The sequence below is a fragment of the Mobula birostris genome, chromosome 2, assembly GCF_030028105.1.
Source record: "Mobula birostris isolate sMobBir1 chromosome 2, sMobBir1.hap1, whole genome shotgun sequence".
Classification (NCBI taxonomy): Eukaryota; Metazoa; Chordata; class Chondrichthyes; order Myliobatiformes; family Myliobatidae; genus Mobula; species Mobula birostris.
The window spans coordinates 24,391,608-24,535,786 of record NC_092371.1 but is presented as its reverse complement, the minus strand read 5'-3'; the positions used below and the strand labels follow the sequence as shown (position 1 = coordinate 24,535,786).

Genomic DNA, 144,179 nt, shown 5'->3' with positions numbered 1-144,179 from the left:
ACAGTGAAGACCGATACAAAATACTGTTCAGTTCATCCGCCATTTCATTGTCCCCCATTACTACTTCTCCAGTGTCATTTTTCAGCGGGCCGACACGTACTCTTGCCTCTTTTTAAATCTTTATATATCTGAAAATACTTTTGGCATCCTCTTTGATATTGTTCACTAGCTTATCTTCATATTTCATCTTCGCCACCCCCCCCCTTGACTTTTATCGTTGCCTTCTGTTGTTTTTAAAAGATTTGCAATCCTCTAACTTCCCACTATTTTCTGCAATATTATATGCCCTCTTTTCCTTTTACATTGGCTTTGTCTTCCCTTGTCAGCCACAGTTGCATCACCCCCTTTAGAATACTTCTTCTTTGGGATGTATCTATCCTGTGCCTTCAAATTACTCCCAGAAACTCCAGCCATTGCTGCTCTGCTGTCATCCCTGCTAGTGTCCCTTCCAGTTAACTTTGGCCAGCGCCTCACTCATGCCTCTGTAATTCCCTTACTCCACTGTAATACTGATACATCTGACTAGTTTCTCCCTCTCAAACTGCCGTGTGAACTCTATCATATTATGATCACTGCCTCCTAAGTGTTCCTTTACCTTAAGCTCCCTAATCAAATCCAATTCATTGCACAACACCCAATCCAACGTAGCTGATTCTCTAGTTGGCTCAACCATAAGCTTCTCAAAAAAAGCCATCTTATAGGCATTCGTAAAATTCTCTTTCTTGGGATTCAGCACCAACCTGATTTTCCCAATCTACCTGCATTATGAAATCCCCCATGACTAATGCAACATTGCCTTTTTAACAACTTCTTTTTATCTCCCATTGTAATTTGTACCTGACATCCTGACAACTGTTCAGAGGCCTGTATATAACTCCCATCAGGGTCTATTTACCTTTGCAGCTTATGTCGCCTCTTTCTAAAGATTTGATTTCATTTTTTGCCAAAAAGTCGCATCACCCCCTCTGTCTACTTGCCTGTCCTTTCGATTCAATATGTATCCTTGGATGTTAAGCTCCCAACAATAATCTTCTTTCAGCTACAACTCACTGAAGCCCACAACATCATACCAGCCAATCTCTAACTGTGCTATGTGATCATCTATTTTATTTCGTATACTGTGTGCATTCAAATATAAAACCTTCAGTCCTGTATCCAATACCCTTTTCAGTCTTGTCCCCTCCTTCACTGCAAATCATCCCACTGACTGCAATTTTACCCTATCGTCTGCCTGTCCTTCCTGACAGTCTCACTACCCCCTGCCTCTGCTTGTAAGCCAACAGTCCCATCCTCAACCCTATCACTCTGGTTCCCATCCCCCTGCCAAATTAGTTTAAACCCTCCCCAACAGCTCTAGCAAACCTGCCCGCATGGATATTGGTCCCCCTGAGGTTCATGTGTAACAAATCCCTTTCGCAGGATAAATTCCCCAGAATATATCCCAATGATCCAGAAATCTGAAACCCTGCTCCCTGCACTATTTTCTCAACCACACATTCATCTGCCAAATCATCCTATTCTTAACCTCACTGGCACATGGCACGGGCAGAAATCCAGAGATTGTTTACCTCTTTACTGACATGATTAATCTAGAGCCTTGGGATAAAGAGGAAATGGGAGGTGCTCCACTGAGAGAGGGAGAAAATATGTGATGTCTGGGTCGGGGAATAGAATCAGATTTATTATTACTAACATATGATGTAAAATTTGGTGTATTGCAGCAGCAGTACATTGCAAAGACATAAAAGTCTACATATTCCATAAATAATAGATTCTTGGAATAGATACACATTCTTTACAAAAACGATCAAAGTCGAGTGTGTCCCTACAAAATCATTCAGAGTCTTCTCCAGCCGCAAGGCCTGGATGAAGCATGAGATCCACAGTCTGCTAAAGGCCAGATCACTGACGTTCAAGTCTGGCAACCAAGCAAAATACAACAGGTCCAGGTACATTCTTCAGGAAGCCACCTCACACATGAAGTGGTACTTCCAGACCACACCTGAAGCACTGAATGATGTTTGGCAGCTGTGGCAGGGTTTGAGTGCTAACACTTCCTACAAAGTGAAACCAAGCGACATAGGTGACAACAAAGTTTTGCTCCATGATGATCGCGATGCCTTATATGCTTGTTTTGACTGTCAAAACATGGAGGCATGGACTCCCATAGGCCCTGATGATCTTGTGATTTCAGTCTCCGAGGCTGACATGACGGTATCCTTCGGGAGGGTTGACTCACGGAAAGCACACGGCTCAGACGGACTACCTGGCCGAGTACTAAAGAGCTGTGCTGATCAACCGGCTGGAATGTTCATCAATATCGTTAAATTTTCACTGTGGCAGTCCGAGGTACCCACCTGCTTCAAGCAGGCTTCAATTATACCGGTGCCTGAGAAGAGTGTGGTAACCTGCCTCAGTGACTGTCGCCCAGTAGCATTCACATACAACGTGCTTTGAGGGGTTGGTGATGGGACATACCAGCTTCAGCCTGAGAAGCAACTTGAATCCTCTCCATTTTGCCTACCATCACAGCAGGTCAACAGCAGATGCCATTTCATTGGCTCTTCACTCTACCCTGGAACATCTGCGAAGATGCATACTTAAGGTTGCTCTTCATTGACTACAACTCAGCATTCAGTGTTATCATCCCCTCAAAACCAACCAATAAGCTTCAAGACCTTGGCTTCAATACCTCCTTGTGCAACTGGATCCTCAGTTTCCTGATTTGCAGACCCCAATCAGTTTGGATTGGCAACAACATCTCCTGCACGATCTCCATCAGCCCAGGAGCACCACAAGGCTGTGCACTTAGCCCCCTGCTCTACTCACTTTATACTTTTGACTGTGAGACCAAACAGAGCTCCAAAACAATATTAAGCTTGCTGACGACATCACTGTCGCTGGCCAAATCAAAGTTGGTGACTAATCAGCAGGGAGATTGAAAATTTAGCTGAGTGGTGCCACAACAACATCTTCTCACCCAATGTCAACAAGGCCAAACAGCTGATTATTGACTTCAGCAAGAGGAATCCCAAGGTCCATGAGAGCCCTCATCAAGGGATGAGAGGTGGAGAGGGTCAGCATCTTTAAATTCCTCAGTGTTATCACTTCAGAGGACTTGTCCTGTGTCCAGCACGTAAGTGCTCTTATGAAGAAAGCACATTAGTGCCTCTACGTTCTTAGAAGTTAGTGAAGATTTGGCATGTCATCTAAGACTTTGACAAACTTCGATATATTAGTGGCGGTGACCGGTTATATCACAGCCTGGTATAGAAGAACCAATACTCCAGAACAGAAAAGCCCACAAAAAGTAGCGGACACAGCCCAGTTCATCACGGGTGAAGCCCTCTCCACTTCTGAGTACATCTACAAAGAACATGGTGGCAGGAAAGCAGCATCCACCATCCAGGTCATGTTCTCTTCTCACTACTGCCATTAAGTAAAAGGTACAGGAGCCTCAGGACTCACACCACCAGGTTCAGAAACAGTTATTACCTCTCATTCATCAAGCTCTTGAACCAGAGTGGATAACTTCACTCACCCCATCCTTAAACTGTTCCCACAACCTGTGGAGTCGCTTTCAAATGTTCTACAACTCATTCTCTTGATATTTATTGATTATTCATTTATTTATTATTATTATTCAGTTTCATTCTCATTTTGTACTTGTACGTTAGTTATTTGTCCATCATATCGTGGGCAGTCTTTCATTAATTCTATTGTGTTTCTTGTATTTAAAGTGAATCCCCACAAGAAAAATGAACCTCAGGGTTGTATAGGTATATACATATAGTCATATATGTACTTCGATAATAAATTTACTTTGAACTTCAAACTTAAATAAATCGAACAAAAAAAACGAATAGCAAGGTCGTGAGGGTGGAAGTCAACTGACAAATCCTCACATTGGAATATCTAGGGTAAAAGGTTTGGTCTTTCCTGATTACAATATCAATTTTTGGGGTTTACTTTGATTTATTGTCCTCTTGAATCTGCTGTGGCCATTTCCCATGCAGAGAGATAATGGAGAAGTCACTCTCACAACCTCCTCACCATCGCCATGCTCCAGCCAGCTAATAGACAAGGGGCAGTACTCAGAGACCCTCGCCGGCTATTCCAGTTTCACACCGTGCTTCCGCTCATGCCCCCATCCGACTGAAGAGAGGAGCACCCTGACACACAGCTCACGGATCTGTGGAAAGGGTCCTTACTGGCATTTGTACACAGGATGAGAGCTGTTGAGCCACGTACCCTTCGCAGGGCTGCACGTAGTTAAATTGGCCAAGGGAACTGCCGTTGTTTGTGAAATATTGTATTGGAATCGATTTTTTTTGTCATATGTACCAAAATACAGTACAGTGAAAGCTTGTCTTGCACATCGCTTATATATTTCAAATCCCTGCACAGTGCAGTGTGGTAGAGCAAGGTAAAATAATAACAATGCAGAATCAAGTGTAAAATCTACCAACCAAGTCAAGCATAGGTAAACGATAAAGTGCAAAATCATAATGAGGTTGATTGTGAGGCCAAGAGACCATCTTATAGTGTAAGATATCCGTTCAGGAGTCCGATAACAGTGGGAGAGAAGCTGTCTTTGAGCCTGGCGGTCCCTGCATTCAGGCTTTTGTATTTTCTGCATGATGGAAGAGGGGAAAAGGGAGAATGCCCGGGGTGGGTGGGGTCCTTGATTATGCTGGCTGTTTCACTGAGGCACAGAGAGGTGCAAACCAGAGGAGAGGCAGGTTCTTGTTATGTGCTGAGCTGTGTCCACAACTCTGCAGGGGTTTGCATACTAAGCCGTTATGCTTCCAGACTGAAAGCTTTCTGCAGTGGTAGGAGTCAACAGGAACATGGCAAGTTTCTTTATCCTCCTGAGGATGTAAAGGAACTGGTGAGCTTCCTTGGCCATGACGTCAATGTGGTTAGACCAGGACGGGCCCTTGGTGATGTTCACACCTAGGAACCTGAAGCTCTCTACCCACTCAACATCAACACCAAAGACATCACTCAAGCCTAGTGATGACAGATTCTGAAAGGGGAAAGAATATCATTCTCTCTTGAAGACATTTCAGAGTTCATGTAGGATGACCAATGTAATACAGTAGCTGCAGTGTCAACTAACAAAACTACCCATTACATCAAATCGATCCATGTCTAGATTATTTACCATCTTATATTGAATGCTGTAGCACTACCACTGACCAGGTCTACATATACCTAGGTTCTCTGCTCAGCACTTCCTCCTGAAACATTTCTGCCTCTCACCTTTTATCACCTATTTTAATATTTGCACTTACCGTTGACCAAAGTAGGTGGTGTTAGAGATAGTGCAGAACGTTTTGAAATATTACAGAAGAATTTTGGCTTTCTATAAGATTTAGGAGCAGAATTAGGCCATTTGGCTCATCGAGTCTGCTCTACCATTCCATGATGACCCTCTCAACTCCATTCTCCTGCCTTCTCCCCATTACATTTGACACCCTTACTAATCAAGAACCTATCAACCTCTGCCTTAAATATACCTAATGACTTAGCCTCCACAGCCATCTTTAGCAATGAATTCCTCTTCATCTCTGACCTAAAGGGATGTTCTAGTATTTTGAGGCTGTGCCCTTTTGTCCTAGACCTCCCCACTATCATAAAAATCCTCTCCACTTGAGCTCTGTCTAAACCTTTCAATGTTCAATAGGCTTCAATGAGATCTCTCCTCATTCTTCTAAACTCCAACAAGTACAGATGCAAAGCTACATTAACCCTTTTATTTCTAGGATCATTGCAATTTGCCGATTGCCACAACAGGTCAACAGCAGATGCAATCTCAATGGCTCTCCATATGGCTTTAAACCACCTGAACAACACAAATATCTATGTCAGGATGTTGTTCATCGACTATAGCTCAGCACTTAATACCATCATTCCCACAATCCTGATTGAGAAATTGCAGAACTTGGGCCTCTGCAATTGGATCCTCGATTTCCTAACCAGAAGACCACAATCTGTGCAGATTGGTGATAGCATATCCTCCTCGCTGACGATCAACACTGGCGCACCTTAGGGGTGTGAACTTAGCCCACTGCTCTACTCTCTATATACACATGACTGTGTGGCTAGGCATAGCTCAAATACCATCTATAAATTTGCTGACGATACAACCATTGTTTGGTAGAATCTCAGATGGAGACGAGAGGGCGTACAGGAGTGAGATATGCCAACTAGTGGAGTGGTGCCGCAGCAACAACCTGGCACTCAACGTCAGTAAGACGAAAGAGCTGAGTGTGGACTTCTGAAAGGGTAAGATGAAGGAACACATGCCAATCTTCATTGCGGGATCAGAAGTGGAGAGAGTGAGCAGTTTCAAGTTCCTGGGTGTCAAGATCTCTGAGGATGTAACCTGGTCCCAACATATTGATATAGTTATAAAGAAGGCAAGACAGTGGCTATACTTCATTAGGAGTTTGAAGAGATGTGGCATGTCAACAAATACACTCAAAAACTTCTATAGATGTACTGTGGAGAGCCTTCTGACAGGCTGGATCACTGTGTGCTATGGCGGGGGGAGGGGTGCTACTGCACAGGACCGAAAGAAGCTACAGAAGGTTGTAAATCTAGTCAGCTCCAACTTGGGCACTAGCCTACAAAGAACCTAGGACATCTTCAGGGAACGATGTCTCAGAAAGGCAATGTCCATTATTAAGGACCTCCAGCACCCAGGGCATGCCCTTTTCTCACTGTTACCATCAGGTAGGAGGTACAAAGCCTGAAGACACACACTCAGCAATTCAGGAACAGTTTCTTCCTCTCTGCCATCTGATTCCTAATTGGACATTGAATTCTTGGACACTACCTCACTTTTTTTTAATATACAGTATTTCTGTTTTTTTGCTTTTTTTTAATCTATTCAATATACATATACTGTAATTATTTTACTTATTTATTATTATTATTTTTTTCTCTTCTAAATTATGTACTGCATTGAACTGCTAAGTTCACAAATTTCACGTCACATGCCAGTGATAACAAACCTGATTCTGGTTCTGATTCTTGTGAAACTGCTCTGGACCTTCATCAGCACATCCTTTCTTGGAAAATGGACTCAAATCTGCTCACGATACTTCAAGTGCAGTCTGAACAATGCCTTATAAAAGCCTCCTTGCCTTTATATTCTAGTTCTCTCAAAACGAATTATTTCAATCCAGATAAATGTGAGGAGTTGTATTTCGGGAGATCAATGACAGGAAGATTTATGCAGTGAATAGTAGGCCCCTGGGGAGTATCATGGAACAGATGAACATAGGAGTGAAAATTCATAGTTGAGCGAAAGCAAAATCACACATACACAAACAGGAGAAAATCTGCAGGTGCTGGAAATCCAAGCAACACACACTAAATGTTGGAGGAACTCAACATCTATGGAAAACAGAATGTCCTACCGAAGGGTCTCGGACCGAAACGTCGACTGTGCTCTTTTCCATATATGCTGCCCGGCCTGCTGGGTTCCTCCAGCATTTTGTGTGTGTTGATCACACATACACTACATGGAGAAGAAGGTGTTTGTTGCTCTAGCCTTCATCAGTCAGCACATTGAATAATGGAGTCAAAAATTTATGTTGCAACTGTACTAGAGTGATGGTGAAGCTGCACCTGGAGTATTGTGTACAGTTTTGGTCATCCTGTTACAGGAAAGATGTTATTGAAGAGTTACCAGAGTATTGTCTGAAGGACCTAAGCTCAAGGAGAGGTTGTGTGGACTAGGATTTTATTTCCTGAACATGGGAGATTAATGGATGCCCTGACAGAACTATATAAGATCATGAGAGGCATAGACAGGATGAAAGCACATAGTCTTATTGCCAAAGGATAGGGTGCTAAAAAAAAAACAAGATGGTATGGATTTAAGATCAGAGTTGAGAGATTTGAAAAGGACACTGGGGCAGCTTCTTCACACAAAGTATTTGGAATGAACTGTCAGAAACAACGGTCGAGGTGGACGTATTAGCAACTTTTAAAAGCCATCTATGTACGTATATGGATAGGAGGGGTTTAGAGGGACCAAACGTGAGCAGATCGGACTAACTCAGCGAGGATGAGTTGGGCGAAGGGTCTATTTCCATTCTGTCTGACTCTGTTACTCTATTTCCATTCTGTCTGACTCTGTTACTCTATAGTCATAGTCATAGTCATAGTCATACTTTATTGATCCCGGGGGAAATTGGTTTTCGTTACAGTTGCACCATAAATAATAAATAGTAATAAAACCACAAATAGTTAAATAGTAATATGTAAATTATGCCAGGAAATAAGTCCAGGACCAGCCTATTGGCTCAGGGTGTCTGACCCTCTAAGGGAGGAGTTGTAAAGTTTGATGGCCACAGGCAGGAATGGCTTCCTATGACGCTCTGTGTTGCATCTCGGTGGAATGAGTCTCTGGCTGAATGTACTCCTGTGCCCAACCAGTGCCTTATGTAGTGGATGGGAGACATTGTCCAAGATGGCATGCAACTTGGACAGCATCCTCTTTTCAGACACCACTGTCAGAGAGTCCAGTTCCATCCCCACAACATCACTGGTCTTACGAATGATTTGTTGATTCTGTTGGTGTCTGCTACCCTCAGCCTGCTGCCCCAGCACACAACAGCAAACATGATCGCATTGGCCACCACAGACTCATAGAACATCCTCAGCATCGTCCGGCAGATGTTAAAGGACCTCAGTCTCCTCAGGAAATAGAGACGGCTCTGACTCTTCTTGTAGACAGCCTCAGTGTTCTTTGACCAGTCCAGTTTATTATCAATTCATATCCCCAGGTATATGTAATCCTCCACCATGTCCACACTGACCCCCTGGATGGAAACAGGGGTCACCGGTACCTTAGCTCTCCTCAGCTCTACCACCAGCTCCTTAGTCTTTTCCACATTAAGCTGCAGATAATTCTGCTCACACCATGTGACAAAGTTTCCTACCATAGCCCTGTACTCAGCTTCATCTCCCTTGCTGATGCATCCAACTATGGCAGAGTCATCAGAAAACTTCTGAAGATGACAAGACTCTGTGCAGTTGTTGAAGTCTGAGGCGTAAATGGTGAAGAGAAAGGGAGACAAGACAGTCCTCTGTGGAGCCCCAATGCTGCTGACCACTCTGTCAGACACACATACCTCTATAACCTTCAGATCCTCCATTAAAATGAAACTCTTGGACCAAGCTTTTACCCACTAGGAATTCCTAGTGGATCATCGTTGCTGCTCTTCTTGGTAAATGCAGTTGACAAAACACATGAATGTTAACGATCCAATCTTGAATGCCAAGCCTTGAAAGTTCTCAAGTTTACTTTGTAGAAATTTCACTCCAAAGCTGGGTTATCTTTTCCATCATGTGTGGGCTAACCACACTATGAGTCTCAATGTCTTGGACATCTATAGACTGCTTGTGGCCTCTAGCAAAAACTTCCAGCAAACACCCTGCAGGGTGAGAGGTAGCTCTTTTGATCTCTACAAAAATCTGCTCTTGGTTTTGGGTTTCTAACCTTCCTTAAACATTTTCGGAGATGTCTGCTGCCCATCCACGCAAACCACTTTTTTCCAGACTCCAATATTTTTAAAACAAATAATCAGAAGTATTCAGAATTAATGCCACCATTAGTTTTTGCTGCAATGATCAGGAGGAAAATTTTTCATTCCAGGCAACTTCAAGATAGTCCATGAAGTTTGTCCACCTTATTCCCGGAATTTGGCTACATTATCCTGGGAGATATTCACATTATCCCAGAGCAATATTCATATTCTCCTAGAGAGTTATCCATATTATCCCTGAGGTATGTACACGTTATCCCAGGAATAAAGAAAAAAAATTAAAAGATTTAAAGATTAGCTTTATTTGTCCCATGTAAATTGAAACATTGAAACATACAGTCAAACGTTATCATTTGTCTCAAATCAAATCAGCAAGCTGGGGACAGCAAGTAAGTGTGCCCACACTTCCGGCACCAACATAGCATGCCCACAACTCACAAACCCTAAACCTAACCGTCTGTCTTTGGAATGGGGAAGGAAACAAGAGCACCCAGAGGAAAGCCACACGGTCCCAGGGGAATATACTGTAGGGTATTGTAATTGGTGGAAAAGTACATAATTCACAACCACCAACAGCGAGTTGGGGTTCCCTTCAAGGGAACGGTCTGACGTGATGATATAATTATGTGAAGTTCGGTTACCTCACACTTATGTTCAGGTTTTGGAGTACAATAAATGAGTTGCCTCAGTTTTTCATAAACGTAGAATGCCTCACGTCATTTTATTTGCAAAAACCTGCAGTACAAACTCTCTACAGACAGCAGTAAGAATCGAAATCTGATCGGTGAACTCTGTGAAGCAATTGCGCTAACTGCTATGCTGTGCTACGTGGCACGTAGAAGGTTAATTTTCCATTCCTGGCAGCTTCAAGCTAGTCCAAGAGGATGGTTTGCCTTATTCCAGGAAGTTAACTGCATTTTCCTGAAAGCTGACAACGTTATCCCAGAGCAATATTCGCACTATCCTAGAGTTGTCCATAGTATCCCTGTGGGACGTCCACGTTATCCCAGGGCGATATTCGCACTCTCCCAGAGTTGTCCACGGTATCCCTGTGGGACGTCCACGTTATCCCAGGGCGATATTCGCACTCTCCCAGAGTTGTCCACGGTATCCCTGTGGGACGTCCACGTTATCCCAGGGCGATATTCGCACTCTCCCAGAGTTGTCCACCGTGTCCCTGTGGGATGTCCACGTTATCCCAGGGCGATATTCGCACTCTCCCAGAGTTGTCCACGGTATCCCTGTGGGATGTCCATGTTATCCTAGGGGGTTTCTCCACGTTATCCATACATGCAGCTGACTTTTGCACTTCCACTCTCAGTATCCCCAGACAGGAATAGCTAGGAAAGACTGCACCCTGACAAGTTCTAGGAAGAGTTTTAACCAGTCTTCCATGCCTGAAGATTAAAGCAATCAAAGTGAGAGGAGGAGAGGAGGAAGAGCCCCGGGAGAAGAGGGTAGAGGGTACAAGAGGAAGCTAAGGGGTTTATGACATTGTACGTTTATAAGATTATGAGGGGCATAGAGTAGACACCAGTATCTTTCTACCAGAGTCAAAATGTCTAAAACTAGGTGAGAGGGTGTAAGTTCAAAAGAAATATGAGGGGCAAGTTTTCTTTTACACAAGTTAGATTAAAATTAGTTTTATTTGCCACATTTATATTGAAACATTGGAATATATAGTGAAGTGCGTTGTTTGCGTCAACGTCCAGCACAGTCCAAGGATTATGGTGAGGACAGACCGCAAGTGTCACCACACTTGCAGAGCACCCAGAGGAACCAGAACATCCAGAGCACCCAGAGGAACCAGAACATCCAGAGCACCCAGGGGAACCAGAGGATCCAGAGGAAAGTCACACGGTCACAGGCAGAACATACAAACTCCTTATTGGTAAAGGAGAGAATCGAACCCCAATTGGTGATCACTAGTGCTGTGAAGTGTCGGGAAGTGCCGGGAGCAGTGCTTAAGAGACTCTCAGCTGGACACATGAATGTACAGGGAATGGAGGGATATGTACTTGTGCAGGCAGAGGGTATTAGTTTAGTTAGACTTTTAATAACTAGTTTAATTAGCTCATCACAGGTATCACGAGTTGAAGAGCCTGCTCCCGTGCTGTATTATTCTATATTCTGAACTCTGTTACAGACTGCAACTGACCAAGAAGGTGTTTCCAGCTGAACTTCCTATGTTGTCAATCTCATAAAACCTGATCACATAACTTTATAAATTTGAAGATCTGTTAAATCCCATTCTGTGCTTGCCCTTTCCCTGTGTACCTAAAGTGGCAATAAGAACTCCTCCTGTCGTCCATCACACCAGACTCCAGGTTCAGAGTTTGATCCTGTATCATCTCGATCATGATGCCACCACCAAATGCATCTTCCCCTCCCACCTCCTTGTGGTACTCAGAAGGGATTGTTCTCCACAACACCTGGATCCCCTCCCAGTTTCTTCTCACCTTCTCACACGATGAGTCCAAACCCTGCAGACTCAGTATGCAATATGCTGTAAGGTTTCACTGCTAATGTAATGGCTTCTCTGTAATGTTCCACTGCTGAGGTAATGGTTTCTCTGTAGCAGCAATGTTTGGGTTATGACTAGAGATAACGGGGCATGCTAGCCAATGAGTGGGATCTAGTTCTTTCTTATGTGTCTGGGAGCCGGGAATTCGTGGTCTTTTGCCGGGGAGAGATGAGGAGAGAAGATGCGAATGGAGAGAGTTGGTAGACCTCAGGTGGAATGGATTTGGAGCGAGGGTCCGAAGGTCAGCGACGATCGGAGGAGGTTGATAGTGGACGAATGGCCTTATCAGTGAGCTCCAACGTTGCACAATAGACTGTCTTATGAGAATGGGCCCTTTTTCTTTTTTTTTGTTTTCTTTGCTAACTATATAGGCAAATTAAGAATTATAAACCTCAATCGTTTATTCACGTATTGTGTACTATTTGTTATTTCGTAGTACTGATTTGTAACAGGGGACACATTGCATAGCATCCACCCAAACGAGATTTCTTAGGTTTGACCAGACCAGGGGACTATCATCCCCTTGATTAAGCCGCTAGCCGAAGTGGGAGTTACAAGTAAGTGCCTTTTTAATCCCCCTCTTAAATACAGACATTATTTTGACATAAAACAACAATTCTTCATTACACATCACCATACATCCTGTTCACTGTGTGGTCTCCTGTACATGGAGGAGACGAAATAGAACCTGGGAGCCATGTGTGCCAAATACCTCTGTTCAGCCTGTATTCACCTGACTTTTTGGCTACTCTATTAGAAGATGCAAGTTACCATTTCACTCATTGTAGAAGTGACAGGAGTTGTATTGCCCAGTTGCCCTTACCTCCACAGTGATGAAGTGATTGAAAGGTTGGTGATGAAACATATCAATTCCCACCTGAGAAGCGACTTGGATCCGCTCCAATTTGCCCACCGGAGTAACAGGTCTCCCTGTTGCAATACCTCCTTGTGCAACTGAATCCTCGATTTTCTCACTTACAGATTCCCGTCAATTCGGATTTTTTAAATTTCAAAATATACTTTATTCAAAAATAAAATTATGTACAATAAACCATTCAATATCTGTCAATCCTTTACAGATGTTTCCATTACGGGTTTTACATTTCCACACTTTTAGCCACCCACGTGGCACTCTGTTGTCTCATCTTTCCACACCATTGCTGGGTATACTCCCCACCACCCGACCCCTCCCACTCCCGCGGAAGAAGAACCCTAAACAGTGGTTCTTCCCTACCGGGCCCTTGCGGTGGCTGCACCAAGTTTCAGCGCGTCCCTCAGAACGTACTCCTGTAGCCGAGAATGTGCCAGTCGGCAGCATTCTGCCTCGGACATCTCCATGTGCTGGTAGATCATCAAGTTTCGGAACGACCAAAGAGCATCTTTCACCAAGTTGATGATCTACCAGCAGCACCGGATGTTGGTCTCCGTGTGCTGGTCTCCGTGTGCGTCCCCGGGAACAGCCCGTAGATCAGAGAGTCCTCTGTTATGCAGCTGCTGGGGATGAAATGTGACACTAGCCCATCCATCCTCCTCCACACCTTCTCTGTGAACTGACAGTGTGCAAAGAAGTGGGTCACAGACTCCTCCTCGCTGCAGTCCTCCCGTGGGCAGCGGGGTGTGTAGACGATGTTCCGGGCGTACAGGAGGGATCTGACAGGGAGGGCCCCTCTCACCACCAGCCAGGCGAGGTCTTGGTGCCTGTTGGTGAGATCTGGCGATGAGGCATTTTGCCAAATGAATTGGACAGTCTGCTCAGGGAACCACCCCACAGTGTCCATCACGTCCTTCTCCTGCAGTGCCTGCAGGACATTACGTGCCGACCACTGCCTGATGGCCCTGTGGTCAAAGGCGTTGACCTGGAAGAACTTTTCTATGAAGGACAGGTATGGCGGCAACGACCAGCTGACTGGGGTGTTGCAGCAGGAGTGGGGCCGGATTGACAACAACATCTCCTCCACAATCTCCATCAGCACAGGTGCACCACGAGGCTGTGAGCTTAGTCCCCTGCTCTACTCACTTCACACTTACGACTGTGTGGATAAGCACAGCTCCATTACCACATTCAGGTTTGCTAATGACAAACCTGCAGGCCAAATCAAAGGTGGCGATGAATCAGCATAAAGGAGGGGGATTGAAAATCTGGCCAAGTGGTGCCACAACAACCTTTCACTCAATGTCAGCAAAACAGTGGAGCTGATTATTGACCTCAGGAGGAGGGAACTAGAGATCCATGAGTCGGTCCTTATCAGAGGATCAGAGGTGGAGGGGATCAGCAACTTTAAATTACTCAGTGTTATTATTTCAGAGGACCTGTCCCAGGCCCAACACAGAAGTGCAATCACGAAGAATGCACAGTAGTGCCTCTACTTCCTTAGGAGTTTGTGGAGAATTGGCATGACATCTAAAACTCTGACATACTTCTATAGATCTGTAGTGGAGAGTATATTGTCTGGCTGCATCACAGCCTGGTATGGAAACACCAAAGCTCTCGAACAGAAAATCCTACAGAAAGTAGTGGATTCTGCGCAGTCCATCAGCTGGCAAAGCGTCTCCACCATTGAGCACATCTACATGAAACACTTTCACATGAAAGCAGCATCCATCGTCAAGGACCCCCACCACACACAACATGTTTCTCTTCTCGTTGCTGCCATCAGGAAAACAGCACAGGAGCCTCAGGACTCACACCACCAGGTTTAGGAGCAGTTATTATCCTTCCCCCATCAGGCTCTTGAACCAAAATGGATAACTTCACTCAATCCATCATTGAAATATTGCCACAACCAATGCACTCACATTCAAAGGCTCTTCATTTCATGTTTTCAAAATGTATTTATTATCATTATTTCTTTCTTTGTGCATTTGCCCAGTGTGTTGTCTTCTGCACTATGGTTGCATGCTCAAGTTGGGTGGTCTTTCTCGGATTCTGTTATGGTTATTATTTATTGAGTAAGCCTACAAGAAAATGAATCTCAGGGTTGTATATGGTGACATACATGTACTTCGATAATAAACTTACTTTGAACTTTGGACCAAAGCTCTATTAGCTGAGAACAAGTAAACCCTGGCTTGCTAAATCCAGTCTCAGCTCCTCAGTTGTGTACCAGACTGTTGTGCGCAGTTCCACATGATGAACTTCAACCCACTCTGAATGATCATCATTAAGACCCAGAAAATTGTTGCTGCTTTTCTGACAAAAACTGACACGTACTCCCTGAAGCAGTCATGTGAGCCACCTCCAAATCCGCAGGGGATTCCTAGGTAATTTTTGTTCCCTACAGTGGACAGATTGTGCATGTTACGCAAGAGAAGGCACAGCATTACAAACAAAGCACAGCAGCACCTCTACTTTCTCAGAAGTTTGCGCAGATATGGCATGTCATCTAAAACTTTGACAAACTTCTATAGATGCACAGTGGAGAGTATCCTGACTGGTTGTATCATGGTCTGGTATGGAAACACTAGTTGCTGCTCCACGCCACTCTAAACTGATTCCACAACTATCGACTCACTTTCAAGTACTGTACAACTCATGTTCTCAATGTTATTTATCTATCTATCTATCTATCATATTTATTCATTCATTCATTCAATCGTCTATTTATTTATTCATTTATTTGTTTATTTGTTGTTATTGTATTTTCACTGTTTGTCTGGTTGTTTGTCAGTCTTTGTGTGTTGTTTTTCACTGATTCTTTTGTACTTAATTGTTCTACAATGAATACCTGCAAGAAAATGAATCTCAGTGGGATACATAGTGACATTTTCATATTTAGGTAAAAAAATTACTTTGAACTTTGAAGAGAGACAACAGATGCTGGAGATCTGGATGAATGTACACAAAACGTTGGGGGAACTCAGTGAGTCAGGCAGGACCTATGGAGAAAAACGAACAGTCGACGTTTTGGGCTGAGACCCTTCAACAGGGCAGGACAGGAAGGGGGAACACTATACATTGTAGATATCCTCATACCTTCAGTTCATCTCCCGAGCACATCTTGAGATTAGTAGTACTTGCTGTTAAAGGTAGGTGACTGAATTCCCTTCAATGTCGATATTCAACTGCACACCAGGAAGATGTATTTGTATTTTAATTTTGAAACCTTGTGGCTTCCTGCCGTTTCCATAGGCGTATGGATGCTGTCGGTCTAGTCCAAATCTGACGGCAACACCAGGGCTTGCTTTGGTAGCACTGCTGTAGATAGTTGCTCCAGTTTCCAGCAGCTCCACTCAGGGTAAACTCTTTAAAAGAACCATTAATCACTGATGTTTCTTCTTCTCTTCACGTCTTTACATCAGACTTGTACCTCCCTGTTAGCTCAAGTGGCTCCAAACGAGAACAATGCTCCAATTTCTTCACTACTTCTGTGAACAGGACTACCTCGACTTTCTGTGGGACCACCAGTAAGCATATGGTAGGTTTCAGAACAAGCCTCTATCAATAGAATAGTCTTTTAGCAGTATACTCCTGTTAGCTGTAAACAATATCTCTCAGTTACCACATGATAGGCTCTCCCTCTTGGGCTGCCTGTCCATATTTGTCCATCTTGTCCCAGTTTCCGCCACACTATGCCTGCCACACTCAAACTTTGTTATACTCATCTCACTTCCCTGTCGGTGAACTGTGAAATTGGTTTATTATGTCACAGGCACCGAGGCACAGTGGAAAACTTGTTTCCCATGCCATCCATACAGATCATTTCATCGCATCAGTGCAGCAAGGTAGTTTAAGGGGAAAGCATTAACAGTATGCAGAATATAGTGCTGGAGTTGCAGAGAAAATGTGGCGCGGACAGGCAAGGTGAGGTAGATTGTGAGGTCAGAAGTCCACCTTATCACACAGAAGGTCCATTCAATAGTCAAGTCAAGTCACTTCTTATTGTCATTTCGACCATAACTGCTGGTACAGTGCACAGTAAAAACGAGACAACATTTTACAGGAGGACCATGGTGCTACATGAACAATACAAAAACTACACTGAACTGCGTAAAACAACATGAAACTACGCTAGACTACAGACCTACCTAGGACTGTATAAAGTGCACAAAACAGTGCAGGCATTACAATAAATGATAAACAAGACAATAGGCACAGTAGAGGGCAGTAGGTTGGTGTCAGTCCAGGCTCTGGGTATTGAGGAGTCTGATGGCTTGGGGAAGAAACCGTTACATAGTCTGGTCGTGAGAGCACGAATGCTTCGGTGTTTTTTGCCAGATGGCAGGAGGGAGAAGAGTTTGTATGTAACAGCTGGATAGAAGCTGTCCTTGAGCCTGGTGGTACTTGCTTTCAAACTTTTATGTCCTTGGCCTGTTGGGAGGGGTGAGAAGAGAGAATGACCGGGCTGGTAGAGTCTTTGATTATGTTGGCTGCTTTAACAAAGCAGAGAGGTGTTTAGGCAGAGTCTACTCCTGTGCATTTACTTTTCCAGTAGCCAGCATTTACCTCCAGCATATGGGCTCCGTTTGTGTTTTGTTTTAAGAGTTGCCACAGCCAGTGCAGGTTGACTGGCTCACGGTGCACCCCATAAATCCTCAACACTCAAGCCCTTTCCTCTCCCCTGGCTGCCTATGCTGAGGGCTATTAATCAGCAGTGATCAGTAGCTTCATTCATACTACTGCTTCCTTTTAGGAGCCAAATCTTATCAGATGTTAGGTCTATCCTCAACACCAGATGTAGCATATTAGGAAATGGTCTGCAAGCCAATCTTGAAGAGCAGTTAAGTATTATTTATAGTAAATCCTAGGAGACATCACAGACAAGGGTGTATGCTACTGATTAACCACTAACATATGCCTACACCACACATTTTATAATTAATCTATTCACTTTTTAATTTAGAGATACAACACGGTAACAGGCCCTTCAGGCCCAGTGAGCCTACAGCACCCAATTACACCCATGCGACCAATCAAACTACTAACCCGTATGTCTTTTGAATGTGGGAGGAAACTAGAGCACACGGAGGAAACCCAAGTGGCCATGGGCAGACGGTACAGACTTCTTACAGACAACAGCAGGAATTCAACCTGATCGTTGGCACTGTAGAGCATTACGCTAACCACTACACCACCGTGCCAACCCCTAATTTCAGTAGAGAGGTAATCCTAGAATTTATGGTTCACCAGTGCCAGGCAGAAGAGTGGAAAGCCTCAAGAGGAATGTTTGATTTAATCTAGGCTTGCCAGAATTTTGTAAGCTTTTATTATAATTCCAGAAGGAAGTGTGAGTTCTTCTGCAGTTATAGAATCCTGCAGTTCCGACTGCGTATGAAATTCCACTTCTGCTTTGAGAATACAGTGTGACCAATCAGACTGGCAAAGTGTCTCTCCTCATCCTTAGCTGGTAAGAGGTGTCCACTGCCCAGTTAACCACAGCAGGTTACATCACACAGAAAACTGTCGCAAGTAAAAACACCCGTTGGGGAAAAAGACAATGATGGTTATGCAGCAGGTCCGTGGAAAGATAAGCAGAGTTAATATGTCGGCTGGCTAATCTTTCTTTGGTATTGATGAAAATTATGCTATAAGATTTTAGAGACTGTAGATATAAAGAAAGGGAGAATGGGGTGAAAGGAGATATAGGCTGGGGGAATAGGATATGATATAATTTCAGATTTTCAAAGTGCTTGTCACTGTGGGAAAATTATGATTCACTCTGCTATCCTCTGGGGGAAGAGAACATTGTATCAAGCTTCAAGCAATTCTGTTAAATCCACGCCCCTGGATTTTGACCACTCTACTAGGAGAAATAGGTCTCTACTATTCACTCTATCTTAGCTCTGATTTCATGTACCTCAAGTAAGTCTCCCTTCATCATTTGCACAGATCATGTCTCCCTTCAATATTCTCTCTGGCCAAGGAAACAAATGCCAGCTTGTCCAGTCCTACCTCATAGTTTCAGTCCTCCAGTCCCAGTAACACTTCGTCAATCGGCACCGCGCTATGACTGGTTGAATCATGCCTTTCCCCTATTGTGGTGACCCGGGCTATGTGTACAACTAACTGATCATCCCTCTTGCTCTCTCCGACCTGCTATTGTTTATCTGTGAGGCAGCTGCCCAGCGACTCTCTGTCTGAGCTCTCTTGATCGACAGGGTGTACTAATTTCTGAGAAGTGTCCTGCGTGGAGCCCTCAGCCTTGCAGATGGACTGATTAACATCAGCTGACGGTCGAGCTCCAAAGCCTGGAGCTCGAGCACCTCCTCTTCCTTACACCCTGGACCCAAGTAACCTCGAGGTTCTAGACAGCAAATACTGCACTACGTGGGTCTGAGGTGCTCCACCATGACTCGTTCTCCTCAGATCAGCTCACAAAGCAGAAACCAAATGCTGGAAAAATTTAATTTATCTATTTTTGTAAATACAAAGCTGCATCACTGCACTAGATTCACTGATGTTCCTATTCATTTCCTGCAAGCCAGCTGAGTGCACATGCCTACAAAAACAGCTCTATAGAAACCAACTAAAACGGTGCCTGCTGAGGATCAAAACAATAAATGCAGTGACAGAAGATAAGCCTCCAAAAGTACCATGAGCCCTCCTGGACTGGAGAACAACTATCAACTACAAACATTCTCTCTCCCTATTGCCCATCCAAGCCAATATTAATTAACATAATCTTTCAAATACACCGTGGATCCCTGGGAGAGCATTTGACCTCCACCTCAGACTGTACGGTACCTTTTGCTCTCCCCTAAATGATTGATATTTCATTGATACAATATCCAGATGATCCATCATTAGCACTTGGTCCTGTGTTGCTACTCCAGGCACTGGAAAATGAACAAGTGCATCATTCTGTTTTGAAAACCATTGAAAATCCATATCTACTCAAGGTCCAAGCCCATCTTTGAACTCATGGGGAACCCACTTGAGGCACTGGCTTCATTTCATGGGGATTAGGGGGTTGTGATCTGTGCAAATGTTGAATTGATATCTATAAATATACTTCTGGAACCAAAACATGACAGCTGAACCTTCTTTACCAAGGTGAGAACAGTTTCTCTCTGCTGTAGTCAGTATCGTGGACATAAATTGTGTTGGCTTCTCAGGATCGACTTCCATTTAATGGGACAACACAGCAACATGTTAGGAGACATAGAGTCACAGGGTTATATAACATGGAAGCATACCCTAATTTGTCCATGCTGACTGAAATATCTTTCCAAGCTAGTCCCATTTGCTTGTGTTTGACCCACATCCCTATAAACCTTTCATATGAATGTCCAAGTGTCTTTCAGCTATTATATCTGTCCCCACCTCTATAGTTCCTCCTGCAGCTCGTTCCATATACCCACCGCCCACTGTGTGAAAAGTTTCTCCTCAGCTCCCTTTGAAATCTTTCCCCTCTTATCTTTACTCTATATGTTCTAGTTTTAAACACCCTGCCTGGGAAAAAGACTGTGACCATCCATTTTGTCCTCATGATTTTATAAACTACCATATAAGGTCATCCCTCGGCCTCCTACACTCCAGGGGAAAAATCCCAGCCCTTCCAACCTTTCCTTATTGCTCAAGCCCTCCAGACTCGATAACACCCTCATGAATCTTTTCTGCATTCTTCTTATATATGTGCAACCGGACCTGCACACTATACTCCAAATGAAGAGCCACCAGAAGCTTGCACAATTGTAACATGATGTCCCAACTCAAGGCTCTGATGAACTTTGTATCCCAAGGTCTATCTATTCTTCAGCCCTTTCCAGGACCCTACAATTCACTGTGTAAATCCTGCCCTGTTTTAAACTTACAAAAATGCAACACTTTGTATTTGTCTGTTACATTCCATCTGTATTGCTTGGCCACCAACCCCAGTTCATCTAGATCCTATTGCAATCTTAGACTACGTTCTTCACTCTCCACTCCACCACCAATTTGGATGTCAACCACGATCTTATTAACCCTGTAATGCAAATTGTTAATATACAGTAGGTGTTGATAATAAAGGAGCCAGCACCAAACCCTGAGACGGCCCATCTGAATAACACCTTCTACCGCCATCCGCTGACTCCTTCCACCATGCCAATTTTATTTCCAAATTGGCTAGCTCACCCTGTATTACATGTGATCTGGATTAGTCAACCATAAGATGATGTGTCACAAGATAAAGTTAACTCTGTGGCTGTTAAGTAGTGGACAAACGCATCGGTGGACTGTTGGAATTCTTTGGAATGCACAAATCCCTTTGCCGTGGCTCCGGCCCACTCTTTTACAACAGCGGTTGCGCTGGAGCCAAGAGCATTGCCTGATATTATTTGGGGCTGAGTATTACTTGAACAGGGTGTATCCAAGCAGTGCCTCAAGTAAACAACAGGAATTCTGCAGGTGCTGGAAATCCAAGCAACACACATCAAAGTTGCTGGTGAACGCAGCAGGCCAGGCAGCATCTCTAGGAAGAGGTACAGTCGAAGTTTCAGGCCGAGACCCTTTGTCAGGACTAATTGAAGGAAGAGTTAGTAAAAGATTTGAAAGTGGGAGGGGGAGATCCAAAATGCCCATCCTCTGGGTTCCCCCTCTCTTCCTTCTCCCTGGGCCTCCTGTCCCATGATCCTCTCATATCCCCTTTGCCAATCACCTGTCCAGCTCTTGGCTCCATCCCTCCCCCTCCTGTCTTCTCCTATCATTTTGGATCTCCCCCTCCCCCTCCCACTTTCAAATCTCTTACTAACTCTTCCTTCAGTTAGTCCTGACGAAGAGTCTTGGCCTGAAACATCGACTGCACCTCTTCCTACAGATGCTGCCTGGCCTGCTGCGTTCACCAGCAACTTTGATGTGTGTTGCTTACTTTTCTTCAAATCCCTTTTCCAATCTTCTCAACACTTCCATTTTCTACAGGTATTTATTTCTCAAAGTCCCCATAACCAGCATTTTATCCAAGAATACAGTGGCCCTGTTAATGCCATTTAGCAATTCCTCAGTGACTATCTGAAAGACAGTAGCTGCCAATGAAACTCTAAAGGGTAGATGGCTGGATATGAATCAGCCCTTATATATTGACAGTCAAAACCTTCTCAGACTGTTCCTCTGAAGCTCTCTGTTGACATGTATGACTCATATCCATCTCAGTGAACTGTTGCGCTCCAGTCAACATTTCAAACAAGTCTTCTATTCTAGGAAAGAGATACAGTTCCAGGAAGTAGACTCATTTATCATCCAGCTTGTAATCTCCACAAATCTTGATGGATCAAAAAGACTGAGATAGAAGCAGGAGTAGGTCACCATTCTCCCCGTAGCTCAGAGAACATACCCTGATCTTTCAAGTATTTATCCAGCTCCATTTTAAATACTCCTGATGACCCAGCTTCCAAAACCCTCCAGACCCAGAATTCCCGAGGTTAATAACCTCTTCAAGAGGAAATTTCTACAAACCACAGTTTTAAATAACCAGCCACTTACTTGAAACTATGCCCCGTCATTCGAGACTTGTGATATTGTCTCAACATCTCCCCCATCACAGTCCCTCAGGATCTAATACATTTCCGTGATTCCCACCACCCCCTCCTCATTCTTCTAAACTCCAAGGAATGCAGAGCCAACCAGTTTAAAAGGACAATCCTCAGATTCCCAGAAATTATCCTGGTGAATCTATTTTGGCTGCCTCCAAAGCCACTGTATCCTCTCTCTCTCTCTCTCTCTCTCTCTCTCTCTCTCTCTCTCTCTGCGCTACACTCATGACTGTGTGGCTAGGCACAGCTCAAACACCATCTATAAATTCACCAATGACAGCACTGTCATTGACAGAACTTCAGGTGGCAACAAGAAGGCAAGGAGCGAGATTGGTCAGTTGGTTGAGTAGTGTCACAAGAACAACATTGCACTCAGTGTCAACAAGGCCAAGGAATCGATTGTGGCCTTCAGGAAGGAGAAGTTGGGAAAACACGTACCCTTCCTCTTTGAGAGATCAGCAAGAGAAAGAGTTTGCAGCTTCAAGTTCCTGGACATCAACATCTCAGAGGATCTATCCTGGGTCCAACACGTTGATGCACTCATAAAGGAAGCATGCCAATGGCTACACTTCATTAAAACTTTGAGGAGATTTGGTAAGTCACCAAAGTCACTAGCAAATTTCTACAGATGTATAGTGGGGAGCATTCTGACTGGTGTGGAAGCTCCAATGCAGGTGATTGAAAGAGGCTGCAGAGGGATGTATACTCAGCCAGCTCTGTCGCAAACACAAGCTTCCCCGCCATCAAGGACATCTTCAAAAGGTGGTGCCTCACCAACATCCTGTCTAATTGTAACAAAACGTCACTATCTGTAAACTCCAATCTCTTTGCAACGAAGGCCAACGTACCACTTGCCTTCTTAATGCTTGCACCCACCTGCTAACATTTTGAGATTTATTGCCTAGGTTGCTCGAAACTTCACTCTTCTGTAGCTTCTCCCAACTCAGATAACAATCAGTCATCTGGCTCTTCTTACTAAAGCACATAACCTCACGCTTTCCCGCTTTAAACTCCATTTGCCAAGTTTTCACTCGTTTACTTGATCTATCTATATCATATTGCAGAGCTCAAATAACCTCATCACAACATACCCTCCCACCTATTTTTGTATCACGGCAAACTTGGCAACCTTACATTCAGCCGCCTTCTCAAGGTTATTAATGTAAATAGGAAACAGGAAATAATGAATAGGAAATAGGATCCATCATGCCATAACTCAGGCACATTCAGGGTACATAACAGGCTCAATTACTTTCTCTCTGAGACGGCTGTCAATTTTTGCCTCCAATTTTGGCTCCATTCCACCAGAACAACCATGATGTGATGTTGGGATCAACACAACTTTTGGCTTGGATCCCCTCTGATGTGAGCAGCTCATCTTTGAATACCTCTTCATGACTTGCTGGCACTTCTTGTAATGTTAGACCCTCTCCTGTAATGCAATTAATACTTCTCCAATCCAGCCAACCAACCATCAGATTTGTTCTGGACCCACTAGTTATAAGTCTTTAACCTGTCTTTGGCATTTCATTGTCGCCTTAGCAACTCCAACATCTTCACAGTTTACAGATTTAGCTGTGCCTTGTTAAGTTCAAGTGCTGTATTTTCTGGCCAGCAGTTACATATTCAGTCTGATTTATCAGCATCGCCCTGCACACTTTCTCAGGCTCAAATGTCATCTGTCTGTCATTCACTTTCACAATAACAGTCATTAATTGTACTTCTGACAAGTCACCCTCCTTCTCATTAAAAATTGTGAACACTTCCTCGGTATTACAAACTTCAGTTACCTCCCGCAGATTATGAAAGTTTAGAAATTTTGAGCACCATCATTTAATTTCTTACTTCCATATTGTTTTCTCAGCTTTATTTCTACAAGCTCTGGCAATATGTTCTTTTCGCACTTTTCTTGCCTAAATTAGCATTCTGGTCCATATGTTTCTCTCCACGTTGGTAATATACTGTGCATACGTTTTAAAAATGATGTTCAGTTTGTTTTGGAACAGGATGTTATACTATTTGTCCACTATGCACACAGTTGCATGGGAGGAAAAAACAGTCTCACTTGCAAATTTTTACTTGCCTGCTCCACCAATTGGAAATATTTCAGTGCTTTCTCAAAGGTAAGACTCATCTCTGAAATCATCCATCTCTAAATCAGATAACCATTAGTTCCACTTGCTAACCTATCCCTTAGCATCCTGCCATGATTGTAGTCTTGTGGCAAGTTTCTCAATCCAGCTACAAACTTCTACACTGTTTCGTTAGACTTCTTTAATCGTGAATCAGACTTAAAGCTTTGAATGCTCTTGCTTGGCTTTGGGCTAAAATGATTACCCAACAAATGCACTAATTCCTTAGTTGACTCTGGGCTCAGCAGGTTGCCCATCAGACTTTATTAGGAACTCCCATCAAGATAGACCACTCTCACTATTAATGCCATTTGCAGCACAGTTATCTCATAATATTCCACCCATGAATAGGGTTAAGAATCAAATGCTGCAATGAGTACTTTAGCTTTGACCATGTTCTTTATCTTATTATCTTGTCAGAATTTCCATCCCCTCTGACCTAACCTGACATTTGGAGCAAATGGCCTCCTTTCTCTCACTTCTGGTAACTGCTCCACTCTGTCTCCCTTGTTTTCCTTTAACCCACCAGCCCCATCACTTCTTCTCTTCCTCCTCTCCCACCTTCTCAATCTGACCATCGCTAACACATTCCTTCCATCGGTTTGCCTCCTCACCAAATCCCCTTTGTTCCATGGTTCACTGTTCTCTCTTACCTGATTCAATCTTCAGTCTTTTGTCACTTCCACCTATCACCTCCTAGTTTCTAATATCCTTCCCACCCACCAACCCCTTGCCCCTGACCTGCCTATCTATATTCCCCTCTCACCTGGATCCACAGATCACCTGCCAGCTGTTGCTCTATCCTCCTCCCACCCTTTTATACCAGCTGCCTTCCCTCTTTCTTTCCAATCCTAATGAAGGGTCTTGACCCAAAACATCAAGTGTCCATTTCCCTCCATCTGCCGAGATCCTCTATGATTTTGGGAGTTGTTTCCTCATCACCAATTACTTCTAGCAAACAAAAAAAAAGGTGAAGGCTGAAAGTTTTTCTTCGAGAAGTGTACTCATTTCCTCCAAACCTGCTGAGTGTGCGTGTCTGCAAGTATGATCCTTATAGAGGTCAAAATAAACGGTGTCAATAATCGTCCAAAAGCACATGTCCCTGCTGTCTTGGAGGAGAAAAACTAACAAACATAGACATTCAGTATACCGCAAAAACACTTTTAAAGCTTAAATTTTGACTGCCATGAAACAATGGCAGACACTGAAAATCAGCTATTTCACATCTTGTTCCACCAAGTACTGCAGCTACAAATGTAAGAAAAATTGTATTTTTTTTGCCTTTTTTGTCACTTTCTGATTCTGTCATTTTCTTTCTTTTTATTAATTCCACCTTATGTTCTTTGTCTTTATTTCTCTTTCTCTACCTCATTTGAAACTGCATTCATAAGCGAAACAATTGCCTTTATAAAGCAGCACTCAAAAGCAGATCTTGTCTGTGGAATAATTGAGATATATTCACTGTTTTAATGTGGGAAATGTGCTGGCCAATTTACGAAAGACCTAGTGATAATGATCAAATAAACTGTGCTCAGTGGTGCTAAGTGAAAGATAAACCTCCCTACTCCCTACTGAAATAGAGCCTTGGGATCTTTTATATCCACCTAAGGCAAGGCCTTCTTCTTCAGCCCTTTGCCTCTTCCACCTATCGTCTCCCAGTCTCTTACTTCATCTCCCTCCCCCACCCACCTCCTTCCCCTTCACCTGGTCTTTGTCTCTTCCACCTATCACCTATTGTACACCTCCTCCTGCCCCACCTCCCACCTCCTTATTCTGGCTCCTGCCTCCTTTCCCTTCCAGTCCCGATGAAGGAGTTTTCCCTCCGTAGGTGCTGAGTTCCTCCATTTTGTGTGTCACTATAGATGACTGCACTTAAGTCTCTGGCAGGAGAATTCAAACCACAATAGCCTAACAGAAACAAGGATGCCAAAAAGTGAACTGCAGTTGACATTCCCTTCAATGTACCCTCCCCTCCACACTCCACATCCCACGCATTATTTTCCTCCAATTAATGTGGACCAAGAGGAATAACTTGCTCTTTTCCTTCAACCAAACTGAACCAATATTTATACTTACAAATCATAAACACAAACACATTTACAAAGCAGCTTGAACCAAATGAAACATCCCAGGATGTTCCTAGGAGGGGTCTTGAACAAAACGTAACATCAAGCCAGTTAGAAGTATTGGGATAGATGAGCAAATGCTTGGCCGGTAGCTGGAATGACAGAAGAGATTATGAAGAGGATTGTATAACGAGTTTACGCAATTTAAGGTACAGCAGCTAATGGTGAAAATTGGGGATATACAGGAGACCGGTGGATGGCACAGTACGGCAACTAATAGAGTTGCTGCCTCACAGTGCTAGCGACCGATGTTCAATCTTACTCTCAAACGCTGCCCGTGTGGAGTTTGCATGTTCTTCCATTCACCACGTGGACTTCTCCAGGCCGCTTCTGTTTCCTTCAACGTGCTGAAGACGCGCAGCTTGGCAGGAAACCGCAGTTGGTGGGCAAAGGCAGATGAAATTGAAGGGAATGCTAGTGGTTATACTTCATTAGGAGTTTGAGGAGATTTGGCACGTCGCCAAAGACTAGCAAACCTCTGCAGGTGTACGTCGGAGGGCATTCTGCCTGGTTACATCCCCACTTGGTATCGAGTTTCCAATGCACAGGATTGGAAGAAGCTGCTGAAGTTTGTTGACTCAGCCACCTCTATCACTGGCTCAAGCCTCCCCACCATCAAGCGCACCTCAAAGAGCGGTGTTTTACGAAGGTCTCATCCATCTTTAAGGACCCTCACCATCCTGGACATGCCCCCTACTCATTACAACCATCATGGAGGAGGTGCGGGAGCCTGAAGGTGCACACTCAGTATTTTAGGAACAGCTTCTTCCCTTCCACCATCAGATTCTGAACGGTCCATGCGCCCAAGAACACTACCTTGCTTTTCCTCTTTCGCATTATTTATTTATTTATTGTAAATTACAGTAATAGTTTTGATGTCTTGCACTGTACTGCAGCCACAAAACCATAAATTCCATATCATACAGTATGTCAGTGCTAACAAAACTGATTCTGATTCTGAGTAAAAGGAATAGGGTAGCAATGGTACAAAGGGGTGTCTGACGGTCAGCACGAGGTCAGTTCTCCTCTTGTATCGCTGTGTGACTCTTTAAGACTGTATGACCAGGAATGAAGGACTCATCAGTTAAAGGGAAGTGATTACAGAGTTAGAAGGAAAAGGCCATGGAGGAACTCCATAAAATAAACTGTTTTAAAAATGCCCTCCTTCACTAAGGTCCAGTACAGGCGAGTGAGCACTGGGATGATGGAGGAATAGGACTTGTTAGGATACAAGAATCAGAACTTTAGAGAAAAGATTTACAGAGGATGGAAGATGACAATCCTTCTGCTGCCTTGATCTGGAGCTAACAATGGCATGGAGAAGGGCTCAGCAGCAGAAATATACACTCAGTGGCCACTTTTTTAGGTACACCTATATGCCTGCTCATTAACGCAAATATCTAATCAGCCAATCATGTGGCAGAAACTCAATGCATAAAAGCATGTAGACTCTGTCAAGAGGTTCAGTCGCTCAAATATCAGAAAAGGGAAGAAATGTGATCTAAGTGACTTTGACTGTGGAATGACTGTTGGTGCCAGATGGGGTGGTTTGAGTATCTCAGAAACTGCTGATCTCACACACAACAGCCTCTGGAGTTTATAGAGAAAGGTGCGAGAAACAAAAAGCATCCAGTGAGCAGCAGTTCAGTGGGTGAAAATGCCTTGTTAATGAGAGAGGTCAGAGGAGAATGGCCAGACTGGTTCAAGCTGGCAGGAAGGCAACAGTAACTCAAATAATCATGCATTACAACAGTGCAATCATTGCAACCCACGTCCTGTAATTTCCCTGTGGGAGCTGTGCTTTTGAACCATCTGTACAACCTGACATTTTTGTGGTATCCTGAAAGATTCAGCAAATTAGAATATCAAGAATGCAGGTACGGACTAGGGACCGGATTGAAACTTCAGGCCAGATTGAAACAGCAGGACAAGGGCCAAGAAATTAACTGATGTTTAGTCAATATAACCACTAAGCCAGATAAAAGATCAAGGCATTGAGGCTCAGGGTAGAGGAGAACTACTCTGAGAAGCTTTACTCACCTTAGCACTGAACTAATTCTGCAGCTGCGGCCTGTTGCCATCAGGCTCTTGGACTGGCCCCATGGCTGAGGCCTGAAACCATCAGGCTTCTGGACTGGCTCCATGGCTGAGGCCTGAAACCATCAGGCTCTTGGACTGGCCCCGTGGCTGAGGCCTGAAACCATCAGGCTCCTGGACTGGCTCCATGGCTGAGGCCTGAAATCATCAGGCTCCTGCACTGGCCCCGTGGCTGAGGCCTGCAGCCATCAGGCTCCTGAACAAGCTGCAGCATTGACCTGGCTCCGTGGCTGTGAGCTGACTTTCGGGGACCCTGTGGCTCATGTTCTGTGTGTTGTTTGTTTATTTTTTTCCATTGTTTGTGCGATTTGATCTTTCTTTCACACATTGGGTGTTTAACCGTCTTTGTTGTGCGACGCGTTTTAGCAGGGTTTATAGTGTTTCTTTGTTTTTGTGGCTGCTTGCAAAAAAAGAATCTCAAGGTTGTATATAGTATACATACTTTGATAATAAATGTATTTCAAAATTTGAAATTTGAATTTTGGTATGCAGCAGACCATCTCTAAATGCACAACACATTGAACCTTGAAGTGGATGGGCTACAGCAGCAGAAGACCATGAGCATAAACTCAGTGTCCTCTTTATTAGGTGTAGACGGTGCCTAATAAATTGGCCTCTGACTGTATGGTGTTACAGTTGCAATAGTCTGTGGCCTTGTCATTGAAGCTGATAGAAGTTAGGGCTCACCTCATGGTCAGCTGTAAAGGGGAGTCTGGTTCAGCATGAGCTGGTTGTTGGGCTGGACACAGTAGATGCAGAGAGGATACATCCTCTGTCTCAGGAGTCTAGAACCAGGCGTTACACTCTCAGAATAGTGGACAGGACATTTAGGAATGATATGAAAAGAAATTTCTTCATGCAAGTGGTGAATCTGAAAATATCTCCCATTAAGGCTGTGAGAGCTCAGTCACCGAGTTCATTCAAGACAAAGATCAATAGAGTTCTGGACAATAGAGGAATCAAGAAACATAGGAATAAATTCACCGATTCATAGAACAGTTGGAGCGCAGGAGGCCATTCAGTCCATTGTGTCTGTGGTGGCCCTCTACCAGAACAGTTCTCTAGTTCCACTCTCTGGCTCCTCTTCCAGAGCCTTTTCCTCACCACATTTATTCACTCCCCCCCCCCACCCACCGAAGGTCACGATGGAGCCAACCTCCACCACATCTGCAGGCAGGGTGTTCCATCCACACACTTCGCACAATAGATTTTCACCATGTCACGATTAAATCTAGAGTCATACCATCATGGAAAGGTACGCCCTTCAGCCCATCGAGTCTGTGCTCACCATCTAGGATCCATTTTCATACTAATCATACCTTAGATGGTGACGAGAGGGCGTACAGGAACGAGATATGCCAACTAGTGGCGTGGTGTCGCAGGAACAACCTGGCACTCAACGTCAGTCAGACAAAAGAGCTGATTGTGCACTTCAGGAAGGGTAAGATGAAGGAACACATACCAATCCTCATAGAGGGATCAGAAGTGGAGAGACTGAGTAGTTTCAAGTTCAGGTGTCAAGATGTCTGAGGACCTAACCTGGTCCCAACATATCGATGCACTTATAAAGAAGGCAAGACAGTGACTATACTTCATTAGGAGTTTGAAGAGATTTGGTATGTCAACAAATACACTCAAGAACTTCTATAGTTGTACCGTGGAGAGCATTCTGACATGCTGCATCACTGTCTGGTATGGGGGAGGGGGGCTACTGCACAGGACCGAAAGAAGCTGCAGAGGGTTATAAATTTAGTCGGCTCCATCTTGGGTACTAGCCTACAAAGTACCCAGGATGTCTTCAGAGAGCGGTGTCTCAGAAAGGCAGCATCCATTATTAAGGACCTGCAGCACGCAGGGCATGCCCTTTTCTCACTGTTACCATCAGGTAGGAGGTACAGAAGCCTGAAGACACACACTCAGCGATTCAGGAACAGCTTCTTCCCCTCTGCCATCCGATTCCTAAATGGACATTGAACCCATGAATACCACCTCACTTTTTTAATATATATTATTTCCGATTTTGCACGATTTTAATCTATTCAATATATGTATGCTGTAATTGATTTACTTATTTATTTATTGTTACTATTTTTTTCTTTTTATATTAACATGTACTGCATTGAACTGCTGTTGCTAAGTTAACAAATTTCACAACATATGCCGGTGATTATAAACCAGATTCTGATTCTGATTCATGTAATTTAATTATCTTCCCCACTATTTTGGGCCTCTAATTCTCTACCGGCTTCTCTTCTCCAAGTAAAACTAGCTCAATCCCTCTACTCTGTACTTGAAAGTGTTATCACTCCTCTCGAAACTGGTCACCTAAATGGTTTCCGGAACCTTTCTAAGGCCTTCAAATTATGGTATAATGTGGGACCCAGAATTCAACACAATACTCAAGTTAGAACTGGAATAGTAAATATTCAATCTGCCTTCCCTCCTCTGTGTTCTGCATCTCTATTAATAAAGGATAGAACTGTGTACACCTTATTAACAGCTTTCTCAATCTGTCCTGTGTGGCACAGTAGCCTCACAGTTAGTACAATTGCTTCACAGCCCCAGCAACTGCCGATCAGGGTTCAGTTCCTACCACAAACTGTAAGGAGGTTGTATGTTCTCCCTGTGACCAGGTGGGCTTCCTCAAAGTGCTCTGGGGTCCTCAAATTGTAACGATGTATGCTTAAGCTTAGTAATTTGTGGCATGCTATGTTGATGCTGGAAGCGTGGTGACGCTTACACCTGCCCCAGGCACGATTCTCACTGATTCAGTTTGACATACAGTACCTATAAAAAGTATTCACTCTCCTTGGAAGCTTTCATGTTTTATTGTTTTACAACATTAAGTCACAATGGATTTAACTTGACTTTTTTTTTGATACTGATCAACAGAACAACGCTCTTTCATGTCAAAGTGAAAACAGATCTCTACAAAGTGATCTAAATTAATTACAAATATAAAACACAAAATAATTGATTGCATAAGTATTCACTCCCTTCAAGTCAGTATTTCGTAGATGCACTCTTGGCAGCAATCATAGCCGTGAGTCCGTGTGGATGGACCTCTATCAGCTTTGCACATCTGGACACTGCAAGTTTCCCCATTCTTCTTTAAAAACTGTCAGATTGCATGGGGATGGTGAATGAACAGCCCTTTTCAAGTCCAATCAGGAACTCTCAATTGGATTGAGGTCTGGACTCTGATTTGGCCACTCCAGGACATTAAATTTATTGTTTTTAAGTTATTCCTGTGTAGCTTTGGCTTTATGCTTGGGATCACTGTCTTGTTGGAAAACAAATCTTTTCCTAAGTCGCAGTTCTCTTGCAGACTGCATCAGGTTTTCCTCCAGGATTTCCTTGTATTTTTCTGCATTCATTTTACCCTCTACCTTCACAAGCCTTCCAGGGCCTGCCGCAGTGAAGCATCCCCACAGCATGATGCAGCCACCACCATGCTTCATGGTAGGGGTGGTGTGATTTTGATGATGTGCAGTGTTTGGCTTATGCCAAACATAGCATTTAGTCTGATGGTCTAAAAGCTCAGTTTTGGTTTTATCAGTTCTTCCAGCTGACTGTCTCCCATATGCCTTCTGGGAAACTCTGAGATTTTATGCAAGATTTTTTCAACAGTGGCTTTCTCTTTGCCACTCTCCCATAAAGCTGTGACTGGTGAAGCACCAAGACAACAATTGTTATATGCACAGTCTCTCCCATCTCAGTCACTGAAGCTTGTAACCACTCCAGAATTGTCATAGGTCTTTTGCTGGCCTCCCTCACTGGTCCCCTTCTTGCACGGTCACTCAGTTTTTGAGGACAGCCTGCTCTAGGCAGATTTACAGCTGTGCAATGTTCTTTCAATTTCTTGATGATTGACTTAACTATACTCCAAGGGATATTCAGTGACTTGTATCCATCTCCTGACTTGTATTTTTCAATAACCTTTTTGTGGAGTTGCTTGGAGTGTTCTTTTGCCTTCATGGTGTAGCTTTTGTCAGGATACTGACTCACCAGCAGTTGGATCTTCTTCTTCTTCTTCCATTTCCGGCTGCTTAGACGCATCTGGGCGTATTACAGCCCTCCGCAGGATGTATAATTAATTATAGAACTTCAAGGAACTCAAATTCTTGAATACAACCTAGTCTCACTTACAAACTGAACAATAGACTCTTCAATCAGATGTTGATTCTCTTGATGACCAAACAAAGATTGAATAGAAAACCAAAATAAATTTAAGCCAGATAGCCTCTTGAACAACATGCTTCTTTCAATTTTGTATCGATTACAGCTCAGCAAAACATGCTGGACTGTCACTGGACTACCACAGTCACATAATCCAGTAGGATGTTTTCCTATTATCTTTAAATAATAGTTTAGCCCACAATGCCCCAACCTAAGTCTTGTCAATTTCACCATATCTCTACGACTTAAAAGGTAACAGTCTGAGACCTTTTTAACTAGTGGGTGACTAGAAAAATAATGCCTGCCCCTTCATTCATTTTTCCAATCCTCCTGTCACTTCTTCTCTATACCTTTTTTAATCCTACTTCTCAATTCTGCTCTGCCTAGGGGAACTCTCATTTCTTCTTGCCTGCTCTGTAAGGAAGACTGTGCAATGCCATCGACAATTTCATTTCCCTCCACCCTGGCATGCCCAGGTCAGTTGGACCTTCCAGATACAGGTGTATTTTTATACAATCAATTTAAACACCTTGACTGCACACAGGTGATCTCCATTTAACTAACTATGTGACCTCTAAAATCAGTTGGCTGCACCAGTGATACTTGGTGTGTCATATTAAATGAGGGGTGAATACTTTTGCAATCAATTATTTTGTTTTTTTTTGTAACTAATTTAGATCACTTTGTAGAGATCTGTTTTCACTTTGACATGAAAGAGACATTTTCTGTTGTTCAGTGTCAAAAAAGCCAGATTAACTCCACTGTGATTCAACGTTGTAAAACAAAAAAAACAAGAAAACTTCTGAGGGGTGGTAAATACTTCTTATAGGTACTGTAAATTATGGATTTCACTGGATATTTTGATGTACTTGTGCCAAATAAAGCTACTGTATTTAATCTAATCTAATTAACATCTTGGGTCTGCAAACCATCAGAGCCCTCTGCTTCTGTGTCCTTTCTACAAGTATCTACATTCCCATGACCACTTTATTAGATACACCTGTACACTTGCTCGTTATTGCAAATAGCTACTCAGCCAATCATGTGGCAGCAACTCAACACATAAAAGCATGAAGACATGGTCAGGAGGTTCAGTTGTTTAGGACAAACATTTAGAATGGGTATAGTGGATAATCACAGTCTTTTTCCTAGGGTAGGGTGAATCTAAAACTAGAGGGGGTGGGTTTAAGGTGAGAAGGAAAAGATTTTAAAGGGACCTGTGGGGAATCTTTTTCATGCAGAGGATGGCAGGTATTTGAACAAGCTGCCAGAGAAAGCTGAAGAGGTGGGTACCAACTACAATGTTTAAAAGATGCTTAGAGAGCTACACAGACAGGAAACATTTAGAAGGCCATGTGTTTGACACAGTCAAATAGGGCTATCTTGGATAGACATCCTCTTTGGCATGGACAGGTTGGGCTGAAGGATCTTATTCTGTGCTATATAACTCTACGACTCCAGTTTTCCATCAAGATATAATACCTGTCGGTTGTCCACATTAACTTTCGTTAAGCTATTCTACAGGCCAGTTTATATCCAGCTGCAGTTTATCAGCATCTTCTTTGCACAGTTCGGAGTACAGCAAAGTTTTGTGTCACTCACAAAGTTAGAAATTGTGTTTTACAGCCCCAGGTCTGAGTTATTAATATAAACCAAAAAAAAATCAATAGATCCCAAACCAGCTTTTGAGGAACATCACTATTCAACTTCCTCTGCTGAAAAAAGTTATAATCTGTTACTTGGATAAAGAGGATGGGAACAGTCTTATTTTCAGGGTGGGGGTTCTAAAGACTAGATATCATAGAATTACGGAGAGAGAGGAAAACTTTAAAAGAGATTGCAGGGGAATGGGGTTATGGCACTAAGTTGGGAGAATTGGGTTGAAAATCAATCAGCCTTGATTGAATGGTGGAGCAGACCCAATGGGCTGAATGGCCTAATTTAGCTCCTATGTCTTATGGTCTTGGGCTGATATGAGGCAGCTTAGAAGAAGCCTCTGGAAGCCCATATACACCACGCTGTCTGTGTTACCCACATCAACTCAGTGTAAAAAATTCTATCAAACTGATAAAACACAATGCACCCTTAACAAATCTATGCTGGCTTTCCTAAAATGATTCCTTTCCTTTCTGGATGATGATTAATATTGCCACGGGTCAACAGGAAAGCTGAAAGCATGCCCGCCCACTGATGTAGGAGGTTAGCCATGGTGGCTCAAGTTTGAAAAGCCCAGAGGCCTATTTCTGCTTTGTCAGTAACTAGAAAGCGGGGTTTCTGGTAGATATATACTTCCCTCACTTTGTTTTCACATCAATGCACCATGCCAAATATGTAAAAATTTAAACAAGCACTTTACTTCCAGTGGCCTGTGATCTGATGTATAATTAAATCTCCATTCATAATTGGCAACCTTCACTGAGAATAAGCTGCAACTTACATCTGGAACCTTCGATCAACTTACTGATCAACAACGCCTGACAAGGTGGGTTACCAGAGGTTGGGTTCGAGGCAAAATGGTGCCAATGAGCTTCACCTTTCCCAGAATTGAGGAGAAAGGGAGAAAATAGTCAGAGGAAAATGAAAACGAGGAATGTAGGTAGAACAATGCAATGTAACTAAAACATTGCAGAACTTAAAATATTGAGAAAAGATACTGAAAAATTTAAGATTTTCATATATTTAAGATGGGTAAAAATGAATGTTAAGACAGAAACAAGGGTGTTAAAGGAGTCTGTTGGGGTCCGGTGTTCACAGTGAGGCCTCCTATACATCAGTGAGACCCAACGTAGATTGGGAGACTGCTTCGCCGAGCGCCTACGCTCCGTCTGCCAGAAGAAGCAGGATCTCCCAGTGGCTATCCATTTCAATTCCATTCCGATATGTCAATCCATGGTGTACTCTACTGTCACGATGAGGCCACACTCTGGTCGGAGGAACAACACCTTATATTCCGTCTGGGTAGCTCCCAACCTGATGGCATGAAAATTGATTTCTCTAACTTCCGGTAATGCCCCACCTTCACCATTCCCCATCCCCTTTTCCCTCCCTCGCCTTATCTCCTTGCCTGCCCATCACCTCCCTCTGGTGCTCCTTCCCTCTTCTTTCTTCCATGGCCTTCTGTCCTCTCCAATTAGATTTCCTCTTCTCCAGCCCTGTATCTCTTTCACCAATCAACTTCCCTCCCCTGCCCCTCCCAGTTTTGCCTATTACCTTGTGTTTCTCCCTCACCTTTTAAATCTACTCCTCACAGTTTTTTCTCCACTATCGCCGAAGGGTCTCAGCCTGAAATGCCAACTTTACTCTTTTCCATCCATGTTGCCTGGCCGCTGAATTCCTCTAGCACTTTGTGGATGTTGTTAAATGTGTATCTTCTAAGACCACACTAAGAACTGATAATCTCTCTTACCACCCAGACATTTCCCAAATTTATGTGCATTGAATCCCTAGCACTTCTTTGATGGCGTCTATAGTGGCTGAAAACAAGCAGACCATTGCCGGCTTCACCTGCTAAGTGGCAATTTAGAACACAATTTAATAGAAGTAGTTGCTGTGTGTGTGTGTGTGTGTGTGTGTGTGTGTGTGTGTGTGTGTGTGTGTGTGTTGGTCCAGCATGGGATATGACATCTGTGTATAACATACTCGGTGATCAATTCAGCCACCTCCTGGTGTTAGAGTGTCTACCCTCTGCTCTGCCAGTTAGTATTGTGGTGTCATTAGTCATGTCACTCTCATGATAGTACGATGACTCATGGAAGCCAAGCAATATTGCCACAGTTGTTTCTGGTTGTCATACCCTGCAAAGTACTGCTCGATACAGCGAAGTGTCCTGTGGTGGAGGAATCCAGTCACTAAAACCCAGTATGGCAATACCCAGAGAAATAACAGGAAGTGCTCAGCTGATCAGGCAGCATCTGTGAACAAGAGAAGTCAGGGTAATGCTTCAGGTTGATGACCTTTGAAATGACAGCCTCGATCCCAGAGGCTGCTGTGATGAAATGCAGGCTGCCAGGGAACTAAATTAGCAAGAAAATAAGACCACATGCTTTAATGACAGCCACCCAGAGGCTCCAACATCTACCATCAAGAAGTGGTTTGAGAGGCTGGTGATGTCACACATCAGCTCCAGCTTTCCAGCCACCCTTGACCCTCTACAATTTTCCTACTGCCAAAACAGGTCCACGGTGGATGCCATCTCCCTGTCCCTACACTTAGCTCTGGAGTATCTGGACAAAAGATACCTAAGTCAGATTATTGACTACTGCTCTGCCTTCAATTCTATCATTCCAAACCAACACATTGTCTAACTCTGAACCTGGATGTTAATGCCTCCCTCTACAACTGACTCCTTGACTTCTTGACCAACAGACCATAATCAATAAGAATAGGCAGTAACACCTCCACCACAATTATCCTAAACACTGGTACGACACAAGACTGGGTCCTCATTCCCCTACACTACTCCTTGTACACTCATGACTGTGTGGCCAGATTCTGCTCTCAGTCCATGTACAAGTTTACAGATGAGACTACTGTAGTGGCCTGCTTCTCAAGTAACAAGAAGACAGAGAGCTTAGTGGCATAGTGTCATGACAACAACCTTTCCTTCAAGGTCAACGAAACAACTGATCATTGATTTTAGAAAGGAGGGCAGTGCACATGACCTGTCTACATTAACAGTGTTGAGATTGAGAGAGTCAATAGCTGCAGGTTCCTAGATGTGAACATCAGCAATAGCTTGTCCTGGTCGAACCATGTTGATGCCATGGCTAAGAATGCTCACTAATTCCTCTCCTTCGTCAGGAGGCTAAAGAAATTCGGCATGTCCCCATCAACCCTTACCAATTTTTATCAATTCACCACAGAAAACATTCAGTTTGATTGCATAACAGCTTGGTATGGTAGCTGGTAGTAAAATTCCACGGTATTACAGGAAAGGTACGGGTCTGGATAGAGCATTGGCTGATTGGCAGGAGGCAAAGAGTGGGAATAAAGGGAGTCTTTCTGATTGACTGCCAGTGACTAGCGGTGTTCCGCTGGAGTCAGCGTTGGGACCGCTTCTTTTTACTTTGTATGTCAATGGTTTGGATGACAGAATTGATGGCTTTGTGGCCAAGGTTGCGGATGATACAATAGGTGGAGGGGTAGGTAGTGTCCAGGAAGCAGGGAGGCTGCAGAAGGACTTGGACAGATTAGGAAAATGGGCAAAGAAGTGGCAGATGGAATACAGTGTCGGGAAGTGTATGGTCATGCACTTTGGTAAAAGGAGTAAAAGCATAAACTACTTTCTAAACAGGGTGCAAAAATCCAATCTGCAAGGGACTTGGGAGTCCTCATGCAGGATTCCCTAAAGGTTAATTTGAAGGTTGAGTCGGTGGTGAGGAAGACAAATGCAGTGTTAGCATTCATTTCAAGAGAACCAGAACATAAAAGCAAGGATGTAATGCTGAGGATTTAGGAGGCACTAGCGAGGCCTCATTTGGAGTATTGTGAACAGTTTTGGGCCCCTTATTTAAGAAAGGATGTGCTGACATTGGAGAGGGTTCAGAGGAGGTTCACAACAATGATTCCAGGAATGAAAGGCTAATCATATGAAGAACGATTGATGGCTCTGGGCCTGTACTCACTGTAATTTAGAAGAATGAGGGGTATCTCATTGAAATTTACCAAATATTGAAAGGCCTAGATAGAGTGGATGAGGAGAGGATGTTTCCAATGGTGGGGGAGTCAAAGTCTAGAGGGCAGAGCCTCAGAATAGAGGGATGTCTATTTAGAATGGAGATGAGGATGAGTTTCTTCAGCCAGAGGGTGGTGAATCTGTGGAATTCATTGCCAGAGGCAGGTCTGAAGGCCAGGTCATTGGGTGAGTTTACGACAGAGACTGATAGGCTCTTGATAAGTCACGGCATGAAGGGATATAGGGAGAAGGCAGGAGACTGGGATTGAGAGGGGAATGGATCAGCCATGATGAAATGGCAAAGCAGACTTGATGGGCCAAGTTACCTAATTCTGCTCGTATGTCTTATGGAATTGATGGTCTTGTGGTCAAGTTTGCAGAGAATATGAAGACAGGTAGTGGGCAGGTAGTGATAAAGAAGCAGGAGGTCTGCAGGAGGACTGAGACAGATTTGGAGAATGGGCAAAGAAGTGGCAGATGGCATCCAATGTAGGGAAGTGCATGGTCATGCACTTTGGTAAAAGGAACAAAGGCATAGACAATGTTCTAAAAAGGAAGCAAATTCAGAAACTAGAAGCGCAAAGGAACTTGGGAGTCCTCATGCATCATTCCCTAAATGTTAACTTGCAGGTTAAGTCAGTGGTAAGGAAGGCAAATGAAGTGTTAGAATTCACTTCAAGAGAACTAGAATACAAAACGAAAGATGTAATGCTGAAGCTTTAAAAGGCATTGGTCAGACCACGCAGAGTGTTGTGAGCCATTTTGGGGCCCTTAGCTAAGAAAGGATGTGCTGGCATTGGAGGTGGTCCAGAGGAGGTTCAGCAGAATGAACCCAGGAGCAAAAGAGTTAACATATGAGGGACATGTGATGGCTCTGGGCCTGTACTCACTGGAGTTTAGAAGAATGAGGAGAGATCTCATTGAGAGCTATCAAATATTTGAAAGTCTAGATAGACTGGACGTGGAGAGGATGTTTTTTTATAGTGGGGGAGTCTAGGACTAGGGGAAATAGAAGGATGTGTAGTGGTAGTTAATAGGTTATTCCCATGTCACTCTGTTAGCCATTCTTACGTGGGAGGAGTTTACATACTGTACAAGCAGGATTATCAATAAAGTTCAGCTGAGTATCCTCAATGCTGTTGTCTGGAGTGCTCTGCAGTATCCCTTAATATTGAACTCAACGTGGTTGTCATAAATGGTTGATTGATAATGAATTGGTGCTACAGACTAAGCGAGATCCCCAACAAAAAAGAATTTACAGACAGACAGTTCTTGTTCACGTGGATCTATGAAAAATATCCAGAGACTTAGCAACGTAAACTGCCAATGCTAGTTTACTAACAGTATGCATGAGCGGAGAAAGAGCCAGGGTTGTTAGGCAATGTGTTCAGGCTACATCCAAAAGTGGATAAATTGTAATAATCCATAGCCCACTAGCCAAGGAGGGTGCACAGAGACACAGATACAGCAGAGAAGTCAGTCAAGCTCGCTGGGAGAGAAAACAAGACTTTCGTAGTCCAAATAAATAAAATAATAAATAACCAAACAGGAAAATGGAGCAAATATCTGCTGTACTTGCATCTGCTTACCTAATAAAGTCACGCAAAACATTTCTCTAAACCGGGTGACTTTGAGAGATGGCTCAAATGCTTTGAGAGATTTAGGGTTGCAAGCTTCAGGCTTCAGAAGTGCATCAAGTAAGCACACTGATATGCTGCAAGAGTGACAAAGCAGATGACACTGTGGGTGGATTAGGACTGACAGATGCTCAGTAAAAGGAGCACAAAACAGTGCAGGACAAATTCAAAGAATATTTCACAGGAAAGCAAAATGTGATATATGAGAGGGCAAAGTTCAACTCCAGAAAACAGGGGCCAGATGAAAGTGTAAATGACTTTATCACAGTATGCCCTCTCAGACAGCAGTGCATATAGAAATCTGAGAGATGAGCTCATTAGAGAAAGAATTGTTGTCAGGCTACTAGACTCCAAATTGTCAGCAGGTTCAGTTTCAGGCAGATCTCATGCTAGAGAAAGCTATTACTATAGGCAGGCAGAGTGAGAATGTTCTTCAACAACAGGCAGAACTCAGGCATGAAAATAATGCTGATGCCTTTCAAAAAGAAGGGCAGAAACACGGTGCAGCCAGAAAGACTACAGAAAGAGGTGGCAGTAGAGCTCAGCCGAAACAAAACAGACAAGTGAAACAAAGAGCAGGTAAAATGTCCATTGCAGGAGATGCAGCAAGTTTCCATTCCATGTCAAAGTGCTCTGTCCAGCAAATGAAGGGAAATGCCACCAATTCCATTATAAAATAGAATGTCACTCAAAAACAGTTATTTGTGAGGTCAAAGAAGACCATGATTCAGACAAAGACAAAGCTTTCTTTGGGGCTCTGCGTTCAAATAGACAAGACTGGTGTACTACAGTTCATTTGCAAAATGAGGCAGTGACTTTCAAAATGGTCACTGGAACAGATGTCACAGCTATCCTCGAATGTCTGTTCACAAAACTGGTGAACAAAATAGGTAATACTGTATGTTAAACTCAACAAAGAAAGTGCTCATGAGGCGAGGGAAACGTAAACTCAGTGTGAAAGGAATGTTTACTTCTTCCATCCGTAAAAATGAGAAACCATTCAAAGAGAATGTCTATGTTGTTCAGAATCTCTTCTCACCACTACTGGGATAACATGTCATCGAGAAGCTGAACTTCATTGCAAGGTTGGATTCACTAAGCAATGTTCAATGGCAGGAGAAGTACCCGGAGTTGTTCACAGACCTGGGAGTATTGAAAGAAGAGTACCTTATCTAACTGAGGCCAGGAGTCTACTGTCTGACAACAGAGAGGCATATACTAATCCCATTGATGAACAAAGGCAAAGCTGAACTTGAGAGGATGAAGGCGCTTGACATCATAACTAGAGCGAATGGTCCTACCCACTGGTGTGTGGGCATTGTTCCTGTTCTCAAGCCAGATGGCACAATGAGAATCTGTGTTGAACTAACAAAGTTGAATAATGCAGTGAGGTGGGAGAAGTTTATTCCGCTCTCTTTTGAGCACACATTGGGTATGCCGGGTGAAGCAATGTTCTTCACCAAACTGGCTGTAAACCCATCTAGCTCCTGTGTCACAGAAACTCACAACTTTTATTACACCATATGGATACAATACCTTCAAGACACTCCCTTTTGGCATCTCGTCAGATGAGGATGAACCAAACTTTGGAGGGACTAGAAGGAGTAGTCTGCCTCATAGACTATATACTCATCCTCGAAGGCTCAAGAGAGGAACATGACAAAAGAGTGGAAGCTGCCTTGGAGAAACTCAGACAGGCTGGAATCACACTGAACACAAAGAAATGTGACTTTGCGAAGTTGGAAGTGAAGTTCTTAGGCCACCTACTGTCCTCAGAGGGAGAGCAACCAGATTCAGACAAACTGGCAGGGGTTCATAACATGGAACAGCCTACAAATGTATCAAAGATCCTCAGTTTCCTCAGTTTTGTCAGCATGGTAAACCAGTTGGGTGAGTTCATTCCAGATTTGGCAGAGAAAACAAAGCCACTTCATGACCTCCTCTCTCAGAGAACGTAGTAGTCATTCTCATCACTTAAAGAAGAGCTTATCTCTCCACCAACATTGGAATTTTTTGATCTGAACAAAGCAACCAAGGTTTCCACAGATGCCTCTTCCTTTGGCCTGGTGGGTGGGGGGGGGGGGCTGCTCATGCAAACTGCAGTGGTGTAATGAAACCAGTGCTATATTCATCAATCGTACTGACTCCTACCGATCAGTGTTTCACCCAAATCAAAAGGAGACACTGGATCTTGTGGGGGCTTGTGAATGCTTCAGCTGCTCCTTGAAATGCACTAAATTCCTACTTGAAACAGACCTCAAGCCACTTGTCAGCCTTCTTAGCTCGAAACACTTGGATGACTTGCCTCCACATCTGCAAAGATTCAGGATGGGTCTTGTGTGATACAGTTATAACATTGAACATGTCCCCGGCAAATCTTTCACAATACTAGACACTCTGTCGAGGATGCCATGCAAAAGTGAATGGACGGAAGCTGACTCCGTCCTCATGGAAGATACCAACATTTACTAATCTCAGATACATGAAAGCTTTCCTGCTTCACAGAGTAAACTGGACGAAATTTACACTGAGTTGAAAAAGGAACAAATCTGCAGCAAGATCATGCAATGCTGTGAGCATGGCTGGCCAGCTGTTCCAAAAGGAGTTCACAAGCTCAGACCTTACTGGCTTGAAAGAGACATACTCACCATTCTTCATGGTTTGCAGCTAAAGGACTCCAGACATCATTCCTGCTTCTATGCATGCTAAAATCATCAGTCAAATCCACCAAGGACATCAAGGCATCAAAAAATGTCGCCTACGAGCAAGACAATCTATATGCTGGCCTAATCTGAGCCCACAGCTGGACGGTTATGTGAAACAATGTGATGCATGCAGAAAACTGCCCAAAAATCATTCTAAACCTCTCTGTCCCACCAAATTCCCAGAATTTCCATGGCAAATTGCAGGCACAGAATTCTAAGACTTTCCATGGCAAATTGCAGGCACAAACATTTTTGAGCTGAAAAATCTTCTCACTGTGGATACTACACACAGAATGTTGAGGTGTCCAAGCTGTCCTCTCCATCCTCAGCAGCAGTTATACAGCACCTGAAAACTGTATTCGCTCACCATGGAATACCAGAGACACTTGTGTCAAACAACAAACAGTCCACAGTTCAGCTGCTCAGAATTCAAAGCCTTTGCTTGGGACTATGATTTCAAACACCAGACAAGCAGTCCACAGTACCCATGGGCAAATGGAAAAACAAAAAGAGCAGTGTGAACTGTTTAATGGTCTCCTATTGAAGGCAAAGGACCCCTACAAAGTACTCCTAGCTTATTGCTCCACACCTCTTGTGAATGGCTACAGTCCATCAGAGCTGTCAATGGGCCGGAGACTGAGAACAAGCCTGTCCATTCTTCCTTCCTTTCTCCCACCTCACTTACTGGATTTAGACAAAGTGAGAATTTTTGAGACCACATGGCATGAGAAAACGAAGAGCATGCATGATCTTAGACACAAAACAAAATCCTTGTCCAAGCTGTTTGTGTTTCAGACCAATCCACTGAAGGAACAATAGTCCGGCAGCGTGCATCATGATCGTTTGTGATCAGAACTTCACAAGGTGAAATCAGGCAGAACAGGTGTGCGCTTGTGCACCTTCAAAGTCCACGAAAGGTAGAGACAGAAATAGAGGGGCCCGATCCTTGTGATGAGAACCACATACCTGGGGTGGAGACATCTGTTCAAGAATCTCCATCCCCTCCAACACTTACAGGAACATATACCAGATCGGGTCATTTATCTGTCCCACCACAGAGATGTATTCCATGCCCTAACAACTTAGGGCAAATGACTAAAGAGACAGAATCACCCTCTCACTTTGTCAGAGTGTTCAGGTAGACTGCCCTGACCTCCATCAGATTTAGTATCACCCTCTCACTTTGTCAGAGTGTTCAGGTAGACTGCCCTGACCTCCATCAGATTTAGTGCTTTTTTTTAAAAAAAAGAAAGAGTTCTAATGTTGAAAACATTTCACAAAATGAGACTGTTCTTAAAAAAAAAGGAATTGGTGGAAAAAAAGAGGAAACAAAGAGAAAGACTGTTAAAAACAAAGAGGAAGACAGTTATAATGTTGGTAATTCTTTTTTTATGTTTATGTAAGGAGCATAAGCTACATGCCCTGGGTAAGGTGAACTGAATCACTCAATTTCAGTGACTATAATTTCAAAGCAGTTCTATTATATTGTTAATATTGTTATTTCTATGTTAGTCAGTTAGCTACTCCCACATGGGTGGAGTTCACATACTGTACAAACAGCGATATCAATAAAGGTCAGTTGAGTGTCCTGCATGCTGAGGTCCTGGTCTGCTCTGCTCTATCCCTCATTATCAAACACAACAGATGTCCCTTTAGAACAGAAATGCGGAAGAATCTCTTTACCCAGAGAGTAGTGAATCTGTGGAACTCATTGCCACACACCGCTGTGGGGACCAGATCATTGGGCAGATTTAAAGTGTCCTTGATTAGTAAGGGCGTCAAAGGTTATGGGGAGAAGGCAGAAGAATAGGGTTGAGAGGGATAATAAATCAGTCATGATGCTGGAGAGGACTCAATGGGCTAAGGAGCCAAATTCTGCTCCTATGGACTATCTTCTTATGGACTAAATGAGATGGGGGAAAGGGAGATGGAGAAATGGGAGGGGGAAACTTTCTTTAATGTAACTTTGAATTCAGAAATTTAAAAAAAAATCTCAGCAGACCAAGCAGCACTTGTGGATAGGGAAACCGAAAATTCCAATTTCTGTCCTTTCAGCGAACATAAAGCCAGCTGAATGTGGTGAATCAGTTAATAAAAAGTTGAACGAATAGAAGAGACAATGCTAAACTCAGTTTAGAGGAAATGAAAACAAAAAAAAAGCTGGAAATGCTGGGCCGATCAGACAGGTTCGGTGACCTGAACTGTTAACTCTTTTTTTTCCTCCCTGGTCTGGAGAATGTTTCCAGCCTTCGCGCATTCGCAGTACTTTCCTTTTGTAACAATGAACTCGGCTTGTCCTCGTGGACCCGGCACTCCAGTAAACATAAAGGTCACTTATGTCCTTTCATTCGTGTAAGGAGCCACGGCGCTGGAGCTTGAAGGGAATATTGGCTGTTGTTAAAGGAAGCGGAGCAAGATACACGGGCAGCTGTCTGATATCCTTTCATGCAACAGGGTCATCTAATGTTGCTGTTAGGTATCAGACTGGAACAGAGCAGTGCCGAGGAGAAACTGAGTGAACCGACCGGCCGCTTCAATTCATTTGCGGGAAGTCGTTCTGTTTGCATTGGAAAGGGAGGATTCGTGTCTGTCTGCCTTTTTTGTTTTGTTTTCTAATCCACTCCCAGTCGCCGACACACACACACACCAGGCATTAAGTCCAAGTGCAAACGCAGACAACAATTGCTGAGAAAAACCACAGGCTTCCTTCAGCTGGCTGGCGAGGAGCCCATCTATTGGGCAACCGTGACCAGCCAGGCACAAAGAACAGACTAACCCTGCACTCCCACCAACCTTCACTATCTCGCCTCCTGTGGGAAATATCAAATACAGATACTGTACAGAGGGAAAGATTTTAAATGCATTTTATCAGCAGCAGTATCTAGATCAGTCGCACCACACTTTCTCCGATAGTTGTAACATGATCTAAGGTCATAGAATATCACTTTTATACGACGAGATTTGTACGCAGACTGCAGATAAGGCTCCTGGGTGTCAGCGGGGTAACTTCATATCACGCTTTATTATTTTCACCTAAGATTTCATGATTGTTTTACAGCTTCCATTAATCTTCATACTTCCTATACTTTTATTTGGCAACTCTATTCTTAGTATTGCATTTACGATATTAGTCTGAAGGAAGTGGAGGAGTTCAGACGGATGCAGAGAAAACAGTGTCGATTCGGTTTGTATCATTTTCGGGTCAACGTAAGGTTACGCTTTACAAGAGCAGATTGCCTTGTAAAGTCTGTCTGAATACACAGACGATCCCTCCCCCAACCGCAGCCTTTATTTTGTTTTCATTCATTCCGAGGTGTGTGTATACGAAGTGCGAGAGAAAATGTAAACGTGATCTGGGTTGCTGCATCCTGTTCCTCTCCTGCACAACTCTCCAAATGTATTCTCGAAATACCAAAGCGACTTTGACTCGGTTTAGTATTTTTGCAAACGTTAGCCCGCTTACGAAAGTGCCTTATCTCATTTCTAGTTAATTTTCCAAGGTATGAAGAATGCAACTTTGTGAAATTGCTTATTTATGTTAACATCAGAACTCAGGCTTCATCAAGATTTTAATCATTCGGTTTTACATGATCTTTTTTCGTTATTTAGGGCGCTGGATTAATTTATTTGAAGTTAATAAATCGCCTTGCTGACTGGTGAACGGAAAATTCCTATTGATAATCGTACCCTGCATTTTGAGCATAAAAGAGGAATTCTAACAAACACTGCCCTGCTTCTTTAGTTTCCTGTACTTGTATGAAACAAGTGGTGCTGGCCCACGTGTGTGCTCCAAATGATCTCCGCCCTTCCTTCCCATTGTCCAATTAAGCTACGGGTGGCCGTGCCAGCCTAGTTCCTATTGGCTCTCTTTTACATCAATAAGCTCTCCAACGTCAACTTCGGCCCCTGGTTTCTCCCCATCACTGGTGTAAAAAGCTTCAAAAACTCCGCCGTCACGCCTCTTCACTCTCCCACGATTAGCCAGCTCTCCCTGGCGCTTCCAATAGCAGCGCGCTACTCTCGCACCCTGCGAACTTCTTATTGGGTGGTGCCCACGCCAATCACCGGGGCGGCCTAACCAAGAAGTTGGTCGGTCGCGCCCTGTCTCGCTGGTGACGTCATGCAGGCGAACTCGAACTTCCTAAGCTCCCGCCCCCCGTCGACTTTCTCCGTCCCTGATTGGCGGCCGCGCGCGGGAATGCTGGGAGGTAATTGGTCGGGCGTGCGGTCCGTCGGGCGGGCGGAGGCGGGGCTGAGGTCGGTTGAGTGGCAGCGGCTGAGGTCTGGTTGCGGCGCTACTTGTACGTGAGTGAGAGGCAGCCAGACACAAAGTAGCACTTGGTGTTTCCGGAGCCGGGCTGAGCAGAGCAGAGACTGAGTAACGGGGACCGGACCGGACTGGACTGGGCTCGCATTCCCTGACTATGCCCTCTCACAACTGAGACGGACCCAGCTGCCCTCCCTGTTCCAGGGGCCAGCCTGAAGCCCTTAGCACTCAGCCCAGCCAAGGCTCCTCTCTTTCTCTCCCTCGCTCTTTCTTTCCCCCCCACCCCCCTCTCCAGGGGCCGCCTGGCTGCCTTTATTTAATTTTATTTATTTCCCCCCCTCTTCCCCCCTCACATATTAAATGTACAACTTGATGGGTCTGAACAGCACAGCCGCCACGAATCAGCCCAATGTTTCCTGCACATGCAACTGTAAACGCTCTTTGTTCCAGAGTATGGAAATTAGTAAGTAATCGAAACATCTTATTTATATGCAGTTTTAATTAAATGCGGCATTGTTTGGGGGGAGGGGGGAAGATCCTGAATGTTGACACTTGCAACTAATATAAAGAGACTCCTTTTAATAAAGGGGGAGCGGTGAGAGTGTGGGGGGGTGGATTTGGGGGTCTGTCTGTCTGGTTGCCTGTCTGGCAGTATTGTTAGTGAAGACGGCGCTTCAGCCTCGGCTGCCTGGAGTTTTCGCTCCTGTCAGAGTTTGTGGATTTTTTTTTCACAGAAATTTCCTCCCCCCCTCGTGTTTTAAATTCTATCTATGCCGATCTGCCTTCATTTTGTGCCGCTCTTTCACTTTTTGGTGGTCTGGATGAGCTTGAAGCCAACCCTCCCCCGTGTTTCTGGATTTTATTTTCTCCCTTACTCGCTCCTTGGCCAAGTTCGAGGCCACAACTCCCGGACTGTAACGAAGGCGTCTGCTCGCCCTCTTTTCCTCCGACCTCCCGACACGTTTTTTTTTATTAAGGCAGTTTTGGGGCACTTTCAGTATTTGTTGAAGCAGTCAAATCCTGGGCAAGTGTGCTTGATTTCGTTTAAGGCTTGCCTCCACCCTCAGCCTTTTTTGTTTCATTCCCCTTCGCTTCCCTTTGGATCAGAATGTTTGGTCTCGTTCTGTACCTGGCTAAGACGGGTTGGTCTAGTCAAATCCAGCGTATCTTCAGATGACCTTGTCATGCAATGTATTCAAACGCACAAAGCATTCTTTGTGTCACATTTTTATGGCATTTCTCACAAAACCGTAAAGGAATTGGGGGGTGCTTATCCTTTTCTACACTTAATAGAATGTATTTATGATTTGTTAAAAGGAATGAGTCATTCTAACAGTTCTCCTGTAGGATGTCTGAATACTCACTGGCTTTCTATAAAATACAATTCATTATTGATTTGAGTAAAAATAATCCGAACTTCGAGTAACATTGTACTGTGACCAGACATGATGTTCAGGGGGTTATATTCCAGAACAATGAAACAATTTTAAGATTATTGGAAAAATTCAGTGAGTTGAAAGAAGTTGACTGTTTCAAGTATGCTTATTTTAATTTTGGGGATAATTGCTTATTAAGAACATATTTAAAATAAAAGCTTTCTGTCTAACTTTTGAAATGTTCACTGTTCCAGTCATTTGGAATGGAACAGCAGTTGACTGAGGCTGTGTGTTCTCTTCCTACCCTTGTTGGATATTAAGAGTTCTGTTTCTTGGAAAGTGATCACACAATCTCGCCAAAATGGGTGCAGATATTTACCTCCCAGTCATAGACACCTCCAGCCTGTGTAGATCAGATGTTGCTTTGTGACTTCGTCTCTTCTCTGATGGAGGAATTGTCTCATTTATTTGCTGCTTGGCTAATTACTGACAGCACAGGTTTGTTGGGTTTCAGGGGAGCAGCTTACAATTGAGTCTGGCAAGAGTTTACATAAATAATTTTTTTAAAGCAATGTCGCTGTGTGCTCAGCATTACTTAACATTTACTGTCAAACCACAGATCCTGATTCAAATGCATCATCTTTTGCCATCTGCCAAGATTTCCCACTGTCAGACTTCAGATGTTTGTATGAGGGCTGAAGACTGAGACATCTTTTGCATTTCTCCCTCCACTCATTGCCATTTTGTTGTAATATTTTTCAATGTTGACTCTTAATTCTTCTTGTCAATCATTAAGAACTGCTTGAATATCAGCCTTGCGCTGTTTTTGTGCTCCTACTTGGCATTTGCTGTTGGATGCTTCTTTACAGGTTACAGAATTGCAAGAAATGTATCATAAAAGTAATTATAGAAATTTACAGAACAGTAATGAATTAATTTGTTGAATGCTGCATAGCCAGCCCAGGTTGCTGAGTCTAGACAGTAGGATTAAAATTGGGGTACAGTACTGCACTGTGTGGTGTTTGTCTGGCAGGTTTTGATTGTTTTGTCAGATTTGAAGGATCTGTTGTTCAGCTTGTTGTTATTTAAATACCAGTACAATGCATTTCCTTCCACATTACTGACTTTCTGCAGTCAAATACACTTCAGATGCTGAAATTCTAATCAACGTTGCAACCGAGCCTGAAGACTGAAGTGTTGGTTAGATTCTGGTCAGTAATCTGTATAGCTGTTTAGTTTGTACACAGTTCATAAAATCTCCAGGTGCTTCATGTTTCTGGGGAGGGGAGTGACAATGAACCCCACCTGTAATCAACCACTGTGTTGTGAGCCACCATTGCATTCTCTTGGTGCGAGGGAGCCTCTTAGAATGTTTTTAATTGTAGTTATTCTGTTCTCTCTGACAGTATTTTGTTCCATTTCAAACATTATTTCCAAGCAGCAGGCAGTTGCTTTTAGAAAGACTGACTGTGGTTCACACCTATGAGAAGAGCTGTTTTATTTTAAATGTAACCTAATTCACAGTTGCAAAAGTAAATCAGACCCTGAAACGATTTGATTGTGGTTAAATCGTGCACCATTTGAACTCGGTGTGACTCTGTCCTAGCCTCTGTGCTGCCCCTCCTATGTCCTCAATTCTCATGGATCATCGAGACACTTGAGATCTACTTACGTTGTCAAACATCCACTCTTCTATTTCACTGCCTTGGTCTACTAGTACACCTTTCCCCCCCCCGCCCCCCCCCATAAGCCTGTTCCAATCAGGTCTTGACTCAATAACTGGACATGACGGCACATCAAACAGCTCGTATGTGTTTTGTCCCAAGTAGTAATGTTATGTCTGTGTCTTGTTCTAGTGCAGAATTCTGTAGCGTGGATGTTGGTATTAGTCTCTAGGTAATGCCATCCTTGCCAGGCAACTGGAGACTAGCAAATCCCGACCAGAATCTGAGGTTGGCAGAGTGCAAAGTATTACCTGATTCCTGGGATGGACCTCATTGGGTCAAGGCCATATTTGGAAATGGGAGCATTTGCTGATTCCACTCCTTTCCCATTTCTTCCTTCTTCATTGACTCCTCCTTGTCCCAGTGTGCAGTGCCAGTGAGATGTCATCCTGTCAGTGATTGACCATGGGTTTTAATACAACCACCTCCAGCATAAATGGGAAAGGGAGGGCCTTAAAACTATTGACGTTGCCCTCACCCACCATTTTTTCCGGACATCTGCACTCACCCCATCTTCCCGTTGCCTTAACAGGGATAGTTCCTCTTGCCTTCATTTACCACCCTATGAGCCTCCACATCCAACACATCATCCTCCACAACCCCTGCCATCTTCAACTGGATCCTACCAGCAAGCACATCTTTACCCCCCCCCCCCACATTTTCCACAGAAATTGCACCCTCCACGATTCCCCTGTCCATTTGCCCCTCCCCACTAATCTTCCTCCTGCCACTTATCCCCTGCTACCCTGGCCATCTACCTCATCCCCTACCTCCATTCAGGTCCCCAAACAGTCCCTCCAGGTGAAGCAGCACTTCACGTGTGAATCTGTGGGGGTTGTCTACTGTATCTGGTGCTCCTGATGCTGCAGCCTCTTTGTTAGTGAGACCCAACATAAAATGGGAGACTGCTTTAAGCACTTGTGCTCCATCTGCAAAAAGCAGAAGGTCCTGGTGACCAACCATTTTAATTCTTATCCCCATCCCTGTTACAACATATCAGTCCACGACCTTCTCTTCTGCCACAACGAGGTCAATCTCAGGTTGGCGGACCAACATCTCATTCTATATAGGGAGCCTCCAACCTGACTGCACGCACATTGACTTCTCCTCCCAGTAGCTTTTCCCCTCTCCTTTCTCTCTTCCGTTCCCCACTCTGGCCTCTTGCCTCTTCTCACCTGCCTATCACCTCCCCCGGTGCCCTTCCTCCTATTTCTCCCATGGTCCACTCTCCTCTCCTATCAGATTCCTTCTTCTCCAGCCCTTTGCATTTTCCATCTCTCACCTCCCAACTTCTCAACTTCATTTCCCCCACCACCACCCACCTAGCTTCCTCTCTCACCTTATAGCTTGTCCTTCCCCTCACCAGACCTTTTTTATTCTAGCATCTTCCCACTTCCTTTCCTGCCCTAATAAAGGATCTCTGCCTGAAGCATTGACTGTCTGTTCATTTCCACAGATGCTGCCTGACCTGTTGAGTTCCTCCAGCATTTTGTATGAATTGCCTTAAAACTGTTTGTCCCTTTTTGTTTCACAAACTTGCATCTGCATCATTAGCCAGGGGAAATGGGAATGCTGTAAATTCCAGCTGTTTCCTTTCATAAGACCTTGGTTGACTTTTATTCCCAAGATGTATCACTGGTTCCCAGGACTAATTTAGTTTTGCTGGTATAAAGTTAAGGGTGTGTTTTATGTTGGAGTTGTCTGCCACTTGGTCAGGTCAAGTGTCAGTGCTGTTTTGATGTGTTTCAGGTAGCACCTGGTATTATAACAGAAATGAAGATTCCCTTGCCCTCCCTATGCCTCAGTTGTTTGAAGGAAATATTTCATTCCCAATTCCATCCTCTTTCCCTATTCTTTAGTTCCCTTTCAACTACTTATCATAAAAATGAAGGATTCTGCAGATGCTGGAAATCCAGAGCAACACACACACACACAATGCTGGAGAATCTTGGCAGGTCAGGCAGTATCTCTGGACAGGAATAAACAGTCCGCGCTTCAGTTCTGATGAAGAGTCTCGGCCCAGAACGTTGACTGTTAGAATATACTTCATAGATGCTGCTTGAGCCCCTCCAGTAATTTGTGTGTGTTATACCTACTTATATTTCTTTATCAGAGTTTTCTGACATCCTCTTTCAAAGCAGTGAATTGTAGACCACTTGTTATGATAGATGAAATAAAATTGTCCTCTTCCTCTCACTTTATAATCTTAAATTTGGGCTCTGGATACTAACACGGCTGAAAGTGTTTTCTGTATCAGGAACTTTCATAAGATTGTGTGGAAGACTACAAGATGAGCAGAATTAGGCCACTTAGCCCATCAAGTCGGCTCTGCTATTCTATCATGACTAATTTATTATGCCTCTCAACCCCATTCTCCTGCCTTCCCCCTGTATCCTTTGACACTCTGACTAATCAACAACCTCTGCTGGAAATAAAGAGATGGGTGAGGGATAAAGAAAGAAAGAACTGATACTTAACACTGATTGAAATGGTCAAGGCCGGTGTTTGGAAACTCTGACAACTGAACTTGCCACGCTCCTTTGAAGTTTCAGTTTCAGTTGCATTTCTTCTAGACTCTTCTTCTAGCTTGAAGCTACAAGCTTTTTAATGTGAAAATGGGAGTGCCTTATTACCTTAAGTGTCCCGTTGTTCAAGTCCACAGCCAATGAACGATGCTTGTATAGCTGCTGTCTCAAGGTAAAGTGTACAGCATCTGTTGGCATGGGGACTAACAAGTTGGATATTGCACGGCTATATGTGGAGTAGATCTATCTGTGCTGTCTTGATCCTTTGTGCTAGTTATAAATTACTCTCAATCTACAGCAGCAGCTTGCTGGTAAGTAGAGATTTAGTACTGAATTATTGTGTGCAGGAATTGACACAGACTCTGCTGTCCAGTGCAGGTAGACAGTTGTCTTATCAGGTTGATGATGTGTTGTACCCCTGTGCTGGAAGATGCCACTGTGGTGATTTACTGGTCACTGTTATAATGTAGAAGCAAAGGGAGAGTCATCTGGCAAAGCAGGGAACCTCTAAGTGCAGCTTTTGAAGGCCCATCTGTAATGGGCATTGGGCTGGAATGCAGGCTCAGGCTCCCCAAAGTTCATGGAGATGCCCTTGCTGTTGGTGCCATTTTTCACAAGGTGGAAGCCTCCCATGTGCCTTTCTTCAGCCTTTCCAGGGGTCCTTTGCCCTCTTCCTCTTCCAGAACAATCTGCTCCCTTTCTTTCCTGATTGTAGAAAGCACTTTTGGCAACACTCCCCAGGTCCTGGAAGAGATGCATTTGTTACAATGGTTAATTTGTACCGTCAGAACTGTAAGGAAAGGTGTTACTAATGTAAGAAATTCAACCTCTGACACCTGCCCTTCCTGGTATTGAATGACTCTTTACAAGGGAGCGCTTGAGTTTTCTCTTGGAAACTGGTGGTAGTGATTTTCATATCTTAGTTTTTATTGAAATTGTTTAAAGCCATTCCTGACACAATTTTAATGCTGTAAAAATTGTTAGATGAATTTCTAGGTCATTATTCCAGCCTGTGTCTGCAAGATACAGCCTCCCCAATCTCTGAACTCATCTAATTCTGGCCTATTTGGCATCTACAACTTGTTTATTGCATTGTCATTGGATGCTGTGCATTCAGCTGCCAAGCCCTATGCTTTGGCGATCCCGCTATCTCGCCTCCTTTGTTGATGTTGTTTAATCCCTGCCTCTTTAATCAAACTTTTGGTCATTAGTCCTGATGCACTCTGACATGGCTTGGTGTCAAGCACTATTCGATAATACATCGGTAAAGCTTGCCATATAAATGTTGGACTGAAGTTTACTGAAGGTTTGGGACAAATAGCGGTATTAACATCTTCATACAGGTCATAGCAGACACTGACTGAGAATGGAGCAGAGTGACACGACTACGGATAGGAAACATCCAGCTGTGAGCTTGATCGGGCTGAAAATCCTATGCTAAGTGTGCTTCTCCCTTCATTTTATAAGATTGTTGGGTTGTTTAACAGCACTTCTCACTCTGGGATATTTGAAGTTACTTGAAAGAACATGCCTAATTTCATGAAGGGCAGAGCCTGGTAGAGGTGTGGAGTGAACTCCAGTTTCACCAATGCCATTTTAATCAATTGGATTGATCACAAAGTTCCCAGCCTTGAATATCAAGCACAAACTTGCAAATACACAGGATGAGAAAAGTTAGTTATTGTTAATTGTGCCCCCATGTAATGGTTGGAACACTCTGTAATGTCACCTGGTCTGCCTTGAGATGGTTGATCTCAGTCAGGGTATAATTTTGGGGCAATATTTAATCTCAGAGGAAGGGTCTGTTGCCCTCGGCCTTCTGTACCATTTTGGAGAGGGAGCGTTGTATGTTTCCCGGTTTGCCATTAATGCTTACCCTTGAGCTCGGTGGGGCACAAAGTAAGATGCATATTAACTATTATTGGAAGACCACCAGTTTGATGCAAGTGGTCCAGAGACCCGCCTGTTTCCCAATGAGAGAACCACCTAAAACCAAGTGTTACCAGCCAGCACACTCCAGGTTCAAGGACCATGTGCTCGGGAATGCACTCTCACAAGTATTGATTTCGGGTAGGATTGTTGGGAGAGATGGACATGGGCAACAAGAAAATTCCCTCAAATGCTTACCCTGCTCTATTCATTGCAAAAGGACAACCAGTGTGCTGTTCTCCTAAATAAATCTGCTCAGTGCACAACAGCTTGGCTGAAAAATGCCAGGTTCAATTCCCTCTTCCCATGCTATCTATGTAGAGTTTGCACAATCTCCCTGTGACAGCACTAGTTTCATTTGGTCGCTCCTATTTCTGCCTATATCTCTTTAAGATGAGTGGATAATTGGCTACTGTAAATCCCCTGTAATGAGCAGGTGGGTGGTAATGGGGTAGTTGATGGAGAGAATGAAATTGGATTAGTGTAAGTGGCATTTGATGGGGCCAATAGGCCTGAATTTGTGTTGTATAATTCTGTGGCTTCATGTTAATGACATTACAATGTATTGACTGTATATGTGTAAAATATTTTTTATATTAGCTTTTCAGCTTCACAGTACACATTGTGTAAAATGCTGTAATTTAATACTTGTTGCGGAAAGGAAAGGAGGAACATGCCAGTGAGCCCTGGTGGATATGCTGTTTGGACGGGTTGGAAGTAAAGAGGGTTGCCCTCCCGAATCGAATTGTCTTCAGGCATTCCCTGACCACGTTCAGTATTGAGCATGGTTGCTGGAGTAAGGGAGGGACCATGGCCTCTAAGAGTTGCTGCTTTTCAGTAGGGAAGGAGTGAACATTTTTGACTCCGCTCTGTTCTCACTCGCTTGTGGAAGGGTAAAGTAAGAAATGTGAAGTGCCCTCCACCTCCTTTCTTTCCCTTTGCGATGAGAATCATTCTTTGGAAAAAGCACCAATTGGGATCATGCCATTTGAGAGATGAGGAGAGTGATGGCAGATTCGTGCATCTCTGATGCTGACCATGAGATACCAAGAGATTTGATTGAGGTCTCCCTTTGGATTATCAGCTGTGAGAGATCTGCATAGAAACTAGTTTGTTTATATATGCTATAGATTGTATATTGATTAGGCTGAATGGCCTAATTCTGCTCCTTACAGATTTTCTATGTAAAGGCTATCTTAACTCTTTCAGTTGTAGAGGATCCTTAATGAATTTTGGATTTTTCTAGTTTGAATGAATTATTTTAATTGAGACAAACGTGGATGTTACTTTCAGTATGAAGTACTAGTGCTGAGATTTTTGCTTGCATTCAGTAGTTTTAATAATCGAAGTGATGGTTTAGAGTACATCTCAGTGAATACACAGGTTGTAATAGACTGGCACATCTGTGGTCTGAAAGGCACTGTTCTTGTGCCCGTTCAGTCTCTATACAGAGGTCCTGTCCAGGTCGTTGAAATCAGTATTCCCCATGAGACTCTCTGTTTATCTTGCTGTCTGTCTGCTTCTGATCTCACTTCTGTCTTTTTTTTAATCCAAGGTTCTTTGTATTTGCTCCCCCCCACCCCCAATCATTTTCCATCCCTATTATACAATTCCTCTCCTTGCTTGTCTTGTGTCGCTGGCTCCCTGCTTGTGCTTGTATCCTCATTTGCTGTAAATCATTTTATGTTGGTGGTTTGGCTGATGTTACCTGCACCTTTTAATTCAGTTGCCTGCACTAATTAAGGGCCAAGGCTTTCACTTTTTAAATGTTGATGAGTCTTGGGGGAATCTGTACTGTTAAGAAGACTCTTTTAAAAGGGCTTGACCTGTCTGAACCACACAGCTCTTTAGTTGCAGAGAGGGGAGGGGAAGGTGGTGGGGTTGATGTTGAAAGAAGGACTAAATTGATTTGCTGTGTCTGACGGCATGTACATCATGAGCTGTGCTCTTTGCCACTAAATAGATTTGTATTGCTTTTTAATAAACCAGTTTGGTTGTTGGAGGAAGCTTCTAACTTTGTTTTCTGAGGTGAATCCTGTTGCGTCCTCAATGTCATCCATACCATTCAGCACAGTCACATGTGGCAGAGTAGAAATCCAGATGCTGACTAATTGGACTTCTAATTAGTATATTTAAAAATGAGTAATCAGCATGCTCGTTGGGCCCAATCTCATGGACAATATTGCTGTCTTCTGTTATCAATTTGCAAGTCGATGAGTATCTGTGACCGATTTGAACTGCCCCCTCAGTGGGTGGGTGTGTGTGGGGGGGGCCGGATGCTGGGGATAGAACAGTTGTAGGAAAAGCAAGGACACATCCTTTGGTGCCTGGGTCCAACTGATCCCTTTGTCCTGTTTACCACTGGCTCCAGTTTCTAGAAGATGTTGGGAGTGTGGTTTGAGGAGGTGGGTTGTGCTTGGGCACCGTGGTGGAGGAGATGAGCTGTGCTCGGGCAAAGCGGTTAGCGCAATGCTATTGCAGGTCACGGCATTCTGGATTTCCAATCCAGTGCCACCTGTCAGGAGTTTGCACCTTCTCCTGTGAACCAGGACAAAGGCTCGCCAGATAATTGGTCATTGTAAGTTGTCCTGGAATTAGGCTAGTGTTAAATAGGTGGCGGTATGGCTCATTGTTACAAAAGGGCCTATCCAACATTGTATATCTAAATGAATGGACTGGACAGAGTGCATAGATGAGGCGGGACTTCAGCTAGTCATGTGGGATGGTGGAAGGAATAGGATTATCAGCTGCAAGCTGATCTTAGGGTTGATACCAATGGGACAGGGGCTGCATGTAGTGGTTGGCATCCATCTGTCTCGAAGGACAATGGGCGATGTGATGATGATCATCAAGCCGGGGTGAAAGGTATGGAGATCCTGAGATACCCAGTTGTCAAGACCCCCTCTCAGCTTCACTGGTGTAGTCCAAAAGCTGTGAAGCAATACTTATGGCACCAGCTTGGCTGCAGGAGCTGCCTGAAGGATGTTTAATAACATCCAGCCTCCTTAGAGGCTCCACTCTGGATTTGCTGTCTGGATTTTCTTCCGTAGTCTTCCTCTCTCCTGAGGCTACCCACGAGGTAGTGGGACTACTTACCCATAGCTGGGGATCTGGTTCACGAGCGCTAGGGCGTGTTCACACACCAGTGTGCCTGCGTGCTACCTGTGCAGGGGCCAGACCTCCTCCTTGTCCTCTGAGTCCGAAAGGAGATCAGTTTCCATGTTCCGGTGAGGAGGCACTAATGAGGCCTGCCGCTGGAGAGGTTATGTACCCTGGGCAGGGAGAGACTTGCACATTCAGCTCTCCTTTTTGCAAGACTGCTAGCTAGTGGTGGAAGCTGAAAGTGAGACTGACAAGCACTACCCACTACACTACCAAACCAGACACGTCGCAACAACCATTTTGACACTAACGGCTACATGTAGGTTGCGCTTGTACAATGGTGTTACCTGAACTAATTTCCATGCTGAACAAATGTTGGATATTGGCTTGTGTCCACAGAGAGACGGTCTACAAAATTCCAGAAAAGGCAAGGAAAATGTGTGAGGCTGCATCGAGCTTGAGTACACGAACACCAAATGTCCCTACCTGATAAAGATTTTTATCTGTTCCACTGCTGTGAGTGATGGGCCTGGCCTCATTGCCTTGGAACAGTCCATTCAATTGGATCATTTCTCACAAACAGTCCCTTGCAATAATGTTTTCAGAGATCGGCCAGGCAGTGTGGTCCGTGTAGAACGTCCCTGGTGGATCCTGTGGGATGATTCCCCTTTATGAGACATAGAGCACAGCAGTAGCTGGAAATACTCGGCAAGTCAGACTGTTACAGGTCATCAAAGTTGGCCAGTTCTGCCACAAACTGGAAAGGCTGGTTATGGTTAAAGGCTGAAATAGTTAAATTCTATATTGGGTCTTGAGGGCTGTAGTGTGCCTAGACTAAAGATGAAGTGCAGATTTCCAACATGGCAGTGTGGAGGATCAGAAGGATCTTGGGGTCCGAGTCCATAGGACACTCAAAGCAGCTGGGCAGGTTGACTCTGTGGTTAAGAAGGTGTATTGGCCTTCATCAATCGTGGAGTTGAATTTTGGAGCCAAGAGGTAATGTTGCAGTTATATAGGACCCTGGCCAGTCCCCACTTGGAGGACTGTGCTCAGTTCTGGTCGCCTCACTACAGGAAGGATGTGGAAGCCATAGAAAGGGTGCAGAGGAGATTTACAAGGATGTTGCCTGGATTGGGGAGCATGCCTTATGAGAATAGGTTGAGTGAACTCAGCCTTTTCTCCTTGGAGCGATGGAGGATGAGAGGTGATCTGATAGAGGTGTATAAGATGATGAGAGGCATTGATCATGTGGATAGTCAGAGGCTTTTCCCCAGGGCTGAAATGGTTGCCACAAGAGGACACAGGTTTAAGGTGTTGGGGAGTAGGTACAGAGGAGATGTCAGGGGTAAGTTTTTTACTCAGTGGTGAGTGTGTGGAATGGACTGCTGGCAACGGTGGTGGAGGCGGATGCGATGGGGTCTTTTAAGAGACTTTTAGATAGGTACGTGGAGCTTAGAAAAATAGAGAGCTATAGGTAAGCCTAGTAATTTCTAAGGTAGGGACATGTTCGGCACAACTTTGTGGGCCGAAGGGCCTGTATTGTGTTGTGAGTTTTCTATGTTCTATCTGCAGTTCTTTTAGTTTCTAATACAAATTCATTATACACTCAATGGCCACTTTATTAGGTACCTCCTACACTTAATAAAATGACCACTGGATGTACATTCATGATCTTCTGCTGCTGTAGCCCATCCACTTCAAGGTTCATGTTCTGCATTCAGGGATACTTTTCTGCACACCACTCTTGTAACACGTGGTTGTTTGAGTTACTGTTGCCTTTCCTGTCAACTTGACCATTCTCCTCTGACCTCTCTTTAAGCTATTTTCACCTACAGAAATGCTGCATACTGGATGTCTCTGTTTGTTTTTCGCACTATCTGTCAACTTCAGAGACTGTTGTGCGTGAAAATCCCAGGAGATTAGCAGTTTCTGAGATGCTCAAGCCTCCCCATCATTCCATGGTCCAAGTCACTTAGATCACATTTCTTCCCCATTCAAAATGTTCAGAGTGAACAACAACTGAACCTCCTGACCATGTCTGCATGTGTTCATGCACTGATTGGCTGAATAGATACTTGTATAACAAGATGCACGGGTGTATCTAATAAAGTGACCACTGAGTATATACACTTGCAAATATTTTTGATTTTTAAATTTCAATAGCCATGTTCACACTAGTAACATGGATCTAAGGTTTTGATAACTTTGCTAGTGAAAGAGCAAATGGATCATTTTTGATTGTGTATACTTATTAATTGTAGATATTAGATCTCAGAAGTAGCTATTTTGGTTGTAGGTAACTATAATTAGATTGTTTGGTTAAAATGGCCACACCCATTTCTGATCACCAGATTTACTGCAATACTAAGAATGGGGTGTGAAAGTTCAGTGCTGTGCTCATTTGAACCATAGGGTTGAAAACATCAGGAACACAGTACCAAAGAATGCCCTTGAACCCTGAGGAAGATGTACTGTTGTTGCATTAGGTCTGGTCAATACAACGCTGTGACTGGTGATAATGAGTAAGCTCGTGTTGGAACAGAAGCGCCCACTCTGCTCTCTCCCCCCCCCCCCCCCCCAGCATGGATTTAGTTGCCTGATTTTTAAATCCCTCTGTACAAGTAATAGTTGAGAAAGTTACAGATGTGGTATTATCCCTCCCTATGTCTGTAACCTCCTCCAGCCGTCTGCTATCAGATCTCTGTGCTTCCACTTCTGGGCCTTTCTCTATTCTGGTTTCTATCATTGCTAGTTTTTAAACTCTGCAAGACTCTCTCTTACAGAGAAAGACTGCCTCTGCCCTTCTAGTCACCTGCCCTGTTATTTTCTGAAGTGGGCTGGTGTCAGACTTTACTAATAAAGTCTAGTGGACTTGGGGATTCTTCACTTTACTAACCGTGCTATATAAATGCAAATTCTTCAATGAAAAGATTAGCTTTATTTGTCACATGTACATTGAAGCATAGAGTAAATGCATTGTTTGCATCAGCGACCCGTATGCCTTTTGGAATGTGGGAGGAAGTGAGGAGCACCTGGAGAACACCTGCACGCTCACGGGGAGAAGGGGCAAACTCCTAACAGTGGCGGGAATTGAACCCTGATCACGAGCAACTAACCGCTACGCTACCATGTTGCCTGTGTACACACAGTGACATGCAAAAGTTTGGGCACCCCTGGTCAAAATCTCTGTTACTGTGAATAGCTAAGCGAGTAGAAGATGAATTGATTTCCAAAAGGCATAAAGTTAAAGATGACACCTTTCTTTAATATTTTAAGCAAGATTACTTTTTTATTTCTATCTTTTACAGTTTCAAAATAACAAAAAAGGAAAAGGGCCCAAAAGTTTGGGCACCCTGCATGGTCAGTACTTAGTAACACCCCCTTTGGCAAGTATCACAACTTGTAAACGCTTTCTGTAGCCAGCTAAGAGTCTTTCAATTCTTGTTTGGGGGATTTTCGCCCATTCTTCCTTGCAAAAGGGTTCTAGTTCTGTGAGATTTTTGGGCCGTCTTGCATGCACTGCTCTTTTGAGGTCTATCCACAGATTCTCAATGATGTCTAGGTCGGGGGACTGTGAGGGCCATGGCAAAACCTTCAGCTTGCGCCTCTTGAGGTAGTCCATTGTGGATTTTGAGGTGTGTTTAGGATCATTATCCTGTTGTAGAAGCCATCCTATTTTCATCAGTTTTTTTACAGACGGTGTGATGTTTGCTTCCAGAATTAGCTGGTATTTAATTGAATTCATTCTTCCTTCTACCAGTGAAATGTTCCCCGTGCCACTGGCTCAAGCATGATTGATCCACCCCCGTGCTTAACAGTTGGAGAAGTGTTCTTTTCATGAAATTCTGCACCCTTTTTTCTCCAAACATACCTTTGCTCATTGTGGCCAAAAAGTTATATTTTAACTTCATCAGTCCACCGGACTTGTTTCCAAAATCCATCAGGCTTGTTTAGATGTTCCTTTGCAAACTTCTGATGCTGAATTTTGTGGTGAGGATGCAGGAAAGGTTTTCTTTTGATGACTCTTGCATGAAGGTCATATTTGTGCAGGTGTCGCTGCGCAGTAGAACAGTGCACCACCACTCCAGAATCTGCTAAACCTTCCTGAAGGTCTTTTGCAGTCATATGGGGGTTTTGATTTGCCTTTCTAGCAATCCTATGAGCAGTTTTCTTGGAAAGTTTTCTTCGTCTTCCAGACCTCAACTTGACCTTTATTGTTCCTGTTAACTGCCATTTCTTAATTACATAACAAACTGAGGAAACGGCTACCTGAAAATGCTTTGCTATCTTCTTATAGCCTTCTCCTGCTTTGTGGGCATCATTTATTTTAAATTTTCAGAGTGCTAGGCAGCTGCTTAGAGGAGCCCATGGCTGCTGATTGTTGGGACAAGGTTTGAGGAGTCAGGGTATTTATAAAGCTTTGAAATTTACATCACCGGGCCTTTCCTAATGATGATTGTGAAAAAGCCATTGCCCTGACAAGCTAATTAAGGGCTGAGACCTTGGTAAAAAGTTAGCTGAAAGCTCAAATCTCTTGGGGTGCCCAAGCTTTGCATGGTGCTCCTTTCAAGCAACACACATCAAAGTTGCTGGTGAACACGGCAGGCCAGGCAGCATCTCTAGGAAGAGGTACAGTCGACGTTTTGGGCCGAGACCCTTCGTCAGGACTAACTGAAGGAAGAGCTAGCAAGAGATTTCCCACTTTCAAATCTCTTACTAGCTCTTCCTTCATAATCCTGACAAAGAGTCTCGGCCCGAAACGTCGACTGTACCTCTTCCTAGAGATGCTGCCCGGCCTGCTGCGTTCACCAGCAACTTTGATGTGTGTTGCTTGAATTTCCAGCATCTGCAGAATTCCTCGTGTTTGCGATGGTGCTCCTTTCCTTTTTTTCCCCACTCTAAAATTGTACAAAACGAAAATAATACACTAATCTTAAAATCTTTAACTTTATGACTTTTGGAGATCAGTTCATCTTCTACTCACTTAACTATTCACAGTAACAGGAATTTTGACCGGGGTGCCCAAACTTTTGCATACCACTGTATGGGGACATGTGAGTCTATGGGGACTTGAACCAGTCCAATCCCAAAACAGTGGTGCAGCATGAGATATAGGAATAGAATTAGGCTACTCAGCCCATCGAGTCTGTAATACTGTTCCATCGTGACTGATTTTTATCTCTCTCAACCTCATTCTTCTGCCTTTTCCCTTTAACCTTTGACCTCCTGACAAACCAAGAATCTATGAACCTCAGATTTAAATGTCCTCAAAGACTTGCCCTCCACAGCTGTCCATGACGATGAATTGCAGTTTCACCATCCTCTGGCTAAAGAAATTCCTCTTCATCTCTGTTCTAAATGGTCATCCCTCTATTCTGAGGCTCTGTCCTCTTGTCCTAGATTTACCCACTACATGAAGCATCCTCTCCACATCCACTCTGTCTGGGCCTTTCAATATTCAGTAGATTTCAATGAGATCTCTTCTCGCTCTTCTAATTTCCAGTGAGTACAGGCTCAGAGCCATCAAACGCTCCTCAGATGTTAACCCTTTCATTCCCAGAATACTACCTGAACCTCCTCTAGACCCTCTCCAATGCCAGCACATGATGTTTTTTTTAGGTAAGGATCCCAAAACTGCTCACAATACGCTAAATGTGGTCTGACCAATGCCTTATAAAGCCTCAGCATCACATCCTTGCTCTTGTATTCTTGTCCTCTCAAAATGAACGCTAACATTGCATTTGCTTTCCTTACCACCAATTCAACCTGCAAGGAAGCCAGCACAAGGACTCCCGTCCCTTTGTACTTCTGATTTTTGAATTTTATCCCTGTTTAGAAAATAGTCTGTCTTTATTTCTAATACCAAAGTGCATGATCATACACTTCCCTTCGCTATATTCCATCTGCCATTTCCTTGCCCATTTTTGCAATCTGTCCAAGGCCTTCTGCTGACTCCCTGCTCCTTCACCACTACCTGCCACTCCACCTACCTTTGGATTATCTGCAAACTTGGCCGCAAAGACATCAATTCTCTCATGCAAATCATTGATGTATCAAGTGAAAAGAAATGGTCCCAATGCCGACCCCTGTGAAACACCCCTTGTCACCAGCAGCCAAGCAGAATAGGCCCCCTTTATTCTGACTCTTTGCTTCCTACCAGTCTGCCAATCTTCTATGCATATTAGTATCTTTCTTGTAATACCACGGGCTCTTGTCTTGTTGACCAGCTTCATGTGCGACATCTTGTCATGCTTTATACCCTCTGTATTACAATATGAGGCCTCTACTGGAATGTGTTAGACTGTCTGATCCTCTCCACTCCCAGTCTGAGGCTTCTGTCGTGAAGATAACAAATTTCACAACATATGCCGATGATATTAAATCGGGTTCTGATCCTGATATCCAGACTGCATGCCTTCAGTCCATGCAGTCCCAGACCCTGTATCTACTGTAGAACCCAATCACATAACTGGATTAGAGCAATGAGTTATAGTGCAGAAGGAATGTGTACTGAAAAATGCTGGTTACTAAGGTAAGAAACTCCACAGACACGATTAAACAGTTTGTAAAATGTTTGCAAAGTTTAATCTGTATTTTCCTCCAGAAACTAAATGCCAACTAACTTCTGCAAATTACCACAATTAATATAAGTATTACTTTACTGCAATTTTATGTGTCCCTGTCTGCAATTCAGCTGTAATTTTGTTTTTGACTTTCATCATGAAGACTGGGTCAGGATTTAAATATGCTACTTGAGCCCAGTAATGCTAGAGAGTGTTAGCTCTGTGGCCGGAACAGTTAGGGCTGTGTAATTCTGTCATCAGAGAGTTATCCTATCTGTACTGGGTGAGCAGTCATGCCCTGATTAAACTGTCTGCGAGCAGCAGTACAATGTGAGGAGACAGCTGCTTTCTTCCTTGGTTAGATTCTTTATGCATCAGCTGATTCTTTTGTACGGTGGTTGTAATTTTTTTCCCTCTCTCTCCCTCTCACAGACGCAGCCTGTGTGGTGTGTGCAGTGCGCCCTGTCTGGGTTTTGAGCAAACTGTATAGTCTGCCAGGGTGAACTTGGCCAGCTGTCTTGTAAGCTTTTATGAGGCAGTAATGTTTTTAAAAAAAAAATCGCAGGGTTGAAGATTTCAGAAGATAATCCCTCCTGTCTTGACTGAGAAATAGTCTTGGTTTTGTGACTTGGCTGCGTTTTGCTTTTGTAACTGTTGGATTTCTCTTTGGCAAGGAGGCTTAGAAACGTTGACTTCTGCCTCAACACTCCTGATTCTGGGAGAGGAGTTCCAGGTCTAAGTTGAACTTCTTGTGAAGGAGTGTTCATTTCTAAATGTGGGCTCCTTGTTTTTGTTTCTCTGATGTGGGGGAGTGGGGGGGGAGAGGGGCTGGAATTGCACCTTTTGTCCATGCCAATGTAAAAGCAAGGAAGGAGATCACTGGGGCGGAGATAGTGAATTCTTCACTGGCCTTGGGTGAGGTGCCAGGTAACAGGAGGATAATGAACTGATACCTTTTTATTAAAGAAAGACGGTGGTGGGGGTGGGGGGGAAGAAAGTTATGCCACATAACTATAGATCAGTTAGTTTAAAGTCAGTGGTTGGGGAATTATTTTTTTGTTTTTAAAACTGAACGACAAGTAAGTCTACACTTGGCAAGGCGGGTATTGATTAGTAAGGGATGGCCAGAATGGATTTGTTAGTGAAGAATCCTGTGAGTAATTTGAAGAGCTAACTAAGTATACTGATGAAGGGTGTGCAGTCGATGGGGTTTACTGGATTTCAGTAACAGTTTGCATAAGGCTCTGAGTAAGGCTGGTCCAAAAGTAGAGTGTGTGGGATCCAGGGCAAGTTGGATCCGCAAATCTTTTTTAATAGATGAATGGAAGGTTGGTTGGAAGCTTGTGACTGGTGAGTGTACCACAGGGATCAGTACTTGTATTACATACATAAATGACTTGGGTGTGAATATAGGAAGCATGGCTAGTAACTTTTCAGATGACTAGTAAGCGTTGTTGACCGTGAGGCGGATAATCTTAGGATTCAAATATTGTATTTATCACTGAGAAAATTAGGCAGACAACTGGTAGATGGAATCTAATCCTGGTACACGTAGGGTGATTATTTCCAGACATCCAATAAGGGCAAGATAAATGATTGAGTTAAGGGAGCACAGAGCAAGAAATGGATCTTGGTGTAGAAGTCCAAAGATCCAGGCCTGTTTCCATGATGTTTGACTCTAGTCTTGTAATAAACTCAGTGTTAAAGTCCAAAGCTAATAGGTGGCAGTACAGGTAGATAGTGTGGTGATGAAGGCAGAGGGGGTGGTTGCCCTCATAAGCAAGGTTATAGAATATCATGACAGTCAGGTCTTGATGTTGTTATATAATATATTGACTGTAGCTGAAATATTGTGTGCAATCTCATTCACTCACTATATTATGGGAATGATGTGTTTGTGGTGGAGACACTGCAGAACAGATTCACCAAGATGTATTCCATCCCAGGCAACATAACATAGGCAGAAACCTTTTGACTCTCCCTGTCTGTGATGCTAATCTAGTTAATCCCATCTGCCTGTATGTGGCCTGTACCTCTCTATTCCCTGCTAATTTATTGTAAACATGGTAATAGGCCCTTCCAGCCCAATGAGCCCAAAGCGCCTAATCACACCTTGTGACCAATTAACCTACTAACCCGTACATTTTGGGAATGTGGGAGGAAACCAGAGCACCCGGGGGAAACCCACGCGGTCACAGGGAGAACGTATAAACTCCTTACAGACAGCGGGAGAGCTGACCCCATGTTGCTGTGATAGCATTCTGCTACACTACCATGCTGCCCGTGCTTGGTCATGGTTCTGCAGTCAGGACAACACCTCCCCTCGGACCAAGCTAATTTCAAATCCAATTTACCATCTTGTCATAGACCCCGTGTGACTCTATCTTTTGCCCAGCCTAGGCAAATACTATAGTAGTAATGTCAAGTACTAGACGGTAATCACTGCTATACCCTCAATCATCAACTCCATAAACGCAACCAAATTTGAGACTGGAACCCCCCCCCCACAAAAGGCCATGCTGACTGTCCCTAATAAGTCCATGCTTTTCCAAATGCGAGTTAATGCTACCCCTAAGAATATTCAATGTAAGGCTCACTGGTCTTTAATTTCCTGGTTTATCCTTGTCTTCGATAGAAGAACAAATTGCCTAATCTGCTCTCTTTTTGGACCCCGCCTTTGGCTAGTGAAGCTGGAGAGATCAGTGTCCTTCCTTGCTTTCTTTACTATCCTGGGATTGATTCCATCAGGCCATGGGGACTTATCCAACTCTTTCAAGGTACTCAGCACCACCACTTTAATACTAAAAGCCCTAAATATCAACATATCCAATCCTGATCTCGTCATCATTCCGAACCTTGGGGAATACTCATTTACTACCTCACTGCTCTGCACACAACTTCCTTCCTTTGGTGTTCAATAGATCTGTCCCACTGGTATAATCTAAAACACCTTGAGATTCTCTTTAATCCTTGCCAAGGGCATTCCATGGCCCCATTTAGCCTTTCTAATTCCTTGTTTAAAATCTTTCCTGTTTTCTTTGGTCACTGAGCTTTATTCCATTTCATCTTCCAAAACTTCCATGTACAGTGGATTCCAGTTAATTGGCCATCGTTTAACAGGGGTAGCCACTTACCTGGGACTCCTCAAAAATAGAAGGCATTCCTTTTGTTTATTTGGGATGCTATGCCACTTAATGACACATGGGGACCATTTTTGAACAGTTTCTAACTAGTGTCAGTTGCATGCACTTCTCTCACTGTTAGACACTACACTAGGCTTGGAGTCAACTGTTTTTAAATAGCATCAGTTGCGTGTCTTTGAATTAAAAACAGTGATATTTGTTACTGACAGTTGGAGAGAAATAAGCTGTAACACAATTCAGAACTCTTGCTCACTGCAGTTTCAAGCATACAGGCTTGGAGATGCCAGAAATGGCCAGGAGTGAAAATGAAATGATTTCACTACTTCAAGTTAAGAACTATGAAGAATATATACTGGGTTAGCTTTCCTTGGAGTGTAGGAGGCTGCAGAGGGACCAGTTATACATGTCCAAAATTCTGAGATGCATAGATAGTGTAGATAATAGAAACTTTTTCCCCCCATTACAGAAGTTCTAAGAGCACAGATTTAGGGGATGAGCAAGAAGTTGGGTGTGATTTCGAAGAAGAATTTTTCATCCAGAAAAACACTTTGCTTGAGAAGATGCAAGTAGAGACTCGATGTTTAAGAAGCATCTGGCTGAGCGCTCAAGTCACCAAGGCATAGTAGGTTATGCACAAGTGCTGGTAAAGGGGGTTAATTTTAGGGTATGGGCATTCGCATGCTTATGGTGGCCGAAGGGCCTGTTTCTGTGCCGAATGACTCCTTGCTCTGTACCCGACACCAACTCACCCAGCATTGCACGTAATGTTCAGCTGCCTGGCCCATTCATTGAGATGGGAACTAGTTTATTACATACAGCATAAATGGACTTTACAGGGTGATTGTTTCAAATTGATTGAAGCAAAATGATTACTTGACTTGAGAAACAGAATCAGCCAGAAAGTTTACAAATACTGGCCTTCCTCATCAGTCAGCGCTTAAACTGTGTGGCCTCTTTTCCTGCTAGGGAAGTTGGTGTAAATTGTTATTGTGTGGAGTCCTGGGTCTGGGGATAGCAGGGGATGGGCTTCAGTGAGAGCTCCTGCTGCTGTTGTCTCTTTGTTGCTAATATTCCTTTTCTAGACTGCACTTCAGACTAATGATGCATGTAAGGAATGATCCCAGCCAAATGCAGACGTCTTTTAATCTTTTGCTTTCTCCCCAGACATTCGTTACATCAGTGAGTCTCTAACCGCACAACCTTAAACCAAGGTGAACTCCTTGTGCTGAGTCTGCCCTCCCTTGATCTGAGCATGTAGTGAAAGATTGTGTTAATACAGTGCCTTCCACTACCTCTGAACATCACAAAGCAATTACTAATTCGCAAAATACTGTCAGAAGGGATAGTGAGAGGTGCCATGCAATTTGTATACAACATTCCACAAATAGCAATGAAATGTAGGAGCGATTAAACTATCTTTACATATTGGTCAGAACGTGAGGCAAAATACGCTACTCCTTATTTTGCTCGTGAGTCATTGAGCAGGAAACTGCTGGAGGAACTCAGTGACCGAGCAACATCTGTGGGGAAGGGCAGGGTGAGGGGAATTGTCTGTGCCAGCAATTCCTTTCCCTCCATAGATGCTGCTTGATTTGTGAAGCTCCTCCAGCAGTTTGCTTTTGGCTCCAGATTCCAGCATCTGTGGTCTTCTGTGTTTCTGGACATTAGTGGCTACCTCAGGTGGCAGGTACTGTATAACAACCTAATCTGGAAGCATCTGATACCGTGTGACCTGCACTCTATACAGTACTCAGATTTTCATGCCAGTCTTATTTCTGTCAGTTATTATTCATAAATAATTATACATGAGATGTATACAACAAAACAGGCCATTCGGCCCAGTCAGTGAATGCTGACATTTATGCTCCATTTCACTTGAACAGCTCTTATTGCCCACCCCCATCTTCTCTAACTTGGCCAGCCTTCTCTTAAATGCATCAGTACTACTTGCTGTGTAGCACGTTCCACTTACTGCTAGAAACAGTTTCTTTCTGTACCCGGAGGAGAGTTTATTCATCATATACACCGGGAAAGCGCTAATCCTTTTTCAGTTTCTCCCAAGTTGTGAGATCTTGAGCTAAGTGGAAACGTTCGATCAATACCTCCCATAAGTTAAAGACCTATTTTAGGTCATCCTCTCTACTGCATTTTTTTCATATTTCATAAAGACTTGTACAAAGGAACAGTGCAGAAATTGCATTCAGTAGTGTAAACATATGGGGGGGGGGGAGGTAAGCACAAAGGTAGAACCATTGCCTTCCTGAGGTAATGCATCCTTTGATTGTTCAAGGGGCGATCCCAGCTGACATGGCTGCTCCATATGTTGTAGTGGATAGGGCCTACACTGTTCTATCCCATAGAGCACCAACGTTGGCTGCACCCAGCTTCGTTGTGTCGCTAAGCAGCATGGACTGTGCCAGTCAGCAGCAGTCCTTCACCTCGCTGTGCTGGAAGGCCAACAAGTTTCGAGCAGACCAATGGATGTCCTTCAAGCTGATGACCTTTCAGCGGCGGTTCAAGTCTACGCCACGTCACATAGGCATCGTCCTTTCAGGTTTTCTCCACGCCCTCTCCAGTGCCTTTCTGCAATATGGTGACCAGAAAAATACGCAACACTGTGCGTTCTAACCAAGGTTCAATTCCAGTTTAGTGTAACTCTGGATATTCAGTTTGTTTCTAGAAGTAAGCCTAATGCTAGCTTTTCTAACACTGCTAAACTGGAGGGAAGGTGCGGTGGGGGAGGGGGGTCAATTTCAGTGGTTTCTTTATCTATACTCTGAGACTCTCACCTTCCAAATCATCCTACCACTAAAGTGTGCTACCTTGCCTTTACTTGTGTTGAACATAGTCTTAAAAAAAATGCCACACCAGTTTATTACTGCCCTCCTCACAGCTGGGTATCATTTGGAAAATTTAATCATTGTCACTTTAATTCCAGAGTTCAAATTATTAATATCAACATGAACAGCGGTGGTCCCAGTACTGTCCCATGCGGTATACCACTACCTCCTTTCCACTGTGACTTTACTTACACTCTCTGTGCCCTACAACATATCCCTTCTGCAGGTTGTCCTGTAACTCCATGTTCTCTGACCTTATTCATCTTCTGCGCGGAAGTTTGCGAATAATCCTTTGTAAAAATCTTGGTAATAATTCCATCTTCTCCATCACCATTGTGTCTTCGCTCATAAAGGTTGGTCAAACATGACCTTCCTTTGAAAATTCATGTTAGCTATTCAGCCGTCCGTGGCCAGTGCCAAATTCTCTCAATTACTTTCCGCGTTTCTCAAACTGGAAAATAAACGTTCATCCAGAATTCCTGTTCCTGAATCTTGCCAGCAATGTCCATCTGTAGCTGAGATTACTTCCAGCTGGGATGCCCCTCACAGTTGGACAACTCGTTAATACTAAGATTGTGAATTTGCACGGAAGTGTCATAGGACTGCATTCGTTTCGGCCATTCCTACTTCGACAAAGCCATAGCATTCAAGAGAACAATGGTGATCAGGACATTGTCAGATATAGCGGAAAGAATTACGATCATTATCCATGGTTCCTTGGCGTTTTCTAACAATACTCCTTTTCTCTAAGGCTGGTTTGCACCTCTGTAATTTCACATCAAACTACACTAAAGGTACATTGTTTTGTTTACTGGGAAGACACTTGTTGGTTGTCACCAAATTTGACTCGCAGTCATAAACAGAAATGCTTCAATTGACTGTTGGTCTTATGCACACATGGATGGGAGACTCTTTATCTAGACAGAACTAACTACAATGCAGTAGTTTTGCTTTTGCCAGCCCCCACCACTTCTTGGCAAGGCAATGTTTTAAGTGCCTTTTGATGGATGAACAATCCTTAAAAAGTTCATGCAGCTGTTTTCATTCTCTGCAGCCTATGTGGAGTACCCAGGGACCATTTATGGAACTGTTCTTTAAGCAAGCACTGCCTTGGTGGTTCATAAGCCTTAAAGAGACTGTGGCTTCAGACTAGAAGGTGTACAGGGTGATCCTGGTAGTGTGTATGCACACGTAACAAAGTTAAAATACACTTATTTTAGGACCCTTGTGATACAAATTGCAGCTGTAGATCCCGTTTCCAAAATTCACCCTCCGTAAAACCAGCAAGTGTTGCTTGTTATGTCCCCGAGGACTATCTAGCCTCCTGGCATTTCTTCAGAGTCATACAAAAAATAACATTAATTTCCATTTTCTGATCTACCTATTGAGAGATTGAATCCTTTTGCACAAGTTAATGATTAAGCTACATCAAACACGCAGATATCATGGGCAAATACATGTCTCAACTGTCAGTTTCTTCCCTCTGCTGGTGATTCAGGAGGAAAGGGAGGAGACGCGTGTTGCCTGGATTCGAATCTCAGCTCATTCCTCTGAAGAACAAAGGCTCGGCTATTTCCACCTTGCAAGTATGGCTGTTCCAGCAATGTGTGGATGATAGTGCATATTAAGTGCAGTGCTGGGGTAGTCTATATCCTGCTAATGTGCTCCTTCCATTCATTGCCCAGCAGTCCTGCCACTCGCCTTCTGTAAAAGCTGGATAACAAACTCAGTAAAAGCATAAAAGCTGATTTATTTATTTACTTTTACCCTGTCCTTTACCAACATTGACTTTTGCATAACACTTTAAAATGGTAAAGCATCCTAATGTGACAATGCAATTGGACAAGATCAACACCAAGGCATTTGGGCAAAAAAAAACAACCGTGTAATCTAGCAAGTTTTACTAGTTTCTTCGTCTTGGGACTTTTTTAAAGAAGAAAACTTAAGAGCTATCGGTCTCTGCTACTTTTAGTGGTTTCTTTGGGTTAGGGATAACTAGGCGGGGGAGTGGAGTCAAGAGGGAGAATGGATGGGCCGTGAGGGAATGGTGGAGCAGGCTCAATGGGCCAAATAGCCCCATTCTGCACCTATGTCCTGTTGGTTTTATGGGTTTGAAATGACTAATGAGGGCACTGTGGGATCTGCAGAGTGTGCTACAAGTGTGAGTGAGAGGTGGGTAGATCAGGAGAAAGCGCTTTCCTTGTACCCTATACCCACCAGAGGAATTGTTTCTGAACAGTCCCCTTCTCCACTTTGAATCATCACGTGCCAGAGGTTTCTGTGAGGCCACTGTGGATTATTCAGGAAGCTTGGAGGACATCCTTTGTCCACCTGGTGATCTCTTGCTGCGCTAGGGCTCAGAACAGAATATCTGATATCAGTCATATGAGCAACCTGACCCACCTGGGGCAGATCCAGCTGAATGCATTCTGGGCATTTGTTGGGTCTGTTGGGCTAGGAGGGAACACTGACATTGGTTTATTTATCATACTAAAGGTTTCATAGGATAAATGCATGTCTGTCCAGAATAATAGGTTCGCCACCATCCCTGGCTGTGAGCAGGGTGGGTCCATTAGTGTTTGGGAAGTAAGCTGTCCTAGTCAGTGTCGTAGAATCAGCCGTTACTATGACCCTTGCACTTCCCCACAAACATCTGTGTGTTTGTTAAACTACAGGTTTCTTTCTTGCTGTTGGACCTTGCTCATGCATTGGTGGAGTTTCTGGTCTTGGAACATCTTGCGTTTGTGGTAAACTGGCTTGTGCATCTCCTGTTCATTCATACCAAACCAGTCCTGCTGTTTTCTCTGCCTTCTGCCAGTTAGCCAATCTTCCATACATGCTAGTATCTTTCCTGTAATACCGTGGGCTTTTATCTTGTTAAGCAGCCTCGTGTGAGTCACATTGACAAAGATCTGCTGAAAATCCAAGTAAACAACATCACTGACTCTCCTTTGTCTACCTTCCTCAAAGGACTCCAACAGATTTGTCAGGCAAGATTTACCCTTAAGGAAGCCATGCCGACTATGGCCCATTTTTAATCACAGATGCAGACATTCTTGTGGTTTCTTGCTGCAATTATATAATCTAGTAGTTGCCAGTGTCTGGACTGGAGAGTGACCTTGAGGTCTTTAACATGTCTCTTTTGAAGTGGGTATTGATTATGATGAGACCATGCTGAAGTTTTAGCAAGGGAGAATACGTCATTGGGAAACACTCACACAAAATGCTGGAGGAACTCAGCAGGTCAGGCAGCATCTGTGGAAATAAACACTCAGCGTTTTGAGTTGAGACCCAGCATCAGTACTAGAAAGGAAGGGGGCAGAAGCTTTTCCCTACTTCCTCCTGATGACATCTTTTCTGACTCAGGCATTGACATCATCCCGGGGGATCAGTTTGTCTTCCTCTGGCTAGAACTTTACTCCGCCAAGGTCATAGCAGGGACCTCAAACCTCATCTATTGCTTCTGGTGTTGGGCTCAATGCCCTTCTGATTTGTAATGTGTTGGTTCTGTGTTATTGTGATCTGAAGGTATTTGCCCATCCCACAGGAGCTGTTGTGGAGGTACCACACTGACTTGACCTTGATGTCAATGCCCACCCCATGAACAGTGTTCAGCTTCTAGTTTGCTGCTCCAGAAGGTGTATTCATTGCCCGATTCCCTGAGCTGGCCTTCTCCTGCCTGTCCTGACTGACATGTTGATGTCAAGCCCAGTATCATGGTATGGAAACACTGGTGCTTTGACATTTGTCCTTTCACTATCAGGGTTGACCATAAGGGTCCTGACATCCTAGGTCCCAGTATCGGATATTTCCCTTGCTTTGTTAAAACATTTTGTGCATCTTTTGCGCACTAGTCACAATGCATAGTTGACTGGATGAAGTCTTAGTCTGGGAGGCAGGGGTGTGGATTAGTGCCAGACTAGCTCATTGGCATGTTCATCAGTGAAAATGTGTCCAGGAACCAGTATAGGAATGAAGGAAGTGTGGATGGATAAAAGCAGAGCTCTGGGAAGATTGAAGAGGACGAAAGGGAATGTTGTAGCCCAGCCGCTGAATCTGTCAAGTTTGGATATGAAAAGCACATGGGATCCTTCTCAATGTGTACCAAGCACTAGAAGAACTAAAAGAGTGCTAACAAAACTTGCTTTATGGTGTATTGAAGAGTGCAATAGAATCTAGAAGTCAAGCTAAGGCTGTTCTGAAGGTTTACAGGCTTTGTTTGTAAATGACATGGGCTCTGGGCCACACCCAAACCCTACAACTGAGGGGGGGGAGGAGGTTAACAGGGTGAGTGCATTAGGGGGGTAACAACATGTGGCCTCATTCACACAAGAGGAACCATCAGATTTTTAAAAAATAAGCTGAGCTAGAAATGGCAAATAGTAAATCTGAGAAATATCACAAAAACAATGGATTTTTCCTGTGAATTGTCTTGGCTTGTGCCAGGTTGGCTTAAATGGACAAAACAGAGCTCATATGGATGCTGAATTAAAATAGTCTGGGTACTTCTCATCTGTAAGGTTTGCTCCACAGACCTAGGGATGGGGAATACAATGCACTTACTTTGGTCCATCCTGGCAATAATGCTAGATGATTTCCCCAATCTCATTATCATTAGAGTAATCTTCGTTTGAATCCTACCATACTGGCATTTCTTTAGCTCATTATGGTGCACTGTTCCAGATATTACAATGAGGATCATCACCTTGTCATTGTGGGTGGGCTTATAAGTTCCTGAGATCCCTAGAGCAATGCCTCCTGATTTTAGCCATCTGGCACTTGGCCCCTTTTCAGGTCAAGAGGGAGGGTCCAGTCAGGGCGATCCAACCAAGACCTCACTGATGGAACTAGCAGGAGATAATGCCACATCTCAATGGCAGCGAAGGTGGAGGAAGGCTGCGGCAGTGAAAGGTCCCCAGTCGTCTTGCATTCCATGCCACTGGACCCTGACGTCAATCTGTCAAGGACTGCGTGGCAGCTGCCCGTGCCTCAGCCTCCCCGCGTTAAACAAAATCACACACAGGCATTCTCCATTAAGGAAACACCTTGGAAGAGCATCATACTCAACTACTACTGCTACTATATTACAAGGCAAGTTTGGTTAGCTAAATGGCCACTTGGTTTTTTGCATAAGAGTATGCATCTAGCACACAAGATATGTCCAGTCCTGATGAAGGGTCTCAGCTCAAAATATCAACTGTTTCTTTCTTTCCATAGATGCTGTCTGACCTGCTGAGTTACGGCTGTCTGTGTCCGTGTGTGTCTGTTGTACCAGATAATGCTGGTGAGCAGACACAGATGGCAAAAATGTTATTGCACAGATCAGGATAATGACTTTGACTCGGTAACAAGAGAATGGGAGTTTAGGGAGAAAATTTAACACTCATTCAAAGATTGCTTTTGAGCACTATCTTAAAGGATGGGAGACAGACGAGGGTGATTTGTTGGATGGTTAAATTGAGAATTTTAAGATTAAATAACTTGGTACTTTCAATTTTACCCATTTTCTTCCTGACAGAGCTCCAAAGAAGGAAGCATAATTTTTAAACAAAGTTAAAAATGCTTTCCTCAGAAGGCTGGGAGTGATATGAACACTTCTAGGAAGTGAGTTTAAATGTTATTAAGGATAACAGGCAAAGTAGGTGGGAGAGTAGATGAACTGATTGGTAATGCAGGCTAGAAGGGCTGAATTGCCTCCCCTGTGTTCCATTTGCTAGGATATAGGAATGTTTTTCTATTTTCTGCAACATCACTGTTCCATTTTGTTTCAAAACAAAATGAGGCTTGGATCCAGTGTTTGAGTTCTCTTGGTGTTCTGGCTGTGCTGTTGTTGACAGTGCAGCTTTAGAGACGCTGGGACATGAGCAGGAGAAAGTTGCATCGTGGGCCAAATTGGCTGAAGTCTGACCTTTTTCCCCGTACAAAATGTTCTAGTGAGTTAATAGTCTAATTATCTTTCAGTCAACAACCTCTAACAAACTAGCAAGGCAAGACTTCAGAAGTGCCAGTGAGGACTGGGACTGATTGGCAACCTGCGGTACAGTGACACCCTTTCACTTGAGGTGATAATTATTATCTTTTTGATAGCAGAAAAGAAAGGAAGGCGCAGATTAGACACACAATACTTCAGCAAAAAATTGTGCAATTTCCAAGAAATAGTTGTTGCAAAATTAGGTACTGTTAAAATCGGCCAGCGATCTTTGAAGTGGTAGAAACCTATTGCAGCTTAAGTATAGAAGTGAATGGTCTGCTCCATCTGCCACTCTTAGAATCTTCCAGCTGAGCAGGAGGCCATTTGGTCAATCATGCTTGTGCTAGCTCTTTGAGTTATCTGAGGGCAATGCAGAATCCCAGGCTGTAGCGTGAGAGGAGGCCACTCAGCCCTTCAAGACCATGCTGGCTCCATACAAGATAATCCAGTTTGTCTCACACCTGCCTCTCTCCCTGTGTCTTTGTCTTTCAAATACTATTCCCCTTTATTGTATTCCAGGTTGCAACAACTCACTTTTTTTAAAAAAAAGAAGTCTGTAATGCTTACCTGCCACTTGGAACAAATTTCTCCATAATCATTCCATCAAAATCCCTCATTTTAAGTGCAGGCTGAGAAGTCTCAGGTTTGACCTTGGGCTCTGTTGTGCCATATCAAGTTCCTAGCAGGGAATAGAATGGTTGAGAGGGCAGTGTCTCGCAAGCTGGAGAGGCATATAGCGAGGACTCCCAGAGCAGAGTTGGTCGGTGGTAGCTCATATCTGTTGGAAGTCAGTTGCGAAGAATGCAGAGCCTGGAGAGTTGCAAGCCTGAAACTGTAAGGTCCTACCCCATCCCATCCCACCCCACCAAGCCAAATCAACCAGCTGGTGTGAACCACTACTTCAGGGTATGGTTAGTAGACCGGATTTGGAATCTTACATTGCCTCTGTTGTGACCTTTCCTGTATCAGCTCTTGCCATTGTTCGCATCCTGCAGTGAGATTGAGATGTGCTAGTTCGTAGCACACCAAGTTGTACCATTTCAGCAACTCCTAGCTCTAGCACCCAGTCAGACTGCAAGGTTGTGGTCACAGTGAACTGTGCAGGTCAGGGGTACCCAGCAATGCAGTCTGCAGCTATTCCTCATGTCTGAGCCAGGGAAGGGAATGTCCAGCTCCTGATGATCCAACTTGCCCCTGGGCTTCAAAGGAGGGCAGGGTCAAGTTAGACTATGGAAATACTACACGAACGCACACATGATATATAAACATTCAGGTTCATGCATGCAGAGCTATCAGTCACCAAGAAACTTTGATCTATTCCTTGTGTAAACAACTTGAGGAGGAGGAAACTTGTAATGAAATTGAATTCTTGGGTAATTTCCTTGCTTTTCATCCTTGATTCCAAATCCAAAGAATCAGTTATCATTTTCTCCCTCCTCTGGTTGACCTGCTAAGTGTTTCCGGCATCTACTGTTACTTTGATTCTTGAGGGCACTTCTATACTTTCTTCCTCTGTACCCGTGGCGATTCATTTTCATAACTGCTGTCAGGAAGTGATGTGCAGTACCTAGAATAAAAGATTTGAACTGATCAATCAGTTTCAGGATTAGCAAGATGTCACTTAGCCTGCCTGTGTCTTGTGTTTGTCGAGTGTTTTTTTTTCCAGCTGGCTGTGTCAGTACTCTCCAAAGTGTGACTTCTGATTGCCATTAGTATGAGAAAAAGCGCTATTTGTAGAACACTATTTTCATCACTTATTCTATTTGTCTATTAAACAGTCTAGCATGTCTATCACACTACAGATGTTGCAGTGTGGTTTGCATTCACACTGTTTTATATCAGTAAACATTTCTTTAAAGAAAGATGAAACTCTTGGCTTCTCACTCTGGATTCTAAATCCTGATGTTTCAGTGAGTCCTGGATTTGGAACCTGGATTATCAAGGAAAGTATTACAGCAACAAGCCGTGGGGTACTATCCAGGCAAACCATGCTCAACACAACGTGTTGTCTGTTGGTAGAAAAGGGACCTTGGCCGTGGCTGCTTGATCCTTTGGTGCCAGTTCATCCTTCATGAAGCAGCAAATGGTCTGCTCCTTTCGCGTTCCCACAACAGTCACAGTAGGGGCAGCAGTGGTTACTATTCCTTTCCCAACACAGCAATCAGAATGATTGAAGAACCTTGAAGTTCGAAGCATTGTCTCGTGTAGATTAGAGATCCAGAGGTGGTGACATTGGGTACGGTGAGAGTGTCTTTCATGTTGACCTGCATGCTTAACTGGTGTCTTCAGCCTGTAGATGGAGACTAATCAAATATGCTATTTTTTTTAAAAAACATTTCCAGCAGTGTAAAGCAGGATAGGCTGCACAACACTAGTATCTCCATGTATTGGAAGGCCCAGATAGAGTGGATGTGCAGAGGATGTTTCCTATAGTGGGAGAGACTAGGACCAGAAGGGACAGTCTCAGAACAGATGGATGTCCCACTGGAACTGAGATGCGAGGTCCCTTTAGCCAAACGATGGTGAATCTGTGCAGTTCATTGCCGCAGCCGACTGTGGAGGCCAAATGCTTGGGTATATTTAAAGTGAAAGTAAGAGTCTCAAACATTTTGTTGGGGAAGGCAGGAGGATGGGGTTGAGAGAGAAAATAAATCAGCCATGATGGAATAGTGGAGCAGACTCAATGGGTTGAATTCTGCTCCTATGTCTTATGGTCTTGTGTTGCAGAGATGATCCTTGGGCATAACTGTCTTTAAAATGTTTTGTTTCCCTCTTGCCTTTGCAAAGTGCTGAGACAAGAATAACCTTGTAACATCAAATGGTTATGGCGTTGGGTCTGCTGAAGGGGAAATGGCTCCTGTTTATTCAGGTGTCACAGACAAGACTGCAGTGAGATACTTGCTGGCTGTCTGCTGTCAACACCTTATCTCGTGGACTATCTGTCTAAGAATTCTACAAAATCTCCAGTCACAACCTTTATCTTGCAACAAAGGCGGCCTTTGTGAGAACACAGGTGTACTCTGCAGTGTGCTCAGGCAATGCTTATAAGATTAGGCCATGAGAACATCAACGTCACTCTTGCAATGAGATAATCCACATGAGAAATGACGGCACCCCAGCAATTTTTGCTTTGTGATTTTCTTTAACACGCTCTAGTTGTCCAAGTTAATATGATTTTCTGTGCAAATTCACTAGAAAGGATTTGTTTCTTGAATGAAGGAAACCCAAGAGTGCTCTCAGAATTTCTAATCAAAATACATGAAACTCTTCATAAACAGTTTGCACTTGCCCAAATACTCACAGCGTATTATATAAGAAGAGTCATGAAAGTCCTGATGAAAGGTCTCGGCCCAAAATGGCAACTGCTTATTCCTCTCCATAGATGTTGCCTGACCTGCTGAGTTCCTCTTGCATTTTGTGTGTGTGTTACTCTACGTTTCCTGCACCTGCTGTGCCTTTTGAGGTTATGAAAGTGTTGTACCTGTTCTCTTTATGTATTTGTATTGGTCTCAAGACACAGAATTTACTTGTAACTTCACTTTTAAACTTTTTTTTTGAGATGCTAAGCTACAAGGCCAAGGATCCTGTTGACGGCAGTATATGGAGATGAGGTGAAGAGGTGCTTGCCTTTTAGCTGGGGGATAAAAAGGGTTATGGTACAACATTGTGCAACATTGGTTAGGCCAAATTTGGAGTATGTGTACAGTTCTGGTCACAGTACTGTAGGAAGGACGTAATTGGATTGGAGAGGGTGCTGAGGAGATTCACCAACTGTTGCCTGGGATAGGTCATTTTAGTTATAAAGAGAATGAGTTTGTTTTCCTTGGAGCAGAGGTGGCTGAGTGGGGACCCAACTGAGCTTCGTAAAACAGATGGCATAAAAAAGGGTAAGTAATAACTACTTTCTCGTCATTGTAAAATTGTTTTAAGTTAGAAGGTATAAGTTTGAGTGTCGGGGAGAGGTTTAGTTAGAAAAGTTTAGAGGTGATCTGAGAAGTCTACAAACACTCCCTATGAATTGTTAGGGCAAGTACTTTTGCAGCCTTTAAGTATCTGCATGAACACTCAAATAGACACGGCACAGACAGTTACAGGTTGATAACTGGGATCAGTATAGCAAGGTGACGGTCAGTATGGAATGAAGGGCCTGTTCCAATGCTGTATGTTTCTGACTATAAACTTGACTAGCATGGGATATTTGCTTGAAAAGAAGTCTTAAACAACAAGTAAAATCCAACAGGGAGGAATACTTCGCAGAACAAAGGCCTTCGTCTGTTGCAAGATGTTGTGGTTCTATAAATGTGGTATCCATTACCACAAGTGCCTAGTGATTAAACAAGATATTTTTTCCAAAAAAATATTAAAAGATTGAGGAAGGAGAAGGAAAATGGGATTAGAGTCAATAGTTGTGACTGATTACAGTGAACAGAATTGGCCTCCTCCTGTCCTGAAACTACTTAGAATCTGGAAACCATCAGCATTCTTTGTAATGACGTGATGTTCCTTTCCTTTTGGCATCTTTCCTAATGTCTGATCTGGAGTTCTGAAGTAACCATTGCCTGTTTCCAATGTGTGGAAAAATTACACGGGGTCTGGGCAGCAGATGGGCCCAACTAAAGACTTGTTTATTTACTTCACTTTGAGGGAACTAGGTGATGATGAGACCAACATTCATTCCCCACCCCTAGGAAGGTGGCAACGAGCCACCAGCTTGAACCTACGCAGTCCTAACAGTCAAGGTGCTGTTGGGTTGCAAGTTAGACCCAATAATGAAGCTACAGTGACTTATTTCCAAGTCATAATGGTGTGCAAGGCAGAGGAGAACCTACAAAGGTGATGGTTTTCTGTGCCTCTGCCTCTTAATGGTCAGAAAGTTGGTGTCAGCCTGGTTGAGTAATAGTACTGTATTTTATAGATGGTACACATTTCATTTCCTTTCATTTTTAAGTTTAATTGCAACATTATCTACCCATTCAATAAATAACGCTTTCTCTTGCCAATTATATGAGCTGATGTGTTGGTGGGCTGCTTGAGATGGTGCATGAGTAAAAGGAGAAAACGAAGTCTCTAGTGAGACTGTTAGTGCCTGAACCCAAAATATTCCTCTAAGGGTTCGAATTCTCTGCAGAGCAAGAGGGCTGCTACTCCTGCAGGACTAAACATGTTATCATTACAACTACATCAAGCCCAAGTGAGACTGGAATATTATGATCAAGTCTGGAATAGAATCAGTGTTCACCACATTGATTCCTGGCTGTGTAGACATTGGACATTGATAGTTCTGAGTTTAGGAGAGGTGGTCTAAGTAGTACAAATAATTTTTAGAGGGCTTGATATAATAAATGTGGGCAGACCTCTAGTGGTCGGCCATCCAAGGTAGCATGGGGGGGGGGGGTGCGATTCTTTGCTAAGGGTTAGTGAATATTTAAAGTTCTGTATCTAAGGTCTGTCATGGCTAAGTAGTTGAGCGTGTTCAAGTCAGAGTTGAAAAGGTTTTTAGATATTAAGGGAATGTAGAGGGAGGCATTGCTGTGGTTGAAAAATCGGTGATTTTTGTTGAATGGCGTAGCTGGGAGAGTGAGTCAGATAGACTCTGTTTTTGCAGTTCAATGCAGTGGAATGTAGCTATGTCTGTTGTGTCTTGCTTTGCGAATGGGATGCATGCCCTATGATTCGGTGTGAAATTTCCAGTCATGTGGATTTGATAGCTGCTCTGATTAGTGTTGGAATTCGGAAGAGGTGGGTGTGTAATGAAGCTTTGACGATCCCTATGAAGCTGCTGGGTGCTGGAGCTCAAGTTCGTTGATTCTGAGTCTTCACGGTCAGAGGGGGAGAGAAGCAAAGTCAAGCATTCCCCTGCCTCCTTTTGCGTCCCTCCTCAGCGCATCAAGGATGCTTCACTGCGGGTGACCGGCTGCTGAAGTGAAGTCTGAAAGGCAATGGCCAGGCAGGCTCCCAGCAATGCAAGCTCTTCTTAGTGTTCGGTAATGGGGAGAACTTCCCCGCTCTTTAAAATTGTGTTGTTGTCCTCTCCCTACCCCCGGTACTTATTTTATCAGAAGATGGCAGCATTGTATGCAGCCTAGATTGTGATACCAGAAGTACAAGTGCAGTACGTGATAGGTCCACTCCGCCTGTAATCCAGATGTTAATTTTACATCCTGTCATGGGTGTATGAGATGTTAGCAACAAAATATCAAAAAAAAGTTTGTATGAAGCTGCCCCTTAACAAAAGTGGGGCTCTATAACTCGTCTGTCCACAAGTCATTGGTTCCTGTTTTGGCAGGCACAATGTTGTTGGTGTCTTGGTTGAATCGAGAGAGCAGATGTGCCCATGACTTTGGTGTAGACACTCTGTGAGGAGAGGCTGTGGGATTGTTGTGTAAAAGTCATAGTGGAAGGGGATGCTTTAAGGAACTTGCTGTTCCCATCTGGTCCACGTGACTTTTGGTCTGACACCAGAGCTTTGAGCTGGCCCCAGAAGTGACCCAGCCACTGGTCTTTTCAAACTACTAAGAGTCTGAATACCTTGGTTCCCTTCCCCTGTATGGGAGCACCTTTGCCATTCACTCTGTATGGGCACCAAGAAGGCAGCTGGAGTATGCTTTAATATTTTCACACCAACTGGAAATTGCGTTGATAGAGGAACCGAGTCTGAGGTGCGAGTTTTCTCAGGAAGTAAAGCGCCTTTACTTCCTGAGAACGAAAGAAATTTGACCAGCCCCCTAAAACCCTCACTAATTTTTATAGATGCACCGTAGAAAGCATTCATCTAGGGTGCATCACAACCTGGTATGGAAGTTGTCCTGTCCAAGACCGGAAGAAGCTGCAGAAGATCATGAACACGGCACAGCACATCACACAAACCGATCTTCCGTCCTTGGACTCACTTTACACCGCACGCTGTCAGAGCAGTGCTGCCAGGATAATCAAGGACACGACCCACCCAACCAACACACTTTTTGTACGAGCTTGAAGACTCGTACGGCCAGATTTGGGAACAGCTTCTTTCCAACTGTGATAAGACTGCTGAACGGATCCTGACTCAGATCTGGGCCGTACCTACCAAATATCCGGACCTGCCTCTCGGTTTTTTTTGCACTACCTTACTTTCCATTTTTCTGTTTTCTATTTATGATTTATAATTTAAATTTTTAATGGTTACTAATTTTTACTATTTTTAATATTTAATATTTGTAATGCAGGGAGCGGAAAGTGCAGAATCAAATATCGCTGTGAAGATTATATGTTCTAGTATCAATTGTTTGGCGACAATAAAGTATAAGTTTTACCGTATGATAATCACAACATTGCTTGTATTGAAGGTAGGATTGGTTAGGGGCTTCCTGTCTCTGCCCCAGGCCATTTAAATTTACACTTCCAATGCCCTATTTATTGATATGCGTGGTGCAGTTTTTGGTTAAATTGGATAACAAGGGTCAGAATCTACCTACATAATGCATCTCTTTTTTCAAAACACAACAGCCACAAATACCTACAAGATAAAGTGGCCACGTTCCTATCCTGGGTGTAACTTTGTGCCTATGTCTGCCAGTGGTACGTGAGCTGTACCTCAACCCCACTGGGTGACAGATTCCCTGCAGTTGTGGGGAACAGCAATCCTGGGCCCTGTTTGCGGAGCCTAGTGAAGGGACATGGGGAGGTGGTGTGAGGTACTCCCGTAGCAATCTCGATGTGGAGGTGGGAGGAGTGACACATCCGAGTGATGTTGAGGGATGAGAGAAGCTGACATGGTTCCCCTCGCAGCCAACAAGGTTAAGAGATGATTTATAGATATCTAGAGGTCACATTTGAAGCGTTACCGAAGAAGCAGAAGACTGAAGTTTGTTGCTGAAGACTAAAAGTGGGGGCACTGTTGTGCATTCCTCGTGATGACACTTGGAGAATCACTTGAATACATCAAAGAATCTGTCCCAGGACAGATTCTGATGTACTAACACCAAAGAATTTTAAAGTTACTAACCTTCTCCAACTCCATTTTCCTAATGAGGGCTGGCTCATGGTCTTCCACTGGCATTAACACATCCCCAGGATGTGTCAGAGAGGCTGAAACCCAAAATACGGCCAGAAATATTCAATGCACTTTGCAGTCCTAGTCTGAAGACCCATGGGACTGAGGTTAAGTTGTGGTGTTTTAGGATTTCTGGCACAGCTTAATTTCTGATTTGTTCTCCTTACAATAATTGAGTAAAGATGCAATGCCTGAGTTCAGGAACTATGTTGCAGTTACAAGGAGAATCCTATGTAAGTACATTGATATCTCAGTATTCATGATGCACAAACTACCCAGTTTTGTTTGTTAGTGAATTAAGAATCCTACGTAAATACACTGATATCTCAGTATTCATGATGCACAAAACTAGTGAATTTTGAATTATGTTAACAGCCACAGTACTTTTCTTGGGGAGGGGGGGCAGTATGAAATTGGGGAAGGATTTGTTGTGGGTGGTGGGATGGGAGGTATGAGGAAGGAGACAGGAACAAGGAAAAGAGGGCTGAGGTCATGATACTCTTATTATATAACTCTGAGTCAGCTGGTCTCTGATTACTTTACTCATCTCCCTTGGGCCTCCTGTGAGTTATTCAGGAAAATGATGAAACATTTCCAGTGAGATGCTTTTATGAATTTTGTTTTCCCTTTGACACCTGACTCTCCTTCATTGTCTCCTGGTTCATTATCGAAGTATTATTTTCCTTGCTCTTCGGCACTGACTGTCCCTGTGTGAGGAGTGACTCACGTTGATCCAGCATTCTTCAGCTCTCAAAGTACCTGGAGTGCAGTCACTATCGTATAGTAGGTTACGTGGCAGCTAACTCACAGACAGCAAGCTCCCGCTAACAAGGGGTGACTGACCACAGGCCTACTTTCTTACCCGGGAAAGTTTTGAAACGCTTCTAGTGAGATGCTTTCTTGAACATCCCTCATAAGGAACTAGGCTAATTATTTCAAGAAGTTATTGTTATACAACATAGATACAGATCCTTTGGCCCAACTGGTCCTTGCCAACCAAGGTGTCCGTTTAAGCTGCTCCACTTCAAAGTCAGGGTGCACTTATTATCAAAGTATGTATTCATTATACACCCTTGAGCTTCGTCTCCTTACAGGCAGCCACAAAACAAAGGAACCCCAAAAAAAAGACTGCTGAACACCCAATGTGCAGAAAGAAAACAATTAGCGCAAACAATAAATGAACGCAAACAAATGGCATTCTGAATTGAAGTCTGCGGAGAGTCTATCCCCAGACCCTTAGTTCAGCACGGAGCCAAGTAGAAGCCGCAGAGCAGCGAGCTGAACCTTGCCTCAGGCCCCGACACCCTCACCTTTTTAATCTGGCCCAGCAACTGCTAGTAAATCGTTGTCCAAACCATGCTGCCTCGATTCTGCTGTACCCAACATTTCTGATTTGGCCCAGCACTTAGATTGTAACTTCGGGCCTTCCTCGCTCTCCGTGACAGTCCCGCTGCCTCACCTGGGCTCTGCTGCATCAAATTGCCTCCGAGCCCGAAGGGAAGTTACAGACTATGATCAGAAAAAGTGTGATTAACAAAGTATTTAGTCCTGCCGAACAGTCTCGGTGCATAGTATTGACTGTACTCTTTTTCCATAGATGCTCCTGACCTGCTGAGTTCCCTCAGCATTTTGTGTGTATTGCTTGGATTTCCAGCGTCTGCAGATTTTCTCTTGTTTGTATTTAGTTGTTTCCTTTATTTCATTAGCCACTAGCCAGAAGTCGCTGAGACTCACCAACGCAGTCTTAAACGGAAACCTTAAATTTGCTTAAAATCCTTCTGAACCTTTCTGACGCATGTTACCTGTCCAAGTGCCTTTTAAATATTGTTAATGTACCTGCCTCAACCACTTCCTCTGGCAGCTCTTTCTATATATTGAACATCTCCTGAGTGGGAAAAATTTGCCCCTCAGGTTTTTATTAAATCTCTCCCCTCTCTAAACCAATGGCCTCTACTCCTTCATTCCCTAATCCTGGGGAAGGAGAAAGTGATGTAAAGTAGGTTTTCTCTAACACACTTCGTGGCAAGGTGGAAGGTAAGCTCCTCTACAAAACCATGCCCTGGAATCTCTTTTTCAAGTCTCTTGGAAAGAACTGGTAGTAAATAGTTAATTTGCATGAAAGTTGTACCTCCTGAGGGCAGAGTTCACTCCATGTCTGCTCTAATCTTTCCACCGGGCATCAGATAGCTGCCTGATAACCCTCAACAAGGGTTCATAAAGCAAGAAACTCCAGATGCTGGAAATCTGAAAAGCAAAAAAGACTCTGGAAGTTCGGCAGGGGTAGGCAGCGTCACGGGAGAGGATGGCTGGGTTAGGGCTCCACATTGATGTGCTATGTCCAGTTATTCTCAGCACAGGTGCTGCCTGACCTGAGTCTTCCCAGCCCCACACTTTCTGACTCCAGGCAAGAGTCGCGTAGAGTGAAATGTAGGTACCACCATTCTGGCCATACGACAAGATTTAAAGATGAGCTTGTACTGGGGGAGCATCCTGTGAAGTGCTTCGTTTGTGTCAGTTGCCAGCACGGTCTGAGGGTGTGCTGGGGGCAGCCTGCAAGTGTCAACACACTTCCAGCACCAACATAGCACGCCCACAACTCGCTGATCTGTGCACCTGGGAGGAAACCACAGCACCCAGAGGGATCCCATACAGCCAGAGAGGGTGGGGAGGGATGTACTAAACTCCCTACAGGCAATGCTGGCAATTGAGCCCTTATCTCTGATGTTAACCGCTACCGAGGCACCCTGATCTGTTACTTTGTGGCCTAATCGAAGCCAAAAAAACTTCCTTGTCACGGTATTTGCCTGAACCTGCAAAAGCTGATCCGTGCAGGTATTTTTAATTAACTGTAGATACAAACGTGACCTAGTTTTTCAAACTCCAAACCTCTCATGGGATCTCCGGCTGTGTCCCAGATTACAAACACCCCCCTTCGCTCTGTAGCTTGATCCCGTTTTGCCTCCCATCGTCCCAAATTGTGCTACTGTTGCTCATCACAGAGTACCACAGCACTGGGAAGACCGGGGGGGGGGGGGGGGCAGCTGTTGTCCCGGTTCCGCTGGAGTCCCTGAGCTCGTCACGGTGAATGGATGTGTTGTTTGGCGCTGAGCTGCGATGTCCACCAGTGGCGTGGCCCACACTGTTTTCCTTTCGGTTCATAACAATGGTTTTGGGGACAGCGCAAGGGGTTGAGGGTCGGGTAAGTGTTTAGGTGCAGGGATGAGGGAGAATGAACGAAGAGTCAGGTGGAAATGCTCTATGGTCGGAGGTCAGTGATCCTGAAGGCAAGTCCTGAGGCGGGGATCTTTGCGGGTGGGAGTCATGAGGGCCAGTGACCCCTTAGGCCACAAGGATTGGGGGTCCGCACGAGTCAGGAAGTCGAGGCCCGAGGCTCTCCATGGTCAGAGGTCCGTCCTGTCGAGGCCCAAAGGTTGCGCCTGCGATTGGCAAGTCTTGGGGTCGGTACCAGAGATCCAGAGGGCAAAGCTGGAGGTCAAAATCCAGAACTCCAAGTATGGGGGCTGAAAGCCCAAAAGGTCGAAGACAGGATCCGACGGAGACAGGAGTCCAGGGGGTACAGGCCCAAAGGAAGAGTCTACAATTCCAAGCCAGGAGCTCAAGGCTGGCGGCCTCTCCTGGGGTCAGAGTCCAGGGCCAAGGACTGGCGGCCTCTCCTGGGGTCAGAGTCCAGGGCCAGGGACTGGCGGCGTCTCCTGGGGTTTGGAGGTGCATGCATGTCGGAGTGGGAAAGGGCTTGTTTTGCTGTTTTGCTCTTTTGCTGCTGTGTGTATTGTTTTGCTGAAGACTGTGAGCATGCTATGTTAACGTTGGAATATATGGTTGCCTGCAGCACATCCTCAGGTGTGTTGGTTGTTAATGTCGATGCATTTCACTGTTTCAGTGTACATGTGGAAAATCTGAATCTTTCTTGGCTCTCTCATCCTTCCTTTCCATTTGTGATTGAAGTTGTCAGGTGATTACTTCAGCCACAATCTGCGAGTGTTATTCCAAGGTGGCTCGGCAGGATTTTGGATCAATCTGACGTGATTAAGGAGGCAATAAAATGCAGGTTCTTAAGTAGAATAGGATACGTAGAGAACGGAAAGACTTGAACAAGAGCATGAGTGTGTGTGGTTGGAGAATGGTCAGTGGAGAGGGCCGCTTGATGTTGTAATTACTGACCCTTCACTCTGTGCATAGGTAGGGTCGAAGATCCTATGCTATCTTGTTAGAGATGGGTGCGTGAGGAACAAGCTCGAGGTCGAACAGTGTGATGGGGAAACCAGGCCCTCAACGAGCTGGCAATCTAATCTGGCAGTGTGGCTCTCCAGCACCTTTGCTTCCTGCTTTGAGGGAGTTGATTGCTCCCTGGAGGGTGGCCTCTTTGGAGGACTACAGTGCAGCCCCCACACGTAGTGACCTCAAGGCTGTGGGAGGGGTGCTGCACGGCATCTCGCAGGTGTACTTGGATGGAGCTGCTGGACTGCAGTTCCAAAACACCCTGTGTTGCCCAAAGCCTGAGCTGCAAACTTGTATTCCTCTAATCACTTTTGTTCAAAGACTCCCAGCAGCTGGAAAATGGCTTTGCTCTATGTTCCTTTATCCTTCTGAATGTCCACTTGATTTTTTTTTTGCAGGAAAGATGCATATTTATATATAGAATTGAAATTGTGTTACTTTACACTTGGAGGTCGTGTTAGCTCTCTCCCCTCGCCTAAACCATCTACCCAGTTTTCTGCTGCTGTCACTAGCATTCCAAGGACTGAATTTATAGGTCATGAAACTTGCTGACATCCCTGGCTCTTTTTTTTTCCCCCCTCCTTACTTTAAACCTGTGTCCTTGACCAATTTATCAGTGGAGGATACAGAAATACAAACGCAACTGCACAGAGAAGGGTCATTCTGCCCAAACTAATTAAACAGGTAATTAAATGTGTAACTAAACTAATCCCATCTGCCTACATAATGTCTATATCCCTATCTGTGAGCCTCCTGAATGCCCCATTTGTATCAACCAGCACCCCTGGCACAGCATTACAACATTCCGGATACCAACCAGTGTTTGGGAGAAAACTTGCCCTGAACTTCTCCTTTGAACTTGCTGCATCTCACCTTAAGTGTGTACCTCTTAGTATTAGACACTTCAACCCTATGGGGCGGGGGGGGGGTGAATGGGTGAATACCAGCTGTCCACTACCTGTCCTCTGTCCTTCATACTCTTATAAACTTCCATCAGCTCTCCCCGCAGTCTATGCCACTCCAAAGAAAACAACCAAAGTTTGTTCTACCTGTCCTCCTGCCCTCAGGTCCAGCCGCCATCCTTCTAAACCACTTCTGCACCCTCTCCATCCTGCAACTTAAAGGGAATGGTCCCAGCTTCTCTACTTCATCCACAAATCTGAAATCCTTTGTCTATTGGGCCATTTCTACTAAATCTTTCCATGAATGCAGTGCTCTTAACTGTGACCTAACCTGAATTCCATAGTATGACTTCTTCCTTTCCTGTGCCTCAGTTTAAAAAGCCGAGAGAGCTCTCGTTCTGTTTTAATTACTTTCTCACTTCATCGTTCTGCCACTTTCACATCTTTTTTTCGCATGTGAGGAGGCTTCACTATTCCTGCACACACTTTGTAGATGTACTGTAAATATTGTCGTCTTCATTTTTTCTGCCAAAGTGCATCACTTGGCATTTCTCAGCACTAAATTCCATCTGTTGTGTGTCCATCCATTCCCAAGTTGTGTTTAAGACTGCAACTGTTTGTTTCACTTCCAATGGAACTTGGTACAGCTCGGATGTGATCAGCACTTAAAATTTATGAAATCTTGGTGATGTGCTGTTCCTTGGGCAATGTAAAGAGGCCTGAATGTGGACTAGAGCAGTGGGTGATGCTGGTTATGTTAGGAGTGTGATATATGACGAAAAGGCGTGAGATAATTTGGGGGGGGTGGTTAGTAGAATTAAACATGGTGAATTCGAGTTGGCTTTGTATGGTACAGTGAAGCGTGCATGCTTTAAACAGAAGTGATGAACTTGAACATTTGGGGCTCCTGGTCTACTGATGTCTGTCACCGATGTGGGGGAAGTTGCATTCGAGGTTCCTGCTGACTGGTTGGCAGTTTCCAGCCCACATAATCGAATTCCCAAGGATAGGCGTCATTCTCAAATCATCTGCAGAGGGAGGCTGTGTGGAATTTTGGTGGCGGTTGTGTAGAGAGACTGTAAATACTTCACATGTGGTTCAAGGGCAAGTAGTGGGAGATCATTTCCACTGAATGTTGAATCTGTCACACGGGGCATAAATTTCTGATGAGTGTGATGGAAGCTGGATGAGGAATTTCAGTAACACAGATTTGGAAACGTGTTGCTACCAAATGCAGCCGTGCCTCCGTGTAAGAGGGAGCTGGGTAAATGCTTGTGGGCAGCACAGGAGTGTAGCAGCTGGCATAATGCTTTACAACGCCAGCAATAGGGTTTCAATTCCCGCTGCCGTCTGTAAGGAGTTGGTACATTCTCCCCGTGACCGCCTGGGCTCCTTCTGAATGCTCCGGTTTCCTCCCACGTTCCAAAACGTGCAGGTTACTAAGTTGTGGGCATGCTGTGTTGGTACTGGAGGCATGGCAACGCTTGCAAGCTTCCCCACCCCAGGATATCCTTGGACTGTGTTGATACAAATGGGCACATTTTACTGTGTTGGTGTTTTTGTGACAAATAAATCTTTGAATGGTATGAGGAGCCTTGCCACAACAAAGAGCAGGCGGTGAGACAGTAATAATTTGTAGAGCTGGTGCCTGGGCAGCAGACAGGATGGCCTCCCTACTGGGAAATGCCAATGCTGACCCTGTCATGGTGGAGGCACTCCCCCACCACTCCCTGCCAGCTCCATCTCTCTGTCCACTCGACAGTTTCCCAGCCATTTGCAGTTGGGCGGTAAACGGAGAGTGAGATCAAACGCTTTGCCACCTTTTAAATAAAGTAGCATTACTGCGGTGACAGAACAGCTCCCCAGTGAGCCCACTGCCCTTAATGTGTAGTCAAGGCTCTGTATGCCGATGAATGCTTCAGGCAGAAGATCCTTTTCGAGGAAGCAAATCTTCAGGCCTGGACAGCAGGAGGGGCAGTTACTAAGCCAGCTGTGTTTTGCTAAGTTGGATAAGTATCTGCTCAGCTTTCTGGTGGCTTCTGATTTTGATGTTGTTTCAGCTGGATTTTATAAATCAGCTTTTAAAATGCAATAGGTTTTCTACCTCTCCTGCACTTTGGGTCATTGAAATTTACTGCCCACAAGGTGACCATTCAGCCCTTAAACCCATCCCATCCTGTCCTACCTTTCACTCTGAGCTCGTTGGTCTGTGGCATGCATGATACACATCCATCTCATTTGTAAATGCAATGGGGAGAGATGGGTTCCTGCTTCATTTTGAGGTGATTTCCAGAATGCGCTGCCCTTTTCTCAGAGCAGAAACAGGAATGTGCAAAGACAGGCAGACAATTGCACATAACCTTTCTCAGCAATCTAAATCCAGTTCCATTTTGTAGTTATTTGCACGCTCTTTTACTGGTGGTTACCAAAATGAGATGTACAAGTAAGTATTAATAACAATTTTTCTGTTAAAATTATGATAAACGATCACTGCGAACAATGAAGGGGTGAGCAAAGGTGACACTGAATCAAGGGTCAAAGTGTGCAGGTGCAAGGCATACAGTGCCTATAAAAAGTATTCACCCCCTTGGAAGTTTTCATGTTTTATTGTTTTACAACATTGAATCACAATGGATTTAATTTGGCTTTTTTTGACACTGATCAACAGAAAAAGACTTTTGTGTCAAAGTGAAAGCAGATCTCTACAAAGTGATCTAAATTAATCACAAATATAAAACACAAAATAGTTGATTGCATAAGTATTCAACCCCCCCCCCCAACCAAATCATCACTGGTGTAGCCAATTAGTTTTAGAAGTCACATAATTAGTTAAATGGAGATCTGTTTTTGGAGACCTGTGTGCAGTCAAAGTGTTTTGATTGTAGTAAAAAAAATACACCTGTACCTGGAAGGTCCAACTGTTGGTGAGTCAGTATCCTGGCAAAAGCTACACCATGAAGACAAAAGAACACTCCAAGCAACTCCGTGAAAAGATTGTTGAAAAGCACAAGTCAGGAGATAGGTGCAAGTTGCTGAATATCCCTTGGAGTACAATTAAGTCAATCATCAAGAAATGAAAAGAATATGGCACAATTGTAAAACCGACTAGAGCAGACCATCCTCAAGATCTGAGTGACCGTGCAAGACGGAGACTAGTGAGGGAGGCCACCAAGAGACCTATGACAACTCTGTGGGAGTTGCAAGCTTCAGTGGCTGAGGTGGGGCAGTCTGCGCATACAGCTGTTGCCCGGGTGCTTCACCAGTTGCAGCTTTATGGGAGAGTGGCAAAGAGAAGGGCACTGTTGGGGGAAAAACTCACATGAAATCTTGGGTAGAGTTTGCCAGATGGCATGTGGAAGACTCTGAAGTCAGCTGGAGGAAGGTTCTCTTGTCTTATGAAACAAAAATTGAGCTTTTTGGACATCAGACTAAACACTGTTTGGGATAAGCCAAACTCCACACATCATCAAAAACACACCATCTCTACCATGAAGCATGGTGGTGGCTGCATCATGCTGTGGGGATGCTTCACTGCAGCAGGCCCTGGAAGGCTTGTGAAGGTAGAGGGTAAAATGAATGTAGCAAAATACAGGGAAATCCTGGAGGAAAACTTGATGCAGACTTGGGAGAAGATTTGTTTTCCAGCAAGACAATGATCCCAAGCATAAAGCCGAAGCTACACAGGAATAGCTTAAAAACAATAAAGTTAATGTCCTGGAGTGGCCAAGTCAGAGTCCAGACCTCAATCCAATTGAGAATTTGTGGTTGGACTTGAAAACGGCTGTTCACTCATGCAATCTGACAGTTTTTAAAGAAGAATGGAGAAAATTGGAGTGTCCAGATGTGCAAAGCTGATAGAGGCTTATCCACACCAACTCAAGGCTGTAATTGCTGCCAAAGGTACATCTGCTAAATACTGACCTGAAGGGGGTGAGTACTTGTGCAATCAATTTTTTTGTGTTTTGTATTTGTAGTTAATACTAGTAGATCCCTTTGTAGAGATCTGTTTTCACTTTGACACGAAAAAGTATTTTCTTGTTGGTCAGTGTCAAAAAAGGCCAGATTAAATCCACTGTGAGTCAGTGTTGTAAAACAATAAAACATGAAAACTTTCAAGGGGATGAATACTTTCTATAGGTACTGTATTCAAGGTGAAGTTGGGCGTGCGGACAAGAGGAGAGGCAGATTCAAGGTCTCTCCACCTAAAACGATTTAAGTGCCCGGTCGATTTGGAAAGGTTGGGTATGGGGCGAAACGTGGCATTGGGGTCCAAGCCCAGAGTGTATTGATGCGACTGGGTCCAGGCTTAAAGCGAGGAGTGACCCAATGCTTGGACAATTTAAACGCCAGGCAAAATGAATTGAACATGCAGGGTGTTGGAACCAGAGCTGAGGGTTAGGCTGGTTCTGCTTGCTACTCCATGATGTTTATTCTGCTCCTCGTTGCTCTGAGGCTGTAGTCTGCTCCAGACTTCGTATCTGAGGACTCACCTTCATGCTAAATGCTACTTCTATTGTTTGCACGATTTGAGTTTTCTCTCTCTAGGCACATTGGGTGTTTGTCTATTTTTGTGTGTTCTTTTGGGTTTCTTGTTTTGTGGCTTCCTGAAAGGAGATGAATCTTAAGTTGTAGGTTGATAGTAAATTTACTTGGAAATGCCAGCTCTGTGTATTACTCGATAGACACCAACTGGTCTGCAGTCTATTGCCAGCATTTTGTTAAACTGGTATCGTGATTTGCAATGCTTATTGTTTTTTCTTATGGAATACTCAAATAGAGCAACCCAAAGGGATAATCCTGGAGCTCTTGCCAATTTAGGTTAACTATCCTTGGGTCAAGTAGAAATAATTCCTGTTTCTATTCCTGTCTCTCCTAATCAATTGTCTTATATCCTTTTTAATTTGTTTTTTTAAAAAATTCAGTAGAAAAGGAATGTTCACTCCACATATTCTACAAATTTCTAATCATTTTCCAAAAAAAAGTTGGTATTCGGTTGCTTTAATGATTTAACATAGCAAGGCTGGCTGCTTTCAAAGTGCTGTCTTAGTTATTCCAGAAGGATGAGTATGACTAATGTTCCAGTTTAACAACAGATGGGGAAAAGCAGCATTGAATCTGAGAGCAGAAAATTCTGCACTGGTGTGCCCAGCATGAAGTGACAAGAAACTCTAGGCTGCCAAAATGCTTGGAGTAATATCATATCTTTCCATTGCCCTGCAGGACTCCTAACAGCTTCTGGTCCTTTTCATGTCCCTCCGAAATAAGATCGGACACCTATAAAACAAAAGAAACATTTTGCGCAATTTGTTGCTTGGGAGAAATGTGAATTACAAAGGTAGTGAATTTATACACTGCTTAGGATAAAATTAACATTCTTGTAATGTTGTCAAGAATAGTGTGTTTGTGATTTGGGATTGTTTCAAGAACAAATAACATTGAACAAAATGTTGATGTAGGGAGATGATGGATTGAGAGTAAATTAAATGAAAGGTATGGGGGGGGGAATTTCATCTTTTAATGTGCCACATTCTTCATTTTATGAAATGAGTTCCATTGAAGTCAAATCAAGGATATAGCGATGGTATACAGTTATTGGGTATTGGATCTACTATCCAGACACCAAGTTCAGATCTCTTAGTGGCAGCAGTGTAGTTTGAGGAAGGGCTGAAGGCAACAGTAATGGTGAACATCAAGCTACTAAATTGTGGTTAAAAGACCAAAAGGGATCAATAAAGTATCTATTATCTATCTAATTCATCAAATGAACACCAGATTGTGGTCACAGCTAATTGAAATGACATGACGTCGAATAGTACGGAATGGGTCCTTTGGCCCACGATGTTGTGCCAACTTCTATAAGCCCACTCCATGATCAATCTAACCCTCCTTTCCTACAGTGTCCATAGCCCTCTACTTTTCTAATGTCCAAATGCCTATCATTGTATCAGCCTCTGCCACCAACCCCTGCAGTGCACTGCAGGCACCTACTACTGTTTCAATAAATAAATATTTAATAACCTACCTCTAAACTTTTCCTCCATTCACCTTAAAGAGATGTATGCTGGTATTGGCCATTGTCGATCTGGGGAAAAGATGCTGGCTTTCCATTCTGTCTATGTCTTTCAATAATCTTCTACACCTCTACCAAGTCACATCTCATCCTCCTTTGCTCCAAAGAGGGAAGACCCTAGTTCACTCAACCTTTCGTAACATGCCACGCTCAGCAGATGTTGGGCATATTTTGTCAGCCTTTTAACCTACTCTAAGATCAATCTGACAGTTCCTTCTCATATAGCCCTTTTCATTTTTCTCTCATCCATCTGCCTATCCAAGTGTCTCTTAAGTGTCCCTAAGGTGCCTGCCTCTACCACCACCCCCAGCAGCCTGTTCCATACACCCACCACTCTCATTAAAATAAAGACACCTACCTCTGACGTTCTCTCCCCCTCCGCCATACTTTCCTTCAGTCATCTTAAAGTTATGCCCACTTGTACTAGCCATTTCTGCCCTGGGTAAAAGGCACTGACTGTCCACTCTATCTATGCCTCTATCTTGTACATCTCTATCAAGTCACCTCTCATCCTCCTTCATTCTGAAGAGAAAACCCCTAGTTCACTCATCCTTTCCTCATAAGCCATGCTCACCATAAGAGCCAATAAGCATATCAGAAATTGTACAGAATCAAGGATCCAGCAATGAAGTGACTAGTATTGCTAAAGAGAAATAAAGGGGAGGGAGACTAGATGGGGCAAAGATCAGGAATTTGGTCACTCTTTGTGGGTGATGATGGTGAGAACAGTTGAGTATTTTTCTGACTGAGACAATGAAACAAGGGTGGTATGTTGCTCCCTTGGATCTAGGGATAACAACTTCCGTGAACAAAGGATCGTGGAGGTTAGAATGGTGGGTGGGGAGGAGCCCATTTGAGGGATGTTTAAAGAGGGTGTATGAGGAGCAATGATTGTCATGAAGTGGCGGTGGTCCGCATTAGTACAATGACAAGTAGGAGAGATAGAGGTCTTACAGTGGATTGTGGTGAGATTAGGAGACAAGACCTCTCGCAATACTTTCTGGATGATAGGTTCAGCCGCAGGTGCAATACTGAGTCCAGTTTAGGGTGCCAGACTTAAAGGTTTGAAGGCTTTGGAGAAAGTGGTTTACCAGAATGATCATTTATTTTTTATAAATCAATCAGTTTGTTCTCCATGTGGTAGTGTGCTCAATTGTTTTCAAATAAAACTTCTTTTACATAAAAATGTTAGGGATCAAGGGATGCTGGGTTGGGGCAGGAAAAATAGATCCGGTATGTTGCATAATGGGATGCTCTCCAGGAACAGAATGCCATCCTCCTGTGCTGTACAGTGGATCCCAACAGGTCTTTGACAAGCTGACCTTGGTGATGGTGCCTACAAACTGGTGCTGGCTTTTTGAGGGTTTTGAGCATCTCTCTATCCTCTCTCCATTGATCGGGCTTGTAAATCTCTCCCATATAGGGGTCCTTCACCATAACTCCCACAACTATATTTTCATCCTGGGTGGGGGTGGGCTTAGGTATCAGCTGAGACTCCTATTTCTAGGTGATCTTTGATTGTTCCATGTATATTAGGAGCTTGATATTTGCAAAATAAATATAACTGGCTTCCATTATTCAATTGACTTTATAGTCTTGTGCACATGGAAAACTTGCAGCAACAATTTGGGCATAGTTCTGTAGGCTTTGACCACTCCTTCATTGCATCTCCATGTATGTTGGTTGATCTTGCAGGTTAAAACTCTGAAAACAGTTTGTACAAATTGTTTTATGGATCTGTAATCTAAATGTTAATATGTTGAGGGTAAGGAATGGAATACTCTCTTTTCAAAGTGCTGCTTAATAACTTGACCAAGCCTTTGGTTGTCTAAATTAGAGTCCTGTGACTTAGTGTTAATTTTAGTTTGATAATTCTGCCGTAAGGTCAGTTTAGGATATTAAAGGCACCATTCCTAAATGAATGCTGTAAATCCCAGCCTTTCTGCACGATTGTTTCCAATCAGCAGTCAAGGTCTACACCTTACTGACCAGAATTAGCTTATCCACATGTACAAATGGATGTCTGGTTTCTGCCCTTGCAAAGAATTGTGCTGTCTAGCACTTTGTACAATCCCCGTAGCGCTCTTTTTGTGTTGCTTTATGTACCAGCTCTATATATTTCTTCCCTAGGGAAGGGTGAAAAAAGACCAGCCAAATCAGTCCTGATGCAGGCAGTTTCCCTCTGAGCCAGACTTCAGGATAAGTCCTGTGATTTTTTTTACAAAAAGCACCTTTTTAGGTTCCTGCAGCTAAAGCAGCATAGATGTAGCTCCTGCACGTAACGAAAAAACCTGCAACCTCTGCTTGCCTGAGTATCTCTTTGTTACAGCTGTCTAGATATGATGCAGCTGTGGGTTTTACCTTTTGGCTGCTGATTAATCTGTTGAAAAGGGACCTGAGTCAACGCTTCCACTCACTGAGTGTGTGTGACTCCGATTCACTCTCACACTGCTGGTGTGTGTCTGTGTGCGTGTGTGTGTGTTTGCTTGCTTCCCCTCATCCTGCTTCTTGTCCTTCCAAGTGCTGAAAATACAAACAAAATTTTCCAATAGAGGTGTTTTGATGCAGGCATTCTGAGAACAAAATAAAATTCACCAATTGTGACAATTGAGTTTGGGAAGACAAGTCTAGGTTTTCTTTGTAGGGCTTGTGGGAAAACTGGGTGAAAGGTAACCTTGGGATGGAACAGGACTAAATGGTTGTTATTTCTTCTGAATAGGAGTGTTTTCTCCCTGCTGTGTTTCTATTTGTTTCCTTTCATAGAATTTTTGTCCATTTCTATCGAGTATTGCAAGTCTATCAAGTAGCAAAAGATGCCTTAAGAATTGGGCCATTTGCAGTTAATTGCACCAGCATCGGACGTCTCTCTTGTCACCTTGCTGTAAAACGCAGTTTTCCAGAGAGGACAAACATCGTACACCAGAAACTGGAGTGGGAAGGTTCATTGTGTCCATCGATCTCGGAGGGAAAGTGAAGAATGGGGAGACTGGCACATGAAGTGTGTGTGACCATTTTGTTTGAAGCACTAATCTCTCTACCAGAGCGCGCTCTGGTGCAGATAGTGAGACAGTCTGTCCTTGAGCAGTGCCGTGTAATGGTTTTTTTTAACGCTGTGAGTTTGGGACTTGCACGTTGAACCACTGCAGTGGTGCCTTGGACGGGATGTTTGAACTATCATCAGTAGGATCTTTGGAAAGGTGGTTGTCATTGGCCACTTCTGTTTGCCACATGTCAAAGCAAGTGCATTGGAAGGGAGGTCTTGTCATGAAGACATACAACCCTTCAGCCCTCCATCTCATTGTACCTGATTCTCATTTACCCATGTTTTGCCTTGGTGGTTTAGCTGCTCATCTAGATACTTAAATGGGGAAATGCGTCTTCCTCCATTTCAGGCAGCACATTCCAGACTCCAGCCTCTGTGGGTGGGGAGGGGGGAGGAGGGAGGGGAATAGAATACCCTTCAGAACATCCTACTTTTCACCTTAAACCTATATCTCCTTCCCTCTGATATCGCACCATGGGCAAAATGATTTATCATATTAATACCCCTTGTAATTTTGCACAACTCTGTCAGGTTTCCTACTCGGCCTCCTCTGCTTCAAGGAAAACAAACCCAAATAATCCAACACCCCCCCCCCTCCCCCAACTGAAACCCTTCATCCTAACAATATCCGGGTGAATGTCCTCTGCACTCCCTCCAGTGCAGTAACATACTTCCCACAACCTGGCAACCAGAACTGCAGTCTACAGCAAGCTATCAGCCATACAACGTCAATGGGGAATTGAGGGGAGGTGGAGGTAACCAGATGCATGAAAATTTGTCAAAATGTTTACAGTCATTATTTCCCATCACGGCCAATTTTCTCCCCCGACCCCCACACCAAAAAAACCTCATTCTTGCACTATCTTCCTGTAACCTTTAACCCCTTTAACAATCAAGAAATGTCTGTCTTGCATGCGTCCTCTGCCTGCTGTGGTAATGAACTTCACAGGTTAACCACCAGCCTTAAGAAATCCTCCTCCTCCTTAATTTGGAAGGGAGGTCTCTTTATTTGAGGCTGTGCCCTTGGATCTTGGACATTCCTACTGATGGAAGTATTCTGTCTATGTCCACTTTACATGCTCCGGTTTCAGTGAGATTCTCCCCCCCCTCCCCCCAACCCCCACAACTTTCCTTCTGAACTTGAGTCCAGGCCCAGAGTCATCAAACGTTCCTTCAAAACAAATGTTTTGCTTTATAACTCTATATTTTGTATTGTACTCTCATCACAAAGTGCAAAATCTTCAGAGATGTTGCTGCTAAACAGCCTGCAACTAAACTTCCTTTTGTGTATAAATGTAATACACTAAAAATGTCACTTCATACTTATTTTGCATAGCACTCGAATTAAAATTCATGTATGTCGGCTATGTAGAGACTTTTATGCACAGTCTGGCTGGTTATCATTTCGTCGTGCTGCAGACTGACGGGAGACAGTGCATGAACACAATCACATAATTTGCATTTTTTTTTAAAGAAAAGAATTATGGCATTAATGTTCTTAAACATTTCCCAGTTATGAGAGTTATGGATACATAAATACCGGATAAATGAGAGTGGGAGAATCTATATGGCTTTATTCATACTTGTTTCAAGCAGTACAACAGCTACTGCCATGAGAACCTGTGAAATGTGGCTGCCATTGTAATGTCTGAAACAAGCGATTTTGGGTACTGTGAGGTCCAGAAACTGCACTAGGAATGGTTCAGATAATCTGTTTTGTAATGTTATATGGGAGATGTTTATCAACCAGGGCACTCGGGAGGTTTCTATTTGGTCATCTTTTGAGATTCTGCAGTCAAGGTCTTTGACATCTCTCCATTAGGGAGGTTATAGAAGCCCCAAGTAATAACTTCACCTGGAAGATGCTAATTCAGTACTTCCCAAGAGCATCAGGTTAGGTAATACAGTCCCTGCCTCAGATAATTATGGTGAAACATTTCATTGTGTAATATGGTGTGAGAATGTGTCTGTTTAAACATTTTTTTTTGGTTGACAATGAGGTCATAACCTTAAATGAGTGGCAAGACATGCCCTCTTCACATTGCTACCATCAGGGAGGGAGGTGGTACAGGAACCTGAAGACCAGTGCTTGAAGTTATAGGAACAGCTTCTTCCTGAATGAACTCTGACGCCAATTCTTTTGCACTATTTATGTTATTTTTATTGTAACTTAAGGTAATCTTTTTTGTGCTGTATAGCTGCCACAAAAACAACAAACTTCATGATGTATGTTAGTGATTAAAGTCTGATGCTAATTCTGAGCAGGCCTTCAGTACTTAACCAGTCAACCTTTGCAGTTGCTGAAATATCTGTGTGGGTAAATACGTGATCTTAAAACTCTTGAGGGAAGTGTTCCATCTTTAGTAGCAGCTGACCAGGCAAGGTCTCACCATTGCCTGCCGCACTGCACGGGCCCTGCCAACAATGCTGTACTTCAGAGAGGTCAGTAGCCACTGTAGAACTTGTCCCAACAACCAGCTTAAAGGGTCAGAGGAACAACACGGCATTGAAAATTTCACCTAACCTTTTGCCAACACACTTTTGAACGTTGAATCCTGTAGCATGCAAAAGCTGAGGGAAGGAACTCCAAGTAGAAGCCGGAGGAACTCACCAGGTCCCTGAAGCCTGCCCCTGCCATTCAATATGACTGTGGCTGATCATTGCTGGTCTCAACTCAATTTCTGTACTAGTCCCCATTGCTTGCAATGCCTTGATCTTGAAATTTATCTCCACTGATCTGACCCCCTCCACCTTTGGAGTTGGGAAGTTGGCAGAGAAATCCAGTGATTGACTACCTTCGAAGAGAAGATGGACGACCTCTTATCCTTTTGGAAGTAGGAGGTGCACCACCTTCAGAGTATCGTTGGTGACGAATGAGGCACAGTTTGGTGTGTTTTAGCTGGCAGATTGCACATGTGTAAGAATACGCCTGTTTGCTGTTTTCTCCGGGCAGCTTGTGTTTAATGGCAGAATCTATAATTGTGTGTTCTCCAAGATTCAAGCGGTCAGTAGGGAAATTTCACACAGCCTCTTCACTGGAACGCTGGATAAACTGCCTTGGAGCCAGTGTGTCCTGCACATTCACTAAAGAATCTCACAGTACAGCCTGGTAGCATCTTGTGCAAGCAACCAAGAATGGGAGAAGTTACATCTTTACCATAAATAACAATGAGCCTATGACCAGTTAAACTACCTTGAAGCCACTTAATGGAAATATTACCCAGGACATGAGAATATCTTTATTATTAGGATGTCATTCCTGTATCTTGAGTAGTACCACGGGATCTTTGCATCCACCTGGGATTACAGGTGGAGCCCCTTTAAACATGGCGGGCAGGACTTGCCAACAGCGCCCTGCTCCTACAGCACGTCACTGGTATCATGGTGGACACGTTTGACAATGGGACTCCATTCTAGAAGCTGTTACTTCTATGGTTGGTAGCTGAAATATCTCGTCGGTACCAAAATGGTGCTTAAACAAATTGTCCAGGCTCTCCTTTGGCAAGACTGGGTGTTGTTGAGCAACTTGCCATGTCAGGTGGCAGGGAGAGGTCTGATAGTATTACAGCTAATGCACTATTGGACCAGGGACAGAGACCAAAGCTAACAAGAATAAAATGGATATTGTCTTGGCGCCACAGGCCGAGTTAACAGTGCCTGCATGTGGGTTAGGCACCATCTTGACTACATCCAAGCACAATGGAGGATGTGAATGACAGCAGTGTGAACTTCCCATTTCAAAAGAACAAACATCCATTGAATGAAAGTCCCTTAGTTTCCCAAAATGTTTGCTGGCAATGAGAGAGAAATCCCGACCCATTCAAGAAACGTCAGGCTGGCTGGCTTACCGTGCTAATTCGGGGTGTTGGGGGGGGCCTTATCCTCTAAGTGAACAGCCCTCTGGACTGGATGAAAACCCTCACATTGGAAGAGGAGTGTAATTCCGTCAAAATGTGTAGGCAAATACTTCTCCCTCAGCCAGTGTCGCTAGGATGAGCAGCACGTCTGGTGTAGATGCTGCCTCACAGCAGTAGTGGCCCAAGTGCAATCCCGACCTTGCATCTGTGTGAAGTGCGCACTTGCTCCCTGTCTCTGTACAATTCCTCCTGTTCTTCCCACTCCCTCGATGGGGTGGTAGGTTAATTGTGCGTAGGAGAGTGGTGGAATCTAGGGGTGGGGTGAGCTGATACGAATGTGAGGAGAATGAAAAATTAAAGTGTGGGTTTTAAAATAAAATGTGGTGGGTGGGTTGTGCTCAGTGTGGCTGAATGGCCAGTGCTGCGTTTCTCTGCAACTCTGGAGTAATTGGTTCTTTACCCGCCTGTCGGTCTGGCTGCTATGTTTCCCAGCATTGAAGCAATGGCTGTATGCCATCGGCTGAAAAGCTTTGGGCTGGTGACGAAGCTGTAAGCGATCAGGGGCCCCTCTGCATCAGCTAATGATGGAGCTCAGTGCAAACTGTGCAAAGCTTTCAGAGCAGGGCCCACATACTCGACTCATGTGACAAGGCCATTCGTCAGTGGGGTGGGGGGAGATATTTCTTAGATCCTGATAATTGGGGATAGTAATGAGTGCAAGGCAGTAAAACAGGTGTTTTTGGATGGAGGTCCACACTCCTGAACGGAAGCACCTTTTGCTGTCTGCAATACATTCCAAAGGAATGTGTTTGGAATCCATTTGAGACACTCTAACAACGTTTAAATAGACCAAATACAACCTAGGAAGGAAGAGATGGGGACAGCTGTTGTATTGAAACCTCTTTTCCTTTATCTGTGCTTCACGTTCCTTTAGTTAGTTTGGTTGATTAGACCCGGACACAAGAGCAGAATTTGACCATTCGGCCCATTGAGTCTGCTCCACTGTTTCAGTATGGCTGATTTATTATTCCTCTCCACCCCATTCTCCTGCTTCTGAAGTCCTAACGAAAAGGGTGAAGAATTCAGCCAGAAGTGATGATGCTTCCTCCTGAGACCCCTTCTCTCTCCCCACCTTCACATGTTAGTCTTCAGTCGATTTGATTCCCACCACATCTTATCAAGAAGCAGTGAAAATGCTGGATACAGGAGAGACCCAGCAATGTCCCGAGAGCAACCCGCAAAGCACTGGAGGAACTCTGCAGGTCAGCAACGTCTGTGGGTGCCAATGGACAGGTGACATAGTCATAGTCATACTTTATCAATCCAGGGGGAAATTGGTTTTCGTTACAGTTGCTCCATAAATAATAAATAGTAATAGAACCTTAAATAGTTAAATAGTAATATGTAAATTATGCCAGGTCCAGGACCAGCCTATTGGCTCAGGGTGTCTGACCCTCCAAGGGAGGAGTTGTAAAGTTTGATGGCCACAGGCAGGAATGACTTCCTATGACGCTCAGTGCTGCATCTCGGTGACATCCTGGGGGTACTCCCGAAGACCTGCACTCCAAACCTCACTGCCCGTCTGCCCAGGCTGTTTCAGCTCCCTGCCCTGCCAATGTGGAAAGCTGCCCGAATATGATGTGTTCACAGGATAAATCTGACTGCTCACTGTCCAGTCAATCCAATCCCTGTCATCAGCCAGCTGATAAGATCATAAGACAGGAACAGGATTAGGCCACAGCCCATTGAGTCAGCGCCACCATTTAATCATGGCTGATTTATTTTCCCCCTCAACCCCCTTCTTCCTCCTCCCCATAATCTTTGACACCCTTACTAATTATGTACCTATCATTCTCTGCTTTAAATATATCCAATAACTTGGCCTCCACAGCTGTCTGTGGCAATGAATTCCAAATTCACCACCCTCTCGCTAAAGAAATTCCTTCTCTTCTGTTCTAAAGGGTCATTCTTCTACTCTGAGGCTGTGCCCTCTGGTCCAGGCTCATCTTCTGCACGCCCACTCTATCTAGGCCAGCGGTCCCCAACCACCGGGCCGCAAAGCATGTGCTACTGGGCCATGAGGAAATGATATCAGTCAGCTGCACCTTTCCTCATTCCCTGTCATGCACTGTTGAACTTGAACATAAGGTTGCCAACTGTCCCATATTTCCCCCGCTAAGGTAGAGCATTCCTATGAAACCTTTCGTGCCGAAATGGCGTGAAGCGAAGAAGCAATTACCATTAATTTATATGGGAAAAATTTTTGAGCGTTCCCAGACCTAAAAAAATAACCTAACAAATCATACCAAGTAACACACAAAACCGGAAATAAATAACACTAGCATATAGTAAAAGCAGGAATTATATGATAAATACACAGCTTATATAAAGTAGAAATAATGTTTGTACAGTATAGTTGGGAAGATGAAGGCGAAACCGATTTGTGGGTAAAAAAAATCGGCATGTTCACGCATGCGCGCACAGGTGCCCGCGCAAGGCTTCATGGTCATTGTAGTCTTTCCTGGAGTAAAGTGTCCCGGGATTTGACTGCTACTTTTGTCCCTTATTTGGGAGTGAGGAAGTTGGCAACCCTAACTGTAAAGGACATGTTGAGGTGAGTTTAACCCTACTTGAATACCACACCCCCCCCACCCCCTGGTCAGCTGGTCCGCAAGAATATTGTCAATATTATTCCGGTCCGCGGTGCAAAAATGGTGGGGGACCCCAGATCTAGGCCTTTCCCCATCATTCTTTTAAATTCAGTGAGTATAGGCCCAAAGCCTTGTATACTGACCCTTCCATTCCTGGGCTCCTTCTTGTAAACCTCCCTGGACCCTCTCCAAAGCCAGTACATCCTTTCTTGGATGTGGAGTCTCAGCCCCAGGGCACCCTGCAGGAGATCTTCAGGTAGCATCCAAGGCCCAGTCACCCTTAGCTGCTTCAGTAAGTGCCTAGTTTTCACTGCTGCAAGTGTTACTTGTCACTTCTCAGTCCGTGCCTAAATCTCGTCCAGGTCTTGCTGCAAGCAGACATGGGCTGAGTTGCAAATGGAATTGAACAGTCAGAAATGGGGATGTTAAATTCCACTTACAACTCTGTTCATGTCTACATGCAGCAGTAAATGCTAGGCACCGAGTCCCTCTAATGAAAGAGTCCATCCACCTGTCCTTGGCAACTCCCTTGAATACAAGTCCCACATTATCAACATTCTGGAGGTCACCATTGACCAGAAACACAGCTGCACAAGTGTATTTCGGTTATAAGGGCAGGTCGGAGACTGGCTTTCCTGTGACAAGTGATTCAAGTGATTCATTTCCTGACACACATCAGGTGTATGGGAACACTTCCTCTCTCCCACCCTCCCCCTGCCCCCCCCCCCCCCCGCCAGCCAAGTCACCATCCTGCCTTGGAAATGTATCTGTGGTCCTTCATTGTCATCACTGGGTCTAAACCCTGCAACTCCCTTCCCAACATCACTCTGGGGGCTGCTGTCACCAGAAGTACTACAGCAAGTTGCCACTACTGCCAACAGAAGAAAGCCCACTAAATACCTTGTTCCCAAAGTTTCAGTTTACAAACAATCCGAAGCCCAGCAGGAACAACTGCTTGCTCGGTTAATTATTATCTAAAACCAGGTTATCTGGAAATCTATCGTTTTAATTTTGGGCTGTCTGCAAACTGGCTACTGCGCAGGGGTACCTACTTCAGAAGTACCGCTCTGCCTGTGAAAGCCCTGCAGCACGTACCCAGAGTGCAAGTTTAGTTCATTCGGTTGCACCCATCCACCAGTCCCACTGCCGGTGGAAACAAATCGACGTCAAAGCTGCATCAGTGGTACTGACACTGCAGCTCATGGGGAATGTACAACATAGCCACCCGAAAGGAAGCACCTGCCCAAAAGTCTCCCTCGTGGACTGGAAGGCATTCTTCAAACCTGATGGAATGAGTATGGTTGACAGTTCTCCACTCTCAGGGCAGTACCGCCAATCTTGCTAATAAAGAAGTGGGAGCCCATATAACCTGCACAGAGTGTAAAAGGTCAGTGCAGATAGTTACCGTGACAGTGATTAGGGTCCAGGATAATCCACAGTGTACTTCTGCCAGCACCCCAGAATTGACTTGAAGGACATTGATCTCCAATTGTTAATTCAGGTGGAAAGTCAATGGGCCATTAAAAATAATAGTGTGGCGAATTACCCTGTAGAACATTGCTGCTTAACACTGAAGTGCTGACGCTGAGTTGTGGCCATTTGACTTGCCCATTCATTTTCGCTTTCTAGTTTGTTGAGGGCAGCTGTTGTAAGCACAAGGATAAGAGAGGGTGCAGAGCATTTGAAGGTGAGGTGATGCTTCTGAATTTGCCAGACAAGTTGGAAACTTGCCACCAACAGTAACAGGCTATGTTAAACCAACCAATGTAACCAAAGAGTGCGTACTCTGGGCACCTCAGAGTAGACCTCATTTACAGAAACAGTCAGTTAGTTATGTAGCTCTTGCTGGAGGGTTTAATTTCTCCCTGTGCTGCAGCATAAAATCTGTGGGGTGTCAGCATCTTCACCAGCTCTCCGTGCAAGTCAGCAGACGGAGAGGGGGGGTGGGGAAGGGTTTGCAAGTCCTTCAGAGGTCACACTCACCTGAAAGCACTGTGCTTCCCAGAACTGTCTGTCCCCAGTGATATTCCGTCACTGACTTAGCAGATTTCCTCCTTTTGTTGTTTAAAAAAATATTTCAGGTTAATGGTGGTTATGATCTCGAATAGGGAGGAACGATCAGATTGCAAGGTTCATTGGTAGCTGGAAGTCTGCATCCTGTGTTTATAGTGTGAGATACCCAGTTTACAAGGCAGCCAGCACAATGTTGTGTCTCTGTGTTTGATCGGGATGGACAGATAAACTAGGTGTGGACATGTTTGCTAGTCTTTGTGCTGCTGGTTAATTTTAGAAGTGTTGCATTAAATTGACGTGTCAGTGGAGGGAGGAGGTTGTGCTTGTGCGCATTTTACCCACTACTTGTGTCCATTTCTCCCAAACAACCTCCCCCTCCCAATTATTATATTGATTGGTTCCTGAGCTGTCACTATCTGATAAGGGGGGAGAGGTGGGGAGAGGAGAGGCGGAACTCAAGGCCCTCCATTGTGTGGTTTCTGAAGTATTTGGGTTGTCTGAGTTGAGGGCATTAATTAATGCAGTTGCCATCGTTGAGTGGGAAGACTTTGAATCAGGTTTAATATCACTGGCATATGTTGTGAAATTTATTGTTTTGCAGTAGCAGTAAATTATAAAAAAAACTTATAAAATTACAATAAGTTTGTGTGTGTGTATATATATATATATATATATATATATATATATATATATATATATATATATGTGTGTGTCTCCCTCTCTGTCTCCCTCTGTCTCTCTCTAATAAGTAGTGCAAAAAGAGAGGGATAAAAATACTGAGATAGTGTTCATGGTTTCATTGTCCATTCATAAATCTGAAGGCAAAGGAGAAGAAGCTGTTCGTGGAACGTTGAGTGTTTGTAGTCTGAGGCTCCTGTCCCACCTTCTTGATATTAGCGATGGGAAGAGGGCAGGTCCTGACTGACAGGTCCGTAGTGATGGATACCACCTTCTGAAGATGCCCTCTATGTTGGGGAGGCTAGTGCTCACGATAGAGCTGGCTGACTTGACAACTTTCTGCAGCTTATTCTGATCCTGTGCAGTGCCCCCCCCCCGACACCAGGCGGTGACGCGACCAGTTAGAATGCTCTCCATGGTACATGTGTAGAAATTTGCATGTGTCATACCAAGTCTCCTCAAACACAGGGATAACTCCTACAAATGGCACAATCCTCCAATTGTTACCCCCCCTTACCCCATTATGTTCTAGAAGGGCTAAAGGTAACAAGTTTGCATTTCATTTTGAAACAGGAGATTTTTAAAAGGACAGATGTCCTTTTAAAATAAGCCGTGATGTCCTTAGAAGGGCCGAGATGACCTGTTTCCATGCTGTAATTGTCATATGTCTCTGAATGTGATCCTGGAAGGATTTTAACAAAAATGGCTCCCATCTTTTTTCCCCTTTTAATGGAGTTGTCTCTTGTTTTCATTATTCACCCATGCAAAAATATAAGCTGCACAAGAGCCTTGCTTTTTTTCTTGGAGGGTTTGGGGGGTGGGGGAGGGGGAAAATGCAGACTGAAACCTCAAGGGGCTGTGTCCAAAGATCACAGATTTCCTCTAACATGGCAGGGCTTCAGCTGGCAAATGGGGTTCTTGTGAAACTGCAGCATCTGTACACAAGAATGTAAATAACGTTCACCAAAACACTACTGCAGTGAAGACAACACAAAGATAAAATTGTTGCGGCTGCAATTTTTTTTCTTCTCCCACCTCCTCATTTCATGCTTCTACCAGCATTTGGGTTTTGAGGGATTTGCAGGATTTGTCTCACTAAAATAGGAACTTGTGCCAAATTCACCTCCCTTCAGTACCTTTAACCATTTCCTGGGAGTTATTAATTTTAGTCTAGCATCCTTGATATTCATGTGAAGGGTTTCTAGCTCCCTCTGTTACTCCCATTGTTCATATTTTCACACAAGACTCTTAAGAGATGGACGAGGGAGACTTGGGGCTGAAGAACAGTTTCAGCTTGTGTTCCCTTGCCCCATTTCTGTTCCTCAGCTTTGCGCAGTGCTGGGATTAAGTGCATCAGACACAGGCAGAATTCCGCTGTCTGCAGTATTACGTAGCAGCTTGGACGGATGGCTCGCTCAGCGAGGATTCCTCCAACTGCAGAGAAAGTCCAAAGTGTGTGTGTGTGTCTGTCTCTGTCTGTCTCTCTCTCTCTCTCTCTCTCTCTCTCTCTCTCTCTCTCTCTCTCCCTCTCTCTCTCTCCCTCTCTCTCTCTCCCTCTCTCTCTCTCTCCCTCTCTCTCTCTCTCCCTCTCTCTCTCTCTCCCTCTCTCTCTCTCTCCCTCTCTCTCTCTCTCCCTCTCTCTCTCTCTCCCTCTCTCTCTCTCTCCCTCTCTCTCTCTCTCTCTCTCTCTCTCTCTCTCTCTCTCTCTCTCCCCTCCCCCCCTGCCCCCATCACCCAAAACTCATTGAATGAAGAGCACAACAGATTTCACTGTTCGCTGTTTTAAGGGGGCCTCCTTTTTCTTCTGCCTGCACAGTAGACAGACAGGCATGTGACAAATGTAGGTCAAAAGTGATCTGTTACTTCACATCTACATAAACAGTAGCCAGCTCTCACTGAAAGAGAGACCGTCTCTGCTGCTCCAAGTTAATTCACTCAGCTCATTGAATAAAAAGAACGAGCCTTTTGTATCCTCACTTACGCAGTCTGCCGTGGTCTCCACAGAGAGCTGAGAATTGTCAATGTCTGACTCTCCCCTCTTCATCTACAACACTTTGCTCCTGCAACTTCAGTGTATTTGTGGATCTTTGTTAGACTTGTGTTCTATAAAATTAGTTCTATCCAGAGGGCTGTATCAGATGGAGCTGGGAAGTAAGATTCAGTCCCTCCTGAGGGAGTGGTTTCACTCCAGTTAAGGGGTGGTAGTACGGGTTGTGCTAAATTCTGACACATGGGATGCGCCCTACTACATGCCCCTTGCCCAAGTGCAACAAAATCTATGAGGAGTATTTGCTCTGTTATCGTCAATGCAATGAGAATGTCAATTCGCAACATTCCCTTCAACCTGTCTTGAGAGTGTCAGCTTCCTATAGGTGCAACAAATAATCTGCTAGAGGAACCCAGCGACAGAGCGGCACCTGTGGGAAAGAAAGGAGTTGTTGACGTTTTTTGGGTTAAGAGCCTGCATCAGGACCTGCTGAGTTCCTTCAGCAGAGTGTTGCTCCAGATTCCAACATCTGCAACCGTTAGAGAGACAGAAATTGGTCATTGGTCAGTAAGCAGAAGATTGCAGGGAATTCCAAAGACTAGGACATATCACCGGTCCTTCATTATAGATCTAAATCCTGGCACTCCCTTGCCAAGAGCACTATAGGAGCACCTACACCAGAGGGACTGCGGTTGTCAGGAAGACGGAGGTTGAGCACTGCCTTCTCAGGAACAGTTGGGGGCAGACCACGGTGTGAGGGGAAAAAATAAACTTCGTAAAAAGAAAGCACGTGGATCTGAGCATGAGAGGGTTCATCAATGTTAATGTGGCAAAACAGCAGATACAATGCTGGGGTAAACACAGAGACATCCTCCAGATGCTGGACAGCTTGAGCAGTAGACACAAAACTCAGCAGGTCAGGCAGCATCTGTGGAGGGAATAGAACAGTTGACATTTCAGGACTGAAGAAAAACCCGCAAGGCCAACTGTTTATTCTCTTTGGTAGTTCCTCCAGCATGTTGTACGTGTTGCACAATGTAAGGGTGTGCAGCTTCACACCAGTGGGTCTGGTGGAGTCAGGAGCTGTGAACTTGGTCCTGGTCTCCATCCAAAGGTGGAACTGATGAGGTGAAACAAAATTCCAATGGGGCAAAGTTAAAGGCCAGTGATAAAAATGGGCATTACTGAAACATTTTCTTAATCAATTAAACTCTTCTCTGGTCATGGTGCAGGATGAGGTTAGGTTGATGGCCTGTGGTGTTCAGGGTGGGGTTGCTGGTCTGAGTGAGCTGGTGCAGGAGCGCTCGGTGCTCCCAAACACTTTTGTTGGAGGGATGGAATAGAATTGTCAGACACACTTCAGGTTCTGAAAGATATTGAGAGTTGCGGTACAGCAGGCAGTGTTATCCATTCTTGAAGATAAATTTACCTGACCAAATGTGCATGTCTGTGCTTTTGTAAGTAATGCACATTGTAGATCCTGTACAACATAGTAAATGAAGCCAGGTGAGTTAACCACAATGGTGTCAGGTGCTCACTGAACCTCCTGGTTCTGTTGTTATTTCTCACTGTCTAACATCTGCTGCGAACCTAAGGGAAAGATTTGCTTTCATAATCCCCTCTAGTCTTTGCTTTTTTGTGTGTGAAAAGCACTTCATCAGTGCCAAGTTTAATGACATTTTGGTTCCAAGTAAAGTCCATACCTGTAAACCAGGCTTAGAACAGCATGTTTCCTTTTTGGTTACTAGATTTTATTTTGCCCAAAGTACACCTGGCTCCCCTCTGTGCCTGTTGAAATCTCTCTCTCTCCCCGCCCCCCCACACCACATCCCCACCCCTGCAATTCCTTTGTTGTCACCATCCCTGCAATGGGTTGGTAGAAAATAACAACTTTTTGAGTTGCTCTTCCCATCCTGTTTCTCAGCAGTGTATCTTTTAATGGATAATGAGCTGCAGGTTATGGCAAGATGATGAAAGTGCAGGTTAAAAGAATATTGAAGGAGGGGCGAGAGTGGAGTGGTTTTGTTTCTGCAGCGCTTCAGGCCCTGACAACTGGAGGCATGCCCCCTGTGGTACGGCCTTGAATTCTGGGTTCCACTGAAGGCCAGAATGCCGAGACACAAGTGAATGGTAGGGCTGGTGGAAGTTACAACCAGAGTCACTACTGGAGTATGAAAGCCTGTTTTATTTCACTTTTTATGGAACCAAATTTGTTATTTTCTGATCTACCTTTCCTTTCTAATAAATGCAGAATCGAATTTGCTACCACGTGGAGAGGTTGAAGCTAATAGCACAGATAAACACATGAGGGAGGAAGGAACTAGAGGTATGTGCAGATGTGGGGGGTGGTTTAGATGAAGAGAGTTGGGAAGAGACTGGTTGGGAACATAAATGACAACATAGACTGTTAGAGCTAGTTGGCTGTTTCTATGTTGTACATTTTGTGTAGGTCTCGAACATTTACCACCACTCGATTGTTGTGGGTTTCAGCAGGCACTTTACAGTAAAACGGCCCTAAGCACAAGGGATCGATTCATGACCCTTTCCCACTTGGTTCTGGTCATCTCAGGCTGGCAGAAGAGTGGGGGAAAAATCATGACCAGACTCTTCCCATTCATTATTTCGAGATGAATATCGTCAACGTGCATTGTTCAAAGTATCTGCAAGTCTTTAAAATACTTTTATAGAAATGCTGTCTATTTTATTGTCACTATCTCTCATCAGATAAATTTATTCAAAATGTTTAATTCATGCATTTCCTTTGGTCTTTCTTTTTATGCTGATAGTTTACGTTGGTGTCGTTGTGTCCATTGGTAACCCAAAGTACTCGATGCAGTCAATGTACAGTAAATCAGCAAAGATCCTGTGTACAGGCATGTTCATTAAACAGCATAGAAGTTTTTTTTCCTAACGTATTGCAGAGATGTGAAGAAATGCCATGGCACTCTGCTGAGCAAGGGATTTGTGTAGTGTCCTTACCACTGTCGTCAAAACACAAGGACACCCTTGCCTTCTGCAAAGTGTCTGGGGGAACGATGATATCTGCCTGTCTTCCATCTGCAGAGGAGGCCGTGTGCAAATGGAGCGATGTGGGAGTTTTCTTGCACACTCTCCAGAGCACTTCACAGTTGAAGTGGTGTCACTGTGTAGTGTAAGAAATGCAGCAGTAAATTTAATCTTCCATTTTATATATATTAAAAAAATCCCTGTGATCATGACCACACCATCCAGAGATCTGAGCACGCCACCCAGAGTTTTCAGTGTTGTCTGAAGGATCAGTGGGGAAAACCTTTGGGTGAGATGTCATTCTGGATGCACCTAGCTTATCCTGTTTGGTAGGGAAATCTTCATGGATATCCTGGACAATGCTTATCCTTGTGGTTTACTTGTGATATGTATGGGTTGCATTTAAAAGAGTACCTATTAGTTGTTGCAAGTGCTTGATCTGTCTGTGATTATGGAAGTCGTGAGGTAAGCGCTGTTCTCTGGTACAACACTAACTCGGAGCATTGCTTCAGTCTTCCATGTCGAGGTGCAATCCCAGACTGGTTCCTTGGTGCAGTGAGACTCCCTCACAGTGTCTGGTGTGGGTGACAGAATCCACACACCATTACAGATCTCCTCACAAACTGAGCCATGGGCCAGGTCTGACCTAACCATCTAAAGCAGCATTCTTACATCACAGGAATTAGCACGTGGGAAGCTGGCTGTGTGGGTACAAACCTCTCCGTTTCAGAACGGAGCCGTGAGTGATGGCTGTAGAATCACGGGGCATGGTATGGAGAATTGACCAAGTGCTAGTCAATGGGATTGTTGTTGTTCCTTCTCGTGCCTTGTGGCGCATCGGGCGGCATTTTTTCCGTATCTGTAGCATTTGACTTTTTTTAATGAGGCCGAGTTGCTAGCTCGATGCTCGACCCAGCATGGGTGGAAAGCCTGCAAGGAGCCGGCCGGATTCAAACTCAGGACAATTCACCTCGAAGTCCAGTCGGCAAGGTAATAGATTAGTGTAGGCGTATGCTTAGTGGTTAGCTTGGACTCAGGGAGCTGAAGGGCATGCTTCTCTTTTCCACAAGATATTCACATTTGTGTTGGTCGAGAATTAACCATCTAATTCCGGCCACCACCCCCTCCCTCCGTACTTCTGAGACTGGGTTTGTCGCTCTGCAGGTCATGCCTCTCAGAGTACATACCCAGGCACTGTTTAAGTACAATGAAGGTCACTGTCTGTCCCACGCTTTCAGACAATAAGTTCCAGACACCCACCACATCTTTTAAATTTTTATATTTTTTTAAAATGTGCTCCTCCCCTCTAACCCTTCTACCAATCACTTCATTTCAAGGTTGGCCTTCATCATTGGCGTGGGTGGTGGGGGGGGAGGCATTTCTAGTCACTGTCTTAACCCCTCCCCCCCCTTTCCCATGGCTAGTCAAAGTGAAGGAGGATGTTCAGGATTGTCGAGAACCTCCATTCCCTGCTTCCAAGAGCACATGGACACTCTGCATCAGTAGTAGAAGGAGTGAATTGCCTCACACCTACCTCCTGTATCAAGAGTCTGCACTTCCCACTGGGGTTAGCTTATCTACCAAAGGGTTGCCCAAGACAATGGTCAAAGACCATCATAACCATTATTCTTTAACACCCTTAATGACATCCTCCTCTACAAATAAAACAATCCCAGCCTAGCCAATCTTCCTACAAAGCTGCAGTTTTCCTAAGCGAGTGGCACCCTTGTAAATTCCTCCCTCTTCTCCAGCCCAATCATATCTCTCCTGCATCCAGAACTCTGAAGTGCTGTAACTATGTTCTATGTCAGCCCCCTACACCAAAGATTTTTTTCCGAACCATACACTTGGGAGCCAAAGTTCAACCTGGGCATTTTGCACTCTTGAGAGAGGTTAAGAATTTATTTGAGCTGAATACATTTTGTGTTCCTCCTCATTCACAGCTCCATTGCAGTTAAAACACAAACCAGTAAAATTGTGGTGGTAAGGTTTTTTTTTAAAAAAAGACACATAACTAGCTGAGGGTTGCTACCCAGTGATAATCCATTCATTATAGTACCAGCACAGGGACTGGGTGATGCACCCCTCACCCTGATGAGAAGATATATACTGTGAATATTATTAAACCTGTGTTCTCTTTTGTCAGGAGTTATTAAATTGTTGGTGCTGCATGTTGTTGGCAAGTAAAATTCCATTCTCGCCAGCCAGCCAGACATGCTCCCCAGAGCCACTTTACCCTGCTTTGTGAAATCTCCCGAAGCCTTCACTCTTTTTGCAGTGAGCTAATCGGAGGGAGCTGCTGCTCAGGGAAGAGAGGATAAATGAATCACTGGGCCCAGCCAAAAGTGAGTCAGCAGGGAGCTGATTGTCAGAATGTAAATGAGCTCTCTCCACCGTCGCGCCACATAGAAAGCTGTCATTAGCCCAGATTAGATTTTCATAAAATTCAGACAGTTTAAGGTTTTAATATTTGATGTTTGCACGCTGCCCAGAGAGTGCAGAGTGATGGATTAGTTTAGGAAGGGGTTTGCATTGCTGTTGTTTGGAATAACAATTTTAATGTTTTGAGCACTTATCTGCCATTGAAAGCCACAGCCTGATGTTGGGGTAGGTGGGACAGGAAGCCAATCCCTCCCTCCTTTTCATTCTATCCTTTAGTCTCTTTGTGTCTCATTCTCTCGCTCTCCCCTATAACTCTGGACAATGACATTGTTTGGAAGTGTACCTTAGGCATAAAATAAGGATTAGGAGAATGGGCAAAGTGGCAGATGGAGCACAATGCAGGGAAGTGTATGGTCATGCACTTTGCTAGAAGCAATAAAGGAGTAGTCTCTTTTCTAAACGGGGAACAAATTCAGAAATTGGAGGTGCAGAAGAACTCGGGAGTCCTAGTGCAGGATGCCTAAAGGTTAACGGGCAGGTTGTCAGTAGGAAGGCAAACGCAATGTTAGTATTCGTTTCCAGAGGGCTAGAATATGAAAGCAGGGATATGATGTGGAAGGATTATAAGGCCATAATTTGAAGTATTGTGAGCAGTTCTGGACTTCATATCTAAGAAAAGATGTGCTAGCATTGTAGAGGATTCAGAGGAGGTTTATGCAAATTATCTCAGAAATGAAAGAGTTAAGATATGCTGCCTCTGTGACTGTACTCACTGGAGTTTACAAGAATGAAGGGGGTGGTCTCATTGAAATTCACCGAATATTGAAAGGCCTAAAATAAGAGTGGATGTGGAGAGGATGTTTCCAGTCTATGACCAGAGGGCACAGCCTCAGAATAAAAGGGCGTCCCTTTAGAACAGAAATGAAGTCAGTGGTGAATCCGTGGAATTTATTGCCACAGATGGCTGTGGAGGCCAAGTCATTGGGTATAGTTAAAAGCGGAGGTTAGTTAATAAGGGTATCAAAGGTTATGGAGAGAAGGCAGAAGAATGGGGAGAGGGGAAAAGTAAACCAGCTGTGATCGAACGGCGAAGCAGACTCGATGGACTAAATTTTGCTCCTCTAACTTGTCTTCTGAATAATATCGCCTTGCTTGAAGATCAGTGTTTATTAGGCTACGTTTGCTGGACTTATCTTTCACACAGTGCCAGTCTCGTTCTTACATATCAAATGTCATAGATCTTTGTAGAGCCACCCACTCTGGAGTCCAACCCTTCAGACATGCTGCTGTCCTCGCCCACTTTGAGCTCTGGCACACTTCATTGCCGCAGCTCGTTAGACTCATTAAACCCACAGTCCAGGGTCCAGGCTTCCATTCCCACCGCCATCATTGCCCAGGCTGAAGGGTGGCAGAGATGAAATGTCAGTAGTAAAGATCATAAACGAAAAGAAGGCAGTCCTTGGATTGCCACTGGCATCTGAAAGTTTGTGTAAACGGCAGGAAGCAACCCGGTTAATGGTGTGGTGGAATGATCCATGAAAGGATTAAATTCAAGCCAGCCTGTTGAGGTTAGTCACGTAATACAGATGAGGGATTTAAAGATGATGATGCAGGCTTTAAAAGAAGGTATTTCCTAAATTGGCCAATCTCTGATAAACTGGCTATGGAAATGGGCAGAGACAAGTGTGGTAGGACATCTGCTGTAAACCGTCCTGTGCAGAACCAGGACTCGGGCAAGAAGACTGGGTCCATGCTGCTCTTGTAAAAGCCAGTGGTCAGAAAACAAATGATTTGGTGCCTGGGACTTAATACAGAGAAAGTGAACTCTTTGTGATTTGTTTAAATGAGTTGAATGAGGAAGTAGACTGGTGAGTTAGTAAGTTTGCAGATGACATAAAGGTTAGTGAAGTTCTAGGAGGTTACTGTAGGATAAAATGGGACATTGGCAGAGTGCAGAACCGGGCTGAGGAGTAGCAGATGGAGTTCAACCCGGAAAACTGTGAAGTGATTTACTTTAGAAGGTCGAACTTGAAGGCAGAATAGAGGGCTATGACAGCTGTGTGGACAGGGAGATCTTTGGTTCCATGTCCATGGATCCTTCAAAGTTGCTATGCAAGTTGATAGGGTGGTTAAGAAGGTGTATGGTATGTTGGCCTTCATTAGTCTGGGGATTGAGTTCAAGAGCCATGGAGTATTGTTGTTGTGGTCTTCTCATGATGGGCATGATGTGGAAGCTTTAAAGAGGGTGCAGAGGGGATTGACCAGGACACTGCCAAGATTAGACCGTATGTCTTATAAGGATAGGTTGAACAAGCTAGGGCTTTTCTCTTTGGAGCAAAGAAGGATGAGAGGTGACTTGATAAAGGTGTATTAGGTAGACAGACCAACTGACTTTTTGTAATAGGCTAATACAAGAGGACATCACTTTAAGGTGATTGAAGAAAGTATATGGGGATATCAGAACTGGATGTTACAGAGTGATATGTGCATGGATCACACTGCCAATGGTGGGCATTTAAAAAACACTTTGATAGGCATGTGGGTGGGGAGAATAATTATTAGAGGTTTATGTTGGAGGGAAGGGTTAGATTGATGTTGGAATAGGTTACAAGGTCGGTATAACATGGGCTAAAGAGCCTGTAGTGTTCTATGAACAGTATCTGGGTATTAATGAGTTTGTGGTTTGTGTACAACTTGCTCTCACACACAAAAGCCCATCCTTCTATAACCACTGAGTGATGGGAGCAATCAGCGGTATTCACATATCATTCTGCAGTGAAGTGGGTCTGCACGTTTATGTCGTGTTCCTTGCTGCATTTATTATTAGACACCAGAAAAGGAAAATAGTACACTAACCTCGATTGCACATCCTTCCCCGGCACTCAGAGCCACTCTGACTACTATTAAACATCTATCAACAGTCCCCAAGGACAAATTACTAGTGAAAAATTGAGCAAGGTCTCCTGCTAATTGAATAGTAATAGTGATTAGCAGCCGCTCTGCTCTAATCACTCACTGCTGCTGCTTCTCCCTTCTACAAGAAGGGAGACTGGGCTGTGCGAGAATGCTTCACACTCCACCTTCAGGCATGCTCTTCATTTAAATCCTTTTTTTATCCTTTGCCCCACTGCACTGCCTTTCAGAATGAGTGGTCCTGGTCTTCCAGGGTTGTTGGTTTTTTTTTGAGGAGGCTAATGTGTGTGAAAGGTTTGAATTGATGGGTTAGTTTTATTCCAGAATGACAGCAGAATGTTCAAATATTTTCACAACTTTTTTTGTTTGGCAAATGTTAGAGTTGATGCTTTTACACTGCATGTACATCTTTTTTCTTCAGCAACAGCACCCAGATCTCATGGGTAAAGTTCTAGCCAGTCAATGCAATTCACCAACAATTACAGCACAATACAGGCCCTTCAGCCCACAGTGTTGCGCTGACCTTTTAAATTACCCTAAAGTCAGTCTAACCCTTCCCTCCCACATAGCCCTCTATTTTCCTATCATCCATGTGCCAATCTAAGATTTTCTTAAATACCCCTAATGTATCTGCCTCTACCTCCACCCCTGGCTGGGTGCTCCATGCACCCACCACATTTTGTGCTGCTTTTTTAAAAAAAACTTCCCTGTGACACACCCCCCTCCCCCGTTCAATCACCTTAAAATTGTGCTTCCCCACATTGGCCATTTGCATTCTAGGAAAATGTTTTTAGTTATAGCCCAAATCTATGCCACTCCTACACCTCTGTCAAGTCACCTCTCATCCCCTTTGCTCCAAAGAGGAAAAATGCTAGCTTGATCAGCCTACAAGACGTGCCTTTTAATCCAGGTAAATCTCCTCTGCACCCTCTAAAGCTTCCACATCCTTCCTATAATGTGACTAGAACTGAACACAGCATTCCAAAATCCGTATAGCAGTAGGCTAAGTTTCCATCTGCCAGAATTCAAGGAGAACCGCCTCAAACTGGATCAGCCACCTCGTCAAAGGACGTCCTGAATTCTGAAGTGAGCACCAGTTGTGGGTCTTTGCACGGCTGAATGCAGCACTTGGGCTTTGTATATCTCAGCGTCGGAGTGAACCATAGTTGTAAGGTGCAGTGATATTTAAGGTCATCTAAACCAGTTTCCTTAAATATCACTCGTTCTTAGGCTGTAGGCAGTGGAGGGATAACAGACTGCAACTGCAGTAATTTCTTGAGATCTGGTTTTTGGGTGCCTGCATTATGTCCCTGTAGAATGAGTGGAGAAAAGTCACTAGGCACATCGTTGCCTTGCTGGCTCGTTGAAAGAACTATCCAATAGTCCTTGCTCTTCTCTGTAGCCCTGGAATGTCAGAGATTTTCAGAGACTGTTTGGACGTTCAGTTAAGCCTGCGTCTGCCACCTTTGGAGGGCTCCAGATTATTATTTGCCTCAAATAGGGAAATGCATTTCCATCTGGTTATTGTACCGTTATCTATGTGCTTTGGTTACTAACCCTCCTTCCAGTAATCAAAACTGTTACCACTGCTGTCTGTAAGTAGTTTCTATCACACAAGTTTCTTTTTACCTGTGACCATGTAAGCTTATTCCGGGTGCTCCAATTTGCTGCTCCATTACAAAGATGTACAGGTTAGGTGGCTAATTGCTCACGTGTGTGTGATTGGGTTGTGCAGGCTCACTGGGCCAGAAGGGCCTGTTACCATGTTGTGTCTCTAATTAAATAAACAAGATTTATAATATCCTCCTCCTCAAAGAGGATATGCAGTTGCAGTCCATGGCTTGGGAAGTCAGTTGAACACCCTCCCAAGTTCAGTAATGTTTCTTCGGACTGGTATAAAGTTGTGGAACAGTCGAGGATGGGAATTGTTCCTTCAGTCCACCAGGCCTATGCCAACCATTAACCATCGCTTACACTTATCTTGTGTTTACCCCTTTTTTTCTCTCTCTCATCTTTCAAGTTTCTCTTGTGTTTTACCTTTTACTATTCAAGTTCAGGACATCCAAAAGCAGTCCCTGTTGCTGCATTAAATGCTGTCAACCAGCAGTCTGACACGCTGGTGTCATTTTCAGAGATCAGTGTCAGCCAGGTCACCTACAACTCCATAATGAGCTGCCTTGGTTCTAGATTTAATTTGTATACTTAGCCCAAGAAATGTTTAGGATGGGATAGACTAGAGTTTGTGCCTGTATAACAGCCAGTTCCAGTCTGGGAACTATCAGATTATAAACAGTTTGCTTTCCTGAGCCTGTCGAGCAGCTAAAGTTGTGTATCACCTTTGTATGGAGTGTGGGCTTCAGTATATTTCTGGGCCAGCATCTCCCAGCTCTAGTGACTCTGCTGTCCAGGCATGAGGTGACAATTTAGTCCCAATAAGTATCACCTTGATTTGGGTTCCTCATTGTGCCTGAGACAGCTGTTCGGCCTCCATCCAGTGTGCATTCACACCGCAGTCTCCGACCCTCGTTGGTGGGGGGGGGGGGTTGTGAACAATGACGCTTAGCCCTTGCCTGTCTCCAAACGAACTGACCCAGGCGTCAGTGTGGAATGTAGAGTTATACAGTGACAGACCTATTCCCACCAGGTGTGTGTGTGTGTCCTTAACTCCTGGTGGAGTCGTCTGGTACCGTCATGACAAGCTTTTGGTATGCTCATTGTACGGCGTGTCTTGGGCATCTGAAACCTGGTGGAGCCCGTCCCTCTCCAGGAATGTGCCCCAGTGTTACAGTGATGGTCTGTCTCTGTCTCTCAATAAATCGTGAGGTGAGGTGTTCTCTAGATGGTGGTTTGTGTGTGTGGGGGGGGGGCGGGGGTGCTTTCTCTGATCTGTTCCCTGCACTGTCTCACGTTGCTCTTGTGCTTTCTGTTACAGCGGAGTTGGAGTTTGTGCAGATAATCGTGATAGTGGTGGTGATGATAGTGATGGTCGTGGTGATCACCTGCCTCCTCAACCACTACAAACTCTCCACGCGATCCTTAATAAACCGACAGAGCCAAATGCGAAGGCAAGAAGGCAACCTGCAGTCGGTAAGATGCCCGGCTAGAACTTACGCCCTTTGGGGGTTTTGAAGATAATTACCTCAGTGCAAAGCGAATTCAGTAAATAGGATAATTTGTGAGTTGAAATCTCCAGACCCAGCTTCAGACGTCCCAACATATAGTGCAAGTTCTAAAGTGCCTTTGTCATGTAAAACACTTGCCATTGTCATGATAGAGACACCAACACCTCAGCCGTGCTCAAAAGGAGACACAAACAGCCTGCTAATTTGTTCTTAATGACGTTCATTGAGGGGGAGAAATATTTCCCAAGACAACAGGGGGAACTCCCAATGGTCTCCGATCAGTTTCGTCACCTGGGAAAGCAATGGAACCTCCTGCAAAAAGCAGTGTCTGCGCTCTGTGCCGAAGTACGAGGAACCAGCCTAGAGTGTTGGTGGAACTCGAGCCTGCAGCATCTGACTTGGGCAAATTCCACTAACAGCTGGCCACATGCTATCAATCGAGGCACGCCCAGAAAGTCGGGGCTGCCCAGCATTGTTTTCATACCTAAATCTGATGAATGGCAGGGTGTCTGCTGTGGTTTTTGTAATGAGCACCTGCCCTGCCCTCCCGTCCCAGCTCCTGTGTGGATGACGCGTATTCCAGCTCCAATTGCAGCTTCTGCCGGTGATGAGGGTTAAATTCATAACTCTGGTTTCCTGTCTCCGGAGGAAGTTTACGAGAAAGATCCTGGGAATGAAGGGGTTAACATATGAGAAGCTCTTTGCCTGTACTGGCTGGAGTTTAGAAGGATTGGGGGGTGGGGTAGGTGTTGTTCAGTGAACCCTACCAAATACTGAAAGGCCTCTATAGAGTGGACGCAAAGGAAGTTCCCAATACTGGGAGAGTCTCGGACCAGAGGGCACAGCCTCTGAATAGGATGTTCTTTGAGCCAATGCGGAGGAATTTCTTTGGCCAAAACCTGTGGAATTTGTTGTCATGGATGGCTATAGTCTAGTTAAAGTATATTTTACTAGGTTCTTGATTAGTAAGGGTATCAAAGGCAGGAAAATGGGGTTGGGAGAGAAAATCATTCAGCCATGTTTAAATAACAAAACAAATTTGATGGGCCAAATGGCCAAGATTCTGATTCTATGTCTATGGTTCTGGAAGGTATGTGTGGAGTTGGAGGGGAAGAGATCTGCTGAAGAAGTGGGCCTTGTGTCTAAGGGCTCACTCCGCTCCATCTACAGACACAGCCTGCCCACTGTTGAGGATGTGTCTTAAGAAGGCAGTATCCATCATTAAGGACTGCCACCGTCTGGAACACACCCTCATTTCTGTCATCAGGGACAAGTACAGGAACCTCAAGACCCACTCTCAACATTTTTTTTAGGAACTGCTTCTTCCCCTCTGCCATCAGATTTCTGGAACAGTCCGTGAGCGCTGCCTTGCCCTCTTTACTGTAACTTGTGCTAATCTTTGTCTTGTGCTGTACTGCTGCCACAAAGCTGCTTTCATGAGGCATGGCAGTGATAGTAAACTTGATTCTGAATCTGGAGAAGATTCACAAGAATGATCCTGGGAATGAATGGGTTAACCGATGGAGACCGTCTGATGCCTCTGGGCCTGTACTCAATGGAGCTCAGAAAGACGAGGGAGGATCCTATTGAAACCTTACTGAAAGGCCTGGATAGATTGGGCGAGGGAAGGATGTTTCCATCGGTAGGGAAGTCTGATGGAAGGACACAGCCTCAGAATAAAGGGGCATCCCTTTAAAAGTGAGAAAAGGAGAAATGTCTTCAGCTAGAGGGTGGTGAATCTGTGGAATTCACTGCCATGGAGTGCTGCGGAGGCCAAGTCATTGGATGTATTTGAGGCTGAGGTGGGTAGGTTCATGATTGAAAAGGAGGTTAAGGTGGGAGAATAGGGTTGGGGGAGAGAAATGTCAGCCATGATTGAATGGTAGAGCAGACTCGATGGGCTGAATGGCCTGCTGCCACTGCATCTTATGGTTGTTTGGAAAGGCTGAGCAATAACAGAGCTGTGTTAATGAATGGCCTTTCATCACTGCCTGGACCTGTGGGCGGGTACAGACGAAGGCTCATGCAAGCAGTAATTGACTGGTGGCCTGCCTGGAACAGTACCAGATAGAGCACGCAGCACTGGAAAGGGCTCCAAGTCACCAGAGCACTTTCACAGTGGCATTTGTACACTGCGGTTCCTAGAATGTGCAGTTCCATGTACAGCCCTGCGTCTCAGCCCCATGCTGCCAGGGGGGTGTGCCCTGTACCAGGTGCCATCTTGGACTGCCAGGTGCATGTGGAGCTGCCACAGATGGAAGTTGGTAGCTCGCTTCTGCCATGTGTGCTGTGCAGCGTGAAAGTGACCCAGATAGTGAGGCTGCCTGTGTAGAACCAGTCCCTCCCTGCTCAGTGACCTGGAGGCTACAAACAACCCCTCATTGCCGGTAGATGCTGCACACGAGTGCAGCTCCACCAACCGTAGGTGAGCACTCTGCACTCTAAGTACTCGGGCAAGTGAGTCCCACATTACAGGGATGGTGAAGGCGTGTGGCTTCAGGCTCCACTCTCTGGAACGAGTGTGGTGTCACCTGTGTTCCACACTGCACCTGGCCTTCTGTGTTGTGTATCAACACCTCCACCTCCATCTGTTTTCCATCACATTTCCCTTAACACTGCTGCTGCACAGTCACTGGGTTTATGGTCACAGAAACAGGGCCACTGGCCATGCCAGCCTGGTCTTCTGCCAATCCTGTCTACCTGCACCCAGACCACAAGCCCTCCACATCTTTCACACCTGCCACTGTCGCTGGCAACTTGTTCCATGCTCACACCACCATCTGACTGAAAAGGTTCCCTCTCCAGCTCCCTTAAATATTTCACCGTCACAATCCTTGCTGATTTGATTTGACACATGATGTATTTCACTGTATGTTTCGATGTACACGTGACAAAGCTAATCATTGTATACCTCTATAACATCCCCCTTATTCTCCTGCACTCTGTGGAATAAAGTCCTAACCTTTTCAAACTTTCCCTGTAACTCCGGTCGTCAAGGGTCGTTGCAACATCAGTGTAAATTTTCTTTGCACTCTTTTAAGCTTATTGGTATCTTTCCTTATGAAGCCAGGAGTGTTTGTACTCTGCAGTTCGCGTTGTTGCTCTCCCTGCTACGAGCGGCATACAGAGCAGAATGTCCCTGATAACTAATCCAAATTGTCCACAGGTCACCCACTCTGGTATTGTCAGTCTCCCCGGCCTCCCATCCGGTCTTGCAGCAGAGTGGTTTATTGTTGCCACACGTACCGAGATACTGTGGAAAGATTTTTTTGTGTGCCGTCCAGACGGATTATGCCATGCATAATTAAATCATGCAAAATGTAGTGTGCAGGTAGTCGAAGGGTAAGGGCCACAACAAGATCAGTTGGGAAATTGAGATTTTGTCTTTTAACCTATGACAGGTCCAGTCAAGAGTCTGATAACAGTGGGGTAGGAGCTGTCCTTAAGCCTAGTGGCACTTGTTCACAGATTTTTGTACCTTTTGCTGGACAGGAAAGGGGAGAAGAGACAGAAGAGGAGAGAATGAAAAGGATAGCAAGGCCCTTGAATAGGTTGGCTGCCTTCAGCCTCTGCCACTCTGGGCCAGTGTAGCAAGAGTCCAATCGGAGCTTGGTCTCACTGGAGAAAGAAGTTTGGGGAGACCTGGCACATCCAGTTTTACTCCTGTCGCATACTGTGTGCACTGCCCTGTTCCAGAGAGGGGCATTGCACAGCTGCGTTTTGTTACCCGTCCATAGATCCAGGGTCAATGTTGTTCAACTGGTACAATGATTCACAGTCTCAGACCTCACAGAAATTGGACTGGCTTTCCAAGTGTGGCTAACTGGCTTTCATGTGTTTGATTCCCCCAAGAGCCATCTGCTCCCGTCGCTGCAGTATAGATACCATTTATCGAGACTGCTTATTCAGACTTCCACGTGCCATTTGCTTCGAATTGACACCCTTTCCAATCCACTTTCTCACTCATTCCCTATCTCTCACAGGGCCAAAGAACCCCGAACTGTGACCTCCCTTCAGGGTGAACTTGGGGTCAGATCGAAACTCGGGATCAATTCTTTTTATAGTTATTGCATAATTCCAAAGGTATTTTGTGCCGGAGAGGAAGTTTCTGCTAGACTGGAAATGACTGAGTTTGTACTGGAATGAGTGTCGAAGGAGTTTGCATAGCAGTGAAATCTTTGATTTCATGAACAATCCTGGGCCTAACATGTGCTTTTATCAAAGCTGATTTGCATTCCCTTTGGAAGAGTGTGTTGGGAAGTACATGCATAAACCTGTTCCAAGTGGCAGCTCACCACTTTGGGGAAAATTGCCAGCCGTTTCGGAAAACTGAGCCACTGGGAATTCCCAGCAATTTCCCCTCTGCTTGGAAGGTGCTGTTAGGTTTTTGTTGAATACTGTGTGTGGTAGCAGTAGTATCACCAACAGTTCTGTTCCAGGTAAGGGACCAGCTGACTGACAAGACAGGACGTCAGTGGTGAAAGGGAAGCCAAGTCCTCCAACCTGTTAGTGGAACAGCCCCTTATAATCTCTCCTTGGGTTCAGCAGTTGTCCAATGCAATCACCATTATCCTGCCTAACATTTCACAGTGCACCCGTGGATTTGCTTCGTGCCAGCCACCTCCTGCCCTGCACAGATGGTTCCTGGCATGCCTGTGAAAGCCAGCAAGGGAGGTCGATTTCCAATTGTGTTGCATGCGATTACTTCTGCCGCGAGTGTCATGTGGTCTCGGTGTGACCCAGGTGCTGAGGCTGTGCCTGTTTGCTCTGTTTATGGTGCTCTTTGCCCGCAAGTCGCCGGTGTTTAATAAAGATGAGAAAATCTGCAGCTTCTGGAAATCCAAGCAACACACGCAGAATGCTGAAGGAACTCATCAGTCCAGGCAGCATCTATGGAAAAGAATAAACAGTCAACAATTCGGGCCGAGACCCTTCATCAAGACTCAACTCAGCCCGAAACATTGGCTGTTTTACTCTTTTTCCGTTGTGACATTTAATAAATACAGGCCAATATTGAGGGAGTGTCACACTACCCAAGCCACAATCCTTCATGCGTTGTCCTTGCATGCCAAAGTGGCTCAGCTGGCAAGGTGGCTGCTTCACAGCACCTGCGACCCAGGTTCCATCCTGACCTCGGGCACTGTCTGTGTGGAGTTCGCATGTCCTCCTAACTACGTGGGTTCCCTGTGAGTGCTCAGCTTTCTGCCCATGGCCCAGGTCCATGAAGGTCAGTAGGTTCATGGGTCATTGTAAATAGCCCCTGGAATTGGGTGAATGGCAGAATCTGGGGTCGGGGAGAGTTGTTTGGGATAAAATGGGATTAATGTAGGATCTGTTTCCGGGTCATTTCAGTGACATGAAGATTTGTAACCATCCTAGAGCACTGAACAGTGTACTAATTTTTTTTAAAACCCGCTTAGGAAATAAATCAGAAATACTCAGCAGGTTGGGCAGTATTTCAGGTCAAAGACCTGCCGGCAGAACTGGGCAGAATGAGAAGCCAAGTGTGTTCTATGGTGCAGAAAGGAAAGGGTGGAGACAGCAGGGTAAGGTGACGGGTGGAAACCAGGTAAATCACACTCGCTCTCACATAGGAGCAGAATTAGATCATTCAGCTCATCGAGTCTGCTCTGCCATTTCATCATGGCTGATCCAATTTTCCCTCTCATCTTCTGCCTCCCCACCCCATATCCATTCATGCCCTGGCTAATTAAGAATCTATCAACCTCTGCCTTCAATATACATCATGACTTGGCCTCCACAGCTGCCTGTGGCAATGAATTCCAGGGATTCACTGCTCTCTGGCTAAAGAAATTCCTCCTCATCTCCGTTCTGAAAGGACACCCTCTATTCTGTGGCTGTGTCATCTGGTCTTAGAGTCTTCCACCACAGGAAACATCCTCTCCACATCCACTCTATCAAGGCCTTTCACCGTTCGATAGATTTCAATAAGGTCACCCCTCACTCTTGAATCCTAGTGGATATGCTAACGTTTATTGGATTTCTCTTTCCAGAGCTGCTGCCTGACCTGCTGGGTATTTCCAGCCTCCTGCTTTAGCTCAGATCTCCAGCAGCAGCTGCTGCTTGCATCTCACAGATTGGGCATTTTTCTCTGTTTGCATCTCTTCTGCTGTCAGCTTTGACACGCGGGCCTCGCCGCCCTTTATCCGTCCCTGCCACCTGGCTTCACCTGGGACTTCACCTCATCACGGGCATTCTCCACCGCTGCTCCCTTCCCTGTAACGTAAAAACTCATCGCCCCCCTTGTCCCAGTGCTGATGATGAAAGGTCATTGACCTTGAACACCGGCTGGTTTTCTCTCTCAGCAAATGCCGCCTTGACCTGAGTGTTTCCAGCAATTTTAATTCAAATGCCTTTCTTTCAGGCTCCAGAGAGAGAGTTTCCCAAATTGTGTCTTGGCAACAATGGCTTTTTTTAGAACTCAGCAGAATAATTCAACATCGCTAGACTTGTCACTGAAACATCACGGGTTCCTCTGTTAAAACCAGGAACAAGTGTAGACGTGTGATGTACGTTATTTGGCAGAGTAGCCAAATTGCAGCAGAGGATCAAAACTGTTTGTGGTTAGATTGACAGACAGACTTTGCCCAACATTGTGCAGGGTCATTTAATTGTTTCCGATGCTGCCGGTACAGCCTCCTCTACGTCACTGGACTCGATGCAGATGGTGGTGGGGGTGGGGGGGTGGTGAGAAACCTCCATCGAGCACTTCTGCTCTGCCTCCTGCACCAGCCAGGATACCCTGGTGGCCACACATTTCAGTTCGGCTTCCCACCCCCCATTCTGACATGTCTGTAAATGGCCACCTTGAGGACAAACTCAGGATGAAGGAGTAACACCTCGTATTCTGTCTGTGCAATCTCCAACCCCTCTTCCTGTAACTACTCCCCTCTGTTTTCTCTCCCCCCCCCCACCCCCATTTGTTTTTGTTTTCTCCATTCCGGTTACCCTCTCACCCCATCCTCGGTATTTATCAGCTGCCCCTCACCTCCCTCGGGTTTCTCACCCCCTGCCGAGTTCCTTCAGCATTTTGTGCTTGGAGCTCGGCTCCTGCACACATCATCTGTGCACTTGTACACCTTTGTGTAGCCGATGCAGCTGCACCACCTCCACACAGTAGCTGCTGGGGACACAGCCACCATTTTGTTGAACTGCAGCCACTCTGTCCACATGGACTTGCTGGCGAGCTTTGCGTTGACCTAATTGTCCTGTCAGTTGAAAAGGTGGAGGCCCAGGGTCTTTCAGGTGAGGAGCAAAGTGAAACGAGAGCCCCTCGCATGCCAAGGAGGAGCAGAATGTTAAGATGGTTGCTGCTGATGAAGTGGTCATGGACTGTGACATTCACAGGTCCCTGCGGTGTTCGGCCACATGTAGACTTTCTCTTTGGAGCAAGGGACGCCCACAGTTGGTGAAAGGTTCAGCCCCTCTGTCTTTGGAGCAACACCACCACCTACTGGGAGCACAATTCATTGCACCCAGATCAGAATCACTGACATGTGCCTGAAATTTGTTGTTTTGTAGGCAGCAGCACAGTGCAAAACAAAATTATTGTAAGTTACAATAAAAAAATAAAATGGTGCGAGGAGGTACTTCTGAGCTAACCTGCTTTTTATAAATAATTGTAACAAAGAATGGTCAAGATATGTTTTACTGGGATCAGAACTGGTCAGTAATTTAAAATCTCCTTGGAGAGGAAAGTGACTTTATTAATTTCCACATAGAATAATTTGATACTCAGGTGAGTAAATCTCAATATTTGCAAGCACGTTTATGGTAGAATGGGAAGAAGGAATGCAGGGAGAGGAAAGGCTATGCTTTTAATTCTGCTTCAGACTTTAGTGTAAAAGTTGCAGTTTTCCTTGTCTGAGTTTTGCTTTTGTAAGTGCTTGACACTCTAACATCGTTGTGTTGAGATAAAATAGGGAAGAGGTGGGGGGAGAGGAAGGAGATAATTTCCCAGGGACAGAGTACTCTGTTCCTATGTAATGTACGGGAGATCCCTTGACTACAATGACAAGAGGCTGTAAAGATCTCAATACTTTTGTGCGACAGCTGGGTTAGAGAGCACAGGAAGGAATATGCACAGCTCCTATAAAACAGCCACTGTTGCTTTGCCTTCCTCACTAGTAGACAGCCTGCAGAATACACATGGTGATGTGGGTCTTCATTCTCCCTCCCACGTTGCGATTTTATGCCCAACCAATTTATTTTTCAAACATTGTGCCTCAAAAGCATTGGAGCCAGGAGTAGGCCACTCGGCCCCTCAAACCTGCCCTGCTGTTCATTGTGATTTGTGGCTTATCTGTGCTAGGCCCATCTCCTCTTCTGCACTTGTTTCCTACAACCCTCAGGCCTTAATTGTCAGCTTTCGGTGGAGGGGGGAATAGAAAGTTACTTGAATATATTCTGTTTTAATAATAGATGGCTAGAGTTGTATTGCAGAACACCACACACCTGCCATCCCAACTAATTTTTTTGCTCATTCTTGCATCCTGGGTCTCCTGTTCTCTATCAGGCATCCTTGTTCCTTTCTCCTTCCATGGGCTTAGAATTGTCCATGGCTTGTTAAGCAATGGACTTCAGCATACAGCTGCTGGTTCAGGGCCAGCTACGGAATGTAAACATTAAGATCAAGAGTAGGAGGGTGGTTTCTTTTTTGCACAGGATACCTTGAGGCTTTGCTCTGCTGTAATAGTAAAAGAGAAAAGATGAGCATTAGCCTTCTGCAGAATGTTTTGTAGTGTTTTGAAGCATTGCTCTGCTGCATGTCGTTGGGTTCTCCAGTACAATACATAGAAACAGAGTACTGTCTTCCTGGGAACTGATCTCCTTCCTCTCCCCAAGGATTCTGGATCAATAAGGGTGTCAAAGATTACTGGGAGAAGACAGGAGAATGGGGTTGAGAGAGGTAATAAATCGGTCATGATGGAATGGCTTAATTCAAGACTACAAATGCTGGAATCTGGAGGAACTCAATGAGTTAGACAATGTCTGTGAATGGACATTGTCTAGTTAGAGAAAACAGTTTGCAAGTTGGAAGCAGAAAGTTTGATTCTGACCAGATATTTTGCAGAGGGTCACAACCATTCCATGCCGTAGCTAGTGTGAGAAGTGGAAGTTGCCTCCTGTTGGAATGGACTTGGGCAGCTTTGCATCTGGCTGTCGGGTTTGACAAAGCCAGCATCCCAATGGAAGGCATTGCAATCCCCAACACCACGTTAATAAACACAGGAACCAGGAGAAGCCTCCGAGTGCTCAGTCACTGTTGCTAATCATGTCCGTGGCACTGCAGGAGTTCGCAGTCAGTAAAGTGATTAACTGGATGCACACACAAAATGCTGGATGAACTGAGCAGTTCAGGCAGCATCTATGGAGGGGAATAAGTAGTTGATGTTTTAGACCAAGATCCTTTATAACACTGCCAGGCCTGCTGACTCCCTCACCATTTTTTGTGTGTGTGTGTGTGTTGCTCAGAATTTCCAGTATCTGCACAATCTCTTGCGTTTATGATAAATAATGTTCTGTTTTGAGAATATTGGTTGAGATAAATGTCAGTGGAGATGGGAAGAGTGTCATAAGGACAAGTCCCCCACCCAGTGGTAAACAGTTCACTGTTCTGGAAAAGCTCATTGGGTTTGTAGCCGGTGTTCCATCAGGGACAGAGCTTTGTCCACATTCCTCTGCCTTCTGAGGTTTATAACTGTTGCATTGAGCTAAGACTGTGAGTAGAGGTCGATGGGTGTTTCCCACTGCAGGCAGCTCTGCACTAAAATCCTTCTCCCAGATGGGCCATCCATCAGTAGGATGTTTAGTGGAGTGCTGGTGGGAGCCAGTCACTCAGACCTCACCACAGAGGCCAAGGGCAGCTCCCGCTAAGACTGTTTTGGCCCGGGCAGTGGGGAGAGGAACACTGGCCGTGATCTGCTTTTTGCATTGCCCGTCTCTTCCACCTCCTGGAGCTCAACATTCCTGAGTCTCTCTCACACGTAGTCGGGACAACTTCCTCCTCCTCTGTGTGTACGAAGGGAGCTTGGGGCCAGCCGGCAGGCAACAGAGCTGGCAATTGGAGTGTAGGCGGCAAGGATGCAAGCCCCAACCCATTCTTACCTGGTTGTGCATTTCAGCCTGTTAGCAATAGGATAATCTGTTGGTGATGTTAGTTGAGTGCTAGGTGTTACTGGCCCGGACACGGGGGAACATTCTTGCTTCTCCTCAAGTGGTTAATTGTATAAACAGAGAATGTATGTTAAAATAATTAACAAGAACAAATGTAGTAATGGTCCCGTGAGCTGTCATGAGAACAATTTCTGAATAATGAATTTAAAGATTACCTGCAATGCACCGTACTGAAGGATTTTGATTGCTTTTTTCCCCCTGGCACTGTATGTTAGAGCGAAATGACTCATTCAAGAGATTCTGCAGATGCTGGGAATCTGGAGCAACACACACCAAATACTGGAGGAGCTCAGGAGATCAGGCAGCGTCTTTGGGAGGGGAATGAACAGTTGACGTTTCTGACTGAAAAGAAAGGGGGCAGAGGTCAGAGTAAGGTGCTGGGAGGAGCACAGTCTGGCAGGTGATAGCTGAGACCAGTCAAGGGGAGAGGGCCGGTGAAATAAGCAGCTGGAAGGGCTGAAGAAGGAATCTGCTTGGGGAAGAGAGTAGTATAAAGGGAAGAAGTGGTGAACCAAAGGCAGGTGTACCCCTTCTCCTCCCCCACCCTCAGACCTAACCATCACCTCCCCCACCCTCAGACCTAACCATCACCTCCCCCACCCTAATGACCTAACCATCACCTCCCCCACCCTCGGACCTAACCATCACCTCCCCCACCCTCATGACCTAACCATCACCTCCCCCACCCTCAGACCTAACCATCATTCCCCCCACCCTCATGACCTAACCATCACCTCCCCCACCCTCAGACCTAACCATCATTCCCCCCACCCTCATGACCTAACCATCACCTCCCCCACCCTCGGACCTAATCATCACCTCCCCCACCCTCATGACCTAACCATCACCTCCCCCACCCTCAGACCTAACCATCATTCCCCCCACCCTCATGACCTAACCATCACCTCCCCCACCCTCGGACCTAACCATCACCTCCCCCACCCTCGGACCTAACCATCACCTCCCCCACCCTCGGACCTAACCATCACTTCTTCCACCCTCGGACCTAACCATCACTTCTTCCACCCTCAAGACCTAACCATCACCTCCCCCACCCTCAGACCTAACCATCACCTCCCCCACCCTCATGACCTAACCATCACCTCCCCCACCCTCGGACCTAACCATCACCTCCCCCACCCTCGGACCTAACCATCACTTCTTCCACCCTCAAGACCTAACCATCACCTCCCCCACCCTCAGACCTAACCATCACCTCCCCCACCCTAATGACCTAACCATCACCTCCCCCACCCTCATGACCTAACCATCACCTCCCCCACCCTCGGACCTAACCATCACCTCCCCCACCCTTGGACCTAACCATCACCTCCCCCACCCTAATGACCTAACCATCACCTCCCCCACCCTCAGACCTAACCATCATTCCCCCCACCCTCATGACCTAACCATCACCTCCCCCACCCTCGGACCTAACCATCACCTCCCCCACCCTCAGACCTAACCATCACCTCCCCCACCCTAATGACCTAACCATCACCTCCCCCACCCTCATGACCTAACCATCACCTCCCCCACCCTCAGACCTAACCATCATTCCCCCCACCCTCATGACCTAACCATCACCTCCCCCACCCTCAGACCTAACCATCATTCCCCCCACCCTCAGACCTAACCATCACCTCCCCCACCCTCAGACCTAACCATCACCTCCCCCACCCTAATGACCTAACCATCACCTCCCCCACCCTAATGACCTAACCATCACCTCCCCCACCCTCGGACCTAACCATCACCTCCCCCACCCTCATGACCTAACCATCACCTCCCCCACCCTCAGACCTAACCATCATTCCCCCCACCCTCATGACCTAACCATCACCTCCCCCACCCTCAGACCTAACCATCATTCCCCCCACCCTCATGACCTAACCATCACCTCCCCCACCCTCGGACCTAACCATCACCTCCCCCACCCTCGGACCTAACCATCACCTCCCCCACCCTAATGACCTAACCATCACCTCCCCCACCCTCATGACCTAACCATCACCTCCCCCACCCTCGGACCTAACCATCACCTCCCCCACCCTCATGACCTAACCATCACCTCCCCCACCCTCGGACCTAACCATCATTTCTTCCACCCTCAAGACCTAACCATCACCTCCCCCACCCTCGGACCTAACCATCACTTCTTCCACCCTCAGACCTAACCATCACCTCCCCCACCCTCATGACCTAACCATCACCTCCCCCACCCTCGGACCTAACCATCACCTCCCCCACCCTCGGACCTAACCATCACTTCTTCCACCCTCAAGACCTAACCATCACCTCCCCCACCCTCAGACCTAACCATCACCTCCCCCACCCTCATGACCTAACCATCACCTCCCCCACCCTCGGACCTAACCATCACCTCCCCCACCCTCGGACCTAACCATCACTTCTTCCACCCTCGGACCTAACCATCACTTCTTCCACCCTCGGACCTAACCATCACTTCTTCCACCCTCAAGACCTAACCATCACCTCCCCCACCCTCAGACCTAACCATCACCTCCCCCACCCTCATGACCTAACCATCACCTCCCCCACCCTCGGACCTAACCATCACCTCCCCCACCCTTGGACCTAACCATCACCTCCCCCACCCTAATGACCTAACCATCACCTCCCCCACCCTCAGACCTAACCATCATTCCCCCCACCCTCATGACCTAACCATCACCTCCCCCACCCTCGGACCTAACCATCACCTCCCCCACCCTCAGACCTAACCATCACCTCCCCCACCCTCATGACCTAACCATCACCTCCCCCACCCTTGGACCTAACCATCACCTCCCCCACCCTCATGACCTAACCATCACCTCCCCCACCCTCGGACCTAACCATCACCTCCCCCACCCTCGGACCTAACCATCACCTCCCCCACCCTCATGACCTAACCATCACCTCCCCCACCCTCGGACCTAACCATCACCTCCCCAACCCTCGGACCTAACCATCACCTCCCCCACCCTCATGACCTAACCATCACCTCCCCCACCCTCGGACCTAACCATCACCTCCCCCACCCTCGGACCTAACCATCACCTCCCCCACCCTCGGACCTAACCATCACTTCTTCCGCCCTCAAGACCTAACCATCACCTCCCCCACCCTCAGACCTAACCATCACCTCCCCCACCCTCGGACCTAACCATCACCTCCCCCACCCTCGGACCTAACCATCACTTCTTCCACCCTCAAGACCTAACCATCACCTCCCCCACCCTCAGACCTAACCATCACCTCCCCCACCCTCAGACCTAACCATCACCTCCCCCACCCTCATGACCTAACCATCACCTCCCTTCAGCCCCTCACCTCTTGGCCTCATCTATCACCACCTCCCACTCCCCCTCACCCTACCTTATTCTGACTTCTACCCCTTTCTTTTCCAGTCCTGATGAAGGGTCTCGGCCTGAAACAACAATTGCTTATTCCCCTCATTAGGAGCTGCCTGACCTGCTGAGTTTTGAGTTCTTGGTATCAAGCTGAGGATAGTTTAACGGATCTCTCACCCCCACCCCTTCATGATGTAGTAGAGAGAGTGGTGACAACTTGAGACCATTCCTTTTTCTGGCTGCCGGGGGGTAAAGGACAGGAGAACAGGCGTCACAAAATGTTCTTGTAAACACTGGCGTCCATCCAGCTTCACACACATGGATACAGTGTGTTTACATGCAAGGAGCTAATCTTTCTGCCAGCATTCGTCACCGGCATTTTCTGCCACCGTGTGGCGAGGGGAGATGAGGTGTGGAAATGGGAGGATAGGGTGCTCAGGAACCCTGAAGGTAGCAGATAGGTAAGCTGGGTAAGGACACACAGGGCTCTCTATTGGCTGAACCGGTGAGAACATCGGCTGCGTCGTTGTGCCAGAATAGAAGTTTGTAAAGACGTAAGAGGTATGGATAAGGGGGTCATCCTCTTTTCCCTGAGGTGGGAAGTCCAAAGCTAGACTGTCCAGATAACAAGATAAGAGAGGTACCTATTTTACACAGAAGGTCATGGGTATCTGGAATGAGGTGGTTGAGGCAGGTGCATTTGCAGCATTTAGGAAGCATTTGTAGATGGAGGGGAAGGGTTTGGAGGTTTATGGGCTGACTGCAGGCAACTGGGAACAGTAAGGAGTGTGATTTCTACAGTGGGGCCAGAGTGCCTGTTTCTGTGAGACCACGGCTGCAGCACCCTGAGAGTTGCAGGAAGGGTTTGGCAGCGCGACAGGAGTGCAGGGCGACGAGGATGAACGGAGTTGTACAGTACAGCGCACTGCAGTTTAGCTGTGAGGCAGGACCGGGCAGGCATGGATTGTCCTCACCGGAGCGGGAGGCTGGGGCAACCTCACCGAGGGGCAGAAGGTGACGAGGGAGGGCCAGCGTCTCTGAGCAGTTGGGTAAACAGAAAGGAGAAACCAGGCAGGTGGTGCTGGGATACAGAACAACACAACTAACTGCTGGAGCAACTCGAGCAGCATCTGGGGAAGCAGGTACTGACTGAGTATGTAAAGGGTAAATGTCCAGTTTGTACACGTGAGAGGGAGCGGTGAGATGGGGCCGGGGGGAGGAGGTGGGGTGACAGGTTTGAAATGGGTGGTGAGCAGTTTTGGGGGTGGGAGAAGAAGACCAAGGAAGGAAAATGAACGAGGATGTGGGTGATGGGCAGTTGGAACCAGGTTGGAGGGGTAAGTGGGTGATGGGCAGGTGGTACTTTGTTGTCAGTAAATTTAAAGATGGCATTTGAGCTGTGTCCAGCCACATAACCATGGGTGTAGAGAGAGTAGAGCAGTAGGCTGAGCACGCATCCTTGAGGTTATTTCCAATCCAGACTGTCGTCTCCAGGTGGTGAAATCAAAGGTCCCGTTGCAGAGAGCTACAGAAGCCCAGCTTTTTGAAGCTTGTTGATTAAGGGTGTGATTGTGTTGAATACTGAGGTGTAAATAATCGGCAGCCTGATGTAGATATTGCTGTTGTCCAGGTGATCCAAGGCCAGTGAGATTGCATCCACTGTAGACCTGTTGTGGTGATAGGCAAATTGCCACAGGTCCAGGTCCTTGCTGAGGCAGGAGTTGTTCCTAACCAGAACCAAACTCTTAAAGCACTTTGTTATAATAGATGCAAGTGCCATTGGGAGATAACTGGAGGCAGCTTGCTCTGCCTTTCTTGGGCACTGGCATGATTCATGCCCTTTTGAAGCAGATGGGAACCTCTGGCTACAGCAGTGAGGGATTGAAGTTTTCCTTGAGTACTCCTGCCAGTTGGTCGGTGCCCTACCAAGTACGCCATCGGGTCCTGACGCCTTTCACTCTCTTGAAAGATGTTCTGATGTGTCCAAAGTATGGGACTGGGATGGCACGCCACAGTAAGCATTCTTGATGGTGGTGTAACAGTGGTCAAGTGTTCCACAGGTGATATGTTGGTGGTGTTAGTTCAGAGACAACTTCAAGCTGGCCTGGTTGAAATCTCCCACAATGTTAGGGAAGCCATCGGTGCACAGTTTCGTTCCTGCTGATTACGTTGCTGGGATCCTCCAGTGCCTGCCTGACATTGGCCTGAGGTGGATTGTACACCACTACCAGGATGATGGTGGCAAACTCCCTTGGCAGATAAAATGGACAGTTGACCACTAGATGTTCCAGGTCAGATGAGCAGGACTGAGACAGAACTGTCATGTTCATGCACCAGGATAAGTTAATTATAAAGCATGCTCCACCTTCTCCACCTTTTAAAAGGCTGAGCTGTTCCTTCTTTTAGAGAATGGTGAAGCCATCAGGCTGTAGCGCTGCATCTGAAATTGTGCCATGACTCCATAAAACAGAGTGCACAGCAGTCTCTGATGTCCCCCTGGTACAGCAATCTTGCTCTGAGGTCTTCAGTTTTATTTTCCAGAGATTGTGCATCCGTTGGCAGGATAGTGGGGGGTGGAAGCCTAAGCCTTCTGTGTTACAATTATACCTGTAGACAGGTGTGTTAGTCATACCTGTAGACAAGTGCAGCATCCCAGCTTCCATTTTCTTAAAAGGGAACTGCATTCATGACCTGAGTCTGCCTTATAAGGTTCATCAATTTTGAATTGTGCCCCAGAATTTTTCCCTGTAACTTATTACTCCATCCCCATCTAATTTCCCCACATTCTACCACCCACCTATACTAGGGGCGAATGACTGTGGCCAATTAACCAACCTCTCCAAGAGCTGGGGGGGCGGGGGGGGGGAGAGAAGGCATGCCCCATTTCCACCCAGTAGATGATGTCTGGAGACAGCAAGTTCTTCCAGCTGGTCTCCTGAATGTTTGTTGATATGCCAGGGTCTCCTCTGCCTGTACATTGCCTTTGGCTGCAGGAGATGAGGAACTGCTGCGTGCTTGTTTTTGCAAGAATGTGGCCTCAGGGCAGCGTCTGGTTCACCGTCACTCTTCAGGGCGTGTGGTTACTGTGTTTGCACCCTGGCACCAAAGGAGCATTATTTCGCTTCACTAGTATTGAATAACAATTGAGCTTGAACTTCATTAACGGCTGTGTGACCACACAAACTAAAGCCAGATTGTTCCCCAAGGAAGCTCCAATGCACAGGATAGCCGAAGGCATTGTAGACTCAACAATGTAGACCATGGTGGTACAGCCCTCCCTGCCACTGAGGGTGCCCATCATTAACCACCCCTGCCATCCTGGACATGCCCTCTTCTTATTACGAGCCTCATGGAGGAGGTACGGGAGCCTGAAGCCCCACATTCAATGTTTTAGGAACAGCTTCTTCCCCTCTGCCATCAGATTTCTGAAATGTTTATCAACGTACCTCACTGTTCCTCTTTTTACACAATATTTATTTTTGATGTCTTGCACTGCACCGCAGCCACACATTCGACATTAGTCAGTAATAATAAGCCTGATTCTTGTTCTTTGCCAGGTTTCTGACTTTAACGCCGGGTGCCTGTCAGGAGGAACATGACTGACTGCCTGTCTTCTCTTCCAGCAGCAGATCTACACGCCCAGGTCGACGGACAGGCTGACAGTGCCATCGTTCTTGCACCGTGACCGGTTCAGCCGCTTCCAGCCCACCTACCCCTACCTGCAGCACGAGATCGACCTCCCCCCCACCATCTCGCTGTCAGATGGCGAGGAGCCCCCTCCCTACCAGGGTCCGTGCACCCTCCAGCTCCGTGACCCCGAGCAGCAGATGGAACTGAACCGGGAGTCGGTGCGGGCTCCCCCGAACAGGACTATTTTCGACAGTGACCTGATAGACACGTCCATTTATAATGCGGGACCCTGCCCGCCGAGCAGTAACTCGGGCATCAGTGCCACCAGCTACAGTAGCAACGGCCGCATGGGAGGACCTCCGCCCACTTACAATGAGGTCATCGGCCACTACCCAGGGTCAACGTTTTTCCAGCACCAGCAGGGCCACGGTGTTCATTCTGTGATGGGCAGCAGCAGATCAGAGCAATCTCAGAACAATGGCCTTGAAGGGACAGTTCTCCGGAACAACAAAGATAAAAAGACGGGACATCCCTTCTGAGACCAACTTTGTGCACTTCGACGTAAGCCAGAGAGCGTTGGGTGAACAGGAGGATGAGCCCGGCTGTGCTCACTGTCTCCCACTCCCTGCCCCCTGCCCCTACCTCCCACCCCATCATCACCACCACCACCACCCACCCTCCCCCTCAACACTCCTTCGTTGTATAAAATACTTAGTTACATTGCATCTGAATCAAAAACTTGAGTATAAAGATTCAGATGGTTCTATGAGCTACATTAGATAAGGGAGTTCAAATACCCTGTTTAAACTAAGGTCTCGTAACACAATGTGCGTAAAATGCTGTCTTTAATTACCTTAACTTTAAAGAAACATTTGCACAAAATTTTATGTTTGGAAAAACTTGCAATATGTCTAATGAGAAATTTGCATGTGGAAGCAGGCGTATTTTTGTAACTGAAATGGCCTATATGTTTAGTTCCCAGATGAGAGAGATGGCAGTTTTTTGAGTGCCGTATCAATATGTCTCTAACATTCTGTATTTAAAAAAAAGACAGGGGTTTAGAGTTATTTATGAACACTTTTAAAACATTGCACTATTTTGTAATATGAGTAACAAGCAGATGCTTGTAATAGCAATGGCCTCCAGTGTCTGCCACAGACATACAAGCGAGCAAATACGGTCTTCATTATAGAAATGCTGAGCTACGCGCAGCTGTAGGTAAAATCCTACAGGCCCTGGCTCCATTGGGAAGAGAAATTGCATTTATACTAGAACATAGAGCAAAGCTAAAGCATTACATGACATTCAAAATAAAATTCTGCTACAAAGCTAGATAATGGGATTTGCAAGGAAGCTTCTCTTGTGACTCTGAGGTGACAGACCTAATACTGTGAATCCAGTGTGCAGTACAGCTTAAACAAAAAAACTTGTCAGGCTGCAAGATGGTTGGGGAAGATAACCAAAGACATTGAGTCCTTTTTATGCCTAGTGTTGGGAGGGGGAATAAGGCACCATTTTGTGACAGTTCTGCTATCTTTTAGCAGGTGCATACACGCGCAGAACCATTTTGTGAGACCATTCCCTTTGTTATGGAGACTAGGCTAATCTTCACTGCCCGAGCGATGAGGGTGGAGACAGGAGCCCGTCAAAAATTAGAACCAGTCTGCACGTTTTGGCGCTCTGACACCGTCAGAGCTAGGTGCAGTTTATTTCGCTTCCCCCCACCCCCACACACAAACACCCACCCCAAGTCTATGGTTGAAATATAGTCTGTATACAGTGGTTCCACATTGCAGAATAATTCCGTTGTAGTCACCTCAGTTAGCTTTGAGCTCAAAATTCCCTAATTAAGGACTCGGGAAAGTGGGGGAATCAAAATAGGGATAATTGATTGGGAAAAAGAAGGCAAGAGTGAGATTTTTTAAAATTGAAAATCTTTGCATTTTGAACACCACAACTGGCTACAATTTTTTGAATTATGATGGTAGAGAGTCTGACTACTTCCCTCTCTGTATGGAATTTCCCACAATGATAGAGAAGTTGCTCAGTTGGTTGTGGAGAGGGGAGGAGTCCACAATTTGACCTAAAACAATTATTCAGAGTGACATGTTATGCAGGGGATTGAGAATTCTCATTGGTCAAAAGTCCTGATAGCTTTCCATTGCATTTGGGCATTTTTTTTTTAATTGAGTTGCTTTTGAAATGTTCTTGCCTCGGTCAAGGTATCTGGTAGGAAGGTTTGAAGTTTTCAGTTGTAACCTGGTGTCTATAGTATAAGCTTTCCCTGGTTCTCAGAATTAGCAGTTTCAGAGACAAAAGCTTCCCCCAAAGTCCAACCTTTAAAATGAGCTCACGTCTCAGAATGGCATCCAGTTGCAATTTGTTGCATTATTGGAGAAATAAAGTTGAAAATGGTGAGTGAATGTGGTATGAATCCATCTTTTTGGTTTATGGTGGTACCCATTACTTCACTCCTTGTGTATGATACGCCCTTCAAAGAATTCTCTACAGCAATGGGCTACAGAAAAAGGAAGTTGCTACCTGATAGCTGGAAACAGAATTTGGATGCATGAGACGTCATTTGCAAATGGCGTAAATCACTTTGGAAGTATCCTGATCTTTTATGAATATATTTGAATTGTTAACTTTAAATCTATTTTAATATCTGCTGCCCCACATAATGGATAACATGATCCTGTAACACTTACTGGCCCAGATTGATCTCTTAAATTGCCCTCACGAGAGTTCAGACCCATTTTTCATTGTCAGTACCTCGTTGCAGTTCGATGCACCAAAACTGGTACAGTATATGGCTGCTGGACCGAGGGTGCAGAGTTACAGTGTGTCCACCTACGCTCCTAAATATCAGATAGCTTGGGTATTTGCTCAAACACAGAAACAGTAGGTATCTTTTTATCCGAACAGTTTCCCAATGCATGGGCTGGATTAAGATAATCCTGGAGCTGGCGGTACGTCTAGTCGGTGGCACTCTTCATCAATCCTTTCTCCAAAGGATTAGTGCTCTTCCCGTCTGCTCCTTCTGCTCTCCCGCTGGTGGTTTCCAGCTGCAATTTTCCTTTTAATCTTTCAGAAATCCTTCCATATGTGTGTGTATGAATCGCTGTTGGTGTGCTGGCCCGTGTTGAGATACAGGAACACACACCCCACCCCTTCCCAAACCGGGGGTTGCATTCTCTGAAATTACTGCACTAACCTTTCACCATCCTGGATTTTATGATTTGTGCATAGTTATTCCAGTTTCTTTGTGTTTTTTTAATTGCCTGATTGAGGCAGCTTTTGTTTTGATGTTGGGCCCTATTGAGAGTTCTACAGGCTGGGAGAGGAACTGTGTGCAATCCGGAAGGGGAGAAGAGACATGAGCTTATTTTTAAGATTTCAGCTTTGTTAACCCCCTCCCAGGCTCTGTAAATGTGCCTCGTTTAAATTGCTGCTTTGACCAATTCTCGCCCTTCCTTTTTCTCTGTCTCTGGTGCTGTGTATAACTTGAATATATTATGCAAATATCCTATGCACATATTATGGATATTGTATGAATAGCATGTAGTTTAAACAATAGTGTTAACCAAAATGAACGGAATCTGTGACACCAAGCCTGCAGCGCCGTTGCATACTGTTACAGTCTGAATCTGTTTGGGCTAGTCGAGATGGATTAAAGAGGAACCATTAAAGGCGTAGTTATTTTGCCAGGTTTATTTTCAATTATCATTCTCACAATAAACGGCAACCAACGGTAAGACCCCCAGCCCCCTTCGTTCTTCATTCTGATATACTGAATTTGGATTTTTTTTTTATTTCGTTGGGGCTGCAACACGGTGCCTGTAGGTCCTGAATAATTCAGATTGATGGGTCTACGGTCCCGGGCGGCAGGCGCTGGGGTGGGCTTCGTTCTTTAAAGAATGATTGGGGCCGAAGTAGCACAAGGGTCTGAAGCAACAACCAGTCTACAGCCAGAGGAATTCAGCGGGCCGTGCGGGAGGATAGGCATTTCCGACTGCCAGCAGATCATGTGAGTCTGCACCCCACTCCCCACCCGCTGCGGGATCGAGAAGCTGGGTGTCGGCGGTTCCTCCCCCCGCCGAGTTCCTCCAGCCAGCATGTAGGTTTACATCAACTCATCTATCAGTCGCTCTCATTAGTACCATTTCATTAAATTCCAACCACATTTACTGAATGTATTGCAGTTGGTGCGATGGACGTATGGGTGCCTAGTGTAGAGGGAGGGACAGGAGTGGGTGCTGCTCTCACATTCTGTCTGACTGACACCCATTTGTTCTCCTCCACCCCCCCATTCCTTCTTCCAGAAAGTAGAGCTGGCCGCGGGGTGGGTTAAATTAAAGAAACATATTTGTACTAAACCTGATCCAAGCCGGTCATCGCTATGAAAGGGGTGGTAGAGTAGTTTAATTCCCGGCCCTGCGCAACCCTCCCACGGGCGCAGTGATTTGCAGAACAGCACGAAGGTGCAGTCACCCGGTCCTGTGAGGAGACGGCGGTCTGAGGTATCCCCTCATACTCAGCCTTCGCTCATTTTAGTCCCGACCGCAGGAAATAAACGTACTTTCAAAGCCGAAAGCCTGGAGTTCGCCGCAACGGCCCCAGGAACCTCCAACACCTCCCACTGGGACAGGGCTGTGGGGGCACCGCGGTCTGAACATAGCATCATGTCCCTCGTTACAGTCGCCGGCACCGTTCTCTCCCTGGAACCCGGAGCAGGCAGCACTGAGCAGTGATCACCCATCTGACTGCAGCCCGACTGTTCCAGGAAAATTCCCCCACAAAAGGCTCCTGGCCGTTTGGAGAAGAAACTGATTTACATGAGCTTGAACCGCCTCCCAGCTGTGACCCGGAGTGGAAACTCCCAGTGTAGACTGGGAGAGGGTTCACTTAAGTTAACTCAACGTGAGTGTCTGACACCGTTCCAGCTCTTCAGTGTCGAAACCATTATAGTTGCCTTAAGTTTAGGCAAGGCTTTAATTTTGAAAGTATTTTTAAAATCGAGCTCCTTTTTTTCAACAGTCTGCTTACAATTACTGGTCAACGTTTGTGTAAAATAGATACTGCACTTTTCAAGGTGAGGAAAGGATAGTTTATCCGTGTAGTGAGTAGATTCGCTATACTGGCCTTTCCAAAGAAGATCCCTTTTTAAAGAACATTTGACCAATGTTTCCCCCCAGACAACCAGGCCAGCACCGACTAGATGGGCCGAAGTGTCTCTATGTAGTCCTCTGTGACTGACAAATGAACATTGTCAGTAGGATTCGAGTTACTCGTATGTCTCCACCAGTGACCCCTCTCGTGTGCACAGACACCGGTACTGTATTTGTTCAGTGAGCCGAGCTCCCAGAGGGGGCCTTCGGTGGGAGCGGTGACGAAGGAGGTGAGGTACCAAGCAGTGTCAATGGAATACGGGGTTCCAGACAAAGCGATCACCCCTGAGCACAGCGTTGCGCCAGTGTGGGTGCTGTTAAGCGTTGGGTGATAGACCGACCCACCCTCGCTCACACCCAAACCCTCCACCCTCCCCGGGACCGCCTACTTTTATGGTTTAACATAT

The 144,179-nt window shown here is 44.9% G+C and overlaps 1 protein-coding gene across 3 annotated transcripts; it reads left to right on the top strand.

The window, feature by feature from the left end:
• Nucleotides 1–47,364: 47,364 nt before the first annotated feature.
• On the top strand, nucleotides 47,365–142,293 carry LOC140185393 (protein TMEPAI-like). Of its 3 annotated transcripts, none has more exons than XM_072238762.1 (4): nucleotides 47,365–47,816; nucleotides 112,250–112,324; nucleotides 121,232–121,386; nucleotides 138,598–142,293. In XM_072238762.1, exons 1-4 carry the CDS (start codon nucleotides 47,714–47,716, stop codon nucleotides 139,141–139,143), a joined length of 879 nt encoding a protein of 292 aa, XP_072094863.1. In that variant the 5' UTR covers nucleotides 47,365–47,713; the 3' UTR covers nucleotides 139,144–142,293. The 3 variants fall into 3 exon arrangements, with proteins under 3 accessions (XP_072094863.1, XP_072094864.1, XP_072094865.1); XM_072238763.1 differs by having other exon boundaries at nucleotides 47,367–47,816; nucleotides 138,601–142,293; XM_072238764.1 differs by lacking the exon at nucleotides 112,250–112,324 and having other exon boundaries at nucleotides 47,368–47,816.
• Nucleotides 142,294–144,179: the final 1,886 nt, after the last annotated feature.

Excerpts from the sequence above, each read along its gene's own strand:
- LOC140185393 (XM_072238762.1), top strand. The coding sequence starts at position 47,714 with ATGTACAACTTGATGGGTCTGAACAGCACAGCCGCCACGAATCAGCCC. Across the intron at positions 47,817-112,249 it reads GTTCCAGAGTATGGAAATTA|AATCGAATTTGCTACCACGT; the intron begins GTAAGTAATCGA and ends TAATAAATGCAG. Across the intron at positions 121,387-138,597 it reads AAGAAGGCAACCTGCAGTCG|CAGCAGATCTACACGCCCAG; the intron begins GTAAGATGCCCG and ends CTTCTCTTCCAG.